Below are 144,179 nucleotides of genomic sequence, written 5' to 3'. Positions count from 1 at the left end.
TGACCGAACATTTCAAGCATTACCTTGCCTCCTCCAAATTCACCGTGTACACGGATAACAACCCGTTGACACATCTGGACACTGCAAGGCTCGGTGCCCTGGAACAGAGATGGATGGCCCGCCTGTCCAACTTTGAATTCACCATCAAATACCGGGCAGGACGCTCAAATGCCAACGCGGATGCCCTGTCTAGAATGCCGAACTTACTGGACGTAGGGGAAGATCCAGAAGATCTGGAAGAAGTTGAGCTCCCTGCGTTCCACCGTCATGGGATTACCCTGTATTCCCACCGTGTGAAAGACAGACGCTCCGTGACGTTCAATCCCTTGCCCCACTACAACTGGGCGGAGACGCAAGACAGTGATCCCGCAGTCCGTTTGGTGAAGGAAATGCTGACCCAGGCCGATGCCAGTCTTGACTGAGACGCTCCGGAGGAGACCAAGCAACTGTGGAAGGAGAAAAGTAAGCTGTTCCTCTACAGGGAGAAGCTGTGCCGGAGAATGGTTAACTCTCGAACGCATGAGTTGACCTGGCAGGTAGTGGTCCCAAGACGAGAGACGCGGCTATGGTTCTGGAGGCATACCACAACGGAGCAGGGCATTTCGGATGGAAGAAGCTGGAGTTCTTGTTGCGTGAACGGTTCTACTGGGTAGGCATGAGAGGAGCCATCGAGAGGTGGTGCAGAGACTGTGGCCCGTGCCACCTGAGAAGAAAAGACCATGCCAGCCAGAAGACTCCCCTGCAGCCCATCATCACCAGACAGCCACTGGAACTGGTAGCCCTGGACCATGTGAAACTGGCTCCAAGCAGATCTGGGTATGTCTACGCCCTCACAATCGTAGATCATTACTCCCGGTTCCTGGTGGTGGTCCCGGTCAAGGACTTAACGGCTCAAACAGCAGCTAGAGCCTTCCAGCAGCACTTCTGCCGTCCACACGGGTACCCGGACCAAGTGTTGACAGACCAAGGACCAGCCTTCGAAGCGGAGGTCTTCCAGGAGTTCTGCAACCTGTATGGCTGCAAGAAGATAAGAACAACGCCCTATCACCCTCAAACCAATGGACTCTGCAAGAAGATGAACCAGGTGGTGATAGATCTGCTAAAAACATTGCCCCTGGAAGAACGCAGTCTGTGGCCTGAGAAACTGCCCGATCTGGTGGACCTGTATAACAACATCCCTGTAGGTTCCACCAACTGTACCCCGGCTTACCTAATGAGAGCAAGACCTGGTAAGCTGCCTATTGACCTGGATATGGGAGTCCTGACGCCTGAGGACACCTCGCCAGAGGCAGACTGGGATACAGAACGGCAGCAGCAGTATCGGAAAGTACAGGAGAGCGTTGTCACGGGTGTGTCGCCACGAAGATCGTCACGATTACACAGCCTGACTTCTCGCAGCTGACTTTTTGGTGCTTTGTGTTTTTCGGCAGTGAGGGAGTTAATTCTCTCTCTCTCTGTGCTAGACGAGGTCCAGCCTCGCCCAGCTGCAATCAATGCTGCTGTAGTGAGACTCCTTCAAATGCCTGCTGGTCTGTTAGGGAAGTTGTTGGTGAAAGCATTTCATGCAGACTAACAGAGCGGATCGTGGTATTTGGAGTTTCAGAGATAAGTGTATTTGGAGTGTTTTTTCCCTTCCTCGCTTTATCATTTATCTCCTTTCCCGTTGGTGTTCCCTCTGTTGTAGTTGTGTAGTTTTTGTATGCAAGGTGGTTTTGGTTTTTCCCTTGTACTGTCTCGTTCTTCTAAGTACTGTGTGTGGGCATATTATTACTTGTCCCCTTTTGTTGTGATCGGGGTCCTTCTCAGGACTAGATTACTTAGGTGCAGGGATCCTCAGGAGGTAGGGGTTACGCTGGCGGCCTGGACCTCTGTACCTTTAACAGTACCTCCAGGTTGAGGGATTAGTCAGGGCCCCAGCTTAGGGTCAGCTTAGGCCCCCTACCTCCAGTATACAGAGACAGCGTGACATTTTCACCGACCACTTAGTTTTTCTCCAGCTACCATGGATCCAGTAGCCGGTCTAGCTCGGCAGTTGCAGAGTTTGTCCATGGAGCTGGCGGACGTTAGGTCCAAGGTTTTGTATCCTCAGGAGCAAGCCGGACCAGAACCTAAAGTAGCTCTCCCTGACAGGTTCACTGGGGGGCGGGACACGTTTTTTGTTTTCCGGGAGGCATGCAAGTTGTACTTTCGGCTGCGGCCTCGGTCATCGGGGAGTGAAGAACAAAGGGTGGGAATTGTCATCTCGCTCCTACAAGGGGACCCACAATCTTGGGCGTTCTCTCTTCCCCCGGGCTCCCCGGCTCTCCAGTCAGTGGATAGGTTTTTCGCTGCTCTGGGACTCGTATATGATGACCCAGATCGGATCTCCCTTGCTGAGTCTAAGTTACGTAGGATCCAGCAGGGAGATCGTCCGGCGGAGGAATTCTGTTCGGAGTTCCGTAGGTGGGCCACGGACACCCAGTGGAATGACCCGGCTCTTAGGAGCCAGTTTTGTCAAGGTTTATCCGACAAATTACAGGCACAGTATGACTCTCCCGCGTCACTGGAAGCCGCTATGGCCCTTGCTATTCGCGTTGACAGACGGCTTCGGGAGAGGTGCGGGATAACTCTACCCCCTGTGATGACTCCACCTCCTACAAGGTCCCCTCATATGGTGGTTCCCCTGGTCAGTCCAGAGGAGCCTATGCAATTAGGAGGGACATCATTTCGGGGGAGGGGACCGGTGGTGCGCCATAAGACAGGAAGGTGTTTCTTCTGCGGAAGAAAGGGACATTTTATTGGGGGGTGTCCATCCCGTCCCTTGCAGAGTGAAGAGTCGTCGGAAAACTGTTGATCCCAGGTTGTGTGGTGGACGGCAATCTGGGAGTAGGTATTTCGTCCCTAGGTTCGTCTCAGTTTCTCGTACCGGCGGAGGTGGTGGTGGGTACGAGAACTGAGAGGATATCTGTTCTTCTGGATAGTGGGGCCGGGGCTAATCTGGTTGATGCTCGGTTTGCCCGGGTTCAAGGTATGCGATTGAGTGAGTTGGCTAAACCCATCCCCATATTCTCGATCGATGCCAGGCCTCTCGGTCAGGGAAGTTTTTTGCAAGCTGTGCATGACGTAAAACTTCAAGTGGGGGCGATACATAAAGAACTGTTGTCTTGCTACGTGTTGGAGGGTCTTCCCACTCCTATAGTGTTGGGCCTTCCTTGGTTAACTAAGCATAACCCGGTTATTAATTGGCAAACCAGAGAGATAAGCCAATGGAGTAAATTCTGTAATAAAAACTGCATGAACACCGTCATCGGTGCGGTTACTCCTTGGGTCTTACCTCCATTTCTGGCGGACTTTGAGGATGTATTCTCGGAGAAAGGGTGTCAGGAACTACCTCCTCATCGCGAGTATGACTGTTCTGTAAAACTGCTCCCTGAGGCCAAGTTACCTAAAGCTAGGTTGTATAACCTTTCTGGTCCTGAGAGGCAGGCCATGAAGGATTATATTTCAGAAAGTCTGGCTAAGGGGCATATTAGACCTTCATCTTCACCGGTGGCTGCGGGGTTCTTCTTTGTTAAGAAGAAAGATGGAGGCCTACGCCCTTGCCTGGATTTCCGTGAACTTAATCGGATTACGGTCCGAGATCCGTATCCGCTCCCACTTATTCCCGATCTCTTTAATCAGATCGTGGGCGCCAAATGGTTCTCTAAGTTGGATCTCAGGGGGGCGTACAATCTGATTAGGATGAAGGAGGGGGATGAGTGGAAGACGGCGTTTAACACTCCGGAGGGGCATTATGAGAACCTTGTCATGCCATTCGGTCTGACTAATGCCCCGGCGGTGTTCCAACACTTTGTTAATGACATTTTTCGCCGCCTGGTGGGACAGTTTGTTGTCATATATCTGGATGATATCTTAATTTACTCGCCGGATCTGGTGTCTCATCAGGAGCACGTTAGGCAGGTGTTACAGATCTTGCGGGATAATAAACTGTATGCCAAATGGGAAAAGTGTGTGTTCGCCGTACAGGAACTCCAGTTTTTAGGCTTCCTGGTTTCAGCGTCCGGTTTTCGTATGGACCCTGGGAAAGTGCGGGCAGTTCTTGAGTGGGATCGGCCAGAGAATCTTAAGGCACTACAACGTTTCCTGGGGTTTGCTAATTATTACCGGAAGTTCATTCGTGATTTCTCGTCCATGGTTAAGCCTCTCACAGACATGACTAAAAAGGGGACGGATTTTTCTAGGTGGTCTGACAAGGCTTGTCAAGCATTCTCCTCCTTGAAAAAATGTTTTGCCTCGGCACCCATACTCATTCAACCTGATGCGTCACAGCCATTCATTGTAGAGGTAGACGCTTCCGAGGTAGGGGTGGGAGCAGTATTGTCACAAGGTTCGTCCCCTGGTAAGTGGCATCCGTGCGCCTTTTTCTCTAAAAAATTGTCGTCCGCTGAGAGGAATTACGATGTCGGCAATAGGGAACTCTTGGCCATTAAGTTAGCTTTTGAGGAGTGGCGCCATTTTTTGGAGGGGGCAGTCCATCCGGTCACCGTCATCACCGATCACAAGAACCTGCTATATCTGGAGTCCGCGAAACGTCTGAATCCCAGACAAGCTAGGTGGTCATTGTTTTTTACCAGGTTTAATTTTGTCGTTACATATCGTCCTGGGTCAAAAAATGTAAAGGCGGATGCCTTATCTCGTAGTTTCCCTGGGGCCGGGAATACGGACGACCCGATTCCTATCCTTCAGGAGGGGGTGGTGGTTTCGGCAGTATGCTCTGAGCTGGAGGAGGAGGTATTGGAGGCTCAGGGGGACGCCCCTGTTGGACCTCCGGGGAGACTGTTTGTTCCAGATCAGTTGCGACAAAAGGTGATCGAGGCACACCATAACTCAGTTTTTGCAGGACACCCGGGGAGTAGAGCAACTGTGGATCTCCTCTCGCGTCGGTTTTGGTGGCCTAACTTACATAAGGTGGTGGTAACTTTTGTCGCGTCCTGTGGGGTTTGTGCGCGCTCTAAGACCTCACATACCCGTCCGTCTGGGGCCCTCTTACCTTTGAAGATCCCGGAGCGTCCTTGGACTCATCTGTCTATGGACTTTATTACGGACCTCCCTCCGTCTTCGGGTAAAACGGTCATACTCGTTGTAGTGGACAGGTTCAGCAAGATGGCACATTTTATCGCTCTTCCGGCTCTCCCTAATGCTAAAACTCTTGCGCAGGTGTTCATTGGGGAGATTGTGAGGCTTCACGGGGTACCCTCCGAGGTGGTGTCTGATCGGGGGTCTCAGTTTGTGTCCAAGTTCTGGAAGGCGTTTTGTGCACGGCGGGGGATGCATTTGTCGTTCTCATCGGCTTTTCATCCTCAGACCAATGGTCAGACGGAACGTATGAACCAGAGCTTGGAGACATATCTCCGGTGTTTTGTGTCAGAGAACCAGGAGGACTGGGCTTCTTTCTTACCTCTGGCAGAGTTTGCTCTTAATAATAGGCGGAGCGAGTCCACTGGTAAGTCCCCGTTTTTTGGGGCATATGGTTTTCACCCCCAGTTTTGTACTTTCAGTAGGGGGGGCTCTTCGGGGGTTCATGAGGAGGAACGATTTTCCTCATCACTCGCTTCAGTATGGAGAGGGGTGCTGAAGAATCTGAATACTATGGGGAACCGATACAAACGTATGGCTGATAGGAGGAGAGTGTCTGGTCCGGACCTAAGTGTGAACGATCGGGTATGGTTGTCTACCAGGAATATAAAACTTAAGGTTCCCTCCTGGAAACTGGGTCCCAGGTTCATCGGGCCGTACAGAATCAGTTCTATTATTAATCCGGTGGCATTCCGTCTTGACCTCCCCCCTACGTTTAAAATTCACAACGTGTTCCACAGATCGTTGCTTAAGAGGTATGTGGCGCCGGTGGTACCGTCACCTTTACCTCCCCCTCCAGTGGTGGTCAAGGGTAACTTGGAGTTCCAGGTATCGAGGGTCATCGATTCACGCTTTAATCGCCGGTCCCTTCAGTACCTGGTTCATTGGAAAGGGTATGGTCCTGAGGAGAGGATGTGGGTTCCTGCGTCGGATATTAACGCAGACCGATTAGTTCGGGCCTTCCACACGACTCACCCGGATAAACCTGGCCCTGAGGGTCCGGAGGCCCCTCGTAGAAGGGGGGGTACTGTCACGGGTGTGTCGCCACGAAGATCGTCACGATTACACAGCCTGACTTCTCGCAGCTGACTTTTTGGTGCTTTGTGTTTTTCGGCAGTGAGGGAGTTAATTCTCTCTCTCTCTGTGCTAGACGAGGTCCAGCCTCGCCCAGCTGCAATCAATGCTGCTGTAGTGAGACTCCTTCAAATGCCTGCTGGTCTGTTAGGGAAGTTGTCGGTGAAAGCATTTCATGCAGACTAACAGAGCGGATCGTGGTATTTGGAGTTTCAGAGATAAGTGTATTTGGAGTGTTTTTTCCCTTCCTCGCTTTATCATTTATCTCCTTTCCCGTTGGTGTTCCCTCTGTTGTAGTTGTGTAGTTTTTGTATGCAAGGTGGTTTTGGTTTTTCCCTTGTACTGTCTCGTTCGTCTAAGTACTGTGTGTGGGCATATTATTACTTGTCCCCTTTTGTTGTGATCGGGGTCCTTCTCAGGACTAGATTACTTAGGTGCAGGGATCCTCAGGAGGTAGGGGTTACGCTGGCGGCCTGGACCTCTGTACCTTTAACAGTACCTCCAGGTTGAGGGATTAGTCAGGGCCCCAGCTTAGGGTCAGCTTAGGCCCCCTACCTCCAGTATACAGAGACAGCGTGACAAGCGTCGAGCGAAGTCTGTCTCAAGCTAGAGAAAGGCAAGAGAAGGCTTATAACCAGTATGCTCCCGCTGTTCCCCTGGTACCTGGAGAGCAGGTCTTGAAGAGGAAGAGGCGGCTCCACAAGTTGGATGACCAGTGGGAGAAGGACCCGTACACCGTACTGCCATCAAGCCATGAGAACCCAAAAATCTGCGTAATCAGTAAGGATGGAGGAGAAACCACAGCCATTGTCTCCAGAGACCACCTGAAGAAGTGTCCCGAGCAGCTGCAAAGCCCTGAAGAAGATCAAGAAAACCCTCAACCCGCAGAGGAAAGGGAAGAAATGATCAGTACCGTACTCGGAGACTTCCCCCGGTCTTGGACACAAGTAAACGGTGCTGTCGTGGTACCCGTCCTCACCTTTCTCCAGCCAGCCCCGCAAGTGCCTACAGAGGAACCGGTAGAGCTGGAAGAGCAGCCGGCCCAAGAGGCAGAAGAGTCCACACCAGCAGTACAGGAGGATCAACCCTCTGCTAGTAGTGAGCCTGCCGTGCCCCTAGTGAGCCAAAGAGTGCGCAGAAAGCTGCCCAGCTTGCCCATAACACCTCCTACACCCTGTAATGCAGAACCAGTTAGTGAGCTCCGTAGGTCCACTAGAGTCACTAGAGGTCAGATGCCCGCTCGCTGGAGAATCTAAACCAATGCACTGTAAAGTTGACTGTTTATTGAAAAATGTTTATGGTTTATGTTTGTTGCCTGTTACTAATTATGTTTCTCAGTTACCCTGCAGATTTAGTTGGACTAACAGGTTATGGACACTGGATAACCGGAACAGTATTGTAGATAGTTGCACCTTGGTGCCTCTTGTGAAGACGGCCGCGGAAGATAAAACCTGTCTGGCGTGGCCTACTTGCGGCCCAAAGTAGCTAGCTCCAGCCTTGCAGCCACGCCCAAGTACAACGCAAGGGGTTTGCTTTGGACAGGTCCCCTATTCTGTGCCAAGACTTCGCCTTGTTGGGTGACATGGACACCCCCTTTGTTTCATAAACTTCACCTTGGGTGATATGGACACCCGGTCACGGAAACGCCGTGACCTCTACAGACTAAAGCTTCTTGTAAATATGTTGTCTTGTTATTGTTATACCTTGTATTTAGGTTTCTTCAAAAATGTGTTTAGTCCCGGAGTACTAAAATTTACTAGGGGGGAATGCGACACCCCAGGGGTCTGGTTGCCGCAGTAATAGAGATATTATGTCTGAGAGCAAGTGGGAGGTTTCTCTGGTCAGGATCCCTAAACATGCAACACGGCCCACCCAGACCTGGGAGGGGAGGAATCTGCCCTTTTAAACTGGGTCTGGGGCGGGATTAGAGCAGTCAGAGCCTGGAGAGGGAAAGGAAGAACTAGGAGCTCTGTAGGAGCAGTAGCAGAAGTCCAGGGGCTGGAGCTGAGCAGAGCTCGCCCTGAACAAGGACACTAAAACCGGACACAGGAGTCCGAGGCTGTGGGGACTGATCTACACCCAGCAGCAGAAACCAGCCGGCAGGGGATTCCAGGTCCTCTGGCCATAGAAGCCCGGAGACTCAGTCACAGAGAAGGGACCAGCGCCGCCATCCAGAAGCTGAGGCTAACAGAAGGCCCCAAGTCACCAGCCATACGGGTGAGCACCACACGGTATACTCAGGGACGTGGGCTACTTGTAACCGCTGACAGCAAGGTAGCCAGGAAGAGTGCAGATTAACGGGGAGGCCTACAACTCCACCTGGCCAGGGGAACTCCTGCTTGCTCGCAGACTGACCAGGCCCCTTATACTAGCCAGTACTCCCGGGAGGGTCTGCCTTGTACCATCAGTAAAGATCCTGAACTGCACCTCACGTCTCTGTGATTCCTTGCCGCTCCTGCACCATTAGCACTGGGACCCTCAGACCATCACTCCCATCATCTTCCACCTTAGCTGCCCTGAGGCAATACTTCTCCCGTGGGGAGTCATCCCATACTCAGCTGCGCAAACAACATCAGCCTCAGCGGTCTGCAGCGCAGCGGCGGTCCCCACTGACCGCAATCCACTGGTGGCGTAGTCGGACACTTATTACCATACAAATAGACTGCCACTGGTTTGACCACCCTGGGCACGGACCGGGTCACCGCCACGGAGAACTACAACCCCTGCACAGCAGCAGCAGCACAGGCCCAGGGGGTGCGTCAGATACAATGATTTCACTAACAGACACAGGGAAACTTGGAAGTGACTTATACGTATTACTATATTTGATCTGTCACCCACATCATGTGAAAAAATCCTTACCCAAATCACAGCATTGTAGGATCGACCGGATTGTTTCTGACAGTATCATCAGGGATACTAGACATAAGGAAATGGATGTTAAATGTAGTCAAAGAGACTACCCACACCATATTTTGAAACAACAAGCAAAAGTCACCCATAATGCAAATAGATCTCCCCAAGTAGCATTCATAAACACGTACTACTCTTTCAGTAGAGCAATTTATAAATGTATCCAACGTCACTGGCCCTTATTAAAACAGTCATACCCTGTGGTACCAGAATTTTCTAACTCACCCTTACTATGTTATAAGAGACCTCGAAACATCCGGGACCATTTAGTCAGGGCGGACGTAGTTTCCATACGGATGGGACCTATCCAACGTACTTTGGTGACGCCACGCAGAGGCACATTCCCCTGTCTGGGATGCCTCCAATGTTCCAATATTATGAAGGGGGATTCCTTTATACACCCACATTCAGGTAAACGATACCCTATCAAAGGATATTTCTCATGTGATTCCAGTTATGTCATTTACCTTATTAAATGTCCGTGCGGTCTCGGATATGTTGGGGAGACGACCCAACATATCCGAGACCGCATTTCGCAACATAAATCCACCATTAGGTGTGGACGTACACTTTTACCGATTCTGGACCATTTTTCTGCCATGTCTCACTCGATATCACAACTCAGATATCAGGTGATCGATCATATACCTCAAAACAGAAGAGGGGTTGATCGTATTAAGAAATTAAAAGAACGCAAATTGTTTTAGATACATACTCTTCAAACCCTGGCACCTAAGGGTCTAAATAGGGAATATGAACTACAGTACTAGTTTGTGTAATTTCAAAAATTGGGGTGGGATTTTTTCCTACAGCCATAAAACTTTTTTCCTACAGTCATAAATTTATGAACATTGGGTCTATATTTGTAAACAACTAGTCATTATTATCAGTCCATATACTGTCATTGTACCGTTCTATATGTAATGTATCTGATTTCTGTTTTCTCTTCTCTTTTTTCTATAGGTGATTAATTAAGCTATTCACCAGTAACCAATATGATACCCTGCATCTTAGACTTAACACGGGCTATGGGAGCCATTTTTAGCTGTGTTCCTTTGAGTTCTCTACACCTTTTTTCTCCCTTTTTCCTCCTCTTTCCCTTTTTTTCTTCCCTACCTCCCCTCCTTCCCCTTTTTTCTTTTATTCTTTTGTTTTCTCTTTTTAAATTCCTTTTCTGTTTTTCTATTCCCTTTCTTTCTTTCCCCTGTTCTCTCTCTCTTCTCCTTATTCTTTCACTACTATAGTGGAGTTATCTGATGTCCCAGCTCAACAACCGGAAGTTATGTGTGCCTCATTCATTCACCCTGCGTTTTTCACAGTGCGCATGACCGGAAGTTCCGGCATTCCGAGACCGTGTTATTTCTGGCGTGCGTTCCACGGACTGCGCATGACCGGAATTCCCGACATATAGAGACAGCGCTCATTCCAGCGTGCGTTCCCCGCATTTTAAATCTTAACGACAACCAAAAACATCCAAATAACCCTGATCAAAAGTTCACATACCCCAGTTCTTAATACCATGTATTGCCCCCTCTAACATCAATGACAGCTTGAAGTCTTTTGTGGTAGTTGTGGATGAGGTTCTTTATTTTCTCAGATGGAAAAGCTGCCCATTCTCCTTGGCAAAAAAGCCTCCAGTTCCTGTAAATTCCTGGGCTGTCTAGCATGAACTACGTGCTTGAGATCTCCCCAGAGTGGCTCAATGATATTGAGATCAGGAGACTGAGATGGCCACTCCAGAACCTTCACTTTGTTCTGCTGTAGCCAATGACAGGTTGACTTGGTCTTGTGTTTTGGATCGTTGTCATGTTGGAACGTCCAAGTACGTCCCATGCGCAGCTTCCTGCTGATGAGTGCAAATTTGCCTCCAGTAATTGCTGATAATGTGCTGCATTCATCTTTCCTTCAATTTTTACCAAGTTTCCTGTGCCTTTGTAGCTCACACATCCCCAAAACATCAGCGATCAGTGATTTTATTTGTAGGTTTTTCTTTACTTCCCGAACAATTTTTCTGGCAGTTGTGGCCGGAATTTTTGTTGGTCTACTTGACCGTGGTTTGGTTTTTACAGAGCCCCTAATTTTCCATTTGTTAATCGCAGTTTGAATGCTGCTGATTGGCATTATCAATTCCTTGGATATTTTTTTTGTATCCCTTTTCTGTGTTATACAGTTCAACTACCTTTTCCCGTAGATCTGTTGATAATTCTTTTGGTTTCCCCGTGACTCACAATCCAGATACGTCAGTGGCTGGATGAAAGATGCAAGAGTCTGTCTGGATCCCAGAAACTCACTCGCTTTTATGCACACACACTGATTACAAGCAAACAGGTCACAGGTGAGGATGTTACCTTTAGTAGCCATTCAAACCCGTTTGTGTCAAATTCTGTGCATGTTATCAGGGCAAAATCACCAGGGTATGTGAACTTTTGATCAGGGTCATTTGGATGTTTTTGGTTGTCATTAAGATTTAGAAAGAGAAAACACAGTAGTTTGACAATAAATGGCTTCAGCCAACCAATAACCATGAGTGGAGAAAAAGTTTTTTTGTTATCATTCATATTCTCTGAAACAAGGCCAAGAAAGGAAAAATTCTGCCGGGGTATGTAAACTTTTGAGCACAACTGTATAAAACTGATGGCTTAAAAAGTCAGGCCAGAAAGTTTCTTTAAAACCAATTAAGAAAAAGGCAATGCATAGCCTCATCAAACAGATGCCTTCCTTGGGCCAACATGCTCAACCAGAAAAATAAAGTTTGTAAAACTCCATAAAAAGTTAGTAGAGGATCGTCCCTTTTCCTTTTCATCCTCAATTAGACTCCTTTGAGGAACGACTACAAAGAGGATCTCTTCCTCTTGAAGACTTAGCATGCGGAAATGGGCCAAAAACGCCAGGAAATCCTTGTGCCAGCTAATGCAATGACCTTTCTGAAGTGCTCTGCACATGATCAGGAATTTTCCTGTCAGGATTGTCATTGCATTTAAATCTGCAGCATGTCAATTCTTTATGCGTTTTTGCAGCATTTTCCACCCTTTGACTTCAATTGCATCAGTCAAATCTGCAGCATAAACACAGGTATAAAAATATTTGTGGATTTGCTGCGGATGTTTTCTGCGTATTTGACTGACTCAATTTAAGTCAATGAGTCAAAAATGCGGCAAAACCACACAAAAAATTGACCTTGGGAGACTACTCCTCCCATCATCCGCAGCTCCAGTGACCTCACTTACGGCACCGTTGCTGCCTGAGAATTTTCTCACACAGCACTGGTGCAGTAAGTGAGGTCACCGGTGCTTATCAGCTAATCATCAGCTGATTGAACTCCAGTGACCTCACTCCCGGCAGCTCAGTGCTGAACACTGACAGGAGTGATTACACTTCTATCAGTGTATAGAGTGCTGTCCTCTAGAACAGTCACACTAGTGATGTGACTGCTCTAGAAGTGACCCAGATCATCGTGGGACACTGGATTATGTCATCACGGAGGACAGGTGAGGAATATGTTTGCTTTTTTTTTTTTACAGGTGACAATGGCTTCAGTGGATTAGGCGTTAGGTGAGTATAACAGTGTTTTTTATTTTTCAATAAATTATTTAAACCGTGTGGAATTTTATTTAAAATAAAAGACTTTATTCTTGCCGTGTCTTTATTTACTACAGAGTTAATAATGGGGGCTTCTTATAGACGCCCTCCATTAGTAACCTGGGCTTCATGTCAGCTGCCAATACAAGGCTGACATGAACCCCAACCCTATTACCCCCACTTGCTACTGCACCAGGGCAAGTGGGAAGAGCGGAGGCTAAGCTAATATCAGCTGAGGGCTGATATTATGAACCTTGGAGGGGGCCAGGATCCATGGCCACTTACTGGCTTTTAAAGGGGTTGTCCAGTACTTTATATTAACCCCCCCAATGTATCCCCCGGGGCCCCTAAGGTTTTTTGTAATTACCTTACGTTGCAGATACTGCCTGTGAATGACTCTATCACTGGCCGCTCACAGGCATCACGCGACCCTTGGCTGCAGCCGGCTCTGACATCTGCTGATGTCATGACAAGTGCTGTCAGCAGCTGGAGGTCTCTGTCTTCCGCATTCCACGGTGGATACCAGGATGTTGGCAGGGTTATCCCCAGCGTCACACCCAGCATCCACCTCATGCTCTCCCTCTCCTCATTCACTGGAAAAGCGCGTGGTGGATGCTGGGTGTGACACCGGGGGGTAACCCCGCCCACAACCCAGCAGCCACCAAGGGGACCCCAGCGCTGAGTCACGCCTCACTTGTTGTAACGTCAGCGCGGGGTCACGCGATGCCTGTGAGCGGCCAGCGATAGCGCCGCTCACAGGCAGAAACAGCAACGTAAGGTAACTACAAAAAGTCTTAGGGGCCCCAAGGGGATACATTGGGCAGGTAATATAAAGCACTGGATAACTACTTTAATATCAGCCCGCAGCTGCCTGCCTAGCCTTTGCTGGTTAGATTTTATAGGGGGACTCTACATCATTTTTTTTCTGGGGCCCCCTGTAATCTAGCCAGCAAGGGCTAAGCAAACAGCTGTGGACTGTTATTAATAGCCAAGGAATATTTTTGGCTAATGGCCCCTTCCCTGGCTAGTAATATCAGCCCCCAGTGGTTGGCTTTCCCTCTGCTGGTTATGAAAATCATGCGGGAGCCCACGCCATTTTTTTAATTTCAGGCTATGTGCCCACGATCCGGAAGTAGCAGCGCTTTGGACACAGCATATTTTTGCTGCGTCCAAAACGCTGCATTCTATTGAACACAAGTAAATCCGCATGTACTCACTGAACCATATGGATTTACCGCATTTAATACATTCTAGTAGTCAAAATTTTGTTGCGCAGACTAGCGACTCCTCAAGAGAAATTGATATGCTGCGGTCCTGAAAGACACGCCACATGTCAGTGTGATCTGCAGCCTCAGATGCACGCATAGTGGATATGGGATTTCTAGAAATCCGATCCACTATGCTGTAACATCTGGCTGCTGCGGGTTTGACGCTGCATAAATACGCAGCGTCAAACCGGCAGCATTTCCTGATCATGGGCACGTACCCAACCTCACCTGCAGCATATCAATTTCTGTAACGGAAACTCTTGTCTCCGCTGCAGATTTTAACCAATTGAAATGTCATTACATGCCGTGGATCCGCATGTACTGACAAAACAAGTGTGGCATTAGGAGTAAATGAGATTAGGGTTAATGGGTTTAGGTGTCGCTGACACCTAACCCTAGCTTTAGTAATGAGGAGGTGTCAGCCAGACACCCTCATTATTAAACCTGTAAGTAAATAGTTAAATAAACACACACTAAGAATAAAACACTTTATTTGAAATACAACAGACACATTCTTTAATCATTTTAATTAGCCAATATACTCACCCCAGGTTTGACGGTAATCCAAGGGTTAAAGCGATATCTAAGTTTTTTCAAATATCTTTATTTAGCTCCAAAAAGCATTCATTGTTGTACAAAAATGCATCAAAAACGCATCAAAATCAAAGCAAAATGCGCATTTTGCTCCAGCTTTTATGCTGCCAAGAGATGCAGAAACCTTGTAGAAATTTCTGCAATCAAATACTGAACGTGCACACATAGCCTTAATTTCTGTTCGTAAATATGAATGTCCATATATTAAACTGACTGCTGTTTTCAATAGAAACCTTGCAATGCCTACATTCTCCTCTGATAGTGCTGCAAAAAAAATGAAGACTAGCTGTACACTGGCATTATGCAGTTGATTACTTGGGATCTCAACCAATTTTCAGAAAAGGTGAATAGCTAAAAAATTAATTATGAAAAGCAAACAATTACTATTATAGGGAATTTGTCAGCAGGATTTAACCCCGTCCCCAAACTATTTATATATGCATGTTGTTCTTTCGAAGACAAGTCCAACAATACCTTTCCATAGCCAGTCCCTTCCTCCTTTACTGAGAAATCAGTGTTTGAATTGATATGCAAATGAGGCTGAAGGACTATGGTAGATCTGAAGCCTCTGTCACTCCAGCTCTATTGCTGCCTCCTCCTGCTTGACTGACAGCCTCTATGCTGTATGACTTCAGGCAAAGGAAAGAGAAGGCGGCACTGAGTAGGTAATAGAGCTGGAGTGACAGAGGCTTCAGATCTAACATAGTTCTTCAGCCTCATTTGCATATCAATTCAAATGCTGATTTCTCAGTAATGAAGGAACTGGCCATGTAAAGGTGTTGCTGGACTTGTCTTTGAGCTTTGGGTGGCAATGGTGGTACACGTCATGACGCGCCCACTGGGCAGTGGGGTACTCGGTAGCCAGACCGCTCGATGCTGGGAGATGTCACAGTGGCGGTGACCCGGTCCGTGACCCAGGGCGGTCAATAAAAGGGGAATAAAAAAAAGGGAATATAGTTTTTATATAATGTTCGTGATGCCACCTGTGGTACGCGGCTATATGAAGCCGCCGCTGCGGTGCAGAACCTCTGGAGCTGATGATGACGCAGCAGAGTTGGTTCAGTTCTCCACAGGCAGAACTTAGCTCCAGGGCAGGAAGTGGTGGTTTTATAGATGTTGCTGTGCAGTGTAGTGCAGGGGATGGCGCAGTTAATAATCAGTCCACAACTTAATGACGGTTTCCTCTTATCTTTACTTGCGGTGGTTAGGCAGACCGGGGCACGGGTACTAGCTGGTAGCAAGTTGGGAATCCACTTCGCCAGATGAAGTTGGAGGCCTTCCCTTTGTGCTAATCTCTTTGGCCCTGCTGCTTATAGCTGTGCTGTGGCCCTCGTCCCTGAGTAAAACATCTTTGTGCTCACCTGTATGGCAGGCAGCTCGGGCCCTCCTGGAGTGTCGCTCCCACGTGGCGGTGCAGGGCCCTATGTGCTGCTGAGCCTCCGGGCGTCTGATGGGGCCAGGAGACCTGCAGTCTCCTACCCTCTGGTTTCTGCTGCTGGGCCTTCAGTGCCCCACAACCTTGGACTCCAGTGTCCGGTTCTTCTGCGCTTCTCTCTGGGGTGAGCTGCCGTGCAGCTCCACTCCCCAGGTCTTTCCTCTTCACTCTCCTGACTTCAACTCCTCTCACTAGCTCTAACTAACTCTGCCTCCAGATTCCAGTTGCTAAGGGGGGGAGCTCCCCTTGCTGGTCTGGAGCCAGGAAAGTGTTGCATGCTAGTATACCTGAATAGGGGACCCCTGCTTGCTTCCAGGCATGGCATCACCCCTTGTGAGGGAGGCAATGCCAGAGTGGCAACCGGACTCCTGGGGTGCCACTTTCCCCCCTAGTTAACTTCAGTACTCCCGGACTGAGGATACCTTTTTGAATCAACAATTAACAATAACAATTCACATTACAAATACTTTACGAAGTCAAAAATTACAAAAAACCCAACCAAAATTGGTAGCAGTCACTGCGGCGCTTAGTCTTTATGCCACAATCTGGATAACTGAAATTTGGTTGGTGGGAACCGCATCAACCCACTTTGTGTATCGTCCCTGGGCGTGGCTTCAGGGCACTCTGTCGTTGGGCCTGGTCTTCGGCCACGCCTGCGGTTTATTTTCAAGGCCACTTACTAACTATTTTCAATATTGTCCTGACCACACCTAATCCTGTGGTCCGATTGTCCATAAATTTAACAACTATATATATCCAAGATTATTTAACGGTTACAACTATATATAACATACTCTTTAGTTCTCTTACACTTTAGTTCCTCCAGCGGGCAGGGAGCTGACCTTTAGTACTCCGGGTCGATCTACATAGTACATTTGTTGTCACTGACCTACCCTGGTCCCTAGTGTCTACCCCTGGTGTGGTGGGTTCAGTGTGAACTACACTACGGGTAGTCTGAGGTAACACTGGTAGGTTGGGTAATCTCCTACGAATTCTTTGACTCACCCTGGGCACGACACGTTCACTGCTAGCAGAGGGTAGATTCTCCTGATCTGCTGCTGATGAAGCATCTGTCTCTGAGGCCGATTGGTCTCTCTGCTGTTCTGGAGCCTCTGCAGCTTCCGGTGAGGCCGCATGGAGAAAGGTCAGGACCGGTACCATAATTGCTCTGTTCACCTGCGTCCCAGACCGGGGAAATGCTCCAAGGACTGGACCGTTTCCTCCACTTTTTCTGTGGTCTGAGGGCTGTCTTAGTCTTCTTCTTTGTGTTTCAACTGTTCAGGGCATTTCTTCAGGTGGTCTCTTGAGACTGCCCCTGAAGTTTCTCCTCCATCTTTACTGATGAGGCACACCTTGGTGTTATCGAAATTTGAAGGTAAGACGGTGTATGGCTCAACCTCCCGCTGGTCATCTAATTTGTGGACTCGTCTCTTCCTTTTGAGTACTTGTTCTCCAGGTGACAAGGGAACTGCAGGTGCGTGCTGATTGTAAGTTTTTCTCCTGCTTCTATCTCACCTGGGACAAACTTCTCTCAACACATTCTTGCACCTTCCAGTATTGTTGCTGCCGCTCTGTATCCCAATCTGCATCTGGTGATGTCGTCTCTGGTGTTAAAACTCCCATGTCTAAGTCAATGGGTATCTTACCAGGTCTTGCTCTCATCAGGTAAGCCGGTGTACAGTTGGTGGAGTTCACCCGGATGTGGTTATATAGGTCCACCAAATCTGGTAACTTCTCTGGCCACAGGCTACGTTCTTCAAGGGGCAACGTCTTCAACAGGTCTGTCACCACCTGGTTAATTTTCTCGCACAACCCGTTGGTCTGGGGATGATACGGCGTCGTCCTTATTTTCTTGCAGCCGTACAAGTTACAGAATTCCTGGAACACTTTTGCTTCAAAGGCTGGACCTTGGTCGGTCAGCACTCATTCAGGGTAACCGTGCGGATGACAAAAGTGTTGTTGAAACGCTTTGGCTGCCGTCTGAGCCGTCTGATCTTTCACTGGCACTACTACCAAGAACCGGGAGTAGTGGTCTACTATGGTGAGAGCGTAGACATAGCCTGACCGGCTTGGGGCTAGCTTCACGTGGTCCAAAGCTACTAGTTCAAGTGGTTGTTTGGTGATTATGGGCTGCAGGGGAGCCCTCTGGCTATCACGGTCTTTCCGTCTCAGGTTGCATGGACCACATTCTCGACACCATCTCTCAATTGCATTCCTCATGCCAAGCCAGTAGAATCGGTCACGTAGCAGGACTTCCAACTTCTTCCACCCGAAGTGTCCTGCTCCATCGTGGTACGCTTCTAAGACCATTGGTGCATCCCGCCTCGGGACTGCCAGACCAGTTCGTGTGTCCGGGTGTTGATACTTCTTCGACACAGCTTTCCCTCGTAGTTGAACAGTTTGCCCTTCTCCTTCCACAACTGTTGGGTCTCCTGTGGAGCATCTGGATCAGGGTGCAAGTCAGCTTGTGTCAGCAACTCCTTTACCATGCAGACAGCTGGGTCGCTATGCTGCGTCTCTGCCCATCCATGATGGGGCAATGGGTTGAACGTGACCTCTCTGCTGGCGGAGCGCTTGTCCCTCACACAGTGGGAGCACTGGGTCACCCCGTGATGATGGAAAGCGGGTAGCTCTATCTCCTCCAGATCTTCTGGGTCTTCTCCCCATCTAGCAAGTTGGGCATCCTAGACAGCGCATCAGCATTACTGTTTTTATGCCCCGCCCGATATTTGATGGTAAACTCGTAGTTAGACAGTCGGACCATCCATCGCTGCTCTAGGGCACCAAGCTTCGCAGTCTCCAGGTGCGTCAGTGGGTTGTTGTCTGTGAAGACTGTAAATCTGGAGGAGGCAAGGTAGTGTTTGAAGCGCTCTGTTACAGCCCAAACTATGGCTAAAAACTCCAACTTGAAGGAACTATAGTTGTCGGGGTTCCTTTCCGTAGGACGGAGCTTCCTGCTGGTGTAAGCAATCACTCTCTCTCTGCTCTGCTGTACCTGGGACAGCACCGCTCCCAATCCCACATTGCTGGCATCTGTATGGAGTACAAATGGTTGGCCATAGTCGGGGTAGGCCAGGACTTCGTCTCCAGTAAGAGCCATTTTCAGTCGAGTGAAAGATTCGTCTTCTGGTTTACCCCATTTGAATGGAGGTTTCGGGTTCTTGGCCTTCTTGAACTGGCCCACTAAGAGGTCCTACATGGGTGCTGCTATCTTGGTGAAACCCTTGATGAATCTCCTGTAGTAGCCTAACAGCCCGAGGAACTGCCGCACTTCCTTGATAGTGGAGGGTCTTGGCCAGTCCTTGATCACGGTGACTTTTTCAGGGTCTGGTGCTACACCTTCGGCGCTTACCACATGACCTAGGTACTGCACCTTGGGCTTCAACAGGTGACACTTGGACGGCTTTACTTTCGGGCCAAAACCAGAAAGGGCTTCGAACACCTCGGCCAGGTGCTCCAGGTGGTCTTCATATGTCTTTGAGTAGACGATTACGTCGTCTACGTACAGCAGGACGGTTTCAAATTTTTTTGTGTCCTAGGCAACACTCCATTAACCGCTGGAAGGTTCCTGGGGCGTTGCAGAGCCCGAATGGCATGCAGTTGAACTCGCTGAGGCCCATTGGTGTTGTAAACGCGGTCTTTTCTCTGTCCGTCAATGCCACAGGACCCTGCCAATACCCACTGGTGAGATCCAAAGTGGAGAAATAGTTAGCTGATCTCAATGATTCCTCAATTCTGGGTAATGGGTAGGCGTCCTTATGTGTAATGTGGTTAATCTGCCTGTAATCAGCACACATCCTCATTGAACCATCCTTCTTTCTAATGAGAACTAATGGAGCTGCCCAGGGGCTACAACTATCTCTGATCACCCCAGCCTCCTTCATCTCCCGTAACATTCCTTTGGTACATTGATAGTGAGCTGGGGGTACAGGCCGGTACCTCTCTTTAATGGGTGGATGATCTCCCGTGGGGATATGATGTTCGACCCCTTTTACCTGCCCAAAGTCTAGTGGGTGTTTGCTGAAGACTCGCTCATATTCTTGGACCACCCGGTATACTCCATGCTTTTGGTGCAAAGCGGTGGAGTCGGTGCCCACTTGTAACTTCTGACACCAATCCTCCATCTGCCCCTTGGAGCCATTATCCTCTGCCAGTTTGGACGGAGGCAAGGGTTCCACTGCCTTTATTGCGTTGTTACTGACAGTGAACAGCTTAGCAAGGGTAGCATATCGGGGTAAATAGACCTCTTTCTCCCCACAATTCAGGATGCGTATCGGTACTCTCCCCTTGTGGACATCAACTACCCCCCTGGCTGTCAAGATGGTGGGCCTACTGTCGGAGTACATGGGTTCTACCAGGGCCTGATAATCTTGACCCCTTAGACCGATTGCTGCCCGACGCCATATTAACATTTCACTCCTAGGGGGAATTGCAATGGGGAATGGATCACTCATTCTGACACTGCCAACTTCTCCTCCAGACAGCTCTACCTGTTGTCTTTTCATCAAGGCGCTGATTTCCTTCTGCAGAACTCGCTGCTGACTGGAACTGGCAGTCTCTGCGACCTGTTGCAACAAAGCAATAATTTCTCCAAGACAATTTTCTATCACATTGGTGCCTAAGGTTATCATAGGATGACTTTCTCGGCGATCAATATCAACAATAATCATTCCTTGTGATGGCAATTCTACTCGGCCAATCTTTATGGTCACCTTTTTATACCCCACCTGAGGCCAGGGCTGACCATTGCTGGCATAGATGTTAAGATGTTCATCTGGACTGCGGGTAATGTCTGAGTCAGTCCAGTATCGTTTATAAAGGATATATAGCATCGTTGTCACCTGGGAACCCGTGTCCAGCAATGCGTTCATCGGGATGCCATCAAGCACGAGAGGTAGGACCAGTCGTCCTCCCACGTACTTGTTTCGCCAGCTTTGTGGGCCTGGTTATCTTACTCCTGGGGGTGACACTTGGACGGCTTTACTTTCAGGCCAAAACCAGAAAGGACTTCGAACACCTCGGCCAGGTGCTCCAGGTGGTCTTCATATGTCTTTGAGTAGACGGTTACGTCGTCTACGTACAGCAGGACGGTTTCAAAGTTTTTGTGTCCTAGGCAACACTCCATTAACCGCTGGAAGGTTCCTGGGGCGTTGCAGAGCCCGAATGGCATGCAATTGAACTCGCTGAGGCCCATTGGTGTTGTAAACGCGGTCTTTTCTCTGTCCGTCAATGCCACAGGACCCTGCCAATACCCACTGGTGAGATCCAAAGTGGAGAAATAGTTGGCTGATCTCAATGATTCCTCAATTCTGGGTAATGGGTAGGCGTCCTTATGTGTAATGTGGTTAATCTGCCTGTAATCAACACACATCCTCATTGAACCTTCCTTCTTTCTAATGAGAACTAATGGAGCTGCCCAGGGGCTACAACTATCTCTGATCACCCCAGCCTCCTTCATCTCCCGTAACATTCCTTTGGTACATTGATAGTGAGCTGGGGGTACAGGCCGGTACCTCTCTTTAATGGGTGGATGATCTCCCGTGGGGATATGATGTTCGACCCCTTTTACCTGCCCAAAGTCTAGTGGGTGCTTGCTGAAGACTCGCTCATATTCTTGGACCACCCGGTATACTCCATGCTTTTGGTGTAAAGCGGTGGAGTCGGTGCCCACTTGTAACTTCTGACACCAATCCTCCATCTGCCCCTTGGAGCCATTATCCTCTGCCAGTTTGGACGGAGGCAAGGGTTCCACTGCCTTTATTGCGTTGTTACTGACAGTGAACAGCTTAGCAAGGGTAGCATATCGGGGTAAATCGACCTCTTTCTCCCCACAATTCAGAATGCGTATCGGTACTCTCCCCTTGTGGACATCAACTACCCCCCTGGCTATCAAGATGGTGGGCCTACTGTCGGAGTACACGGGTTCTACCAGGGCCTGATAATCTTGACCCCTTAGACCGATTGCTGCCCGACGCCATATTAACATTTCACTCCTAGGGGGAATTGCAATGGGGAATGGATCACTCATTCTGACACTGCCAACTTCTCCTCCAGACAGCTCTACCTGTTGTCTTTTCATCAGGGCGCTGATTTCCTTCTGCAGAACTCGCTGCTGACTGGAACTGGCTGTCTCTGCGACCTGTTGCAACAAAACAATAATTTCTCCAAGACAATTTTCTATCACATTGGTGCCTAAGGTTATCATAGGATGACTTTCTCGGAGATCAATATCAACAATAATCATTCCTTGTGATGGCAATTCTACTCGGCCAATCTTTATGGTCACCTTTTTATACCCCACCTGAGGCCAGGGCTGACCATTGCTGGCATAGATGTTAAGATGTTCATCTGGACTGCGGGTAATGTCTGAGTCAGTCCGGTATCGTTTATAAAGGATATATAGCATCGTTGTCACCTGGGAACCCGTGTCCAGCAATGCGTTCATCGGGATGCCATCAAGCACGAGAGGTAGGACCAGTCGTCCTCCCACATACTTGTTTCGCCAGCTTTGTGGGCCTGGTTATCTTACTCCTGGGGGTTGGCCCTCTGCCCTAGGGGTTGCTCGTTTAAATTACAGAATCTTGCGAGGTGCCCTGCCTTTTGACAGCGGCAGCAGATGGGTTGTTCTGGTCGTAGCGATCGCTGTTTCTCCCTCTGGTCGGTGGAATTCTTCTCTGTCGTCGACACAGGACGTCATCTGGACTGGAAGCCAGTAGGATCCTTTCCTTTGGAGACACTTGCATGGCCTGCACGGTTGTAGTTAGTGTAGCCATACTTTTGGTCAGCTCCTGGACCTGAAGGCGTAGGTCTGCAGATGGGTCATTATCTAGGGTCTGTGCGTCAGCCTTCACAGGTGCTGGGGAAAAGGACGCCACCTCCTGGTAGTATGTGATAGCTGGGCACTGGAGGGATGCAGTGCCACCTGGGGTTGGTTCTCGTAGCACCCGGATGGCTCGGTCTTTAAATTGTGCAAAGTCCAGATCAGGGTTTTGCAGAGCCATAATGCGAAGCTGTGTCCGGTGGGCGTTAGACAGGAGCCCCTCAATAAACTACTCAGTTAGCAATCTGTCCTCGTCTCGCACACTTTCGGGGTCTACCTGTTTAATGGCCCGCAGCGCCTCCTGCAGGTTTAGAGCATAGTCCCGTACACTGTTCTGCACCCTTTGTTTGCACCCGTAGAACTTAATTTTAATCTCTGCTGCGGTGCGGGTGTCAAAGGTATCCTTCAACCGGGCCAGTATTTCCTTAACAGTGCCTTTGTCCCTGCCTGGCCAGGACTTCACCTCTCTCTGGGCTGCACCGATTAGCTGGCCTATGAGGATGCTGACTTTTTGCTCCTCAGACAAGGGGTAAACTTTAAATAAACTGCGCAGTCTCTCTTCAAAGTCGCTCAGGGTGTGCGACTCCCCTGAGTACTGAGGCAACCACGCCGCCCCTGGTATATATGGCATTGATAACGGCATTACAGTGGCGGCGGCTGTGCCAGCGGCTGAATCCTCTCCCAAGTTTGGTATCTTCCTCTCCCCTGGTGAACCTCAGCCAGGTCCTGGGTTTCTGCTGACGTAACAGTCTGCTGCTCTGCAGGTCATTGTACAGCTGCACTTTTGCTGCACAGCTTCTCACACTTGTATTCACAGAGCTGCAGCAGCTGGACGGATGGATGGATGGATGGATGGGATCACACAGCCCTCTGCAGGGGGTGGTGACAATCTCCCCCCTCAGTCTGATGCAAAGGGGAAGGCTGGCACCTTTCAGCCTGAGTGACAGACAACTCTGGTACAGTCTATGTGTAGCGCCCCGAGGGTTCGGTTGCTACAGGGGTATTGCACCTCAACCAGAGGTGTGATATTCCACTCCCAGGTAAGGATGGAGTGTGGACCAGGGCTCAGTTAGCTGCATACACCACACACACCCCATTTCCGGGGGACAGCTCGACGGTGCTCCCATTTATATATATGCAGGCACAACTGACCATGTCCCTGGCTGGAGTGGGGAGGGGGGAGAGAACCCTGTGATGTAGGAGCAGATAGGGGACGGTTTCTGGAGCATAGGAAGGAGCTCATTGGTTGCAGGTCACCTGAGCTCAGACACAGTGAAGCAGATAAAAGGTGGGGGCAATCTTAGGAGGGAGTTCAGTGTTCTGTGAGAAGAGAAGGCAGGGAGCAGAGCTGCTGCATGGGCTCTGCTCCCTGGGCAGGCCTAGCACCGAGGCCGGAGCCTGAGGGAAGAGAGAAGAAGGAGAACGAAGGAAAGAGGACAGAAAGAGGAGTAGAAGGGCTCCAGGAACAAGAAGGCAGAAGGGACCCTAATAACCCACGAGATAACGGGTGAAGGGTCGGGCAGAATAAGGGTACCGGATTCCCAAGTTGGTGGAGGTAAATTATCCCTCAGCCAAAGACCGGAGGTCGTGATCATCTATTGGTGCGACCCCCTGCTACACCCACTAGGAAGGCACCACATAGGGTCAGGGAAACCGCCGACAGGTTTCACCAAGAGAAGGCCCGAGGCAGCTGGACAGAAGTGTGGTCCCTGGTGGGGTACGAGAGGCCAGAGAAAGGACAGAAGGGGGTCCTGTGCCATACTCCTGAATTGCCTGGGGGTTGACCGAGCTTCTCACCTGGTGGACGCAGCACGGCTTGGGCAGTCATTCCCTGCAGAAGTGACTCGGATAACAACTGTGAGTAAAAGACCCTGGACTGCATCACTGACTCTGTGTGATTTATGCTGTGCCTGCACCATCACCCCCAGCATCCTATTACACTGCCCTGAGGCTACACTCTTCCCGTGGGGAGTCATCCTATCCCTGTTCTGCATATCTACATCAGCCTCAGCGGTCTGCCTTGCAGCGGCGGTCCTCCCTGACCGCAATCCACGGGTGGCGTAGTCGGACATTCAAAAACCTACAAATAGACTGCCACACAATTTGGTCTGACCACCCTGAGCCACGGGACCGGGTTGCCGCTACTACCCTCTGCATCGCATAGAAGCCCGGTTCCGGGTGCCCCACGGCCCAGGGGGCGAGTCATATGCAAGTGGGAGGGGCCTATTTTGGCGCTGATTCTGAGGCTCCGCCCATGATGGGTCACCCCGCATATCATTAACTCCGCATGTGCTACAGTAATGGCTGCAGTTTATACAGTTATACACAGTCTTTGTGGCACTCAGGATCCGGTTTTACCGGGCTTCGTGAATCCTGTTCGTGACGCTGGGAGATGTCACAGTGGCGGTGACCCGGTCAGTGACCCAAGGCGGTCAATAAAAGGGGAATAAAGAAAAGGGAATATAGTTTTTACATAATGTTCGTGACGCCACCTGTGGTATGCGGCTATATGGAGCCGCCACTGCGGTGCAGATCCACTGGAGCTGATGATGACGCAGCAGAGTTGGTTCAGCTCTCCACAGGCAGAGCTTAGCTCCAGGGCAGGAAGTGGTGATTTTATAGATGTTGCTGTGCAGTGTAGTGCAGGGGATGGCGCAGTTAATAATCAGTCCACAACTTAATGGCGGTTTCCTCTTATCTTAGAGGGCCGGGCAGCCTGGAAGCAAGTTGGGAATTCACCTCGCCAGGTGAAGTTGGAGGCCTTCCCTTTGCGCTAATCTCTTTGGCCCTGCTGCATATAGCTATGCTGCAGCCCTCGTCCCTGAGTAAAACGTCTTTGTGCTCACCTGTATGGCAGCCAGCTCGGGCCTTCCTGGAGTGTCGCTCCCACATGGCGGTGCTGGGCCCGATGTGCTGCGGAGCCTCCGGGCGTCTGATGGGGCAAGGAAACCTGCCGTCTCCTGCCCTCCGGTTTCTGCTGCTGGGCTGTCAGTGCCCCACAACCTCGGACTCCGGTGTCCGGTTCTTCTGCGCTCCTTTCTGGGGTGAGCTGCCGTGCAGCTCCACTCCCCAGGTCTTTCCTCTTCACTCTCCTGACTTCAACTCCTCTCACTAACTCTTGCTAACCCCGCCTCCAGTTCCCAATTGCTAAGGGGAGAAGCTCCCCTTGCTGGTCTGGAGCCAGGAAAGTGTTGCATGCTAGTATACCTGACTAGGGGACCCCTGCTTGCTTCCAGGCATGGCATCACCCCTTGTGAGGGAGGCAATGTGACGCACCCCCGGGGCAATGGGGTACTCGGCAGCCGGGCCTATGGATGCTGGGGGGGGTATGTCACAGTGGCTGGCCCGGTCCGTGACCCAGGGCGGTCAACCAAAAAGGGGATTGGAACTTGGATAGAGATAAAAATAAAATAAATAGTTTGTGACGCCACCTGTGGTATCTGGTAAAGATTACCAGCGCTGCTGCAGACCTCCGGGGGGTGATGGGATGGTGTTTCTGCTCCCCACAGGTGGAGCGGGCCCCCGGGGCAGTGTGGAGTTTGATGGTGGGTGGTGATGCTGAGGCTTGTAGTGCAGGCGGGATGGCGCAGCAGGAGTAACTGACAGAGGCAGGGGGATTCGCTTCAATACCTTTACTGGTGCGGATGTTAGGTACGGTCCAGGGTACTCAGTAGGATGGGTGCACTTCAGGACTTCTCCCCAGTGAGCGGGTATAAGGCCTCCTGGTCCGTGTCTGCCTCTCTGTATGCTCCTGGCCAGCCTGCAACTTGGCCTAGCTTATGTGTCTTGCTGTTCCTTCACCTGTCGCTCGGTAGTAGGACCTTCTGTTGGCAACCACTATCCCTGGGCCTTTGTGGTTCCTGGTCCTGTGTGGGTCTAGCTTCAGGTCAGCCAGGGACTTGTAGTCCTCCTCGAATGCCGGTGATCCCTACTGGGTATAAAGGAACCCTGTAGGCACGGACCCGGTGTCCGGTTTGTATATCGGGGTGAGCCTATGATGCTCCTCAGCCCCCTCAACTCCTCTCTCCTTTCTCCTCTTGCCTTCGGCCACACTCGGGGCCCTCAATACGGCAGCAGACGTGCTGCATCTTCGCTGCTCTCAGCGTCAGCACGCTCTCTGACTCTCTGACTAAGCACTGAACTGACTGGCTCCACCCTGCATATATATATCCCTAACGGGCTCCCTCTGGTGGTGTGAGGTGGAAGGGTGGAGGTGTTTGTGTGTAATGAGGGCCTCTTGTGGAGAAGTCCATCCATGCACCCTGCGTCCTGTGGTATCTGTGCGCAGCAGGGTGCCACAGATGCCACAGTGGCAACCGGACTTCTGGGGTGCCACAGTCACATGACCACTACAGTTGATAACATGGAAGGCAAGTTGTTGCACCAAGATCAGATAAATAAGGCTATATATATATATATATATATACAGTACAGACCAAAAGTTTGGACACAGCTTCTCATTTAAAGATTTTTCTCTATTTTCATGACTATGAAAATTGTACATTCACACTGAAGGCATCAAAACTATTAACACATGTGGAATTATATACTTAACAAACAAGTGTGAAACAACTGAAAATATGTCTTATATTCTAGGTTCTTCAAAGTAGCCACCTTTTACTTTGATGACTGCTTTGCACACTCTTGGCATTCTCTTGGCATATACAGTATATTCCCCTATGCTTTACACTGCTGTTCTTCTTGCTGTGCCTAATCTAGATTCTTTTACTACAGCAAGTGAAGAAACTTTATGAACTAACCCAACAATAGAAAAATATGATCTAATAATTTTCATACATATACTAAGGAAACAAAACTAAATAAGGGGGTGCTGGCGTGGAGTAGATTTTTAAGATTTCCTTAGCTTTTTCCTGTTTTGATCCATCTAGATAGAAGACCAATGAGACTCACATAGTAAGCACCAACCAAGAAACTTTCTGTTTTGCAAACCATCAGGGAACATGGGCAAAAATAATGACAAGCAATAAACTTTGAGAAACCTCCATGTGCAACTGTTTCTGTGAGCAGCTCTGAGTTTGCTCTTTTTTTTCTCTTCTTTAGAACCCATGCCTTTCAAATCTGCAAGAAATTGGCACAAACACATATTTCATGGGGGAAGAGAAAAATTATAAATCTGATGTTTTTAGACAGCAGGGCTTGTCATGAATGTATCAGGGGCCGGTGACTGCTATGATATAGTTGTACTCACTTTCAAAATGAAAGACGGCTGGCAAAGCCTAAATCAAATCCAAAGTACAGACTTCCAAAATGCGCCAGGGAGAACAAAGCTTTCAGATGCATGTTCTCGAGTTTTTAAAGGTATGGGCTCTACAGGAAATATATATCAAGCTTTAGAATGTGCTCATCCTTACAATCTCTGCAGTCGGAAAATAAAAAAATCAGCTTTCCCTTGTTAAAGAGACAAAGACTTAAAGAGGTTGTCCAAAATTGGAAAAAGAGGGATATGTTCTTCCTGTTTCTGCCTTGGCATGTCAGACTTGACATGTCACTCTTCGCAAGGAGAAATGTTGTCCCTTGGATCCTGGTCAAACGCCTCTCAACCAGCCAAACCGGATCTCACACTTTGCACTGATGAGGGGCAGTACCCCCAAACACAGTGTCTGCAAATTGAGATTTTGGGTTTGGCTTTTATCTTAAGTCATGTGGTAAGGCTCGTTAGAGGGTCGATATTGACTTTTAGGATTGCTACTTCCTGTAGGTGGCACTAGAGTTCTAGTCCGCTTCCTCTCTGAAAAGGCAATTTGCATATTTCTCAGAGGAGCATTGCAAGGCTTAAAAGTCTCCTCACCTTGTCATGTCAGACTTGACATGTCACTCTTCTCAAGCATAAATTTTTCCCCTTGGATCCTGGTCAAACGCCTCTCACCCGGCCAAACCAGATCTCACACTTTGCACTGATGAGGGGTAGCACCCTGAAACACAGTGTCTACAAATTGATATTTTGGTTTTGGCTTTTATCCTAAAGCCCCCGTCTCACATAGCGAGATCGCTAGCGAGATCGCTGCTGTGTCACGGTTTTGGTGACGCAACAGCGACCTCACCAGCGATGTCGCTATGTGTGACACTTTGCAACGATCAGGCCCCTGCTGTGAGGTCGCTGATCGCTGCAAAGTGTCCTGGACCATTTTTTGGTCGTTGCTCTCCCGCTGGTCAGCACACATCGCTGTGTGTGACCAGCAGGAGCAGCGATTAGGCTGGTAACCATGATAAACAGCGGGTTACTAGGGGCACACGCGCACCTAGTAACCCGTTGTTTATCATGGTTACGAGCCTGCTAAAGCGAGCGGTAACCTCCCACTCACTGTAGCAGAGTGGTAACCATGATAAGCAACGGGTTACTAGGAGCGCGTGTGCCCCTAGTAACCCGATGTTTACCATAGTTACCAGCCTGCTCTTGCTTCAGCAGGCTCGTAACCAGGAGCAGGACATCGTGGAAAGATTCTTTCCACGATGTCGCTGCTCCCCTGATCGTTGGTGAGCCTGCCTGTTTGACAGCTCACCAGCGACCACATAGCGACGCAGCAAAGATCCCTGACAGGTCGTATCGTTGTTGGGATCGTTGAAGCATCGCTAAGTGTGAAGGGCCCTTAAGTCATGTGGCAAAGCTCATTAGAGAGTCGATATTGACTTTTAGGATTGCTACTTCCAATAGGTGGCACTAGAGTTCTAGTCCTCTTCCTTTCTGAAGAGACAATTTCCTGTAACACTGCCACACCTTTCCTCAGGCTGTGTATGGTATTGCAGCTCATCTCCATTTATTTTAATTACAATGGAGCTTGCCTTATTCTACATTGTTTTTTTTCCAAACCAGACTATTCTCTGTCTGATGAGGCATCGGGATGTCTAGTTTTTGCTCTTTAGTCGATGAGTCAGGAAAAATGCATAAAAAATGTGTACGAGTGCTTTTGAGATTACATTTTCTACAGGGAGTGTACCTTTAAAAAAGCATTATGTTGACAAGTGTTTGTTCACAGTGGTTTTGCAAATGATGGGGGAGAGTTTCATTGGCAGTGAAATAGTTAGCGTTGCTGCAGGTATATGGATTGCCTTTGGGTCTGTGTAATATTTTCTGTTGTCTGCTAGCTACTTGGGTTTTTGGATTTCAATTGGCAAAGCTATTAAACATATCTTAACCTTATAAAATAAACATTTTAAAGCAGAAATCTACTCTACGCATCATAAAATATAAATGTGTGCATTGTTCCAACCAGTACAAAGTCCTTTGGTGGCTGTTTTCAGAAATCCCCTCATTTTTCACATTCACAAACTTAATTCCTGGACTTAACACACGATGACCAGGGAGCTTACTATTAAAGATCTGGGAACAATATACAACATGGACTGAAGTGTCTGTTCTACTGTTTCTTAGCACAATGAAGAGTCAGGCGATCAGTAAAAGTCCCCTGCTCGTGGCGGACCCAGCTGAGTAATATACTTTTTATAGGCTGCTACAAGTAGAGAGGGATGGGGAGTGACAACTGCTATAATATAATTTTGCCCCCTATGTACAAGAATATAACTAAACAAAGTAAACTGGACTAGGCAAATAGCATATGTCATAGAAGTAGTGAGTATAAATTGGTGACTTATGACATAATATGCCTGGACCTATACAGAATGGCTGACCATTCGGAACAAACTGACTACCAAAGGAGAAACCCGAACAGAAACGTCATAAACACAAGGCAATTATTGATAAAAAAACCCCTTTATTTAATTGGTCAATGGATACAGTGGCACTGCGAACAGAATAGTGCACACATGCAAATATAAAACACATAAAAAACACCATTAATAGTAGGGCCGGCTCCAGGTTTTTGTGGGCCCTGGCGAAAGAGTCTCAGTGGCCCCTTTAACACATACCACAATTCATGATGCACAGATACCGCAGAGAAATATATATATAGTACAATGCCGAAGATTTCACTTCTTACATTACATGAGCTATATCTATTGTAAATTCCACAATAGCTCAGAAACTGGCGAATCCTCGCAGCGCACAGTTCAGACAGGACAGTATAGTCCTCCATACAGTATTATGGGCACCACAAAGTCCTCCGTACAGTCTTATGGGCACCATATATTGCTCCATACAGAATAATGGACCCCATATAATGCTCCATACAGAATAATGGACCCTCAAAAAATGCTCCATGCAGAATATTGGTCCCCATATAATAACGCTCCATACAGAATACTGGTTCCCATATAACCCTACATACAGAATACTGGCCCCCACATAACGCTCCATACAGGATACTGGCCCCCATATAACGCTCCATACAGAATACTGGCCCCCATATAACACTCCATACAGGATACTGGCCCCCATATAATGATCCATACAGGATACTGGATCGCTTACTATGCTCCATACAGGATACTGGCCCCCATATAACGCTCCACACAGAATAATGGACCATATATAACGCTCCATACAGGATGCTGGCCTCCATATAATGCCCCATACAGAATACTGGCACCCATATAATGCTCCATGCAGAATGCCCCCCCCCCACATAATGCCCCAAGCAGGATGTCCCTCCCCCACAAAATGCCCCTGCAGGATGCCCCCCCCCACATAATGCCCCATGCAGGATGTGCGCCTCCATATAATTCCCCATGCACCATGTCACCCCCATCCCATATAATGCCCCATGCAGGATGTCACCTCCATCCCATATAATGCCCCATGCAGGATGTCACCCCCATCCCATATAATGCCCCATGTAGCATGTCACCCCCATCCCATATAATGCCCCATGCAGGATGTCACCCCCCCATATAATGCCCCATGAAGGATGTCACCCCCCCATATAATGCACCATGCAGGATGTCACCTCCCCCATATTATGCGCAATGCAGGTTGTCACCTCCCATATAATGCCCCATGCAGGATGTCATCCCCCCATATAATGACCCATGCAGGATGTCACCCCCCACATTTAATGCCCCCTGCAGGATGTCACCTCCCCCCCATATAATGCCCCATGCAGGATGTCACCCCCACATATAATGCCCCATGCAGGATGTCACCTCCCCCATATAATGCCCTATGCAGGATGTCATCCCCCACATATAATGCCCCATGAAGGATGTCACTTCCCCCCCATATAATGCCCCATGCAGGATGTCACCCCCCACATACAATGCCCCATGCAGGATGTCACCTACCCCCCCATATAATGTCCCATGCAGGATGTCCCCCCCACATAATGCCACTGATGCCCCTGCAGGATGCCCCCCCCACATAATGCCCCATGCAGGATGTCCCCCTCCATATAATTCCCCATGCAGGATGTCACCCCCATCCCATATAATGCCCCATGCATGATGTCACCACCATCCCATATAATGCCCCATGCAGGATGTCATCCCCATCCCATATAATGCACCATGTTGGATGTCACCCCTCATATAATGCCCCATAAAGGATGTCACACCCCCATAAAATGCACCATGCAGAATATCACCTCCCCCTCACATAATGCCCCATGCAGGATGTAAGCCCCCGCATATAATGCCCCTTGCAGGATGTCACCCCCCCATATAATGCCCCATGCAGGATGTCACCCCCACCATATAATGCACCATGCAGGATGTCACCTCCTCCCCATATAATGCCCAATGCAGGATGTCACCCCCCGCATATAATGCCCCATGCAGGATGTCACCTCCCCCCAGATAATGCCCCATGCAGGATGTCACCCCCACGTATAATGCCCCCTGCAGGATGTCACCCCCCCATATATTGAACCATTCAGAATGTCACCTCCCCCCCATACAATGCCCCATGCAGGATGTCACCTCCCCCCATATAATGCCCCATGCAGGATGTCACCCCCATGCCATATAATGCCCCATGCAGCATGTCACCCCCATCCCATATAATGCTCTATGCAGGATGTCACCTCCCATATAATGCTCCATGAAGGATTTCACCCCCAATATAATGCACCATGCAGGATGTCACCTCCCCCCACATAATGCCCCATGCAGTATGTCACTCCCCCATATAATGCCCCATGCAGGTTGTCAGCCCTCCATATAATGTACCATGCAGGATGACACCTCCTCCATATAATGCACCATGCAGGATGTCACCTCCCCCCCATATAATGCCCAATGCAGGATGTCACCCCCACATATAATGCACCATGCAGGATGTCACCCCCCCTATATAATGCCCCATGCAGGGTGTCACCTCCCACCATGTAATGCCCCATGCAGGATGTCACCCCGCCCATATAAAGTCCCACGCAAGATGTCACCTCCCCCCCATATATTGCCCCATGCAGGATGTCACCCCCCACGTAATGCCCCATGCATGATGTCCCGCTCCATATAATTCCCCTTGCAGGATGTCACCCCCATCCCATATAATGCCCTATGCAGGATGTCACCCCCATTCCATATAATGCCCCATGCAGGATATCACCCCCATCCCATATAAGGCCCGATGCAGGATGTCACCCTCCATATAATGCCCCATAAAGAATGTCACACCCCCATAAAATGCACCATGCAGAATGTCACCTCCCCCCACATAATGCCCCATGCAGGATGTCACCCCCCGCATATAATGCCCATGCAGGATGTCACTCCCCCCCCCAATATAATGCCCCATGCAGGATGTCACCACCATTCCATATAATTCCCCATGCAGGATGTCACCCCCATCCCATATAAGGCCCCATGCAGGATGTTACCCCCCATATATTGCCCCATAAAGAATGTCACACCCCCATAAAATGCACCATGCAGAATGTAACCTACACCCCCACATAATGCCACATGCAGGATGTCACCCCCCGCATATAATGCCCCATGCAGGATGTCACTCCCCCATATAATGCCCCATACAGGATCTCACCCCCCATATAATGCACCATGCAGGATGTCACCTCCCCCCCATATAATGCCCCATGCAGGATGTCACCCCCCCATAAAATTCACCATGCAGAATGTCACCCCCCCATATAATTCCTCATGCAGGATGTCACCCGTGCACATAATGCCCCATGCAGGATGTCACCCCCACCCCATATAATGTCCCATGCAGGATGTCACCCCCCCACATAATGCCCCATGCAGGATGTCACCTCCCCATATAATGCCCCATGCAGGATGTCACCCCCCATATAATGCCCCATGCAGGTTGTCACCCCCCCATATAATGCACCGTGCAGGATGTCACCTCCCCCCATATAATGCCCCATGCAGGATGTCACCCCCCCATATAATACACCATGCAGGATGTCACCTCCCCCCATATAATGCCCAATGCAGGATGTCCCTCCCCCCATATAATGCCCCATGCAGGATGTCACACCCCACATATAATGCACCATGCAGGATGTCACCTCCCCCCATATAATGCCCCATGCAGGATGTCACCCCCCCATATAATTCCCCATGCAGGTTGTCACCTCCCCCCAGATAATGCCCCATGCAGGATGTCACCCCCCCATATAATTCCCCATGCAGGATGTCACCCCCTATATAATGCCACATTCAAGATGTCACCTTCCCCCCATATAATGCCGCATGCAGGATGTCTCCCCCACGTAATGCCCCATGCAGGATATCCCCCTCCATATAATTCCCCATGCAGGATATCACCCCATCCCATATAATGCCCCATGCAGGATGTCACCCCCATTCCATATAATGCCCCATGCAGGATGTCACCCCTATATAATGCCCCATAAAGGATGTCACACCCCCATAAAATGCACCATGCAAAATGTCACCTCCCCCCCACATAACGCCCCATGCAGGATGTAACCCCCTGCATATAATGCCCCATGCAGGATGTCACCCCCCATATAATGCCCCAAGCAGGATTTCACCCCCCTCATATAATGCACCATGCAGGATGTCACCTCCCCCCATATAATGCCCCATGCAGGATGTCACCCCCCCATAAAATGCACCATGCAGAATGTCACCTCCCCTCCACATAATACCCCGTGCAGGATGGCACCCCCCATATAATGCCCCATGCAGGATGTCACCCCCCATATAATGCCCCATGCTGGATGTCACCCCCCCATATAATGCCCCATGCAGGATGTCACTCCCCTTTATAATGCACCATGCAGGATGTCACCTCCCCCCATATAATGCCCCATGCAGGATGTCACCCCCCCATAAAATTCACCATGCAGAATGTCACCTCCCCCCCACATAATGTCCCATGCAGGATGTCACCCTCCCATATAATGCCCCCTGCAGGATGTCAACCCCCCTTATAATGCTCCATGCAGGATGTCACCCCCATATATAATGCCCCATGCAGAATGTCACCTCCCCCCAGATAATGCCCCATGCAGGATGTCACCCCCACATATAATGCCCCATGCAGGATGTCACCCCCCCAATATAATGAACCATGCAGGATGTCACCTCCCCCCCATATATTGCCCAATGCAGGATGTCACCTCCCCCCCATATAATGCCCCATGCATGATGTCACCACCATCCCATATAATGCCCCATGTCGGATGTCATCCCCATCCCATATAATGCCCCATGTTGGATGTCACCCCTCAAATAATGCCCCATAAAGGATGTCACACCCCCATAAAATGCACCATGCAGAATATCAGCTCCCCCTCACATAATGCCCCATGCAGGATGTAAGTCCCCGCATATAATGCCCCTTGCAGGATGTCACCCCCCATATAATGCCCCATGCAGGATGTCACCCCCCAATATAATGCACTATGCAGGATGTCACCTCCTCCCCATATAATACCCAATGCAGGATGTCACCCCCCACATATAATGCCCCATGCAGGATGTCACCTCCCCCCAGATAATGCCCCATGCAGGATGTCACCCCCACGTATAATGCCCCCTGCAGGATGTCACCCCCCCATATAGTGAACCATTCAGAATGTCACCTCCCCCCCATACAATGCCCCAAGCAGGATGTCACCCCTCACATATAATGCCCCATGCAGGATGTCACCTCCCCCCCATATAATGCCCCATGTGGGATGTCACCTCCCCCATATAATGCCCCATGCAGGATGTCACCCCCATGCCATATAATGCCCCATGCAGCATGTCACCCCCATCCCATATAATGCCCTATGCAGGATGTCACCTCCCATTTAATGCCCCAAGAAGGATTTCACCCCCCATATAATGCACCATGCAGGTTGTCACCCCTCCATATAATGCACCATGCAGGATGTCACCTCCCCTCCATATAATGCCCCATGCAGGATGTCACCCCCCACATATAATGCGCCATGCAGGATGTCACCTCCCCCCAGATAATGCCCCATGCAGGATGTCACCCCCGCATATAATGCCCCATGCAGGATGTCACCCACTCATATAATGCCCCATGCAAGATGACACCTCCCCCCATATATTGCCCCATGCAGGATGTCACCCCCCAAGTAATGCCCCATGCATGATGTCCCTCTCCATATAATTCCCCTTGCAGGATGTCACCCTCATCCCATATAATGCCCCATGCAAGATGTCACCCCCCCATATAATGAACCATGCAGGATGTCACCTCCCCAACATGTAATGCCCCATGCAGGATGTCACCTCCCCCCCAATATAATACCACATGCATGATGTCACCACCATCCCATATAATGCCCCATGCAGGATGTCATCCCCATCCCATATAATGCACCATGTTGGATGTCACCCCTCATATGATGCCGCATAAAGGATGTCACACACCCATAAAATGCACCATGCAGAATGTCACCTCCCCCTCACATAATGCCCCATGCAGGATGTAAGCCCCCGCATATAATGCCCCATGCAGGATGTCACCGGCCCATATAATGCCCCATGCAGGATGTCACCCCACCATATAATGCACCATGCAGGATGTCACCTCCTCCCCATATAATGCCCAATGCAGGATGTCACACCCCACATATAATGACCCATGCAGGATGTCACCTCCCCCCAGAAAATGCCCCATGCAGTATGTCACCCCCACGTATAATGCCCCCTGCAGGATGTCACCCCCCCATATAGTGAACCATTCAGAATGTCACCTCCCCCCCATATAATGCCCCATGCAGGATGTCACCTCCCCCCCATATAATGCCCCATGCAGGATGTCACCACCATGCCATATAATGCCCCATGCAGTATGTCACCCCCCATATAATGCCCCTTGCAGGTTGTCACCCCTCCATATAATGCACCATGCAGGATGTCACCTCCCCCATATAATGCACCATGCAAGATGTCACCTCCCCTCCATTTAATGCCCCATGCAGGATGTCACCCCCCACATATAATGCGCCATGCAGGATGTCACCTCCCCCCAGATAATGCCCCATGCAGGATGTCACCCCCGCATATAATGCCCCATGCAGGATGTCACCCCCCCATATAATGCCCCATGCAAGATGTCACCTCCCCCCCATATATTGCCCCATGCAGGATGTCACCCCCACGTAATGCCCCATGCATGATGTCCCCCTCCATTTAATTCCCCTTGCAGGATGTCACCCCCATGCCATATAATGCCCCATGCAGGATGTCACCCCCCATATAATGAACCATGCAGGATGTCACCTCCCCAACATGTAATGCCCCATGCAGGATGTCACCTCCCCCCCATATAATGCCCCATGCATGATGTCACCACCATCCCATATAATGCCCCATGCAGGATGTCATCCCCATCCCATATAATGCACCATGCAGGATGTCACCTCCCACATATAATGCACCATGCAGGATGTCACCTCCCCACCATATAATTCCCCATGCAGGATGTCACCCCCCACATATAATGCGCCATGCAGGATGTCACCTCCCCCCAGATAATGCCCCATGCAGGATGTCACCCCTGTATATAATGCCCCATAAAGGATGTCACACCCCCATAAAATGCACCATGCAGAATGTCACCTCCCCCTCACATAATGCCCCATGCAGGATGTAAGCCCCCGCATATAATGCCCCATGCAGGACGTCACCCCCCCATATAATGCACCATGCAGGATGTCACCTCCTCCCCATATAATGCCCAATGCAGGATGTCACCCCCCACATATAATGGCCCATGCAGGATGTCACCTCCCCCCAGATAATGCACCATGCAGGATGTCACCCCCCCATATAATGCTCCATGTAGGAAGTCACCCCCCATATAATGTCCCATGCAAGATGTTACCTCCCCCCCATATATTGCCCCATGCAGGATGTTTCCCCCCACGTAATGCCCCATGCATGATGTCCCCCTCCATATAATTTCCCTTGCAGGATGTCACCCCCATCCCATATAATGCCCCATGCAGGATTTCACCCCCATTCCATATAATACCCCATGCAGGATGTCACCCCCATCCCATATAAGGCCCCATGCAGGATGTGACCCCCCATATAATGCCCCATAAAAGATGTCACACCCCCATAAAATGCACCATGCAGAATGTCACCTCCCCCCCACATAATGCCCCATACAGGATGTAAGCCCCCGCATATAATGCCCCATGCAGGATGTCACCCCCCCATATAATGCGCCATGCAGGATCTCACCCCCCCATATAATGCACCATGCAGGATGTCACCTCCCCCCCATATAATGCCCCATGCAGGATGTCACCCCCTCATAAAATGCACCATGCAGGATGTCACCCCCCATATAATGCCCCATGCAGGATGTCACCCCCCAAATAATGCCTCATTCAGGATGTCACCCCCACATAATGCCCCATGCAGGATGTCACCTCCCCATATAATGCCCCATGCAGGACGTCACCCCCCATATAATGCCCCATGCAGGTTGTCACCCCTCCCCCATATAATGCCCATGCAGGATGTCATCCCCCACATAATGACCCATGCAGGATGTCACCCGTCCATATAATACCCCATGCAGGATGTCACCCCCATATAATGCCCCATGAAGGATGTCACCCCCCCATATAATGCCCCATGCATGATGTCACCACCATCCCATATAATGCCCCATGCAGGATGTCATCCCCATCCCATATAATGCACCATGTTGGATGTCACCCCTCATATAATGCCCCATAAAGGATGTCACACCACCATAAAATGCACCATGCAGAATGTCACCTCCCCCTCACATAATGCCCCATGCATGATGTAAGCCCCCGCATATAATGCCCCATGCAGGATGTCACCCCCCCCATATAATGCCCCATGCAGGATGTCACCCCCCCATATAATGCACCATGCAGGATGTCACCTCCTCTCCATATAATGCCCAATGCAGGATGTCACACCCCACATATAATGCCCCATGCAGGATGTCACCTCCCCCCAGATAATGCCCCATGCAGGATGTCACCCCCACGTATAATTCCCCCTGCGGGATGTCACCCCCCATATAGTGAACCATTCAGAATGTCACCTCCCCCCCATACAATGCCCCATGCAGGATGTCACCCCTCACATATAATGCCCCATGCAGGATGTCACCTCCCCCCCATATAATGCCCCATGCAGGATGTCACCCCCATGCCATATAATGCCCCATGCAGGATGTCACACCCCATATAATGCCCCATGCAGGTTGTCACCCCTCCATATAATGCACCATGCAGGATGTCACCTCCCCCATATAATGCACCATGCAGGATGTCACCTCCCCTCCATTTAATGCCCCATGCAGGATGTCACCCCCCACATATAATGCGCCATGCAGGATGTCACCTCTCCCCAGATAATGCCCCATGCAGGATGCCACCCCCGCATATAATGCCCCATGCAAGATGTCACCTCCCCCCCATATATTGCCCCATGCAGGATGTCACCCCCACGTAATGCCCCATGCATGATGTCCCCCTCCATATAATTCCCCTTGCAGGATGTCACCCCCATCCCATATAATGCCCCATGCAGGATGTCACCCCCCCATATAATGAACCATGCAGGTTGTCACCTCCCTAACATGTAATGCCCCATGCAGGATGTCACACCCCACATATAATGCACCATGCAGGATGTCACCTCCCCCCATATAATGCCCCATGCAGGATGTCACCCCCCCATATAATTCCCCATGCAGGTTGTCACCTCCCCCCAGATAATGCCCCATGCAGGATGTCACCCCCCCATATAATTCCCCATGCAGGATGTCACCCCCTATATAATGCCACATTCAAGATGTCACCTTCCCCCCATATAATGCCGCATGCAGGATGTCTCCCCCACGTAATGCCCCATGCAGGATATCCCCCTCCATATAATTCCCCATGCAGGATATCACCCCATCCCATATAATGCCCCATGCAGGATGTCACCCCCATTCCATATAATGCCCCATGAAGGATGTCACCCCTATATAATGCCCCATAAAGGATGTCACACCCCCATAAAATGCACCATGCAAAATGTCACCTCCCCCCCACATAACGCCCCATACAGGATGTAACCCCTGCATATAATGCCCCATGCAGGATGTCACCCCCCATATAATGCCCCATGCAGGATTTCACCCCCCTCATATAATGCACCATGCAGGATGTCACCTCCCCCCATATAATGCCCCATGCAGGATGTCACCCCCCCATAAAATTCACCATGCAGAATGTCACCTCCCCCCCACATAATGCCCCATGCAGGATGTCACCCTCCCATATAATGCCCCCTGCAGGATGTCAACCCCCCTTATAATGCTCCATGCAGGATGTCACCCCCATATATAATGCCCCATGCAGAATGTCACCTCCCCCCAGATAATGCCCCATGCAGGATGTCACCCCCACATATAATGCCCCATGCAGGATGTCACCCCCCCAATATAATGAACCATGCAGGATGTCACCTCCCCCCCATATATTGCCCAATGCAGGATGTCACCTCCCCCCCATATAATGCCCCATGCATGATGTCACCACCATCCCATATAATGCCCCATGTCGGATGTCATCCCCATCCCATATAATGCCCCATGTTGGATGTCACCCCTCAAATAATGCCCCATAAAGGATGTCACACCCCCATAAAATGCACCATGCAGAATATCAGCTCCCCCTCACATAATGCCCCATGCAGGATGTAAGTCCCCGCATATAATGCCCCTTGCAGGATGTCACCCCCCATATAATGCCCCATGCAGGATGTCACCCCCCAATATAATGCACTATGCAGGATGTCACCTCCTCCCCATATAATACCCAATGCAGGATGTCACCCCCCACATATAATGCCCCATGCAGGATGTCACCTCCCCCCAGATAATGCCCCATGCAGGATGTCACCCCCACGTATAATGCCCCCTGCAGGATGTCACCCCCCCATATAGTGAACCATTCAGAATGTCACCTCCCCCCCATACAATGCCCCAAGCAGGATGTCACCCCTCACATATAATGCCCCATGCAGGATGTCACCTCCCCCCCATATAATGCCCCATGTGGGATGTCACCTCCCCCCATATAATGCCCCATGCAGGATGTCACCCCCATGCCATATAATGCCCCATGCAGCATGTCACCCCCATCCCATATAATGCCCTATGCAGGATGTCACCTCCCATTTAATGCCCCAAGAAGGATTTCACCCCCCATATAATGCACCATGCAGGTTGTCACCCCTCCATATAATGCACCATGCAAGATGTCACCTCCCCTCCATATAATGCCCCATGCAGGATGTCACCCCCCACATATAATGCGCCATGCAGGATGTCACCTCCCCCCAGATAATGCCCCATGCAGGATGTCACCCCCGCATATAATGCTCCATGCAGGATGTCACCCACTCATATAATGCCCCATGCAAGATGACACCTCCCCCCATATATTGCCCCATGCAGGATGTCACCCCCCAAGTAATGCCCCATGCATGATGTCCCTCTCCATATAATTCCCCTTGCAGGATGTCACCCTCATCCCATATAATGCCCCATGCAAGATGTCACCCCCCCATATAATGAACCATGCAGGATGTCACCTCCCCAACATGTAATGCCCCATGCAGGATGTCACCTCCCCCCCAATATAATACCACATGCATGATGTCACCACCATCCCATATAATGCCCCATGCAGGATGTCATCCCCATCCCATATAATGCACCATGTTGGATGTCACCCCTCATATGATGCCGCATAAAGGATGTCACACACCCATAAAATGCACCATGCAGAATGTCACCTCCCCCTCACATAATGCCCCATGCAGGATGTAAGCCCCCGCATATAATGCCCCATGCAGGATGTCACCCCCCCATATAATGCCCCATGCAGGATGTCACCCCACCATATAATGCACCATGCAGGATGTCACCTCCTCCCCATATAATGCCCAATGCAGGATGTCACACCCCACATATAATGACCCATGCAGGATGTCACCTCCCCCCAGAAAATGCCCCATGCAGGATGTCACCCCCACGTATAATGCCCCCTGCAGGATGTCACCCCCCCATATAGTGAACCATTCAGAATTTCACCTCCCCTCATATAATGCCCCATGCAGGATGTCACCTCCCCCCCATATAATGCCCCATGCAGGATGTCACCACCATGCCATATAATGCCCCATGCAGTATGTCACCCCCCATATAATGCCCCTTGCAGGTTGTCACCCCTCCATATAATGCACCATGCAGGATGTCACCTCCCCCATATAATGCACCATGCAAGATGTCACCTCCCCTCCATTTAATGCCCCATGCAGGATGTCACCCCCCACATATAATGCGCCATGCAGGATGTCACCTCCCCCCAGATAATGCCCCATGCAGGATGTCACCCCCGCATATAATGCCCCATGCAGGATGTCACCCCCCCTTATAATGCCCCATGCAAGATGTCACCTCCCCCCCATATATTGCCCCATGCAGGATGTCACCCCCACGTAATGCCTCATGCATGATGTCCCCCTCCATATAATTCCCCTTGCAGGATGTCACCCCCATGCCATATAATGTCCCATGCAGGATGTCACCCCCCATATAATGAACCATGCAGGATGTCACCTCCCCAACATGTAATGCCCCATGCAGGATGTCACCTCCCCCCCATATAATGCCCCATGCATGATGTCACCACCATCCCATATAATGCCCCATGCAGGATGTCATCCCCATCCCATATAATGCACCATGCAGGATGTCACCTCCCACATATAATGCACCATGCAGGATGTCACCTCCCCACCATATAATTCCCCATGCAGGATGTCACCCCCCACATATAATGCGCCATGCAGGATGTCACCTCCCCCCAGATAATGCCCCATGCAGGATGTCACCCCTGTATATAATGCCCCATAAAGGATGTCACACCCCCATAAAATGCACCATGCAGAATGTCACCTCCCCCTCACATAATGCCCCATGCAGGATGTAAGCCCCCGCATATAATGCCCCATGCAGGATGTCACCCCCCCATATAATGCACCATGCAGGATGTCACCTCCTCCCCATATAATGCCCAATGCAGGATGTCACCCCCCACATATAATGCCCCATGCAGGATGTCACCTCCCCCCAGATAATGCACCATGCAGGATGTCACCCCCCCATATAATGCTCCATGTAGGAAGTCACCCCCCATATAATGTCCCATGCAAGATGTTACCTCCCCCCCATATATTGCCCCATGCAGGATGTTTCCCCCCACGTAATGCCCCATGCATGATGTCCCCCTCCATATAATTTCCCTTGCAGGATGTCACCCCCATCCCATATAATGCCCCATGCAGGATTTCACCCCCATTCCATATAATACCCCATGCAGGATGTCACCCCCATCCCATATAAGGCCCCATGCAGGATGTGACCCCCCATATAATGCCCCATAAAAGATGTCACACCCCCATAAAATGCACCATGCAGAATGTCACCTCCCCCCCACATAATGCCCCATACAGGATGTAAGCCCCCGCATATAATGCCCCATGCAGGATGTCACCCCCCCATATAATGCGCCATGCAGGATCTCACCCCCCCATATAATGCACCATGCAGGATGTCACCTCCCCCCATATAATGCCCCATGCAGGATGTCACCCCCTCATAAAATGCACCATGCAGGATGTCACCCTCCATATAATGCCCCATGCAGGATGTCACCCCCCAAATAATGCCCCATTCAGGATGTCACCCCCACATAATGCCCCATGCAGGATGTCACCTCCCCATATAATGCCCCATGCAGGATGTCACCCCCCATATAATGCCCCATGCAGGTTGTCACCCCCCCCCATATAATGCCCATGCAGGATGTCATCCCCCACATAATGACCCATGCAGGATGTCACCCGTCCATATAATACCCCATGCAGGATGTCACCCCCATATAATGCCCCATGAAGGATGTCACCCCCCCATATAATGCCCCATGCATGATGTCACCACCATCCCATATAATGCCCCATGCAGGATGTCATCCCCATCCCATATAATGCACCATGTTGGATGTCACCCCTCATATAATGCCCCATAAAGGATGTCACACCACCATAAAATGCACCATGCAGAATGTCACCTCCCCCTCACATAATGCCCCATGCAGGATGTAAGCCCCCGCATATAATGCCCCATGCAGGATGTCACCCCCCCATATAATGCCCCATGCAGGATGTCACCCCCCCATATAATGCACCATGCAGGATGTCACCTCCTCTCCATATAATGCCCAATGCAGGATGTCACACCCCACATATAATGCCCCATGCAGGATGTCACCTCCCCCCAGATAATGCCCCATGCAGGATGTCACCCCCACGTATAATTCCCCCTGCGGGATGTCACCCCCCATATAGTGAACCATTCAGAATGTCACCTCCCCCCCATACAATGCCCCATGCAGGATGTCACCCCTCACATATAATGCCCCATGCAGGATGTCACCTCCCCCCCATATAATGCCCCTTGCAGGATGTCACCCCCATGCCATATAATGCCCCATGCAGGATGTCACACCCCATATAATGCCCCATGCAGGTTGTCACCCCTCCATATAATGCACCATGCAGGATGTCACCTCCCCCATATAATGCACGATGCAGGATGTCACCTCCCCTCCATTTAATGCCCCATGCAGGATGTCACCCCCCACATATAATGCGCCATGCAGGATGTCACCTCTCCCCAGATATTGCCCCATGCAGGATGCCACCCCCGCATATAATGCCCCATGCAAGATGTCACCTCCCCCCCATATATTGCCCCATGCAGGATGTCACCCCCACGTAATGCCCCATGCATGATGTCCCCCTCCATATAATTCCCCTTGCAGGATGTCACCCCCATCCCATATAATGCCCCATGCAGGATGTCACCCCCCCATATAATGAACCATGCAGGTTGTCACCTCCCTAACATGTAATGCCCCATGCAGGATGTCACCTCCCCCCCCATATAATGCCTCATGCATGATGTCACCACCATCCCATATAATGCCCCATGCAGGATGTCATCCCCATCCCATGTAATGCACCATGCAGGATGTCACCTCCCCCATATAATGCACCATGCAGGATGTCACCTCTCCACCATATAATGGCCCATGCAGGATGTCACCCCCCACATATAATGCGCCATGCAGGATGTCACCTCCCCCCAGATAATGCCCCATGCAGGATGTCACCCCCGCATATAATGCCCCATAAAGGATGTCACACCCCCATAAAATGCACCATGCAGAATGTCACCACCCCCTCACACAATGCTCCATGCAGGATGTAAGCCCCCGCATATAATGCCCCATGCAGGATGTCACCCCCCTCATATAATGCCCCATGCAGGATGTCACTCCCCCCATATAATGCGCCATGCAGGATGTCACCTCCTCCCCATATAATGCCCAATGCAGGATGTCACCCCCCACATATAATGCCCCATGCAGGTTGTCACCTCCCCCCAGATAATGCACCATGCAGGATGTCACCTCCCCCCAAATAATGCACCATGCAGGATGTCACCCCCCATATAATACCCCATGCAGGATGTCACCCCCCCATATAATGCCCCACGCAAGATGTCACCTCCCCCCCATATATTGCCCCATGCAGGATGTCGCCCCCCACGTAATGCCCCATGCATGATGTCCCCCTCCATATAATTCCCCTTGCAGCATGTCACCCCCATCCCATATAATGCCCCATGAAGGATGTCACCCCCATTCCATATAATGCCCTATGCAGGATGTCACCCCCATCCCATATAAGGCCCCATGCAGGATGTCACCCCCCATATAATGCCCCATAAAGGATGTCACACCCCCATAAAATGCACCATGCATAATGACACCACCACCCCACATAATGCCCCATGCAGGATGTAAGCCCCCGCATATAATGCCCCATGCAGGATGTCACCCCCCCATATAATGCGCCATGCAGGATCTCACCCCCCCATATAATGCACATGTATGATGTCACCTCCCCCCCATATAATGCCCCATGCAGGATGTCACCCCCTCATAAAATGTACCATGCAGGATGTCACCCCCCCATATAATGCCCCATGCATGATGCCACCCCCCACATAATGCCCCATTCAGGATGTCACCCTCCCCATATAATGCCCCATGCTGGATGTCACCTACCCATATAATGCCCCATGCAGGATGTCACCCCCCATATAATGCCCCATGCAGGTTGTCACCCCCCATATAATGCCCATGCAGAATGTCACCCCCCACATAATGCCCCATGCAGGATGTCACCGCTCCATATAATGCCCCATGCAGGATGTCACCACCATATAATGCCCCATGAAGGATGTCACCCCCCTATATAATGCCCCATGCATGATGTCACCACCATCCCATATAATGCCCCATGCAGGATGTCATCCCCATCCCATATAATGCACCATGTTGGATGTCACCCCTCATATAATGCCCCATAAAGGATGTCACACCCCCATAAAATGCACCATGCAGAATGTCACCTCCCTCTCACATGATGCCCCATGCAGGATGTAAGCCCCCGCATATAATGCCCCATGCAGAATGTCACCCCCCCATATAATGCCCCATGCAGGATGTCACCCCCCCATATAATGCACCATGCAGGATGTCACCTCCTCCCCATATAATGCCCAATGCAGGATGTCACACCCCACATATAATGCCCCATGCAGGATGTCACCTCCCCCCAGATAATGCCCCATGCAGGATGTCACCACCACGTATAATGCCCTCTGCAGGATGTCATCCCCCCATATAGTGAACCATTCAGAATGTCACCTCCCCCCCATACAATGCCCCATACAGGATGTCACCCCTCACATATAATGCCCCATGCAGGATGTCACCTCCCCCCCATATAATGCCACATGCAGGATGTCACCCCCATGCCATATAATGCCCCATGCAGGATGTCACCCCCCATATAATGCCCCATGCAGGTTGTCACCCCTCCATATAATGCACCATGCAGGATGTCACCTCCCCCATATAATGCACCATGCAGGATGTCACCTCCCCTCCATTTAATGCCCCATGCAGGATGTCACCCCCCACATATAATGCGCCATGCAGGATGTCACCTCCCCCCAGATAATGCCCCATGCAGGATGTCACCCCCGCATATAATGCCCCATGCAGGATGTCACCCCCCCATATAAAGCCCCATGCAAGATGTCACCTCCCCCCCAAATATTGCCCCATGCAGGATGTCACTCCCACGTAATGCCCCATGGATGATGTCCCCCTCCATATAATTCGCCTTGCAGGATGTCACCCCCATCCCATATAATGCGCCATGCAGGATGTCACCCCCCCATATAATGAGCCATGCAGGATGTCACCTCCCCAACATGTAATGCCCCATGCAGGATGTCACCTCCCCCCCATATAATGCCCCATGCATGATGTCACCACCATCCCATATAATGCCCCATGCAGGATGTCATCCCCATCCCATATAATGCACCATGCAGGATGTCACCTCCCCACCATATAATGCCCCATGCAGGATGTCACCCCCCACATATAATGCGCCATGCAGGATGTCACCTCCCCCCAGATAATGCCCCATGCAGGATGTCACCCCCGCATATAATGCCCCATAAAGGATGTCACACCCCCATAAAATGCACCATGAAGAGTGTCACCCCCCCTCACATAATGCCCCATGCAGGATGTCACCCCCCCATATAATGCCCCATGCAGGATGTCACCCCCCCATATGATGCACCATGCAGGATGTCACCTCCTCCCCATATATTGCCCAATGCAGGATGTCACCCCCCATATAATTCCCCATGTAGGATGTCACCCCCCCATATAATGTCCCATGCAAGATGTCACCTCCTCCCCTTATAATGCCCCATGCAGGATGTCATCCCCATCCCATATAATGCACCATGTTGGATGTCACCCCTCATATAATGCCCCATAAAGGATGTCACACCCCCATAAAATGCACCATGCAGAATGTCACCTCTCCCTCACACAATGCCCCCTGCAGGATGTAAGCCCCCGCATATAATGCCCCATGCAGGATGTCACCCCCCCATATAATGCCCCATGCAGGATGTCACTCCCCCCATATAATGCACCATGCAGGATGTCACCCCCCATATAATGCCCCATGCAGGATGTCACCCCCCCATATAATGCCCCATGCAAGATGTCACCTCCCCCCCATATATTGCCCCATGCAGTATGTCGCCCCCCACGTAATGCCCCATGCATGATGTCCCCCTCCATATAATTCCCCTTGCAGCATGTCACCCCCATCCCATATAATGCCCCATGAAAGATGTCACCACCATTCCATATAATGCCCCATGCAGGATGTCACCCCCATCCCATATAAGGCCCCATGCAGGATGTCACCCCCCATATAATGCCCCATAAAGGATGTCACACCCCCATAAAATGCACCATGCATAATGTCACCACCACCCCACATAATGCCCCATGCAGGATGTAAGCCCCCGCATATAATGCCCCATGCAGGATGTCACACCCCCATATAATGCGCCATGCAGGATCTCACCCCCCCATATAATGCACCATGCAGGATGTCACCTCCCCCCCATATAATGCCCCATGCAGGATGTCACCCCCTCATAAAATGTACCATGCAGGATGTCACCCCCCCATATAATGCCCCATGCATGATGCCACCCCCCACATAATGCCCCATTCAGGATGTCACCCCCCCATATAATGCCCCATGCAGGATGTCACCTACCCATATAATGCCCCATGCAGGATGTCACCCCCCATATAATGCCCCATGCAGGTTGTCACCCCCCCATATAATGCCCATGCATAATGTCACCCCCCCACATAATGCCCCATGCAGGATGTCACCGCTCCATATAATGCCCCATGCAGGATGTCACCACCATATAATGCCCCATGAAGGATTTCACCCCCCTATATAATGCCCCATGCATGATGTCACCACCATCCCATATAATGCCCCATGCAGGATGTCATCCCCATCCCATATAATGCACCATGTTGGATGTCACCCCTCATATAATGCCCCATAAAGGATGTCACACCCCCATAAAATGCACCATGCAGAATGTCACCTCCCCCTCACATGATGCCCCATGCAGGATGTAAGCCCTCGCATATAATGCCCCATGCAGAATGTCACCCCACCATATAATGCCCCATGCAGGATGTCACCCCCCCATATAATGCACCATGCAGGATGTCACCTCCTCCCCATATAATGCCCAATGCAGGATGTCACACCCCACATATAATGCCCCATGCAGGATGTCACCTCCCCCCAGATAATGCCCCATGCAGGATGTCACCACCACGTATAATGCCCCCTGCAGGATGTCATCCCCCCATATAGTGAACCATTCAGAATGTCACATCCCCCCCATACAATGCCCCATACAGGATGTCACCCCTCACATATAATGCCCCATGCAGGATGTCACCTCCCCCCCATATAATGCCACATGCAGGATGTCACCCCCATGCCATATAATGCCCCATGCAGGATGTCACCCCCCATATAATGCCCCATGCAGGTTGTCACCCCTCCATATAATGCACCATGCAGGATGTCACCTCCCCCATATAATGCACCATGCAGGATGTCACCTCCCCTCCATTTAATGCCCCATGCAGGATGTCACCCCCCACATATAATGCGCCATGCAGGATGTCACCTCCCCCCAGATAATGCCCCATGCAGGATGTCACCCCTGCATATAATGCCCCATGCAGGATGTCACCCCCCCCCATATAATGCCCCATGCAAGATGTCACCTCCCCCCCATATATTGCCCCATGCAGGATGTCACTCCCACGTAATGCCCCTTGGATGATGTCCCCCTCCATATAATTCCCCTTGCAGGATGTCACCCCCATCCCATATAATGCCCCATGCAGGATGTCACCCCCCATATAATGAGCCATGCAGGATGTCACCTCCCCAACTTGTAATGCCCCATGCAGGATGTCACCCCCCCCCATATAATGCCCCATGCATGATGTCACCACCATCCCATATAATGCCCCATGCAGGATGTCATCCCCATCCCATATAATGCACCATGCAGAATGTCACCTCCCCCATATAATGCACCGTGCAGGATGTCACCTCCCCACCATATAATGCCCCATGCAGGATGTCACCCCCCACATATAATGCGCCATGCAGGATGTCACCTCCCCCCAGATAATGCCCCATGCAGGATGTCACCCCCGCATATAATGCCCCATAAAGGATGTCACACCCCCATAAAATGCACCATGCAGAGTGTCACCCCCCCTCACATAATGCCCCATGCAGGATGTACGCCCCCACATATAATGTCCCATGCAGGATGTCACCCCCCCATATAATGCCCCATGCAGGATGTCACCCCCCCATATGATGCACCATGCAGGATGTCACCTCCTCCCCATATATTGCCCAAAGCAGGATGTCACCCCCCCATATAATGCCCCATGTAGGATGTCACCCCCCCATATAATGTCCCATGCAAGATGTCACCTCCTCCCCATATAATGCCCCATGCAGGATGTCATCCCCATCCCATATAATGCCCCATGTTGGATGTCACCCCTCATATAATGCCCCATAAAGGATGTCACACCCCCATAAAATGCACCATGCAGAATGTCACCTCCCCTCACATAATGCCCCATGCAGGATGTAAGCCCCCGCATATAATGCCCCATGCAGGATGTCACCCCCCCATATAATGCCCCATGCAGGATGTCACCCCCCCATATAATGCACCATGCAGGATGTCACCTCCTCCCCATATAATGCCCAATGCAGGATGTCACACCCCACATATAATGCCCCATGCAGGATGTCACCTCCCCCCTGATAATGCCCCATGCAGGATGTCACCCCCACGTATAATGCCCTATGCAGGATGTCACCTCCCCCCCATACAATGCCCCATGCAGGATGTCACGCCCATGCCATATAATGCCCCATGCAGGATGTCGCCCCCCATATAATGCCCCATGCAGGTTGTCACCCCTCCATATAATGCACCATGCAGGATGTCACCTCCCCCATATAATGCACCATGCAGGATGTCACCTCCCCTACATTTAATGCCCCATGCAGGATGTCACCCAACACATATAATGCGCCATGCAGGATGTCACCTCCCCCCAGATAATGCCCCATGCAGGATGTCACCCCCCCATATAATTCCCCATGCAAGATGTCACCTCCCCCCCATATATTGCCCCATGCAGGATGTCACCCCCACGTAATGCCCCATGCATGATGTCCCCCTCCAAATAATTCCCCTTGCAGGATGTCACCCCCATCCCATATAATGCCCCATGCAGGATGTCACCCCCCCATATAATGAACCATGCAGGATGTCACCTCCCCAACATGTAATGCCCCATGAAAGATTTCACCTCCCCCCCATATAATGCCCCATGCATGATGTCACCACCATCCCATATAATGCCCCATGCAGGATGTCATCCCCATCCCTTATAATGCACCATGCAGGATGTCACCTCCCCCATATAATGCACCATGCAGGATGTCACCTCCCCACCATATAATGCCCCATGCAGGATGTCACCCCCCACATATAATGCGCCATGCAGGATGTCACCTCCCCCCAGATAATGCCCCATGTAGGATGTCACCCCCGCATATAATGCCCCATAAAGGATGTCACACCCCCATAAAATGCACCATGCAGAATGTCACCTCCCCCTCACACAATGCCCCATGCAGGATGTAAGCCCCGGCATATAATGCCCCATGCAGGATGTCACCCCCCCATATAATGCCCCATGCAGGATGTCACTCCCCTCATGTAATGCACCATGCAGGATGTCACCTCCTCCCCATATAATGCCCAATGCAGGATGTCACCCCCCACATATAATGCCCCATGCAGGATGTCACCTCCCCCCAGATAATGCACCATGCAGGATATCACCCCCCCATATAATGCCCCATGTAGGATGTCACCCCCCCATATATTGTCCCATGCAAGATGTCACCTCCTCCCCATATATTGCCCCATGCAGGATGTTGCCCCCCACGTAATGCCCCATGCATGATGTCCCCCTCCATATAATTCCCCTTGCAGGATGTCACCCCCATCCCATATAATGCCCCATGCAGGATGTCACCCCCATTCCATATAATGCCCCATGCAGGATGTCACCCCCATCCTATATAAGGCCCCATGCAGGATGTCACCCCCCATATAATGCCCCATAAAGGATGTCACCCCCTCATAAAATGCACCATGCAGGATGTCACCCCCCCATATAATGCCCCATGCAGTATGTCTCCCCCCACATAATGCCCCATTCAGGATGTCACCCCCCATATAATGCCCCATGCAGGATGTCACCTCCCCATATAATGCCCCATGCAGGATGTCACCCCCCATATAATGCCCCATGCAGGTTGTCACCCCCCCATATAATGCCCATGCAGGATGTCACCCCCCCACATAATGCCTCATGCAGGATGTCACCCCCATATAATGCCCCATGAAGGATGTCACCCCCCCATATAATGCCCCATGCATGATGTCACCACCATCCCATATAATGCCCTAAGCAGGATGTCATCCCCATCCCATATAATGCACCATGTTGGATGTCACCCCTCATATAATGCCCCATAAAGGATGTCACACCCCCATAAAATGCACCATGCAGAATGTCACCTCCCCCTCACATAATGCCCCATGCAGGATGTAAGCCCCCGCATATAATGCCCCATGCAGGATGTCACCCCCCCATATAATGCCCCATGCAGGATGTCACCCCCCATTTAATGCACCATGCAGGATGTCACCTCCTCCCCATATAATGAACAATGCAGGATGTCACACCCCACATATAATGCCCCATGCAGGATGTCACCTCCCCCCACATAATGCCCCATGCAGGATGTCACCCCCACGTATAATGCCCCATGCAGGATGTCACCTCCCCCCCATATAATGCCCCATGCAGGATGTCACCCCCATGCCATATAATGCCCCATGCAGGATGTCACCCCCATGCCATATAATGCCCCATGCAGGATGTCACCGCCCATATAATGCCCCATGCAGGTTGTCACCCCTCCATTTAATGCACCATGCAGGATGTCACCTCCCCCATATAATGCACCATGCAGGATGTCACCTCCCCTCCATTTAATGTCCCATGCAGGATGTCACCCCCCATATATAATGCCCTATGCAGGATGTCACCTCCCCCCAGATAAAGCCCCATACAGGATGTCACCCCCGCATATAATGCCCCATGCAGGATGTCACCCCCCCATATAATGCCCCATGCAAGATGTCACCTCCCCCCCATATATTGCCCCATGCAGGATGTCACCCCCACAAAATGCCCCATGCATGATGTCCCCCTCCAAATAATTCCCCTTGCAGGATGTCACCCCCATCCCATATAATGCCCCATGCAGGATGTCACCCCCCTATATAATGAACCATGCAGGATGTCACCTCCCCAACATGTAATGCCCCATGCGGGATGTCACCCCCTATATAATGAACCATGCAGGATGTCACCTCCCCAACATGTAATGCCCCATGCAGGATGTCATGCCCATCCCTTATAATGTACCATGCAGGATGTCACCTGCCCCATATAATGCACCATGCAGGATGTCACCTCCCCACCATATAATGCCCCATGCAGGATGTCACCCCCCACATATAATACGCCATGCAGGTTGTCACCTCCCCCCAGATTATGCCCCATGCAGGATGTCACCCCCGCATATAATGCCCCATAAAGGATGTCACACCCCCATAAAATGCACCATGCAGAATGTCACCTCCCCCTCACACAATGCCCCATGCAGGATGTAAGTCCCCGCATATAATGCCCCATGCAGGATATCACTCCCCCCATATAATGCCCCATGCAGGATGTCACTCCCCTCATGTAATGCACCATGCAGGATGTCACCTCCTCCCCATATAATGCCCAATGCAGGATTTCACCCCCCACATATAATGCCCCATGCAGGATGTCACCTCCCCCCAGATAATGCACCATGCAGGATGTCACCCCCCCATATAATGCCCCATGCAGGATGTCACCCCCCCATATAATGCCCCATGCAAGATGACACCTCCCCCCCATATATTGCCCCATGCAGGATGTCGCCCCCCACGTAATGCGCCATGCATGATGTCCCCCTCCATATAATTCCCCTTGCAGCATGTCACCCCCATCCCATATAATGCCCCATGTAGGATGTCACCCCCATTCCATATAATGCCCCATGCAGGATGTCACCCCCATCCCATATAAGGCCCCATGCAGGATGTCACCCCCCATATAATGCCCCATAAAGGATGTCACACCCCCTTAAAATGCACCATGCAGAATGTCACCTCCCCTCCAGATAATGCCCCATGCAGGATGTAAGCCCCCGCATATAATGCCCCATGCAGGATGTCACCCCCCCATATAATGCGCCATGCAGGATCTCACCCCTCATATAATGCACCATGCAGGATGTCTCCTCCCCCCCATATAATGCCCCATGCACGATGTCACCCTCTCATAAAATGCACCATGCAGGATGTCACCCCCCCATATAATGCCCCATGCAGGATGTCACCCCCCACATAATGCCCCATTCAGGATGTCACCCCCCCATATAATGCCCCATGCAGGATGTCACCTCCCCATATAATGCCCCATGCAGGATGTCACCCCCCATATAATGCCCCATGCAGGTTGTCACGCCCCATATAATGCCCATGCAGGATGTCACCCCCCACATAATGACCCATGCAGGATGTCACCGCTCCAAATATTGCCCCATGCAGGATGTCACCCCCATATAATGCCCCATGAAGGATGTCACCCCCCATATAATGCCCCATGCATGATGTCACCACCATCCCATATAATGCCCCATGCAGGATGTCATCCCCATCCCATATAATGCACCATGTTGTATGTCACACCCCCCTAAAATGCACCATGCAGAATGTCACCTCCCTCTCACATAATGCCCCATGCAGGATGTAAGCCCCCGCATATAATGCCCCATGCAGGATGTCACCCCCCCCATATAATGCCCCATGCAGGATGTCACCCCCCCATATAATGCCCCATGCAGGATGTCACCCCCCACATAATGCCCCATTCAGGATGTCACCCCCCCATATAATGCCCCATGCAGGATGTCACCTCCCCATATAATGCCCCATGCAGGATGTCACCCCCCATATAATGCCCCATGCAGGTTGTCACGCCCCATATAATGCCCATGCAGTATGTCACCCCCCACATAATGACCCATGCAGGATGTCACCGCTCCATATATTGCCCCATGCAGGATGTCACCCCCATATAATGCCCCATGAAGAATGTCACCCCCCATATAATGCCCCATGCATGATGTCACCACCATCCCATATAATGCCCCATGCAGGATGTCATCCCCATCCCATATAATGCACCATGTTGTATGTCACACCCCCCTAAAATGCACCATGCAGAATGTCACCTCCCTCTCACATAATGCCCCATGCAGGATGTAAGCCCCCGCATATAATGCCCCATGCAGGATGTCACCCCCCCATATAATGCCCCATGCAGGATGTCACCCCCCCATATAATGCCCCATGCAGGATGTCACCCCCCATATAATGCACCATGTAGGATGTCACCTCCTCCCCATATAATGCCCATGCAGGATGTCACCCCCTCATAAAATGCACCATGCAGGATGTCACCCCCCCATATAATGCCCCATGCAGGATGTCACCCCCCACATAATGCCCCATTCAGGATGTCACCTCCCCATATAATGCCCCATGCAGGATGTCACCCCCCATATAATGCCCCATGCAGGTTGTCACCCCCCCATATAATGCCCCATGCAGGATGTCACCCCTCCATATAATGCCCCATGCAGGATGTCGACCCCATATAATGCCCCATGAAGGATGTCACCCCCCCATATAATGCCCCATGCAGGATGTCACCACCATCCCATATAATGCCCCATGCAGGATGTCATCCCCATCCCATATAATGCACCATGTTGGATGTCACCCCTCATTTAATGCCCCATAAAGGATGTCACACCCCCATTAAATGCACCACGCAGAATGTCACCTCCCCCTCACATAATGACCCATGCAGGATGTAAGTCCCGCATGTAATGCCCCATGCAGAATGTCACCCCCCCATATAATGCACCATGCAGGATGTCACCTCCTCCCCATATAATGCCCAATGCAGGATGTCACACCCCACATATAATGCCCCATGCAGGATGTCACCTCCCCCCAGATAATGCCCTATGCAGGATGTCACCCCCACATATAATGCCCCCTGCAGGATGTCACCCCCCATATAGTGAACCATTCAGAATGTCACCTCCCCCCATACAATGCCCCATGCAGGATGTCACCCCTCACATATAATGCCCCATGCAGGATGTCACCTCGCCCCCATATAATGCCCCATGCAGGATGTCACCCCCATGCCATATAATGCCCCATGCAGGATGTCACCCCCATGCCATATAATGCCCCATGCAGGATGTCACCGCCCATATAATGCCCCATGCAGGTTGTCACCCCTCCATTTAATGCACCATGCAGGATGTCACCTCCCCCATATAATGCACCATGCAGGATGTCACCTCCCCTCCATTTAATGTCCCATGCAGGATGTCACCCCCCATATATAATGCCCTATGCAGGATGTCACCTCCCCCCAGATAAAGCCCCATACAGGATGTCACCCCCGCATATAATGCCCCATGCAGGATGTCACCCCCCCCATATAATGCCCCATGCAAGATGTCACCTCCCCCCCATATATTGCCCCATGCAGGATGTCACCCCCACATAATGCCCCATGCATGATGTCCCCCTCCAAATAATTCCCCTTGCAGGATGTCACCCCCATCCCATATAATGCCCCATGCAGGATGTCACCCCCCTATATAATGAACCATGCAGGATGTCACCTCCCCAACATGTAATGCCCCATGCGGGATGTCACCCCCTATATAATGAACCATGCAGGATGTCACCTCCCCAACATGTAATGCCCCATGCAGGATGTCATGCCCATCACTTATAATGTACCATGCAGGATGTCACCTGCCCCATATAATGCACCATGCAGGATGTCACCTCCCCACCATATAATGCCCCATGCAGGATGTCACCCCCCACATATAATACGCCATGCAGGTTGTCACCTCCCCCCAGATTATGCCCCATGCAGGATGTCACCCCCACATATAATGCCCCATAAAGGATGTCACACCCCCATAAAATGCACCATGCAGAATGTCACCTCCCCCTCACACAATGCCCCATGCAGGATGTAAGTCCCCGCATATAATGCCCCATGCAGGATATCACTCCCCCCATATAATGCCCCATGCAGGATGTCACTCCCCTCATGTAATGCACCATGCAGGATGTCACCTCCTCCCCATATAATGCCCAATGCAGGATTTCACCCCCCACATATAATGCCCCATGCAGGATGTCACCTCCCCCCAGATAATGCACCATGCAGGATGTCACCCCCCCATATAATGCCCCATGCAGGATGTCACCCCCCCATATAATGCCCCATGCAAGATGACACCTCCCCCCCATATATTGCCCCATGCAGGATGTCACCCCCCACATAATGCGCCATGCATGATGTCCCCCTCCGTATAATTCCCCTTGCAGCATGTCACCCCCATCCCATATAATGCCCCATGTAGGATGTCACCCCCATTCCATATAATGCCCCATGCAGGATGTCACCCCCATCCCATATAAGGCCCCATGCAGGATGTCACCCCCCATATAATGCCCCATAAAGGATGTCACACCCCCTTAAAATGCACCATGCAGAATGTCACCTCCCCTCCAGATAATGCCCCATGCAGGATGTAAGCCCCCGCATATAATGCCCCATGCAGGATGTCACCCCCCCATATAATGCGCCATGCAGGATCTCACCCCTCATATAATGCACCATGCAGGATGTCACCTCCCCCCCATATAATGCCCCATGCACGATGTCACCCTCTCATAAAATGCACCATGCAGGATGTCACCCCCCCATATAATGCCCCATGCAGGATGTCACCCCCCACATAATGCCCCATTCAGGATGTCACCCCCCCATATAATGCCCCATGCAGGATGTCACCTCCCCATATAATGCCCCATGCATGATGTCACCACCATCCCATATAATGCCCCATGCAGGATGTCATCCCCATCCCATATAATGCACCATGTTGTATGTCACACCCCCCTAAAATGCACCATGCAGAATGTCACCTCCCTCTCACATAATGCCCCATGCAGGATGTAAGCCCCCGCATATAATGCCCCATGCAGGATGTCACCCCCCCATATAATGCCCCATGCAGGATGTCACCCCCCCATATAATGCCCCATGCAGGATGTCACCCCCCACATAATGCCCCATTCAGGATGTCACCCCCCCATATAATGCCTCATGCAGGATGTCACCTCCCCATATAATGCCCCATGCAGGATGTCACCCCCCATATAATGCCCCATGCAGGTTGTCACGCCCCATATAATGCCCATGCAGTATGTCACCCCCCACATAATGACACATGCAGGATGTCACCGCTCCATATATTGCCCCATGCAGGATGTCACCCCCATATAATGCCCCATGAAGGATGTCACCCCCCATATAATGCCCCATGCATGATGTCACCACCATCCCATAAAATGCCCCATGCAGGATGTCATCCCCATCCCATATAATGCACCATGTTGTATGTCACACCCCCCTAAAATGCACCATGCAGAATGTCACCTCCCTCTCACATAATGCCCCATGCAGGATGTAAGCCCCCGCATATAATGCCCCATGCAGGATGTCACCCCCCCATATAATGCCCCATGCAGGATGTCACCCCCCCATATAATGCCCCATGCAGGATGTCACCCCCCATATAATGCACCATGCAGGATGTCACCTCCTCCCCATATAATGCCCATGCAGGATGTCACCCCCTCATAAAATGCACCATGCAGGATGTCACCCCCCCATATAATGCCCCATGCAGGATGTCACCCCCCACATAATGCCCCATTCAGGATGTCACCTCCCCATATAATGCCCCATGCAGGATGTCACCCCCCATATAATGCCCCATGCAGGTTGTCACCCCCCCATATAATGCCCCATGCAGGATGTCACCCCTGCATATAATGCCCCATGCAGGATGTCGACCCCATATAATGCCCCATGAAGGATGTCACCCCCCCCATATAATGCCCCATGCAGGATGTCACCACCATCCCATATAATGCCCCATGCAGGATGTCATCCCCATCCCATATAATGCACCATGTTGGATGTCACCCCTCATTTAATGCCCCATAAAGGATGTCACACCCCCATTAAATGCACCACGCAGAATGTCACCTCCCCCTCACATAATGACCCATGCAGGATGTAAGCCCCGCATATAATGCCCCATGCAGAATGTCACCCCCCCATATAATGCCCCATACAGGATGTCACCCCCCCATATAATGCACCATGCAGGATGTCACCTCCTCCCCATATAATGCCCAATGCAGGATGTCACACCCCACATATAATGCCCCATGCAGGATGTCACCTCCCCCCAGATAATGGCCCATGCAGGATGTCACCCCCACGTATAATGCCCCCTGCAGGATGTCACCCCCCCATATAGTGAACCATTCAGAATGTCACCTCCCCCCATACAATGCCCCATGCAGGATGTCACCCCCATGCCATATAATGCCCCATGCAGGATGTCACCTCCCCCCCATATAATGCCCCATGCAGGATGTCACCCCCATGCCATATAATGCCCCATGCAGGATGTCACCCCCCATATAATGCCCCATGCAGGTTGTCACCCCTCCATATAATGCACCATGCAGGATGTTACCTCCCCCATATAATGCACCATGCAGGATGTCACCTCCCCTCCATTTAATGACCCATGCAGGATGTCACCCCCCACAATTAATGCGCCATGCACATGTCACCTCCCCCCAGATAATGACCCATGCAGGATGTCACCCCCGCATATAATGCCCCATGCAGGATGTCACCCCCCCATATAATGCCCCATGCAAGATGTCACCTCCCCCCCATATATTGCCCCATGCAGGATGTCACCCCCACGTAATGCCCCATGCATGATGTCCCCCTCCATATAATTCCCCTTGCAGGATGTCACCCCCATCCCATATAATGCCCCATGCAGGATGTCACCCCCCCATATAATGAACCATGCAGGATGTCACCTCCCCAACATGTAATGCCCCATGCAGGATGTCACCTCCCCACCATATAATGCCCCATGAAGGATGTCACCCCCCACATGTAATGCGCCATGCAGGATGTCACCTCCACCCAGATAATGCCCCATGCAGGATGTCACCCCCACATATAATGCCCCATAAAGGATGTCACACCTCCATAAAATGCACCATGCAGAATGTCACCTCCCCCTCACACAATGCCCCATGCAGGATGTAAGCCCCCGCATATAATGCCCCATGCAGGATGTCACCCTCCCATATAATGCCCCATGCAGGATGTCACTCCCCCCATATAATGCACCATGCAGGATGTCACCTCCTCCCCATATAATGCCCAATGCAGGATGTCACCCCCCACATATAATGCCCCATGCAGGATGTCACCTCCTCCCAGATAATGCACCATGCAGGATGTCACCCCCCCATATAATGCCCCATGCAGGATGTCACCCCCCCGATATAATGCCCCATGCAAGATGTCACCTCCCCCCCATATATTGCCCCATCTAGGATGTCGCCCCCCACGTAATGCCCCATGCATGATGTCCCCCTCCATATAATTCCCCTTGCAGGATGTCACCCCCATCCCATATAATGCCCCATGCAGGATGTCACCCCCATTCCATATAATGCCCCATGCAGGATGTCACCCCCATCCCATATAAGGCCCCATGCAGGATGTCACCCCCCATATAATGCCCCATGCAGGATGTCACACCCCCATAAAATGCACCATGCAGAATGACACCTCCCCCCACATAATGCCCCATGCAGGATGTAAGCCCCCGCATATAATGCCCCATGCAGGATGTCACCCCCCCATATAATGCGCCATGCAGGATCTCACCCCCCCATATAATGCACCATACATGATGTCACCTCCACCCCATATAATGCCCCATGCAGGATGTCACCCCCTCATAAAATGCACCATGCAGGATGTCACCCCCCCATATAATGCCCCATGCAGGATGTCACCCCCCACATAATGCCCCATTCAGGATGTCACCCACCCATATAATGCCCCATGCAGGATGTCACCTCCCCATATAATACCCCATGCAGGATGTCACCCCCCCATATAATGCCCCATGCAGGTTGTCACCCCCCCATATAATGCCCTATGCAGGATGTCACCACCATCCCATATAATGCCCCATGCAGGATGTCATCCCCATCCCATATAATGCACCATGTTGGATGTCACCCCTCATATAATGCCCCATAAAGGATGTCACACCCCCATAAAATGGACCATGCAGAATGTCACCTCCCCCTCACATAATGCCCCATGCAGGATGTAAGCCCCCGCATATAATGCCCCATGCAGGATGTCACCTCCCCCCCATATAATGCCCAATGCAGGATGTCACACCCCACAGATAATGCCCCATGCAGGATGTCACCTCCCCCCAGATAATGCCCCATGCAGGATGTCACCCACACGTATAATGCCCCCTGCAGGATGTCACCCCCCCATATAGTGAACCATTCAGAATGTCACCTCCCCCCCATACAATGCCCCATGCAGGATGTCACCCCTCACATATAATGCCCCATGCAGGATGTCACCTCCCCCCCATATATTGCCCCATGCAGGATGTCACACCCATGCCAAATAATGCCCAATGCAGGATGCCACCCCCCATATAATGCCCCATGCAGGTTGTCACCCCTCCATATAATACACCATGCAGGATGTCACCTCCCCCATATAATGCACCATGCAGGATGTCACCTCCCCTCCATTTAATGCCCCATGCAAGATGTCACCCCCCACATATAATGCGCCATGCAGGATGTCACCTCCCCCCAGATAATGCCCCATGCAGGATGTCACCCCCGCATATAATGCCCCATGCAGGATGTCACCCCCCATATAATGCCCCATGCAAGATGTCACCTCCCCCCCATATATTGCCCCATGCAGGCTGTCACCCCCACGTAATGCCGCATGCATGATGTCCCCCTCCATATAATTCCCCTTGCAGGATGTCACCCCCATCCCATATAATGCCCCATGCAGGATGTCACCCCCCCCCCATATAATGAACCATGCAGGATGTCACCTCCCCAACATGTAATTCCCCATGCAGGATGTTACCTCACCCCCATATAATGCCCCATGCATGATGTCACCACCATCCCATATAATGCCCCATGCAGGATGTCATCCCCAACCCATATAATGCACCATGTTGGATGTCACCCCTCATATAATGCCCCATAAAGGATGTGACACCCCCATAAAATGCACCACGCAGAATGTCACCTCCCCCTCACATAATGACCCATGCAGGATGTAAGCCCCGCATATAATGCCCCATGCAGGATGTCACCCCCCCATATAATGCCCCATGCAGGATGTCACCCCCCCCCCATATAATGCACCATGCAGGATGTCACCTCCTCCCCATATAATGCCCAATGCAGGATGTCACACCCCACATATAATGCCCCATGCAGGATGTCTCCTCCCCCCAGATAATGCCCCATGCAGGTTGTCACCCCCACGTATAATGCCCCCTGCAGGATGTCACCCCCCCATATATTGAACCATTCAGAATGTCACCTCCCCCCATACAATGCCCCATGCAGGATGTCACCCCTCACATATAATGCCCCATGCAGGATGTCACCTCCCCCCCATATAATGCCCCATGCAGGATGTCACCCCCATGCCATATAATGCCCCATGCAGGATGTCACCCCCCATATAATGCCCCATGCAGGTTGTCACCCCTCCATATAATGCACCATGCAGGATGTCACCTCCCCCATATAATGCACCATGCAGAATGTCACCTCCCCTCCATTTAATGACCCATGCAGGATGTCACCCCCCACATATAATGTGCCATGCAGGATGTCACCTCCCCCCAGATAATGCCCCATGCAGGATGTCACCCCCGCATATAATGCCCCATGCAGGATGTCACCCCCCCATATAATGCCCCATGCAAGATGTCACCTCCCCCCATATATTGTCCCATGCAGGATGTCACCCCCACATAATGCCCCATGCATGATGTCCCCCTCCATATAATTCCCCTTGCAGGATGTCAGCCCCATCCCATATAATGCCCCATGCAGGATGTCACCCCTCCATATAATGAACCATGCAGGATGTCACCTCCCCATCATGTAATGCCCCATGCAGGATGTCACCTCCCCACCATATAATGCCCCATGCAGGATGTCACCCCCCACATATAATGCGCCATGCAGGATGTCACCTCCACCCAGATAATGCCCCATGCAGGATGTCACCCCCACATATAATGCCCCATAAAGGATGTCACACCCCCATAAAATGCACCATGCAGAATGTCACCTCCCCCTCACACAATGCCCCATGCAGGATGTAAGCTCCCGCATATAATGCCCCATGCAGGATGTCACCCCCCCATATAATGCCCCATGCAGGATGTCACTCCCCCCATATAATGCACCATGCAGGATGTCACCTCTTCCCCATATAATGCCCAATGCAGGATGTCACCCCCCACATATAATGCCCCATGCAGGATGTCACCTCCCCCCAGATAATGCACCATGCAGGATGTCACCCCCATATAATGCCCCATGCAGTATGTCACCCCCCGATATAATGCCCCATGCAAGATGTCACCTCCCCCCATATATTGCCCCATCTAGGATGTCGCCCCCCACGTAATGCCCCATGCATGATGTCCCCCTCCATATAATTCCCCTTGCAGGATGTCACCCCCATCCCATATAATGCCCCATGCAGGATGTCACCCCCATTCCATATAATGCCCCATGCAGGATGTCACCCCCATCCCATATAAGGCCCCATGCAGGATGTCACCCCCCCATATAATGCCCCATAAAGGATGTCACACCCCCATAAAATGCACCATGCAGAATGTCACCTCCCCCCCACATAATGCCCCATGCAGGATGTAAGCCCCCGCATATAATGCCCCATGCAGAATGTCACCCCCCCCATATAATGCGCCATGCAGGATCTCACCCCCCCATATAATGCACCATGCAGGATGTCACCTCCCCCCCATATAATGCCCCATGCAGGATGTCACCCCTTCATAAAATGCACCATGCAGGATGTCACCCCCCATATAATGCCCCATGCAGGATGTCACCTCCCACATAATGCCCCATTCAGGATGTCACCCCCCCATATAATGCTCCATGCAGGATGTCACCTCCCCATATAATGCCCCATGCAGGATGTCACCCCCCCATATAATGCCCCATGCAGGTTGTCACCCCCCCCATATAATGCCCTATGCAGGATGTCACCACCATCCCATATAATGCCCCATGCAGGATATCATCCCCATCCCATATAATGCACCATGTTGGATGTCACCCCTCATATAATGCCCCATAAAGGATGTCACACCCCCATAAAATGCACCATGCAGAATGTCACCTCCCCCTCACATAATGCCCCATGCAGGATGTAAGCCCCCGCATATAATGCCCCATACAGGATGTCACCTCCTCCCCATATAATGCCCAATGCAGAATGTCACACCCCACATATAATGCCCCATGCAGGATGTCACCTCCCCCCAGATAATGCCCCATGCAGGATGTCACCCACACGTATAATGCCCCCTGCAGGATGTCACCCCCCCATATAGTGAACCATTTAGAATGTCACCTCCCCCCCATACAATGCCCCATGCAGGATGTCACCCCTCACATATAATGCCCCATGCAGGATGTCACCCCCATGCCAAATAATGCCCAATGCAGGATGTCACCCCCCATATAATGCCCCATGCAGGTTGTCACCCCTCCATATAATGCACCATGCAGGATGTCACCTCCCCCATATAATGCACCATGCAGGATGTCACCTCCCCTCCATTTAATGCCCCATGCAGGATGTCACCCCCCACATATAATGCGCCATGCAGGATGTCACCTCCCCCCAGATAATGCCCCATGCAGGATGTCACCCCCGCATATAATGCCCCATGCAGGATGTCACCCCCCATTATAATGCCCCATGCAAGATGTCACCACCCCCCCATATATTGCCCCATGCAGGATGTCACCCCCACGTAATGCCCCATGCATGATGTCCCCCTCCATATAATTCCCCTTGCAGTATGTCACCCCCATCCCATATAATGCCCCATGCAGGATGTCACCCCCCCATATAATAAACCATGCAGGATGTCACCTCCCCAACATGTAATTCCCCATGCAGAATGTCACCTCACCCCCATATAATGCCCCATGCATGATGTCACCACCATCCCATATAATGCCCCATGCAGGATGTCATCCCCATGCCAAATAATGCCCAATGCAGGATGTCACCCCCCATATAATGCTCCATGCAGGTTGTCACCCCTCCATATAATGCACCATGCAGGATGTCACCTCCCCCATATAATGCACCATGCAGGATGTCACCTCCCCTCCATTTAATGCCCCATGCAGGATGTCACCCCCCACATATAATGCGCCATGCAGGATGTCACCTCCCCCCAGATAATGCCCCATGCAGGATGTCACCCCCGCATATAATGCCCCATGCAGGATGTCACCCGCCATATAATGCCCCATGCAAGATGTCACCTCCCCCCCATATATTGCCCCATGCAGGATGTCACCCCCACGTAATGCCCCATGCATGATGTCCCCCTCCATATAATTCCCCTTGCAGGATGTCACCCCCATCCCATATAATGCCCCATGCAGGATGTCACCCCCCCATATAATAAACCATGCAGGATGTCACCTCCCCAACATGTAATTCCCCATGCAGAATGTCACCTCACCCCCATATAATGCCCCATGCATGATGTCACCACCATCCCATATAATGCCCCATGCAGGATGTCATCCCCATCCCATATAATGCACCATGCAAGATGTCACCTCCCCCATATAATGCACCATGCAGGATGTCACCTCCCCACCATATAAAGCCCCATGAAGGATGTCACCCCCCACATATAATGCGCCATGCAGGATGTCACCTCCCCCCAGATAATGCCCCATGCAGGATGTCACCCCCGCATATAATGCCCCATAAAGGATGTCACACCCCCATAAAATGCACCATGCAGAATGTCACCTCCCCCTCACATAATGCCCCATGCAGGATGTAAGCCCCCGCATATAATGCCCCATGCAGGATGTCACCCCCTCATATAATGCCCCATGCAGGATGTCACCTCCGCCATATAATGCACCATGCAGGATGTCACCTCCTCCCCATATAATGCCCAATGCAGGATGTCATCCCCCACATATAATGCCCCATGCAGGATGTCACCTCCCCCCAGATAATGCACCATGCAGGATGTCACCCCCCCATATAATGCCCAAGCAGGATGTCACCCCCCATATAATGCCCCATGCAAGATGTCACCTCCCCCCCATATATTGCCCCATGCAGGATGTCGCCCCCCACGTAATGCCCCATGCATGATGTCCCCCTCCATATAATTCCCCTTGCAGGATGTTACCTCCATACCATATAATGCCCCATGCAGGATGTCACCCCCATTCCATATAATGCCCCATGCAGGATGTCACCCCCATCCCATATAAGGCCCCATGCAGGATGTCACCCCCCATATAATGCCCCATAAAGGATGTCACACCCCCATAAAATGCACCATGCAGAATGTCACCTCCCTCCCACATAATGCCCCATGCAGGATGTAAGCCCCCGCATATAATGCCCCATGCAGAATGTCACCCCCCCATATAATGCGCCATGCAGGATCTCACCACCCCATAAAATGCACCATGGAGGATGTCACCTCCCCCCCATATAATGCCACATGCAGGATGTCACCCCCTTATAAAATGCACCATGCAGGATGTCACCCCCCCATATAATGCCCCATGCAGGATGTCACCCCCCACATAATGCCCCATTCAGGATGTCACCCCCCATATAATGCCCCATGCAGGATGTCACCTCCCTATATAATGCCCCATGCAGGATGTCACCCCCCATATAATGCCCCATGCAGGTTGTCACCCCCCCATATAATGCCCATGCAGGATGTCACCCCCCCCACATAATGACCCATGCAGGATGTCACCCCTCCATATAATGCCCCATGCAGGATGTCACCCCCATATAATGCCCCATGAAGGATATCACCCCCCATATAACGCCCCATGCAGGATGTCCCACCCCCCATATAATGCCCCATGCAGGTTGTCACCCCTCCATATAATGCACCATGCAGGATGTCACCTCCCCCATATAATGCACCATGCAGGATGTCACCTCCCCTCCATTTAATGCCCCATGCAGGATGTCACCCCCCACATATAATGCGCCATGCAGGATGTCACCTCCCCCCAGATAATGCCCCATGCAGGATGTCACCCCCGCATATAATGCCCCATGCAGGATGTCACCCCCCATTATAATGCCCCATGCAAGATGTCACCACCCCCCCATATATTGCCCCATGCAGGATGTCACCCCCACGTAATGCCCCATGCATGATGTCCCCCTCCATATAATTCCCCTTGCAGTATGTCACCCCCATCCCATATAATGCCCCATGCAGGATGTCACCCCCCCATATAATAAACCATGCAGGATGTCACCTCCCCAACATGTAATTCCCCATGCAGAATGTCACCTCACCCCCATATAATGCCCCATGCATGATGTCACCACCATCCCATATAATGCCCCATGCAGGATGTCATCCCCATGCCAAATAATGCCCAATGCAGGATGTCACCCCCCATATAATGCCCCATGCAGGTTGTCACCCCTCCATATAATGCACCATGCAGGATGTCACCTCCCCCATATAATGCACCATGCAGGATGTCACCTCCCCTCCATTTAATGCCCCATGCAGGATGTCACCCCCCCCATATAATGCGCCATGCAGGATGTCACCTCCCCCCAGATAATGCCCCATGCAGGATGTCACCCCCGCATATAATGCCCCATGCAGGATGTCACCCGCCATATAATGCCCCATGCAAGATGTCACCTCCCCCCCATATATTGCCCCATGCAGGATGTCACCCCCACGTAATGCCCCATGCATGATGTCCCCCTCCATATAATTCCCCTTGCAGGATGTCACCTCCATCCCATATAATGCCCCATGCAGGATGTCACCCCCCCATATAATAAACCATGCAGGATGTCACCTCCCCAACATGTAATTCCCCATGCAGAATGTCACCTCACCCCCATATAATGCCCCATGCATGATGTCACCACCATCCCATATAATGCCCCATGCAGGATGTCATCCCCATCCCATATAATGCACCATGCAAGATGTCACCTCCCCCATATAATGCACCATGCAGGATGTCACCTCCCCACCATATAAAGCCCCATGAAGGATGTCACCCCCCACATATAATGCGCCATGCAGGATGTCACCTCCCCCCAGATAATGCCCCATGCAGGATGTCACCCCCGCATATAATGCCCCATAAAGGATGTCACACCCCCATAAAATGCACCATGCAGAATGTCACCTCCCCCTCACATAATGCCCCATGCAGGATGTAAGCCCCCGCATATAATGCCCCATGCAGGATGTCACCCCCTCATATAATGCCCCATGCAGGATGTCACCCCCGCCATATAATGCACCATGCAGGATGTCACCTCCTCCCCATATAATGCCCAATGCAGGATGTCATCCCCCACATATAATGCCCCATGCAGGATGTCACCTCCCCCCAGATAATGCACCATGCAGGATGTCACCCCCCCATATAATGCCCAAGCAGGATGTCACCCCCCATATAATGCCCCATGCAAGATGTCACCTCCCCCCCATATATTGCCCCATGCAGGATGTCGCCCCCCACGTAATGCCCCATGCATGATGTCCCCCTCCATATAATTCCCCTTGCAGGATGTTACCTCCATACCATATAATGCCCCATGCAGGATGTCACCCCCATTCCATATAATGCCCCATGCAGGATGTCACCCCCATCCCATATAAGGCCCCATGCAGGATGTCACCCCCCATATAATGCCCCATAAAGGATGTCACACCCCCATAAAATGCACCATGCAGAATGTCACCTCCCTCCCACATAATGCCCCATGCAGGATGTAAGCCCCCGCATATAATGCCCCATGCAGAATGTCACCCCCCCATATAATGCGCCATGCAGGATCTCACCACCCCATAAAATGCACCATGGAGGATGTCACCTCCCCCCCATATAATGCCACATGCAGGATGTCACCCCCTTATAAAATGCACCATGCAGGATGTCACCCCCCCATATAATGCCCCATGCAGGATGTCACCCCCCACATAATGCCCCATTCAGGATGTCACCCCCCATATAATGCCCCATGCAGGATGTCACCTCCCTATATAATGCCCCATGCAGGATGTCACCCCCCATATAATGCCCCATGCAGGTTGTCACCCCCCCATATAATGCCCATGCAGGATGTCACCCCCCCCACATAATGACCCATGCAGGATGTCACCCCTCCATATAATGCCCCATGCAGGATGTCACCCCCATATAATGCCCCATGAAGGATATCACCCCCCATATAACGCCCCATGCAGGATGTCCCACCCCCCATATAATGCCCCATGCAGGATGTCACCCCCCACATATAATGCACCATGCAGGATGTCACCTCCCCCCATATAATGCCCCTTGCAGGATGTCACCCCCCCGCATATAATGTCCCATGCAGGTTATCACCTCCCCCCCAGATAATGCCCCATGCAGGGTGTCACCTCCTATATAATGCCACATGCAAGATGTCACCTCCCCCCCACATAATGCCCCATGCAGGATGTCACCCCCCAAGTAATGCCCCATGCAGGATATCCACCTCCATATAATTCCCCCTGCAGGATGTCACCCCCATCCTATATAATGCCCCATGCAGGATGTCACCGCCATTCCATATAATGCCCCATGCAGGATGTCACCCCCATCCCATATAATGCCCCATGCAGGATGTCACCCCCCATATAATGCCCCATAAAGGATGTCACACCCCCATAAAATGCACCATGCAGAATGTCACCTCCCCCCCACATAACGCCCCATGCAGGATGTAACCCCCTGCATATAATACCCCATGCAGGATGTCACCCCCCATATAATGCCCCATGCAGGATGTCACCCCCCCATATAATGCACCATGCAGGATGTCACCTCCCCCCATATAATGCCCCATGCAGGATGTCACCCCCCACATAATGCCCCATGCAGGATGTCACCCCCCCATATAATGCCCCATGCAGGATGTCACCTGCCCATAAAATGCACCATGCAGAATGTCACCTCCCCCCACCTAATGCCCCATGCTGGATGTCACCCCCCCATATAATGCCCCATGCAGGATGTCACCCCCCACATATAATGCCCCATGCAGGATGTCACCTCCCCCCAGAAAATGCCCCATGCAGGATATCACTCCGACGTATAATGCCCCATGTAGGATGTCACCCCCCCATATAATGAACCATGCAGGATGTCACCTCCCCCCCATATAATGGCCCATGCAGGATGTCACCTCCCCCCATATAATGCCCCATGCAGGATGTCACCCCCCTCATATTTTGTCCCATGCAGGATGTCACCTCCCCCCCATATAATGCCCCATGCAGGATGTCACCCCCACATATAACGCCCCATGCTTCCATACATAAAAAAAAAATCCAATACCTCACTTCTCCTCACCTGCTGCCGCTGCTTCGGACTCCTCAGCATCGCCGTCTTCCCTGCCGCTCTGAGCTGTGACTGCTCGGGAGTGGGCGCAGTGGAAAGACGTCATAGCTCCCTCTCACCTTGGACGTCACAGTGCAGCAGCCGCGGAGGATACAGGACCTGCTGCGGAGGCACAGGGAGCGGCAATTGCCGGGGTCCTGAGCAAGCGGGGGGGGGGGGGGGGGCGGGTGCTGGCACCGATCTCCTCTGCTCACAGGCCCCATAGCGCCGGGGTGCCCTGCTCAGGGCCCCGCCACTTGCCTGGGTATGCTGGGTACTGGTGCCGGGCCTGATCAATAGGTAGTGCTAAACTGATACACAGTGATTAACATCGGGACACAGCCAGGAAATACACAATGCAATTATCTCATCCTCTATAAGTCTACAGATGCAAGTACATTTTTAACACACTTAGCATAGAAAACAAAAGCATATAGTGCTAAAATCGCATAGCTGTATATTCATATAATTATAGTCCAGAACATAGACAAATATCATGAGCGTATCCTGTAAAAGCACATTGCTGAAAGCTCAAAATGTAAAAAGCAGACAGATAGAAGCAGGTAGGGATGTCAAATGATAAGGTGACCCATTCGATAGGTTCCATGCGGTTCACTGAACTGGTTTTAAAGCGGACAACTATAGAGCAAGTGAAAAAAAACATCAGAATAGTAAGTTTACAATGAAGTGAATCAAACAGTGGATCCTGTGTAGTGTACTAATCAACAGGAGTAAACTAACAATTAGGCTGCTCATATGTCACTGGCACTGCTCATAGATCACTTCCTGCTAAAAGGGCTCTAGCACAAGGGGTCACTGACAGGTGACTAACTGCTCGCATGTCACTAAAACTGGGAGGAGAGATTAGAGATAGTGGAATGTATAATTACCCGGGGGTCCGTGGTGCCGTGTGCTGCACGCCGACCCCAACGCGTCAGGAGGTCCTGACGAAGGCATTGCCGAAACACGCGTCGGGGTCGGATGCAGCACACAGCACCATGGACCACGGGTAATTTTACACTCCACTATCTCTCATTTCTTCTCCCAGTTTTATGACATGCGAGCAGTTAGTCACCTGTCAGTGACCCCTTGTGGTAGAGCCATTTTAGCAGGAAGTGATCTATGAGCCGTGTGAGCGACATATGAGCAACATAACTGTTAGCTTGAAACGCGTCTGCGATTTCTCTATGTCTGAAGTTTTTATGGATTTGTAATAAAAAATAATTTTTTACGAGGACCCAGTGCTGGATGTACCTTCCTTTTTCTTCATTGTTTCTTGCCGTGCTACAAGACCATCTGTGCAGAGGAGATCCTCTGTATGTGGGTGAGCTGAATATCAGGTTCCCACAAGGTTTCTTATGACTTCTACTATAATACTGCCCCTATGTACAAGAATATAACTACTATAATACTGCAATCGTCAGAGAACAGGTATCCAGCAATAGGAATCCATTAAATTCATTTCATTCTTTATTTCATGCAATTAAAACATACAGATATCCACCACACGTGTCATGTGAACTGTAACACACTCTGTGTTTTGGATTACTCCTTCATCATGATATATGTGAACCTCTTTATGTTCAATTACATCGCCTGATGCGCAGAATTAAATGACTGCCAACCAGTAACATGTCTGCTGGTCAGCGGTTGTTTAAAACCTGTTTATACAGTCTGGCCCTGCTGCAGATGCACATAGAACTATCAGTAATAGATCTTTCTGTACACACAGGCTGCCATTGGTCGCAGCAGCGCTGGTCCTGTTTAAACAGGACAATGCGCTGCCGAGAACGATGATCATTTGTGAAAATGAAAACATAATTTTAGCCAGTGAACAAGCATTTTGCTCATTCTTCAGGTGATCGGCAGCACGATTATTGAAAAATCATGCAGTGTAAATGGACCTTTACTCCCTGCCATCAGCGCCAAAATATAACTCTCTGCAGCTTTTTAATGCCTAAATGATGAGTTACCCAACAGGGCTGTTTTAATAGAGTTGTCCGGGACTTTAACAATGATGGCCTGTCCTTAAAGGTGTTGTCCACTACTAGGACAACCCCTTCTTGATCTAAATGTTTGACCCCTATAAAATAAAAAAAAACTATATTCACCTCCCGTGCTGGTGCCGTTCCAGTGGTGTCGGCACTCGTGGAAATTCCCATTTAACATACAGCATATAAAAATCTGCATACGACAGTATCTATATGTCATAAGACAATGGAAGGAGCAGTCCTGGTTGGTTCCTATTAAAGCTCAGTCACTTCAATATACAATGTTACCTTATGACTGTATTGATAAATTCACTTTGCTTCAAGGCAGAAACACAATGTAGCAATCTATTCTTAGAAAATAAAATCTGACTAAAATAAGCAATATAGATTAAAAAAGAAGTCTATTAATGGAAACCAAAGCTTGAATTCCCTTGGTTTAACAGAGCAATTTGCTACCGGTTTTTCACCAAGTGTTCATCAATTCTAATCAATTTTACTCCAAAGGAATTGAAACTACAGAAACCACTGCTGCAACCACAAAATGTTAATCAGTCTCCGGAATCTAAATCAGCCCCTAATAAATGCTGCAGGGCTGCAACACAAACTCGCCATTGTTTTTCCAGAGAGAGCTAATAGGAAATAATTACTTTGCAGGCCGGTCCATCGTCCCTGTCTTAGTGCAGCGCCTTAATTCCTCAGAGATTGCCTTTGGAGTGCATTATTTATATAGGTGCCATAGAGAAAAGCGCAGACCTGTCAGAATTCACACTTTGAGCATGAAACAAAGAGCAAGATGGGTGAAGAGATGTCAAGTGTCCATTACCCTTCACTGTCACTCATTACAGATCTAATTCTCACCTTATTACTATTTCCCAGAATGCCCTCTGCTTCATTCTGCAATATGAACAAATTTATTCATCAAAAGGAAAGGCCATCAAAAAATGAGGAATTCCACTAGTTCTATCTATGTAAAGATGACCGGAGTCATTCTATCTATCTATCTATCTATCTATCTATCTATCTATCTATCTATCTATCTATCTATCTATCTATCTATCTATCTGTCTGTCTGTCTATCAAAAGTCTGCAACACCAGGCACATTGTTCACACACAGTTGTTTGAGTTTTTTTTATAGAACAGATTTGCTCAAAAAAGTTCCCCAAAAAATCCCTTCAAAAACACTTAAAAGATTTCTTAGTTATGTCAATGTTAATCCACTTTTCAGTCCATATGTTTAGTTTTTTTTTGTGTGTGTTTTTTTTCCTCTTCGGGTTTTGAAAAACAACTGGCGGAAAAAAGGAAGTGCATGTCACTTTCTTCAAGCAAATTTCTCCCGGAATCCATTCCGAATTTGACACATCACATCAAAAGGCTCCAAATAATGCTTCATAAAATAAAAAAAAACTCTCCAAAAACTTAAAAAAACTCTCCAGGAAAAGAAAAAACAAAAAAAACTTTTTGGGCACCTTTGGAGATTTGTTTGCTCAGATAACTTTGACCAAGGTTTCAGACCTTATTTAGCCTGTTAGGGTTATGGCTTGTTCACTATCATAGTTAGGAAAGGCCAGGTGATGCAAATTTCCCAGCTTTATAAAAACCCAGCCTCCTCTAACCTTGTGCCAAAAAACAGCAGTCATGGGTTCTTCTAAGTAGCTGCCTAGCACTCTGAAAATGAAAATGGTGGCGACCCACAAAGCAGGAGAAGGCTGTAAGACGATAGCAAAGCGTTTTCAAGTTGCCCTTTCCTCAGTTCGAAATGTAATTAAGAAATGGCAGTTAACAGGAACAGTGGAGGTCAAGATAAGGTCTGGAAGACTAACCAAAATTTCAGTGAGAGCTGCTCGTAGGATTGCTAGAGAGGCAAATCAGAAGCCCTGCTTGACTGCAAAATACCTTCAGATTTAGCAGACTCTGGAGCTGTAGTACATTGTTCTATTGATCAGAGACACCTGCACAAATATGGCCTTCAAGGAAGAGTCATCAGAAGAAAAGTTTTAGAAAACCTCTCCTGCGTCCTTACCATAAAATTCAGCATCAGAAGTATGCTAAAGAACATCTGAAAGCCTGATGCATTTTGGAAACAAGTCCTGTGGACCAATGAGAGTAAAATAGAAGTCTTTGGCCACAATGATCAAAGGTATGTGTGGAGAAAAAAGGGCACAGAATTTCAGGAAAAAAACATCTTGCCAACCATTAAGCATGGGGGTGGATCAATCATGCTTTGAGGTTATGTTGCAGCCGTTGGCACAGGGAAAATTTAATGGGTAGAGGGAAGAATGGATTCAATGAAATTTAAACAAATTTTTGATGCAAACATAACACAATCTGTAAAAAAGCTGAAGTTGAAAAGAGGATGACTTCTACAAATGGATAATGAGCCTAAACACAAGTCAAAATCCACAATAGACGACCTCAAAAGGCGCAATCTGAAGGTTTTGCAATGGGCCTCACAGTCCTCTGATCATTGAAAATCTGTGGTTAGACCTCAAAATAGCAGTGCATGCAAAACAACCCAAGAATCTCATAGAACTGGAAGAATGGATGAAAATCCTTCAAACAATAGTTGAAAGACTCTTGTCTGGCTACAAAAAGCATTTACAAGCTGTGATACTTTCAAAAGGGGTGCTACTAGGTACTAACCATGCAGGGTGCCAAAACTTTTGCATTGGCCGATTTTCATTTTTGCATTCTTTAAAATGTAAAAGATGAAAATATATTCCGTATTTTTCAGACTATAAGTCGCACCTAGGTTTTAGAGTAGAAAAATAGAAAAAAAAATTGAAGCAAAAAAACGTGGTCATAATGCACTGTAAGGCTAAGTGCCCACAATGCAGAAATGCTGCAGATTTTTTCCGCATCTCCCTGGCAGGAAAAACGCATGTGGATTTTACATGTTTTTTTCCTGCCAGATAGAAGCGTTTGTCAAGCGTTCTTCACATGCATTTCTACATGCGGGTTATCAAGTGCTTTTCCAAGCGATTTTAGCATCTCTTGGAAAGTGCTTGACAACTTGGTCACACTATATAAATCCATGCAACCGGCATGGATTTATATAGTGTGACCAAGTTAATAGTTAAAAAAAAAGAATAAAAATGATAAAAAATAAAAAATAAAGACTATACTTACCTTCTGATGGCCCCTGGTCTTTTCTCCACTGCGTCCGGTCTCTAGTATGACTTGCGGTGGTGTGAAAGGACCTTTCATGACGCAATTTAGTCATGGGACAGGTCATGCGACCGTCGACGTCAGCGGCCGCGTGACCTGTCACATGACTAAATGACGTCATGGAAGGTCCTTTTAGACCATTGCGACCCATACAACAGACCGGACGCATCGCTGAGGAGACCGGGGGCCATCAGAAGGTGAGTATAATCTTTATTTTTTATTTTAAATTCTTTTTTTAACAGGTACAATGGTACCCGGGTCCGGAGGAGAGTCTCCTCTTCTCCAGATCCAGGTACCATCCGCACATTGAATCGCTTAATATCCGCATGTGCACATGTAGCGATGCGGATATTAAGCGATTCAATGCAAGTCAATGGTGGCAATTACGCAGTGTGTCCGCAAAATTAATGGACATGCTGCATATTTTTCCGCAATGATAATCAGCAGCGGAAATTTCTGCAGCATGTGCACAGCACATGCGGATTATCATTGGGGACAATGGGGCACTTATTACCAAGCGTTTTTTAAGTGTTTTCGCTGAGGAAAATCCGCGGCAAAAACGCTTGAAAAACGCATAGTGGGCACAAAGCCTTATGGTGGAGGGGGTCTGCGGTTGACACGGTTATAGGTGTAATGTAGCCAAATTCTGTATAATATCTCCCATTCTGGTACATATATGCCCCCCTTCCTGTTATACGTGGCCCCCATCCCTATCCTGGTATGCATGGCACCCCTCATCCCCATCCTGGTATGCATGGCATTCCTCATCCAGATATGCATGGCACCCCTCATCCTGGTATGCATGGCACCCCTCATCCTGGTATGCATGGCACCCCTCATCCCCATCCTGGTATGCATGGCACCCCTCATCCTGGTATGCATGGCACTCCTCATCCTGGTATGCATGGCACCCCTCATCCATTTTCCTGGTATGCATGGCACAATTCATCCATCATTCTGGTATGCACGGCACTCCTCATCCCTCATCCTGGTATGCATGGCACCTCTCATCCTGGTATGCATGGCACCCCTCATCCCTCATCCTGGTATGCATGTCACCCCTCATTCCTCATTCTGGTATGCATGGCACCCCTCATCCCTCATCCTGGTATGCATGGCACCCTTCATCCCTCATCTTTGTATGCATGGCACCCCTTATCCTGGTATGCATGTGACGCGCCCCCTGGGCCAGTGTTGTTAGGGATACCCGGAGCCGGATCAGATGGGGGTTGTAGTCTCCGAGTGGCTGTGACCCGGTCCGTGCCCAGGGTGTCAAGCTCAGTGTGTGGCAGTCCTTACTGATGTTACTAAAGTTCTTTATGTCGACTACGCCACCCGTTGAATTGCGGTCACTACGGCCGCCGCTGCAGCAGGGTCCGCTGAGGCTGATGGTGTTTGTGCAGCTTAGGTGGTATAACCCCCAACGGGAAGGGTATAGCCTCAGGGGGTCAGGTGCAGAGGATGGTGGTTGTGGAAGTGCAGGGAAGATGGTAATGAGAGTCAGAGTCGGGTTATGCAGTTCAGGGTTCTTTACTTACTGCTGTTCTTGTACCGGTCACTCCGGCCTTAAGTGACCACCCGAGCCGTGCTGCGTCCACCAGGTCCTGGACTCGGCCAACCCCCAAGTAGTTCTGGAGCGTGGTTCTGAGCTCCCTTTCTGTCCTGTCCTCGTCTCTGGCCTTCCCCACCAGGGATCCACCTATGTCCGGCTCCCTCGGGCCTCTTGTTGGCGAACCCTTGCCTCTGGGTTCCCTGACCCTATGCGTGGTCTGCCTTCCGGGTGGATTTGGTGGGTGGCCGTGGCAGATGCTGCCCACGGCCTCCGGTCTCTGGCTAAGGTGTGCTGTAGCCTCTGCCAGCTTGGGATCCGGTACCCTGTTGCCAACTCTTCACCCTGTGATTGTATTTGGGCTCTCAGAATTCCTTCTTTCTCCCCCTCTGGGTCTTTCGTTCTCTCCTCTCTCACTCTGGGCCTGGGGCTGCTCTGCTCCTCTGCTTTCTTCCACTGCTCTGCAAAGTCTTCACTACAACAGGCTGACTTCTCACAGACTGACCCTGATCTTAGATGGTGCCCACCTTATATACTCCCTCTATGTGTGAGCTCAGGTGACCAGCACCCAATGAGCTCCTAGCACTACCCAGACTGCTCCCCCTATCTGCCCCTACACTACTGGGATGGTCCACCCCCCTCCCACTCCAGCCAAGGACAGACTCGATCGTACCTGCACATTTCTAAGTGGGAGTACCGTTGGTCTGCCCTCCGGAAATGGGATGTGTGTAGTGCATGCAGCCTTCTGAGCTCAGCTCCACACTCCATCCTTACCCGGGAGTGGAATATCACACCTCTGGGTTGAGGTGCAATACCCCTGTAGCAGCCGAATCCTCAGGGTGCTACATTCCCCCCTGGTAAATCACAGCACGTCCTCGGGCTGTAAGATATAAAACATCCAAAACATACATTTTTTTTTTCATAAACATAAACATATAAAACATATAAAACACCATATATATCAGCATAAACTTTTCATATAAACTTTTCATAAAAACATTCTTGTCTTCTGGTTCCTCCGGTCACGGTGCAACTTGTGACCGGGTAAAGTGCGACAGTCTCTCTTGGAATCAAACAGTTTCCTATAAAACCGGAAGGGGGCGCTTTAGGAAGCGCATCTATATACAAGGGAATATGGCCGCTCTCAGTCCTCGGCCAGGTATTAGGGAGGATTGACCGTTCTCAGTCCTCGGTCAGTGGGAATAGGGACACACGGGTTAACAGTTCAGTTCTCTGGTCCCAACGGGGACTATATTAGCAGCAACGGTTCACTGTGCCCCGACGGGCAACTATATACAGTCTCTATACTACCGTACTCAACGACGGCGTCCTCCTGCTCCTTCTTTGTGGACAGTTTCAGTTTCAGACCCGTCTGGGTCCTCTTGCTCCTCCTCACACCGCAGCTCCTCCTCCGTCAGGCGATGCACATGGAGCGCGTAGGGTCCTTTGGCACACTTGTGCCGGGTGAAGGTGACCTCGTCCCCTAAATACAGGTCACGACCTCTGTGTCCCTCCGGTAGGTGGGACTCAACGTCTCTCCTGGTCACGAAGACGTCGCCTGGGGTGCGGTGATCCCTGATGAAACCCCACCCATGCTGCAGATTGAACTTTATCACAGTCCCGATGGTACGGGGACCATGCGCTACACGGGGGTTTCTCCTGGTCCGGCTCTTCTGCTCCGCGCTCCTTATTTGGGCTTGTTGTTCCCGGACCCGCCTCTCTCTCCGCTCCCTCTCAAAGACCTCGAGCTGCTGGCGGCAGCACTCTGCACGCTCCGCTGCGGCTGCCCGAGTCTCCTGAGTGAACCCCATGAGGTCTTCTCCGGTGGGATCCCACTCAAACTGGGTCTCTTCTAGCGGGGGCGAGATCCTCTTCATGGGCTTTGGAGCCGGGATCAGGGGTTCGCACATGGCCCTTGCTTTTTGCAGCTCCAGCTGGATGTATTCCTGGGGCCATACGAAGGGCTGCCCATCCGGGCACGTATGCTGGGCGAACAGGTCCTCACCCAGGTGCGGCACTCTTGATGTTACGGGCGCTGTGGTGGTAGCGGCGCCCGGGTTCACCAGGCCTTGCGACCAGGCCTGGGGCACCTTGAAAGTAAAGGGCACCGTAAGAACGGCGGCGCCCTGTGTTACTTGGCCCTGCGACCAGGCCGGGGGCTCCGCGGAGGTAGGGGGCGCTGTTGGTATTGCGGCGCCCGGGGGTACTAGGCCTTGCGACCAGGCCGATGGTACTTCCTGCTTGGCCACGCTCGGGGTCGAGGCGTGTGACGTCACAGGGGTCGCGGCTTCCGTTTGAGGCCTAGTCTGCGGCGGTGACGTTGCAGCGACGGGCACGGCAGGGGGAACTTCGGGCTCTGCGACGGGGAGCTGGGGCAGGTACGCGGTTTCCCGGTTTGGGGTAGAGACGTCCCCTTTACCTGCCTCCTTTCGTTCGGCTCCCTTCTCGGCGCCGTCTCCGGCCTTCAGTCCTCCTGCGCCATCCTCAGAGGCGGTCTGTCTCCTCGTCTCGGGTGGCGTGCTCCGCTGACGGGTTCTTGTCTGCTGGGCCATCTCACGGCTCCATTCTGCTAACGTCTCTCGCTGCACCCGGGCCATCCTCCGTGCGAGGCCCTCCAGCGCGGTCTGTGCACACTCCCGGTCTCGGGGGAGCTGTGCTAGGATCTCCAGCAGGCCTTCTGGAGTGGCGACCTGCAACAGGCTCCTGACCCCTGGGTCGGTGCTGCCTGGAGTAGCGGCCCGCATCAGGCTCCTGACCGCTGGGTCGGTGCTGCCTGGCTCTCCCTCCATCTCCGGGTAGGCTCTCTCTGGACTCTCTTCCAGACGTCTTGTCTCCGGGTGCGCTCTCTCCAGACTGCTCCAGGCGACACCCATCTTTGTTCTCTTCTTCTGTCTCCGCCCACATCGAGGGTGGTCCCGGGGCAACTTCAGTTCCAGGGGCAGTTCTCTTACGCTGATGGACACTTCCAGCCTCACAGTTTCTGTTGGTGGGCGCGGTTTCCGCTTTTGGCGCCATTCTTCGACCTGGCCCACGATGGGAGGTGACCTCTTGCCACCCTCTAGCACGCCCATAATGGCGTCCGCTCTTCCAAGGCGGGAAATCTTCAGAAATGGCGGGAATCGTCTCCCAGTGGCGGGAAACTCCATGGATGGCGGGAAAAAGCTGCAAATGGCGGACAACCGGCGGGAAACGACCTGTGATGGGGCCCGATGGCGGGGACCCTCCGGAACCGACAGGAGACTTCTTTTTAAGGTAACGGTGAACTTTTCTTCAGGCACGCAGTACCCGGTTGTTGCGGGCACGTAATCCTGCCGACTACGCCAAAGTTGACGCGCCCCCTGGGCCAGTGTTGTTAGGGATACCTGGAGCCGGATCAGATGGGGGTTGTAGTCTCCGAGTGGCTGTGACCCGGTCCGTGCCCAGGGTGTCAAGCTCAGTGTGTGGCAGTCCTTACTGATGTTACTAAAGTTCTTTATGTCGACTACGCCACCCGTTGAATTGCGGTCACTACGGCCGCCGCTGCAGCAGGGTCCGCTGAGGCTGATGGTGTTTGTGCAGCTTAGGTGGTATAACCCCCAACGGGAAGGGTATAGCCTCAGGGGGTCAGGTGCAGAGGATGGTGGTTGTGGAAGTGCAGGGAAGATGGTAATGAGAGTCAGAGTCGGGTTATGCAGTTCAGGGTTCTTTACTTACTGCTGTTCTTGTACCGGTCACTCCGGCCTTAAGTGACCACCCGAGCCGTGCTGCGTCCACCAGGTCCTGGACTCGGCCAACCCCCAAGTAGTTCTGGAGCGTGGTTCTGAGCTCCCTTTCTGTCCTGTCCTCGTCTCTGGCCTTCCCCACCAGGGATCCACCTATGTCCGGCTCCCTCGGGCCTCTTGTTGGCGAACCCTTGCCTCTGGGTTCCCTGACCCTATGCGTGGTCTGCCTTCCGGGTGGATTTGGTGGGTGGCCGTGGCAGATGCTGCCCACGGCCTCCGGTCTCTGGCTAAGGTGTGCTGTAGCCTCTGCCAGCTTGGGATCCGGTACCCTGTTGCCAACTCTTCACCCTGTGATTGTATTTGGGCTCTCAGAGTTCCTTCTTTCTCCCCCTCTGGGTCTTTCGTTCTCTCCTCTCTCACTCTGGGCCTGGGGCTGCTCTGCTCCTCTGCTTTCTTCCACTGCTCTGCAAAGTCTTCACTACAACAGGCTGACTTCTCACAGACTGACCCTGATCTTAGATGGTGCCCACCTTATATACTCCCTCTATGTGTGAGCTCAGGTGACCAGCACCCAATGAGCTCCTAGCACTACCCAGACTGCTCCCCCTATCTGCCCCTACACTACTGGGATGGTCCACCCCCCTCCCACTCCAGCCAAGGACAGACTCGATCGTACCTGCACATTTCTAAGTGGGAGTACCGTTGGTCTGCCCTCCGGAAATGGGATGTGTGTAGTGCATGCAGCCTTCTGAGCTCAGCTCCACACTCCATCCTTACCCGGGAGTGGAATATCACACCTCTGGGTTGAGGTGCAATACCCCTGTAGCAGCCGAATCCTCAGGGTGCTACACATGGCACCCCCATCCCCATCACGCTGCACACAAAAATATAAAAGATTCTACTCGCCTCCCCTCTGCTCCAGTGATGCATCCTGTTCTGCTGCCAGCAGCTGATCTCACTGTGTGAGCAGCACATGACGTCACTGCTATTCGCCCTCACACGGTGAGATGAGCTGCCAGAATAGTCACTGCTCCCCACGCCGGCACTATGGACATGGGGAATAGTGACTATTCATTCTCCTTAATAGCGGGTGCACACTGTATCCGCAGCCGTGGCTCCTGCAGCGGCTTGGCAATCGCGTGTGCCCGCTATTAAAGAGAATGAATATTCACTTCTCTCCACTTCCATGGGCGTGGAGAGGAGTGAATATTCGTGCTCTTTAATAGCGGGCACACGTGACCGCCTAGCCGCTGCAAGAGCCGCTGCTGCTGACACTGTGTGCGCTATTAAGGAGAATGAATATTAAGTGCTCCACACGCCCATGGAGGGGGAGAGGAGTGAATATTAATTTTCTTTAGCAGCGGGCACAGTGTTGGCTGCAGCAGGCGGCTCCTGCTTTCTGTGCTGCGCTCCGCCGCCACTGCCGCTCCCCCCACTAGCCCCGCCATCCACAGCAACAGTATAGTACATTCAGACTATAAGACGCACCCTCCACTTTCCTCCAAAATTTTGGAGGAAAAAAGTGTGTCTTATAGTCTGAAAAATACAGTATATATTTTTTGCCTAAAATACAAAGGAAATATGTCATCTTTAACTTTATGCCTTTTAGAGATCATTTCATCTTCAACTTGCTTAACTGTTCACAATAACAGTAATTTTTACCAGGGGTGCCCAAACTTTTACATGCAACTGTATCTATCTATCTATCTATCTATCTATCTATCTATCTATCTATCTATCTATCTATTTCATATCCATCCATCCATCCCATATCCATCCTTCCATTTCATATCCATCCATTTCATATCCATCCATCTCATATCCATCCATGTCATATCTATCTATCTCATATCTATCTGTCTATCTATCTAACTATCGTATCTACAGATGCATCTCACTAAATTAGAATATCATGAAAAAGTAAATTTATTTCAGTTCTTCAATACAAAAAGTGAAACTCATATATTATATAAAGTCATTAAAAACAGAGTGATCAATTTCAAGTGTTTATTTCTGTTCATGATGATGATTATGGCTTACAGCCAATGAACACACAAAAGCCATTATCTCAGTAAATTAGAATAATTAACAAAAAACACCTGCAAAGGCTTCCTAAGCATTTAAAAAAGGTCCCTTAGTCTGTTTCAGTAGGCTCCACAATCATGGAAAAGACTGCTGACTTGACAGATGTCTAGAAGGCAGTCATTGACACTTCACAAGGAGGGTAAGCCACTAAAGGTCATTAGTAAAGAAGCTGGCTGTTCACAGAGTGCTCTATCCAAGCATATTAATGGAAAGTTGAGTGGATGGAAAAAGTGTAGTAGAAAAAGGTGCACAAGCAACTGGGATAACCGCAGCCTTGAAAGGATTGTTAAGAAAAGGCCATTCAAAAATTTGGGGGAGATTCACAAGGAGAGGACTGCTGCTGGAGTCATTGCTTCAAGAGCCACCACACACAGACGTATCCAGCACATGGGCTACAAGTGTCACATTCCTTGTGTCAAGCCACTCATGACCAATAGACAAAGCCAGAAGCATCTTACCTGGGCCAAGGAGAAAAAGCCGTGGACTGTTGCTCAGTGGTCCAAGGCAGGGCCGGCGTCAGCACCCGGGCAAGTGCCGGGGCCCTGAGCTGGCGGGGGGCCCACTCACTGTAGGGTACCTCGGCGCGCTATGGGACCCCTGAGCGGTGCGGTGCCGGTGTCAGCGCCCACTCCCTCCCGCTTGCTCAGGGCCCCGGAACAATACTTACCTCTCCCTATGCCTACGCAGCAGCTCTGGTCTCTTCCGCGGCTGCTGCACTGTCACGTCTCAGGTCAGAGGATGCGGTGGCATCTTTACACCGTGCTCTTTCCTGAGCCGTGACAGGGAGTGCAGAGCGGGAAGATGCCGGCACGGGTGAGGGGTCCGGAGCAGCGGCAGCAGGTGAGAAGTGAGGTGAGTATTTGATTTTTTTTTTATATGTATGGCGGCATGGGGCATTATATGGTGAGGGGGGAACAAGTGGCATCCTGCATGGGGCATTATATGGGGGGGGGAACAAGTGACATCCTGCATGGGGCATTATATGGGGGGGTGACATTCTGAATGGGACATTATATGGGGGGGAGAGGTGACATCCTGCATGGGGTATTATATGGGGGGAAGGGTGACATCCTGCATGGGGCATTATATGGGGGGGAGAGGTGAGGTGACATCCTGCATAGGGCATTATATGGGGGGAGAGGTGACATCCTGCATGGGGCATTATATGTGGGGGACAGGTGACATTATGCATGGGGTATTATATGGGGGGGAGGTGACATCCTGCATGGGGCATTATATGGGGGGGAGTGACATCCTGCATGGGGCATTATATGGGGGATGACATCATGCATGGGGCATTATATGGGGGGTGACATCCTGCATGGGGTATTATATGGGGGGAGAGGTAACATCCTGCATGGGGCATTATATGGGAGGGAGAGGTGACATCCTGCATGGGGCATTATATGGGAGGGAGAGGTGACATCCTGCATGGGGCATTATATGGGGGGGGTGACATCGTGCATGGGGCATTATATGAGGGGGAGAGGTGACTTCCTGCTTGGGGCATTATATGGGGGGGAGAGGTGACATTCTGCATGGGGCATTATATGGGGGAGAGAGGTGACATCCTGCATGGGGCATTATAAGGGAGGGTGACATCCTGCATGCGGCATTATATGGGGGGGGAGAGGTGACATCGTGCATGGGGCATTATATGAGGGGGAGAGGTGACTTCCTGCATGGGGCATTATATGGGGGGGGTGACATCCTGCATGGGGCATTATATGGGGGGGAGAGGTGACATCCTGCACGGGGCATTATAAGGGGGGGTGACATCCTGCATGGGGCATTATGTGGGGCCAGTATTCTGTATGGAGCGTTATAAGGGGGCCAGTGTCCTCTATGGAGCGTTATATGGGGGCCAGTATCCTGTATAGAGTGTTATATGGGGACCAGTATCCTTTATGGAGCATTATATGGGGACCAGTATCCTGTATGGAGCGTTATATGGGGACCAGTATTCTGCATGGAGAAATATATGGGGCCCATAATACTGTATGGAGGACTATACTGTCCGGTCTGCTCTGTGCGTTGAGAGAATTCGCCGGTTTCTGAGCTATTGTAGAATTTACCATAGATATCGCTCATGTAATGTAAGAAGTGAAATATTCGGCAATGTACTATATATATATTTCTCTGCGGTATCTGTGCATCATGAATCGTGGTATGTGTTAAAGGGGCCACTGAGACTCTTTCGCACAGGGCCCACAAAAACCTGAAGCCAGCCCTGGTCCATGGTGTTGTTTTCAGATGAAAGTAAATTTTGCATTTCATTTGGAAAAGGTCCCAGAGTCTGGAGGAAGAGTGGAGAGGCCACAATCCAAGCTGCTTGAGGTCTAGTGTGAAGTTTCCACAATCAGTGATGGTTTGGGGAGCCATGTCATCTGCTGGTGTAGGTCCACTGGGTTTTATCAAGACCAAAGTCAGCGCAGCCGTCTACCAGGAAATTTTAGGGCACTTCATGCTTCCCTCTGCCGACAAGCTTTTTGGGGATGGAAATGTCATTCTCCAGCAGGACTTGGCACCTGTCCACACTGCCAAAAGTACCAATACCTGGTTTACAAACAACAGTATCACTGTGCTTGATTGGCCAGCAAACTCACCTGACCTTAACCCCATAGAGAATCTATGGGGTATTGTCAAGAGGAAGATGAGAGACACCAGACCCAACAATGCAGACGAGCTGAAGGCTGCTATCAAAGCAACCTGGGCTTCCATAACACCTCAGCAGTGCCACAGGCTGATCGCCTCCATGCCACGTCGCATTGATGCAGTAACTGATGCAAAAGGAGCCCCGACCAAGTATTGAGAGCATTTACTGAACATACAATTCAGAGGGCCAACATTTATGATTTTAAAAACATTTTTCAAGCTGTTGTTATAAAGTATTCTAATTTACTGAGATAATGACTTTTGTGTTTTCATTGGCTGTAAGCCATAATCATCAACATGATCAGAAATAAACACGTGAAATAGATCCCTCTGTGTGTAATGACTCTATATAATATATGAGTTTCACTTTTTGTATTGTAGAACTGAAATAAATTAACTTTTTCATGATATTCTAATTTAGTGAGATGCACCTGTATCTGTCTGTCTGTCTGTCTGTCTATCCGTATCTGATCCCCACTAGTGCATGTCTTCAATCACCGCACCACTGCCTCAAATAAAAAAAATACAACATCAGACAGCACTACAGAAAATATTTCCAAAAAAAGCAGAATTTATTAGGCCATATGTGGTGAAGTTTTTGACAAAAATACATTGAGTTTTTATTTAAATATGTTACTTGCTCTAAGGCACTTGTGACAGTATGTCTGGAGGCATGAAGGAGAAGATGGCACTAGCACTTTTCATTTCAACGCTGCTTTTACTTTTTACCTGTTAAAGAGAACCTGTCAGCTCAGCTGATTTATGCTGCCCGAACTACAAGCAACATGAATCAGTCACTGCCGGCGTTATTGCAGCCGTGTATGTTTTACTCTGAAATGCTGCGGTGTTTCAGATAAAACATACTTTGAAATGTGTCTCGGATGACTAGTCCAAGCTGGGCAACCTCCCTGCTCTCCTAGACTGACATGGCCCTCCCTGTACACACATAGAGAGAAACCTGTCAGTTATGTGAAGTAGTCCAAATTAAATTAAATAAAAAAGCGGTCTATAGGGCGCTAAAAGAATGAACACTAGAGGTGAAAAAAATTTTAGGGCTAAGAAATAAATTTAATGAGCCCTTTCCTCAACGCGTTTCGATAGTGAACTATCTTCCTTAGGTGGTAGTTATGGGGAGTAAGCAGGGGAGGTGCCGTCGGGGACCTGCCTTGGACTAGTCATGTAGAACACATGGTCCTCGAATGGAATTTCAAAGTTTGCTTTCTCTGAAATGCTGCAGCATTTTGGAATAAAACATACATGGATGCAATAATGCAGCCAGCGTCTGAATCATGCTGCTCATGGATCAGGCAGTGATACATCAGAACATTGCTCCTTCAACCTGTGCTGATGTTACAGCATGTACTGTTTAACTGCTACTCCAGCTGTCCCCACCCAAATCTTTGTGGTGCTGATCACATTGTCCTGCACACTTCTGGCAGAATACTGAGCACAGCGCATATACTGATTTCCTGCTTCTGCCTTGCTCTGCACTATGACAAAGAGACCTGTCAGCATACTGCCTGCAGTATCAGTGTGCAGGGCTCAACCTATCTTCCCTTCCCTGTCATCCTGCTGGTGAGGAGGTTAGACAGGCAGAAACTGCCACTATTGCAAGGGAGGGTCTAGGTTACAGTAGGAGGGCACAAATAGTGTCACTGAGCTACTACCATGCTTAACTGTAGGCAGGGTGTTCTTTTCAGCTTACGCTTCATTCTTCCTCCTCCACACATGCTGCTGATCCAAAACCTGAAAATTCTAGTTTTGCTTCATCGCTCCACAGCATCCCCAAACTTCGGTGGCTTATTTATATGGTTTTGAGCATATTGGAGTTGACTTTCTTGAGCTATTAGATCAGTAGAGGTTACGTCTTGGAGTTTGGACATGGAGACTGCCTTGCGCCTTGCTGTGAAAACTGTAACCTCAGAGCCTGCTGCTGCCAAATCTTGCTGCAGGTCTTTTGCAGTTGCTCGAAAGTTTTTGCCCACCTGCCTTCTCAGGCGTCTTGTGGCAGGCAGTGACAGCTTCTTCTTTCTGTAACATGCAGTGTTCCTTTGACTTTGATTTTGTGAATTATGTTTCCATCTGTATCTCTAGGAACATTCAATGCCTTTGTATCTTTTTGGATAATTGTGCTTGTTTATACAAGGCAATCATCTCTTCTCTTAACTTTTTGAACCACTCTATTAACAACCTAAGAATATTAATGACCTGAGAACATTGACCAGGAAGAATGGACCACGATCCCTCAGGAACGCTGCTAGAAGCTGGTGTCTGGCTATGCATCACATTTGCAGCACGTCATAATAGGCACAGGGGTCTACTAAGTACTAAAGGTGCTTGTCATGAAGTGGCTGAATAATTGTGATGAATAGGAGGTAGATCTGCAGTACATGACCATGGCCACTATAGTTTTGACGTAGCGGCTGTGTTCCAATGGCATCCGAGAACTTATGGCCAGCACCAGTAACAGCTGATCGTTAGAGTGTCGGGTGTTGCACCCCCACTGATCAGATATTGATAGGCCATCATTAAAAATTGGAGGTCAACTTCTTTAAGATCCAAGCACCTGACCTCTGCCTGAGACAGCATGGACTACTGCAAAGGGAGATGGCCAAAGGAGAAGAGAGCCAATTCCAGCAGTTCTATCCATTCATTCATCCATCCACCCATCCACATATCCATCCATCCACTCATCCATTCACCCATCCATTCATCCATCCATCCACCCATCCATTCACCCATCCATCCATCCATCCATCCATCCATCCATCCATCCACTCACTCACTCATCCATCCATTCATCCATCCATCCATCCATCCATCGTCCCATGTGATAATATGTCATCCAAGATTGTAAAACATTGTGTAACTGCAAGGGCCAGTCACTGCTCATATTGGTGGCATTTTGTCCATGCAACTATTATTACATCAGACATTGATTGACCGACATCATCAGGATTGTCAATAGAGAGCAGCAGACCAACCAGAACTGCAGAATGAATGACCTAGTAATGTTGAAAACTTTGTTCTTTAAATATGTGAAGCATAGGAACCAACACAGAAAACTCGCTATGCAACAAGGAGATCAATCATTTTGGACCATACCATCGTCAGTAGGGGAATTCTTCTTTAAGCTCACAATGTCTATTATGTCATCTTTAAAATGCAGCTATTTTTAGAAGTGGGGAAGAAAAATAATAAAAAATTAGGCCTAAGGAGATTCACAATATAACTTTATGGTCACGGTTGCAGCGACGCCAATAAAAATGTTATATTACTGCAGCAATAAGAACATAAGGATATATATCTGCTCTCTGTTTGTTAATTCATGATCTGAGCTCCTCTTCATTTTTACGAGGCAGGATCCAAAGGTAACATTTCATTACTTAAACAGTTTTATTCTGATTTTATTACATTGATTGAAGCCTGGGTTTGAAATTGATACCAGGCAAAGTGTCTTTGAGTTTATAAATGAGAACGTTACCCTTCTGCCGATGATGGGTGAAAAAGTTATGTAGGACATGGGTGACACTATAGCCTCTGATGTACGGTGAGACTGCTGCTTTATGGATCAGGTGCGCTTATATATAAACCTATATTGCATCACGAAGGACTAAATTCCACCACAAGAAACGTGAATTATGGAAGATTTTTAGACACTTTTTAATCCCACTTGGAGAAGAGCTCAAAACGCGACGCGGGCATAAAAAAATAGAGATAGAACAGCTTGTTTTATTGTTATGATTTCTTACAAATAATACAAAACTGCAAAATAAGGTAAAATAGTAAAAGCCAGACAAAAAGAGCGCTAGGAGCATAAATAAAGATTACAAATGGGTCGGGGACTCACCGGATATTGGATCAGAGCACTATACTGTTATTATGACATAACATTGTTTTCAAGGGGGTTGTCTGGTTTTGAAAACACAATGTGAACTACTATTTGAGGAATTCTGACATGGGGCATGTTCACACAATTTTTTTGAAAATCTGATTTCAGTTTTCTGAGTCAGTTTTCTCCCTGATCAACTCCTATTTAAATAAAGTCGTCCCCCTTATAAAATAAAAATACCATATTTTAATCTCCCATACTGGTGCTGTTCCAGTAATGATCGATGTCTGCGCTGAGTCTCCCGGAGCTTGTGTGACATTGTTATGTCACGTTAGCCCTGCAACCAATCAGCAACCGCTAATGGCTGCTCCACTGTCACTACTTCCATTTGTCCAAGGTTCACACCTTCGGACGAAACGTGGACAAATGGAAGTAGTAAGAGAGCAGCAGCGCAATAGAGGTTGCTGATTGGCTGCAGGGCTCACGTGACATAACTATGTCACACAATCTCCGGGAGACCCAGCGCCGACGTTGCTGGAACGGCATCAGCACCGGAGGTGAGTATATAATATTTTTGTTTATAAGGAGGACTACTTTATTAAAAAAGAGGTTGTCCAATCTGTTACACATATTTTTACCACCTAATCTGAGAACAGCATAATGTAAAGACAGAGACCCTGATTCCAGCGATGTATCACTTACTGGGATGCTTTCTGTAGTTTTGATAAAATCCAGTTTTATAAGCAGGAGATTATCACTAGAAGACTATAAACCTGCTGCAATGTAGTCCTCCATATTCATGAGCTCGGGATTACCCCCCCCCCCCACTGATTGACAGTTTTCTGCCAATGCATAGTGCACACAGAATGCCAATCAGTGGTGTGGGCGGGGTTATACAGGGTTGAGTAGAGAACTGATAGATCTGCAGCAGATAAAACAGTGATTTTATCAAAGCTGCAGCAAGCAGCCCAATAAGTGATGCATCCCGGGAATCAGGGACTCTGCCCGTACATCATGCTGCTCTCAGATGAGTTAACAAAAACCTGGTGACAGAGTCGCTTAAAATAAAGTTTGCAAATCAGAGTGAATACTGACCTTGTTATAGTAAATTGCTCCATTCAGGTGATCGGACCCGCGCAGAGTTAGAAAAATCGTAGCATGACCAATCGGATTCAGATTTCTGTTAAACAGTTCAAAAATAATCTAGCTGAACAGATACAATTTTAAAATCTGTATATATATTTATGTATAAAGCAGATGGCAAAAATATAAGAAGCATAGTAAAAACAGACGTAAAACAGATATGAATAGTAAATGGAAATAGGATGATTTTGAAAAAAGCATTTTTCTGCTGGGGGAACCTTGGCCAGTCAGGCATTTCCCCTGTAGCAGCCACTGAAGTCCCTCAGAATGGGAATCGCTCATTCAGACCGGTACCCCGCTCAAGGTGAGGGGTCTTAAACAGGGTACACACGATCAGCTGGGCATCTAATTCTTGTATGAATATCCTTCATCCCAAAGTCTCCTGATGAAGCAACATCTAGAGGAGAAACGCGCTGAGGTGCAACACGTGGACTGGATTGATAAGTATTCCAACACATGTTGATTCTTTACTGAAGGAATGCTTGCAGCACTGTATATGGACTGGGAATTATTGTGGCACATGCTAGTTTTCTTTCATTTGCTGCTGCTAGTTATCTGATTGATTGCTTACTTGGCCACATGCATCCTTGTACCAACTTTATATAACACATCCATTATTGTAGTGCGTTTTGATATTTGTTCTGCTTTGTGTTCTGTTTTTCTTTGGGAAATTCTGCATCTATATGTCTTCACTTTCACCCAAGAATGGGCATAGTATGCCTTAAATACAGTATAAGAAGTACATTAACCCTCAAGTATCTATAGGGTGTAACAGGGATAGACTTAGTTTGAGCAGTGGCCAACTTCCTCGGTCAGGCAGTGTCACATTTAGGGATTATTAGTAATTTATAATTATATGTACTGCCTCTGCATGTATTGAGACTACACATTTCATCTTATGAGTATATTTTGTGCTGTATCTATTGCTATTGGTGTTAGATGTCTTTATATCATCATTAGTACTTGAATGTTTAGTCTAGGGTCTAACAGGCACAGACTACGTTGGGCGGGGGCGCCATTTGCGTTCTTTTCTAGGGATCTAACCTCCTGGGTCATGTTGCTTCTAAGCTTAGGGACTTACAGAATTTATTGGTGATACTGCCATTTCCCTGTCTCTGTAGAAGATTAAGTATGTTTTTGTTACTTTAGTGTGTTAACTCTCTCTTTGTTTGTGTTTTCCTTTTGTTTTGGGGGTTTCAGTCGAATCAATAAATTTGACATTTTAGGGGATTTTTTTTTGTGAGACACTTTGTTGATCCTCTATTTATTACCTTTCTGGTTCGCCTACTCCCTACACGACAATCATATACACTTACAGGACATATGGATATAAGTTGTCTTAAATACACAACTTTTTTAAGGGTTTATTCTCATTTTAGCAAATAAATTGCATTCCTTGTAGAATGGAAAGTTCTATCGTCAGGGTTCTCACCAAAAAGTGGATCACTGAGGCACAATCTGTTTGGAGCTGGCTAAACTAATGATGTGTCAGGTGTAATAGACAGTCACTCTGGATCTGGCTGTACAAAGTCGCAGCTCTTGGCATTGCAGACACCTTCTTAATCCTTATTCCTTTAAGACCCAGCATTGACCTCCCTCCTGCTGCTGATTGACACACCCTTGCATGGGAGTTAAAAACTCTCAGTTTGCTCCAGGCAATTGCCGGTGATACTTCTATGCTCTTTTGTGCATGCTTGGTGCACTAGCTGTTGGCTGGCTTCTCTGGTGCCCTTGGAGGACAGCTAGCATTACTCCTCTGGTGTTTGCTCATGCTAAGCTAATTCCCTTTGTTTGTCTACCTTGTTGTCTTTAGTTTGTAGTGGGGCCTGACCAGTGCTCACCCCTCCCTATCTAGGGCCAAGCTCTAGGGATATACAGGGTTTAGGGTCCTGCTCGGCAATTGGCGTGGAACCAATATAGGGACGGTAGGGTAGACAGGGTGTTATTAGATCTGCCTAGGGGTTTCAACTCCCCCTTTTCCTAGTGTTTGGGCTTCCTCCCCCTCTTCCCTTCGTGTTGCACTTAGTCTTTTCCACACCTTGCATGACACATACACATTAGACTAGACTTATGTAGGCCTAACTGATGATATCGACAGGTTCGGCCAACGGTCCAATGTGTATGGGGGCTCTGGCCGACTGATGGTCAGGGGAGAAGTTGATTGCACATGTCCAATTTCGGGCAGACAATCACATTGTTCTCCCAGAGATAAGCCACCGCCTGACACCACCATCACAACTTTCTCATAGATAACACAGGAGCTCTTAGCCGAATGAGTGCTCCTGTGTATGGGAGAGATGGCTGAGATGGCTGTCAGACGAGCAATCTTTTGACCGACAGCCATCTAATGTGTATGACTAGCCTAAGGCTCAAAGTTTTAGGAATCTCCCTGATCAACACCTGGCAAGTTGCTCTACATATTACATCTTATTACTGGGTATCCAAACCAGGGAACAACTTGTGGTAAGGTTTTTATTGGTGGACTTTTAAAGGTTGTAGAAGAAATGGTATGGACACTGACATCTTGATCACAGGTTTAGAATATAATGTACAAAATAATGCTGCACCTTAAGGACTTGTTCACACTTAGCATTCTTGCCGCATTTTTTCCAAGTGTTATTTATTAGCAGCAAAATAAATTAGGTTTCTTAAATCTCATTTACACAATGTGTTTTTTTTCTTGCAGTTTCTGAGCTGTGATGTGTTTTTTTTTAAATTGCAACATATCAATTTTTTCAGCATTTTGCCTACATTTTTTTACTCATTCAACCCATGTCCCCCAGCTGCAGTTTATTTTTTAAAAAACAAACTATGCTTTATTCACCCTCCGTGGGTGCAGCAAAAGTTGCCACTGCTGCTCGTGGTGTCTGTTATTGTCTGCAGCGCTGACATAACGTCGACAGCACTGCAGTCAATAACTGAGCTCAGCAGGTGAGAATGGCTATTGTCGTCATCTCTGGCAGACAAGCTAAGCTAAGTTATTGGCTGCAGTGCAGTTGATGTGATGTCAGCGCTGCAGACTGTCATAGAAAATATTAAGAATCTCTCTCCCTCCAAGCCCCTCTTCCCCCCTCCCCTATACTGTTTGTCAATGGAGCAAGAGCTAACTCTCTAGCCAGATGCTTCTATGCAAATTAGCAATGTACAGAAGAGGTGGCAAACTCAAGTCTCCAGGCTAACTACCATACAAATGGAGCTTGTAGTAGCATAGAACTGAGATAAAGTTAGTGATGAGCGAGCACTAAAATGCTCGGGTGCTCGTTGCTCGGGTCGAGCAAATTGGAATACTCGGGTGCTTGACCCGAGCAACAAGCCCAATGTAAGTCTATGGGAAACTTGAGCATTTTTCAGGCGGCTCCCCCTGGCGGTCTGCAGAGGGCCTAAAAATTGCCCAAATCGATGGGAACAGTGCTCAAATGACATGGGAACAGCATGGGGAAGACCCCTGGAAGCATTTCTGACTCCCAGGTCACTGCTGTCAACAAGGTTGTCAGAGTATTATGCTACTTTTACGGACTCACAATAAGACATACAAAAACAAAACAAAATGGATTTTCCTGGGAAATATATTAAGGAACATCCTTTCCAGGGTAATGACTTGCCTATAAGGCAAAATAAATAACCAAAACAAAAAATACTCCTCCACACCTTAGGCTATGTTCACACGTAGTGTTTTTGGTGCTTTTTTGCACTTTTGCATTGCTTTCAACAAAGACAAACGCATTCACCAGGAAATGTCATTTTAACATTTTACAACCTTATCTGTTCATGTGGCATGTGACATCATCACACACATGCATACAGTGCTTAAAAGACATGGGACAGCATGGGGAAGACCTCTGGAAGCATCTCTGACTCCCAGGTCACTGCCTAAAAGTGTGCCCATCATAAGTGATCCTTAGCGCATGTGACGATGCCTCCCACTATGCACCTGTCGTTGCAGACTTGCAACAATCACCGTCCATGTTGTTGTCCCAGTGCAGCATTCAGTGCAGCATTCAGTTGTCCCTACCCCTTTCCTTGGAATGCAAGCGCAAGTATGCAGCCAGCCACCCACCCACAGGCCGCAATACTATACTGCCAAATTTTTGACAGCTGCTTGCACTTGAAATGTGGCCTTTTAGGCTCGTGGAGGCTTTTCATAATCTCATACCGGCGGCGGCCGGGTGTCCATACTCGGTTCCCAGCCGCCATTGTTTCTCCCGGTGTCATCTCCGCCTTCCACAAGCACGGGTCCCACAACATTACCCGTGCCCTCCCCAGTGCACTTACTGGGAAGGACCGCCTAACCACAAACACGTGGACAGGTGAATGTGGCTAGGGACAGTACGGAGCCAGTCCACAGCTTTTTGTGCTGAGTTGTATTTCACCACAGCCATATCCTGTAGCTTGGTGAAAGGACTTGGAAACCATATCTACCCAGCTGTCATTTCTCCCAGGAAGTCCTCTAAAGCTGTTTTCACTTGAAATGTGGCCTTTTAGGCTCGTGGAGGCGAAAGCTTTTCATAACCTCATGCCGGCGGCCGCCGGGTGTCCATACTTGGTCCCCAGCCGCCACTATTTCTCCCGGTATCGTCTCCGCCTTCCACAAGCACGGGTCCCACAACATTACCCGTGCCCTCCCCAGTGCACTTACTGGGAAGGACCGCCTAACCACAAACACGTGGACAGGTTAATGTGGCCAGGGACGGTACGGAGCCAGTCCACAGCTTTTTTTGCTGAGTTGTATTTCACCACACCCATATTCTTTAGCTTGATGAAAGAACTTGGGAAACCATATCTACCCAGCTGTCATTTCTCCCAGGAAGTCCTCTAAAGCTGCTTTCACTTGAACTGTGGCCTTTTAGGCTTGTGGAGGCAGAAGCTTTTCATAACCTCATGCTGGCGGCGGCCGGGTGTCCATACTTGGTCCCCAGCCGCCACTATTTCTCCCGGTATCGTCTCCGCCTTCCACAAGCACGGGTCCCACAGCATTACCCGTGCCCTCCCCAGTGCACTTACTGGGAAGGACCGCCTAACCAAAAACACGTGGACAGGTGAATGTGGCCAGGGACGGTATGGAGCCAGTCCACAGCTTGTTTTGCTGAGAGTTGTATTTAGCTCGTTGAAAGGACTGGCATAGAGGGAAACTGTATCTACCCTGGGTGTCATTTCTCCCAGGAAGACCTCTAATGCAGCTTGTTGCAGAAGCAATGGCAGCCCGTCCAACATCAACTCGCACTTGTCGGTGGTGCTTTGACACACAAACATCTTTCTTTGCGCATTTAATTTCATGAATATAGAGTTGGACAATGGCCTGATCTGCAATGCGGTTTAAGAAATAACATGCATAAGCATGTCCGATCCACTTTTAACAAGCAGCCATAGAGTGTCCGGGAACCTTCCCCCACACTTTTCTTAGCCAGGGCTGCTTCTTGGCAGGGTTGGACGGGCCCACCAGAGAACCTTAGACTCCTCCGGTGGGCCCTGGCTTCTCCTTCAGGAGAGTTCATAGTGCCGAGGTGAGGCCATGATGATGATAGAGGCCACCATCTGCTTAGTTTTTTGTTACTTGGAATGCAAGCGCAAGTATGCAGCCAGCCACCCACCCACAGGCCGCAACACTAAAATGCCAGATTTCTGGGCAGCTGCTTGCATTTGAAATGTGGCCTTTTAGGCTCGTGGAGGCGGAAGCTTTTCATAACCTCATGCTGGCGGCGGCCGGGTGTCCATACTTGGTCCCCAGCCGCCACTATTTCTCCCGGTATTGTCTCCGCCTTCCACAAGCACGGGTCCCACAGCATTACCCGTGCCCTCCGCAGTGCACTTACTGGGAAGGACCGCCTACCCACAAACACGTGGACAGGTGAATGTGGCCAGGGACGGTACAGAGCTAATCCACAGCTTTTTTTGCTGAGAGTTGTATTTAGCTCGGTGAAAGGACTGGCATAGAGGGAAACTGTATCTACTCTGGGTGTCATTTCTCCGTCACCAGGTTCCGCTGATTGTCACACACGACCATGCCTGGCTGTATGTTCAGCGGTGAGAGCCACAGATCAGGCTGCTGTGTTACAGCTTTCAACAACTCTGCAGTGCTGGGCGGTTTGTCAATAAAGCATTAAGCATGTTATCTTCAGCACAGCCTGTTGCCGCTTGGCCAAGGCAGTGCTGCAGTGCTGTCAGCTTGTGACTGATGTGGTCATTTCGGAGATGGAGGAGGAGGTGCAGGAGCTGAACAATGTGATTACATTGAGGTTAAATTGGTGATGCTGTTTTTCATACTAAAGAAAGATCCTATTGTTTTGGGTTCTTTACGTTATTTTTTAAGACAAATGCATTCACCGGGAAATGTCATTTTAACATTTTACAACCTTATCTGGCAATGTGGTGTGTGACACATCATCAGACACATCCTGTTTTATTTATGATGGAGTGACTCTGAAAGTCATAAAGCCTATTTTTATATGGCCATCAAACGGCCCTTACTATTCTTAAAAGGCCAGCAGTCGGCCCTCGCTATTGTTAGAGAGCGATCAGCCGGCTATACTTTGTTGTTCCCATTATTAACAAGTGGGTCTCCTATACTGTTATTGCGTATCCAGTGACTGCAAGGGCTGCCAAAAATTTGGATGCAACCCAATACCCCTTTGAAGAGACATAGAGGAAGGTCTCAGCAAAAAAAATGTTCCCATTATAAAGGAGCGGGTCTCCTATAGTGGTAATGCCCATGCTGTGACTGCAAGGGCAGCCGAAAATTTGGAAAAACCCCACTAAGAATTTAAAGACACATAGAGCAGGGCCACAGTAACGACAAATTCCCATTGGAAAGGAGTGAGTCTGCTATACAGTTATAGGGTATGCAGTGAGTCCAACGGCTGACCAATTTTAGGAAAAACCCCACTAAGAATTTAAAGACACATAGAGCAGGGCACAGTAACGACAAATTCCCATAAGAAAGGAGAGAGTCTGCTATACAGTTATAGGGTATGCAGTGAGTCCAAAGGCTAACCAATTTTAGGAAAAACCCCACTAAGAATTTAAAGACACATAGAGCAGGACCACAGTAACAAGTATGACATGTTCCCATTACAAAGGAGAGGGTCTGCTATACAGTTATAGGGTATGCAGTGAGTCCAACGGATGACCAATTTTAGGAAAAACCCCACTAACAATTTAAAGAGACATAGAGCAGGGCCACAGTAACGACAAATTCCCATTAGAAAGGAGAGAGTCTCCCATAGTGTTGGCCTATGCAGTGAATGCAAGGGCTGCCAAAAATTTGGAGGCACTTCAATGCCCCTTGGAAGAGACGTGGAGGAGGGCCTCATAAAAAAATGTTCCCATTAGAAAGGAGAGGGCCTCCTATACTTGTAATGCCCATGCACAAGTGTATGGGCTGACAAACATTTACCCCGGGGGGGTATACATGAACATACTGTATAATTATTTTTTTTTTACGGGCATCATAAACACCCTTTAAAAAAATTATGTGGGTGTTGCATCACGGACCACGATCACCCTTGTGATATGGTGGTGGAGAATGAGGAGAAGGAGGAGGACAAGAGCAAATAGCCAAAATCAGGAAGCGTGTACCCATGTGTGGGTGTGAAAAGGTGCATGGGAATACACCTCCCAAGAGAAGATACTGGATTTGAGTTTATGTTACGCTGATATCATTCGGTGGTGTTGAGAAGTCTGGCCCAATCTAGCCCTTGTTCATTTTTATAAGAGTCAGTCTGTCAGTATTTTCAGTTGACAGGCGGATGCGCTTATCAGTTATAATTCCACCAGTGGCACTAAAAACCTGCTCTGATAAAACGCTGGTGGCAGGGCAGGCCAGGACCTCCAAAGCATAGAGAGCCAGCTCATTCCACGTATTCAGCTTGGATACCCAATAATTATAAGGCACAGAGGAATCACGGAGGACGTTGGTATGGTCGGCAATGTACTCCCTCAGCATCTTCCCAAACTTTGCACTCCTTGTGAGAGTACCCCGCGCCTCAGGGCTTGTGCAATGGGAGGGGCTGAGAAAATTCTCCCGGAACTTTGACAGTGTTCCCCTGCCTCTGCTGGATTGAAGTTGTGTCTCTCTTGCCTGTACTCCTTGGTTGTCCAACGAAGTGTGACCTCTGCCGCCAGCATTTTCAGATGGGAATTTTTTTAATAGTTCCGCAACAAGGGCCTTCTGGTACAGCCCCATTTTTGTAGACCTGTCCGCCTCAGGAATAAGAGATATAAAGTTCTCCTTGTAGAGTGGGTCTAGAAGTGTCACGAACCAGTAATGACTGTCACCCAAAATTTTGAGAACGTGAGGCTCATGGGAAAGGCAGCGTAACATAAACTCAGCCATGCGTGCCATTCTACTAACAGGCAAGACTCCCGTGTCCTCACCAAGAGGATGACTGACCATGCTCTCCTCCTCCCCCTCTCTGTCCTCTGGCCATCCACGCTGAACAGACGGTATGACAGCTGTGCAGGTAGTACCATCTATACCGCATGAAACTAGCTCCTGTTCTTCCTCCTCCTCTTCCTCATTGTCACCCAATCCACATTGGGATGAGATGAGGCTGGGCTGTGTGTAATCACCCTGTATGGTTCCTTGCTCCATCTCATTGTGCTCAGCCTGCAATGCATCCTCTCTGATTGTGAGAAGAGAGCATTTCAGAAGACAGAGAAACGGGATGGTGACACTAATTATGGCATCATCGCCGCTCACCATCTTGGTGGAGTCCTCTGAGTTTTGGAGGATGGTACATATGTCTGACATCCATGTCCACTCCTGAGGTCTTATGTTTGGAGTCTGAAATGAATACCGACAGCCTTTTTGATGCTGGTAAACAACAAATGCCCTCTTCTGCTCACAAATCCTTCCCAACATCTGCAGTGTAGAGTTCCAACGTGTGGGGACATCACACACCAGTCTGTAAGCCGGAAGCTGCAAACGCTGCTGAAAAACGGCAAGGGCAGCAGAAGCTGTAGATGACTTTCTAAAATGGGCACACAGGCGGCGTACCTTAACAAGCAGATCCGGCAGCTCCGGGTAGGATTTGAGAAGCTGCTGAACCATGAGGTTAAGCACATGGGCCAGGCATGGTACGTGTGTGAGCTCACCTCGCCTCAGAGCCGCCATCAGGTTCCGGCCATTGTCACACACGATAATGCCTGGCTGTAGGTTCAGCAGTGTCAGCCAAAGATCTGCCTGCTCTTTCAGAGCTGTCCACAACTCTTCAGCATTGTGCGGTTTGTCACCTAAGCATATTAGCTTCAGCACAGCCTGTTGCCGCTTGGCTGAGGCAGTGCTGCAGTGCTTCCAGCTTGTGACTGATGTGGTCATTTCGGAGATGGAGGCTGAAGAGGAAGAGGAGGCTGAGGAGGATGTGGTGCAGGAGCCGTAGACCATGGGGGAAACCCTGATTGACCTAGGGCCCGCAATCCTTGGCGTTGGGAGGACGTGTTCCGTCCCAAGGTCCGACTGGGTCCCGGCTTCCACTATGTTAACCCAGTGTGCCGTCAGCGAGATGTACCATCCCTGCCCACAAGCACTTGTCGACGTGTCCGTGGTTAGGTGGACTTTCCCGGTAACTGCGTTGTTGAGGACATGGCTAATGTTTTGGGACACGTGCTTGTGTAATGCGGGGATGGCACACCGGGAGAAATAGTGCCGAGTACCGAGGGACGGCTGCTGCCATCAGGTTGCGGAATGTTTCCATCTCCACAAGCCTAAAAGGCAACATTTCGAGCGCAAGCAGTCGTGAAATGTGAGAATTTAGTAGTGTGGCCTGTGGGGCGTTGACTGCATATTTGCGCTTGTGTTCCAAGGACTGGGGTATGAACAACTGAACGCTGCGCTGGGACAAGGACATGGACGTGCTTCCTGATGCTGCTACTTGAGAGTGTGTAACGACAGGTGCACGGCAGGAGGCATGTTCACATGCACCATGGACAGGGGATTGGCTTGCATGCACAACAGCGGAAGAAGCAATGGTGCCACTTGTAGACACTGTTCCTGGACCCTGGGGTTCGGCCTACAAAGTCGGGTGCTTTGCTGCCATGTGCCTGATCATGCTGGTGGTGGTCAGGCTGGTCGTTTTGACACCCCTGCTGATGCTGGCCTGGCAAGTGGTGCAAATGGCCTTTCTGGGGTTATCGGCAGAGTCTTTAAAAAACAACCAGACTCAGGAAGACCTAACAGTTGTACTGGCAACTTCCTTCGTGTTGGTGTTACGGGGAACGGTTGCCTGCCTTCTGTCTGCGGCCACCCCACTGCTTCTTCCTGCCTGTTGGGGTGCTCTGCCTCCCTCGCCCCTGTGTGCTGCTGTCCTCGCTCTGCATGTCCTCCTGCCAGGTTGGGTCAGTTACTATATCATCCACCACTTAGTCTTCCACTTCCACACCCTGGTCCTCCTCCTGAGTTTCTGGCAATTGTGTCTCATCATCGTCCACCTCTGGTGACACTTTCCCACAGTCGCCTTCGTGTGACCGTGGCTGCTCAAATATTTGAGAATCGCTACATGCTATCACTGCTTGCCTCGCTTCAAGTGGACCGGGCGAGAGGCCCGAATCTATAAATGGAAAAGTGAACAGCTCTTCAGAGTGTCCAAGTGTGGGATCAGTTGTCTCTGGGCACTTGGCATGGTGGGAGGAAGGAGGATCAGGGTGAGGAATATGCAGTCCAGACTCACAGCTACTGAGACTTGACCGTGTGGAAGACAGGGTGGTGGTGGTGGCTAAGTGACTGGAAGCATTATCTGCTATCCAACCAACAACCTTTTGACACTGCTCTGGGTTCAATAGTGGTGTGCTGCGGTCCCCTAGGAATTGGGACAGGAAGGTCAGGCGAGAAGATGTGGGTGTTTGTTGTAGCACAATTTCATCTTGCCACCGGCCTTGTCCTCGACCTCTACATGCACCATCACCATCACGTCCAGTTCCCCGTTCCTTGCCACGTGCCTTGCCCATTTTAAATGGAGGACAGTATCTTCCACGCTCACTACAAATGACTAAGTTTGGAGCGAACTTATAAGTGATCTGTGTGATGGAGAAAACAGAGTTTTAAATACCTGGCCTGTAGGTAAGTAGTTTGAACAGCAAACTAGTGTGAATTGCTTCACTGACACACTAAAGGAAATTTTTAATGGAGGCCAGAAATGGCAGTATTTTCTGACAACGTATATGTGATCCGTGTGACGGAGAAAACAGAGTTTTAAATACCTGGCCTGTAGGTAAGTAGTTTGAACAGCAAACTGTTGTGAATTGCTTCACTGACACACTGAAAGAAATTTTTAATGAAGGCCAGAAATGGCAGTATTTTCTGACAACCTATATGTGATCCGTTTGACAGAGAAAACACAGTTTTAAATAGCTGGATTTCTAGCGCTGTAATATGAAAAGGACCTGGCTGTATTCTGCAGTGCCAACAAGCAAATAGCGCAGAAAAACGGTGTTCTCTGGATTGCTTTTTAAGCAAATAATGAGGATTAAGATCCAAAAAAAAGTATTCCTGGCCCCTGAGACCTGGGCCTTTGTATAGAAATATCTAACAGCAGCAGAAAGAAGAATTGGAAAGGAGCCTCTTGTGCTATATGCACTGCAGTCTGCTATATACCCTGCCTGCCTGCCTATATACACTGCCTGCCTGATATCTCTGCAGATGGATTAGTCCTCAAAAGGACTGTTTGTTAAGATGGATTTGTGTAATGTACGGTTTTTCTCCCTACACTAACTAATACACAAGCAAATCTCTCCCTAACGCAGCAGCACCTCTCCCTACTCTGCCTGATTCCGGAGTGACTGTGACGAGCACAGCGGTGCCAGGTCTGATATAGACCTGATGACGCTGTGCGGTCAGCCAATCACTGTAATGCCACAACCAACATGGCTACGGCATTACAGTGAGTGGCAGGTCATCCCTGCATGTTGATTGGTGCTCTAAAGAGCATCAAACATGCAGGGAGGGGACCCAAGCTCCCGCCGAGCAACCCCGGGAATACTTGGCGAGCGCCGAGCATCTTGAGCAGTGAGATGCTCAGGCGAGCACCGAGCAGTAGCGAGCATGCTCGCTCATCACTAGTAACTGTATATTCTGTATTGTATTGTCCCCCTTTGTAAAATCTTTGTATATTTTTCATAAACACTGCCTCACTTTTGTATTAAATATAAAATTTAACAGTTCTGTTTCTTGTGCTCTGTAATCGTCCCTCCCCCGAAGCCATCTGCTACCAGAAAGCAGGCGTCCGATCAGGCCTGCATTGTATTTGAAAACTGATCGGTGGTGGCAGCGAATAATCTTAATTGGGCTATCATGATGCTGGCAGTGATCGTACGGGGGCATATACACATATTCCATGTGTTGGAATTCGGAGGTGTGTACACCATACACTCACTGCTCGCTTGCCTATAGCTACGAAGTGAGTAATCGGGATCGTGCATGTGCCGAATCCCTGACAAATTGGTGGCAGCGGCGGGATATTACAGAACATCAGTGGCTGAATTGAGCAATCATTCCTGTCATTGAAAACTTGCATGGTTCTTGCAAGAATTCTGTGCAAAGTTTTAAGAAATCAGACTCAGTTTTTTTATATTTTTTTATCTGGGACATTACTGTACGTGTAGCAGTTGCATCCCCCCCCTTCTCTTGTTTTTCTGTCCTATCTTTTGTTGGGCAATGATGGCTTCGTGTGGAGAGCCCTGGTATCACCAGCAGTCAAAGGACACTATCACTGCCCTCTGTGAGCTTGGACAGATTGACCCCACATGCAAAAGCAAGGCCCAAATGATTGCTTAACTGTTGCAAGGTGCCACAGAGAAAGTCCGACAGCAGAGCCCTGATGATGGGGCGGCCAGCCAAGGCCCGGATGGCGCTGCTGCAGGGGTCCCATCTGTGATTGCCAGCCATACCCTCAGCCAGGGTAGTCTGGACCCCACCTGCAGATGGCCTTGCCTTAGAGCAGCTCGCCACAGATGATCGCTATGGACGACTGCAGCTGATCCTAAAATTCCGAGAGGCTGAGAGAGCCGAGCGACAGGCCCAAACTGACCGAGAGGCTGCGAGTGAGAGCGGCAAGAGGAGCGTCTATACCAGCTGGAGCTAGCCCGGATTCAGAAGGAACCATCCCCCACACAGGCCCGTAAGTCCAGCAGTGCCAACTGCTTTAAACCCGGACTGGAGCGTTTTCCTGTAATGGAAAAGGACGGGGACTTGGACATATTTCTGCGGGAATTTGAAAAAGCCTGCAGGCAGTATCAGTTACCTGAGGACCAGTTGGCCAGATATCTAACTCTAGGGCTCAGAGGAAAAGCTCTGGAAGTGTTTGCTTCTCTCCCTCGACACCAAGATGGAGTCTACGAGGCCATCAAGCAGGCCCTGATAAAAAAGTACCAGCTGACTCCGGAGGTTTACCGGAAAAAGTTCAGACCCCTCCAACGTGAACCACATGATAGCTACAGTGACATGGTGGATGGGCTCAGGACCAACTTTGAGCAATGGATCCAAGGACTGTCAGTCACCAACTTTGAGGACCTGAAGAATCTGATGGTGAAGGACCAGTTTCTTCATCTTTGCCGTGTGGAAGTGCAACAGTTTGTGCTGGACTGGGAGCCAAAGGAAGCCGCCAAGGCCGCCCAGATCGCAGATGCATATGAGGCCAATCCGGAGGTGCGGAAGTCAACCGTCGCCAACTGGAAAGGGGGTAAGCCGACAGCCACCCCCAGGGTTCCAGCCAGTTCTCCTGGACTGGGGTGCGGGGAGGGGATTAAGGGAAGTGGGGGTGTCGGAGAATCTCCCCACTAATGTGCTATTGGGAACTAATCTGGGACGGTTTGTTGCCCGATACATTCCTGGCAACCCTCCCAAAGCTGATATGTTATGTGATGCAACTGTCAACTGTCAATGTTAATGTAATGCCTAATAAAATTGTGTGTAGCGGTAAAGGGGAACTCAGCCACCCCGCACCGTGGGGTGATGCTGTTGATGATGCCCTAAAACGAGTCAGTATAAGTGCTAGGGGAAATGGGAGCAGGCATGGACACTAGGGAGCAGGTCGTCCCGTGCAGCGGACCAGTGTCACGCCAGATGGTGAGTGTCCCACTGTCTGTCAGGAGTATGGGAGGAAGGTACCCATAGCCTGCCAGAGGGGTGGGAAAAATGTACCCCGAACCATTCAGGATGATCAGAAAGGTGGATCCCCAGTCGGTCAGGGTGGTGGGCGAGTTGGGACCACAGCTTGTCGGATTAGCAGGAAAGGGCGGTTATCCCCCGGAGAAGCCCATCTCCTGACCCCTGAAAGAGCATTATGGGATCCAGGGAGGGTGGGCTGCAAGGTAGGCTTAAGGGGCAATCTGTAAGTCGGCCCCTATGCTACCTCAAAAAGGAGGAGATGTCATAGAAAGTATTAAGAATCTCTCTCCCTCCAAGCCCCTCTTCCCCCCTCCTCTATACTATGTATCAAAGGAGCAAGAGCGAAAACTCTAACCAGTTGCTTCTATGCAAATTAGCAGTGTACAGAAGATGTGGCAAACTAAAGTCTCCAGGCTAATTACCATACAAATGAAGCTTGTAGTAGCATAGACCTGTGATAAATAGACACCTCAGCATATGGGCCCAAGATTAAAAGAAAGAGGAAACTGCTCATTAAACTTCAAAGGGGATCTGCCACACTCCTCACAATAGCTGGGTCATTCTCAATAACATATGTGTTTAATCTGCAGTCACGCAGGCACCGACATAAAATATGGAACATCGGAAGTTCTATACTTTCGATAATAATGGGACACATATTTTTAGCGGCAGGGTCAGCTAAGGAACAATGCGCATATTTTTCCATATCTGTATTAGTGTTGAGCCACCCCCGTAGTGTTCGAGTTCGGTTCGGTTCGTCGAACACCCGTGTGTTCGCCGAACTGTTCGTCGAACTGTTCGTCGAACACCTTCGAACACCGTTAAAACCAATGGCAGGCAAACAAAAACACATAGAAACACATAGAAAACACCTTCAAAGGTGTCCAAAAGCTGACAAACTGCTCAGAAGACACAACTAACACATGGAAAAGTGACAAGTACATATAGTCATGCGAAAAGAAAAGAGGTGGAGGAGTAAAAGGAGGGGGAGACACAGATATAGGCATGTCATGCCCTTCTAAAATCCAAAAAGTGAGAAGCCGACACGTTCAGTCCGCTCCTGCCCGTGCCACCTCCGTGTCGCCGGGTTTGTGCCAGAGCCGCGGTGAACCCTGACGGCCAGCCCCCCTCTCCCAATACTGGTGCCTGTCCGCTGGTGGGTCGAGCGAGCCCCCCTGTGGTGGAGGCAGCTCTAAGCTTTTTAATTTAAATTGTCTCTCTAATTTGAATGAATACACTTTAAATCCATTTACAAGGATCTATTGGAGGGCAAGTCTCATGCCAGCAGCCGCGTAATTCCAGCTCCAGTAGCGTCCACTAAAGCTGCTGCAGTTAAAAAGCTTTTATAAGGATCGAGCTCGGCTGTCCACCGCAAGGCATCCTACTGCCAGTCCCAGCCCCTATGCCTTGGGGTGCCTCCTGATGCTCTTCACTGAGTATCCCGTGGTCCCGAAGCATTTCCTTTGAAAAAATTAAGTGTCCAAACTACAGGTGGTGTAGCTTGCTTAACAGCCGGGATAATCCGCTGACTAGCAGACACTGCTACTAGGCACAAAGTATTTCCTGGGCTAGATGCAGTTAAAAATTTGTAATTAGATACTCTCGTTGGATGCTGAGAAAGCATTCCATAGAGTCTCCTGGCACGCCATATATGATTCTCTTAAAAAGCTTGGGGTAGGGGTCTAGGGGACCCTTTTATAGCCAAAATCACGGCCCTGTATCACAATACGTCACCTAGGCTGAAGATAAATGGAACTGTAGCACCCTGAGGGCTCGGTTGCTACAGAGGTATTGCACCTCACCCAGAGGTGTGATATCTCACTCTCAGGTAAGGATGGAGTGTGGATCAGGACCCAACACCTGCATGCATTACACCACATTGCCGTGGGGCAGGGCGACCAATATGCCTCTGAGATGGACACGACAGTCCCTGTCCCTGGCTGGAGTGGGGGGGAGGGAACACAGAGGAAGGGGAACCCTGTAGTGCAGGAGCAGGGAGGAAGAAGTTCCTGGGTGCATTGAGAAGGGAGTATAAAAGGTGGGCACCATCTTAGTTCAGTGCAGAGAAGTCTGAGCAGAAGTGGCAGGGAGCAGGGGCTCTGCATGAGCTCTGCTCCGGAGGCGGGCCTAGTAACAGAGGCCCAGGCCTGGAAGAGGGAGAAGGAAGGAAGAGGAGCGGAGAAGGCTCCAGGAACGAGGAATGAAGGGATCCCAGGGGTACGGACGAGCGAGTCGCCACCGCACGCCCGAATCCACCTGCGTGGAGGGGTCAGGCCAAAGGGGGAGACCGGTCCCCGAAACTAGTGGAGGCAGGAAACGACCCTCAGCTAGAAACCGGAGGCTGTGACATTTTATGTGGCGCAGCCCCTCGCTACACCCGCTAGGAAGGCACCACATAGGGTCAGGGAAACTGGCGCTAAGTTTACCAAGAGGAGGCCCGAGGCAGCCGGACAGAAGGGTTGGTAAGAAAGGTCAGACAAAGGACATACAAAGGGGGTCCTGTGAAAAGCTCCAAAGTTATCTGGGAGTTGTCTGAGCCCCTCACCTGGTGAGCACAGTACGACGTGGGCAGCCGTTACCTGCAGACGTGGTCTGGATAATAAGAACTGTGAGTAAAGGCCCTGGACTGCATCACTGACTCCTTGTCGTTACTGCTGCTGCCCTGCACCATCACCCCCATCCTCCGCATACACTGCCCTGAGGCTATACTCCTCCCGTGGGGAGTTATGCTACGCTCTGCTGCACCCACAACACCAGCCTCAGCGGTCTGCCCTGCAGAGGGTTCACTCTGACCGCAATCCACGGGTGGCGTAGTCGGACATTTAAACATCAAAACCACATAAATAGTTCCGCCACTGGTTTGACCACCCTGAGCCACGGAACCGGGTCGCCACCACGAAGACTACAACCACCAGCATCCACCAAAAAGGGTCCGGCTCCGGGTGTCCCAAGGCCCAAGGGGTGCATCAGAACATTTTCATCACCTTTCACAATCACCAATGGGACAAGGCAGGGATGTCCTCTGTCCCCTCTCTTATACATCCTAGTGACGGAGCACCTGCTCTCATCAATTCACCATAACCCCAATATTAGGTGGATTGAGGTGGGAGGCACCGAGTACAAGTGCTCTCTATTTGCTGATGATGTCCTAGTATATATCACTCAATCACATATATCCATCCATGCTGTTATGGCTGAAATAGATCACTTTGTTACATGGTCAAATTTTAAAATCAATGCAGCGAAGTCTGAGGCCCTCGATGTCTCCCTCCCCAAATCCATATAGGATTCCATCCAGTCCAACTTTCCCTTTGCCTGGCCCTCACAGGGTATCAAATACTTAGGAATTCCTATTCATAGAGACCTCTCCCATCTATGTTATCTTAATTTTGGGCCCTTTATTGAACAACTCCATACAGACCACGGTTGGCAAGTTAGAACTGTAAGATTCACTACGTGAACCACTGGTGTTTTGTGGAAAAGCACATGTACACTGTGTTCCAAATTATTATGCAAAAAGTGTTTAGGAGTGATAAGGGAAGAATTTGTTTGTTTGTCAGTTAAACTCATTGATGGTGATGTGTGTCAGGGCTCTTTATATCACTGTAAGCAATTGCAGACACCTGTGCTAATTAGTTTGGGAGGTGTGTCCAATGAAAGGCAAGACTACTTAAGAAGGCTGTCTCACATTATTAAGCAGCCTACATTTTCTGCCAAAATGGGAAAGAAAAAGGATGTGTCGGCTGCTGAGAAGCAACAAATTGTGGAGTGTTTAGGTCAAGGCATGACTACAATCAACATTGTGCGATGATCAGGATGAAGTGTCTTGGCAATCAAGAAGTATGTAGCTGATTCACAGTACACAAGTGTGCGTGCTGATAAGGGCAAATTGAGGACTCTTTCCTACAGGCAATTACGTCAGGATAAAAGAGCAGCGGCAAAAAAGCCTTGTCATAGCAGCAGACAAGTTTTTGAAGCTGCTGGTGCCTCCAACGTCCCCCGAACAACAAGATGCAGGGTCCTTCAGAGGTTTGCAGCTGTGCATACGCCATCCTGTCGACCTCCTCTATCCACTTCACACAAGCAGAAACGGCTCCAGTGGGCCAAACATTACATGAAGACTGATTTCAAAACTGTTTTGTTCACGGATGAGTGCCGTGCAGCGCTCGATGGTCCAGATGGATGGAGTGGAGGATGGCTGGTTGATGGACACCCCACGCAAACACGGCTACAGCGCCAACAAGGAGGAGGTGGAGTAATGTTTTGGGCTGGAATCATGGGGAGAGAGATTGTCGGCCCCTTTAGGATCCCTGAAGGCGCTAAAGATGAACTCCATAATGTATGTGGATTTTCTCAAACAGCACTTCCTGCCATGGTTCAAGAAGAAGAACCGTGTATTTCACAGCAAGATCATTTTTTTGCATGATAATGCACCATCTCATGCTGCACATAAAACATCTGCATCTCTGCCTGATATGGGCATAAAAGGGGACAAACTTATGGTGTGACCCCCATGCTCCCCTGACCTCTACCCCATTCAGAACCTCTGGAGCATCATCAAAAGGAGTGTCTATGATGGCGGGAGGCAGTTCACATCTAAGCAACAGCTCTGGGAGGGTATTCTGTCCTCATGCAAAACAATTGAAGCAGAAACCATCCAAAACCTGACAAATTCAATGGACGAGAGAGTTCAGAAGCTCCTTTCGAACAAGGGGTCCTATGTGAAAATGTAACATCACCTAGAATAAAGTTTTGAGTTGAAAACTGTTTGATTTCAGTTTCTAATAACCTGCTAATGCTTATAATTTCAAAAATGACCATTTTTTTGGTCTTTATTAAAATGAAAAGGTTGATAGAAAAGTTTGGGGGATCTAAGGGTGTGGCAACCCAGTAGTCATGATTACTTCGAATTCTGACAATATGAGGGTCATGTTGCAGGTAATGCAGCAAGAAGGCACTTATGTGTCTTGCGCATCTCGGAGCCCCAAAATTATTTTCTGGGCTAGATGCAGCTAAAAATTTTTATTAATTTTAAATCTGGTGGAGCTTAGTATAGATGGCCTAATAGGATCAGTGCTGCACACTGCTACAAAGCCCAAATTATTTTCCAGTCAAGATACAGATAAACATGATTAGTAATTTTAAATCTGGTGGAGCTTATTATAGATGGCCTAATAGAATCAGTGCTGCACACTGCTACAAAGCCCAAATTATTTTCCAGCCAAGATACAGATAAACATGATTAGTAATTTGAAAGCTTAAAACGGTTGGTAGGGTGATTTTAACCAATCATCAAGCTTTTACTCTCCCCAGGATGACACAGGGGTAGAAAAGTCGTTTCGGATCCATGATTTGTTCATCTTTATGAACGTGAGTCTGTCTACATTATCAGTGGAGAGCCGCGTGCGCTTATCTGTCAGCACACCACCAGCAGCGCTGAACACACGTTCAGACAGAACGCTGGCTGCGGGGCATGACAAGATCTCCAAGGCATAAGTGGCTAACTCCGGCCATTTATCCAGATTGGAAGCCCAAAAAGAGCAAGGGTCCAGTGACACAGTCATGGCTTCAATGTTTACTTGGAGATACTCCTGCACCATCGTCTCTAGGCGTTGACTATGTGTCAGACTTCTTGTCTCCTGTGGCCTTGCAAAGGATGGGCTAAAAAAGTGGTGAAATGATTCCGCAAAATTGATGTTACCAGCAGATACTGTGGTTCTGTTACGGTTTGAGTGCTGAACACTTGACGGTCCCACGGTTGGCAAGTTGGAACTGTGAGATTCACTACGTGCACCACTGGTGTTTTGTGGAAAAGCACATGTAAGATTCTGCAACAGTCTCTGCTGATACTCCTGCATGCGTGCATCCCTTTCTATGGCAGGAATAATTTCTGCAAATTTACTTTTGTACCGGAGATCTAACAGTGTGGCAACCCAGTAGTCAGGATTATTTCTAATTCTCACAATTCGAGGGTCATGTTGCAGGTAGTGCAGCAAGAAGGCACTCATGTGTGTTGCGCATCCAGGAGCACCAAGTCCCTGTTGTGTTGGTGGCGAGGTAACAATCATGCTTCCTTCCTCTGTCCTCTCCCCCCAACCTCGCACAACAGAAATGTGATCAAGGTCTCCCTCATCTGATGAGTCTTCCATCAGTTCGTCCTCCACTTCTTCCTGGGCTCCTGCACCTTCCTCACTAGTTTGGCTGCTACCATGCGGCCTGGTAAAACCATCTCCCCCACCCTCACATGCCTGCCGCCTTGGTGCTGCCGACCGTCTGGACCTTGCAGATGTTAGCCCTTCCGCATACAACTCCTCCTCCTCTACTTCCTCCACCTCCTCTTGTGCCACCACCTGACTCCGAATTCTGTTTAACATGTGCTCCAGCATGTAAATCACCGGAATAGTCATGCTGATAATGGCATCGTCAGCACTAAACATCTTTGTCGCCATTTCAAAACTGTGCAGAAGGGTGCATAGGTCCCTGATCTGAGACCACTCCTCCAGCGTGATTTGCCCCACCTCTGGATCTCGTTGGCCCAGGCTATACGTCAGAACGTATTGCACCAGGGCTTGTTGGTGCTGCCACAGTCGCTGCAACATGTGCAGAGTTGAATTCCACCGGGTAGGCACATCGCATTTTAGCCGGTGAAGTGGCAGGCCCAACGACTTCTGTAGAGATGTAAGTCGCTGAGCTGCGGGATGCGAACGGCGGAAGTGAGCACACAGCGACCGTGCCCTCTGCAGAAGGCCATCTAGTCTGGGATAGTGGGCTAAAAATTGCTGGACAACCAGGTTCAACACGTGAGCCATAGAAGGCACGTGTGTGACATTGCCCCGGCGAAGGGCCGCACCCAGGTTTGCAGCATTGTCGCACACGGCCTTCCCTGGTTTCAGGTCCAGTGGAGACAACCATTCATGAAATTGGTTCTCTGTCACACACAGAGTTTCTCAAAGAAGCGGTGATGTTGTGTGCGACATGCTGGTGGAGCGCAGGCACACCTTTCTTTGAGAAGTAGTGCCGACTGGGCATCTGGTACTGGGGCACTGCGACGGACATAAGGTCTCGAAAATCCTCTGTGTCCACCAGGCGGAAAGGCAGCATTTCTGTAGCCAAGAGCTTGCAGATGGTGAAATTCAACCTCTTAGCTTTCTCATGGCTAGGAGGAAATGGTCTTTTACTTGTCCACATCTGAGGGACCGAGGGCTGGCTATTGTGCTTAGATGGGGTTGATAAGGGTGTCCCCGGCAAACTGCCGGTCTGTGAGGAAGATGCAGGCGGACATGTTAGGTTGCCTTGATCCAAAGGTGGTGCTATCGATGTCGGACAGCGCTCAACACCAGCTGGTGTTACCACCTCCAAAGAAAATGATGACCTGCCAATCACGCTGGCTGTTGCGGGTAAAGAGGTGGCAGGTCTGCGCCCCAAAACAGGTGTGACTGCTGTCCCCCCAGTCACAGAGGATGAAGAGGCCGCGGATGCACAAGATATGGCAGACGGTGGTTGGCCCGGCCGGCTAGGCCGCATTGTAGCACACTGAGCTTCCCACTGCAGCTTATGCTTCATGTCCATGTGCCGGTTCATGCATGAAGTACTCAAACTATGTATTTTTTGGCCTCTACTTAGCTTTTGCTGACAAATGTTACAGATAACACGAGTTGGGTCATCTTTATCGATCTGAAAAAATGCCCAGGCTATGCAAGGCTTAGCACCCATGCGACCTGAAGAGCCACCACGACTTGTGGTGAGAGGCAGAGTTGTGTTTGAGGATGCAGTTGTTGACGTGCTTCCAGTACTACGTCTCTGTCCAGGAAGGCGCAACCTGACCTCGTCGTCACTAGCATCTTCCTCCACCTCCTCTGCTGACCTCATCTCTTGGCTGACTGTGGGTTGACAGTAAGTGGGATCTCCAACCTCATCATCATCACCCTGTGCGTTATCACACCCGTCGTCCTCAGAGCCAACCTGTTCCTGCTGTTAGAACCTTGCTGTTAGGTTTTTTTTCCTTTGCTGGTCACATGACCTTGTTGGCCTATTTAGTCCTGCTCCGCCCTTCTGGCTTTGCTGGACTTCATTGTATATCTACTTTCTAGCTAGCCTGTGCTCTGTATCTAACTCTGTTAGTTTGCTTGGTCTACGGACCTCTATGTTCTATCTATTTTGTTTGTTCGTCTGTCTGCTACTATTTCTGTTAGGAGGTGTCCCATATTCCTCCCAGTCCTTAGTACTTGTAGGGATTCCCTCCCCACATCTATAGGTCTTCGTACAGACTAGATTAGGACTTTAGCAGGTCTGATCGCAGGATCAGGTTCCCTGTTACATTGTAGGGATTCAGCTGAGTCTCATAGTAGGGACAGATCTCCTCTCTTTCCTTAGCTTTGGTAGCAGAACATAACAGTAAGTCCAGCCAGCAAATTCTCTAAGGAAAGATTTTTCTGTTCCATCATGGTGTCGGTTCAGGATTTGGCTCATCGCCTGCAGGGACTCTCTCTGGAGGTGGCCGAGCTCCGTCAGCACGTGAGTAACTGTCCTGGAGCACATTTCTTGGAGCCTAAGGTATGTTTGCCGGATTTGTTTTTTGGTGAACACCGAGAATTTTTTTCATTTAAAAATGCTTGCTTATTGTATTTTCGTTTGAGACCTAAGTCCTCTGGGGATGAATCCCAGCGCGTAGGGTTCATAATGTCACTTTTGCGCAAAGAGCCTCAGGAGTGGGCCTTTTCTTTGCAACCTAGTGATTCATGCTTCAGATCAGTGGATAGTTTTTTTTCTGCTTTGGGACTATTATATGATGATCCTGACCGTGTCGCATCAGCTGAGACTGAGTTGAGACGTCTAAAACAAGGATCGGGTAATGTGGAAAAATATTGTACACATTTTCGTCGTTGGTCCACTCAAACAGGGTGGAACGATTCTGCTCTGAAAAGTCTATTTCTTGCTGGGCTCAGTGAAAGGGTTAAAGACCTGCTAATTGCTTATCCTACACCTGAAGATTTGCAACAGGCTATGCAATTAGCTATACGGGTGGATAGAAGACTGCGTGCTAGGGTTAATGAGAGCAAATCCTCTGCTATGTCAGTTTCTGGTTATGATAATGTGTGTACCAACAGTGGTGAACCGATGGAGATTGGATCGGTGGCACCTCGCTCTCAAGAAAAAGACCGTCGTTTTTCGCAAGGCTTGTGTTTCTACTGCGGAAAATCTGGTCATTTGATTAAAGGCTGTGAGCTTCGTATGAAGAAAGAAAAAAAAATGGTCAGTCACGCCCGTATTGCCTGTTTAAATTCCAAGGGTATATTTTTAGCTGCTTCCACGATTGCTCAGGAAAAATTAATGGAATTTCGGGTGTTTGTTGATTGCGGGTCTACACTGAATGTAATTGATGGGGGATTCGTGGAAAAACTCAATTTAAAACCTGAACCTTTGTCATCCCCCATTGCTGTGGTTTCTGTGGATGGCTCCCCTTTGAAGAATATTACTCTCAAGGTCAGTGAATTTCCTCTCACTATTAATGGTGTTCACCATGAGAAATTGGATTTGGTAGTGTTGAATAACTTGCCTTCTCCAGTAATATTGGGTTTGCCCTGGTTAAAATTTCACAATCCTGTACTGGATTGGTCTACCAGTGAAATTAAATCCTGGAGCCATAAATGTTATGACAAGTGTTGTAACGGGCGTATTGCAGCTTTGGATAGGGGAGAATTGCCTGTTCCTATTCAGGATTTTTGGAGAGTTTTTTCTGAGAAGGAATCGCAGGTTTTGCCTCCCCATAGAGACTATGATTGTTCTATTGAATTTGTCCCTGGAGCGACTCTTCCTAAGAGTCGTTTATTTAACCTTACTATTCCTGAGAGGAAGGCTTTGGAGGAATACATACAGACAAGCTTGGCCGCCGGTCACATTAGGCCCTCTAAGTCTCCTGTGGCGGTTGGATTTTTTTTTGTAAAAAAAAAGGACGGCGGTTTACGTCCTTGTCTGGATTTTCGTGAGATTAACAAAATTACGGTACGCAATCCTTACCCACTGCCATTGATTCCTGATCTGTTTAACCAGTTATTGGGGGCCAAGTGGTTCTCTAAAATTGACCTTAAGGGGGCATACAATCTGTTGCGCATGAAGGAGGGTGATGAATGGAAGACTGCTTTTAACACTCCTGTGGGTCATTTTGAGAATCTGGTTATGCCTTTTGGTCTCACTAATGCTCCTGCATTTTTTCAGAATCTGATAAATGACATCCTTAGACCTTTGATCGGTAAAAATGTGGTTGTGTATTTGGATGACATTTTGATTTATTCGCCAGATCTGGAGTCTCATTGGCGGAGCGTGCGTGAGGTATTACAGTTATTAATGGACAATTCGCTTTTTGCTAAGCTGGAGAAATGTGAGTTCGCTGTACAGAGAATTAGTTTTTTGGGCTACATTATCTCCAGCAAAGGTTTTGAGATGGATCCGGTTAAGGTTCAGGCTGTGCAGGAATGGCCTAGGCCTATTGGTTTGAAATCGATACAGAGGTTTTTGGGTTTCGCCAATTACTATAGAAAGTTCATAAAAAATTTTTCTAGTATTGTCAAACCTCTGACTGATCTCACCAGGAAAGGTGCTGATGCGGTTCAGTGGTCTTCTGAGGCCATTGAAGCTTTTGTGTATCTCAAGGAGAGGTTCACCTCTGCTCCCATCCTTATGCAGCCTGATGTTACTAGGCCGTTTTTGGTTGAGGTTGATGCTTCCTCTGTGGGGGTTGGCGCAGTATTGTCTCAGGATAACGGGGATGGATTACATCCCTGTGCCTTTTTTTCAAAAAATTTTTCGGAGACTGAATTGAATTACGATATTGGTAATCGGGAATTATTGGCTATTAAACTCGCATTTGAACACTGGCGCCACTTCTTGGAAGGTGCGGAATTTCCCGTTCAGGTTCTTACGGATCATAAAAATCTGATATATCTTGATGCTGCCAAGCGCCTGAATGCCCGTCAGGCTAGGTGGGCACTGTTTTTCTCGCGGTTTAATTTCTCCGTTACTTACATCCCTGGTACTAAGAATGTTAAGGCGGATGCCTTGTCTCGCAGTTTTTCTCCCATAGTCGGTGCTGAGAAAGAGGAAAACATTTTACAAGAAGGTGTTGTGATAGCTGCTTTAGACTCCGTTTTGGAAGATGAGATTCTTAAAGCTCAGGAGAATGCCCCATCTAACACTCCTCATGGGAGGTTGTTTGTGCCTGAGACCTTTAGGAGAGATTTGTTTGTTGAGTGTCACGAATCTCGGTTGGCAGGTCATCCCGGAATCTCTGAGACCAAGAGACTGGTGGGTCGCAGTTTTTGGTGGCCTGGATGGCAGAAGGAAGTCATTAAGTGGGTGCGCCAATGTATTATATGTGCTAGATCTAAGTCCTCACATACTCCTGCTGCGGGGTTGCTTTGTCCTTTGGAGGTCCCCAGTGCTCCTTGGACACATTTGGCTATGGACTTTATAACTGACCTTCCCCCCTCTGAGGGTTTTACTGTCATCTGGGTGGTCGTGGACCGCTTTAGCAAGATGTGTCACTTGGTTCCCTTCGTCAAACTGCCCTGCGCTAAAACTCTCGCTAAGGCCTTTGTCAAGGAAATTGTCAGACTTCATGGCGTTCCTACTGACATTGTTTCTGATAGGGGTCCTCAGTTCGTGGCTCGTTTTTGGCGTGCCTTTTGTGACAGGTTGGGAATTCATTTGTCGTTTTCGTCCGGATATCATCCTGAATCTAATGGCCAGACAGAAAGGAAAAACCAGGATGTTGAGCAGTTCTTGCGTTGTTTTGTGGCAGACAATCAAGAGGGGTGGTCTGAGTTTCTGCCACTTGCCGAATTTGCTCTGAACAATCATACATCTTCTTCTGCTGGTTGTTCGCCTTTTTTTTGTTGTTCTGGGAGACATCCGTCGTTTGGGTCGTTCTCCAAGTTGGGATCTGCCGTGCCTGAGGAGGAGAATTGTTCCGGTGATTTGGAAAGAGTTTGGACGGATGTGCGTGGTAATCTTCAGGAGGCCAACAGAAAATCTAAAGACTACTTTGATAGGAAACGACAGGAGGTTTTGTTCGCTGTTGGTGACATGGTTTGGTTGTCCTCTAGGAATCTGCGGTTGAGGATTCCTTCTAAGAAATTGGGTCCCAAGTTTGTAGGGCCCTTTAAGGTGCTTCAGGTTGTCAACCAATCTGCTGTTAGGTTGGAGGTTCCTACCTCCTGGAGAATTAATCCGGTCTTTCATGTCTCTCTGTTAAAAAAAGCTGTTGTGTCGGATGGTGACGCCTCTGCCTCTGTTCCTCCGGTGGTGGAGGACGGGGAATATGAAATTTCTCGCATCCTTGACTCTAGACGGTATAGAGGTAGTTTGCAGTATCTTGTGGCCTGGAAAGGTTTCGGACCCGAGGATAACTCTTGGGTGAGGTCAGATGATGTTTCCGCGTCCAGACTTATCAGAGCGTTTCACAGGAGATTTCCTGGTAAGCCTGGTCCTAGGGGATCCGGAGGATCCTCTTAGAAGGGGGGGTACTGTTAGAACCTTGCTGTTAGGTTTTTTTTCCTTTGCTGGTCACATGACCTTGTTGGCCTATTTAGTCCTGCTCCGCCCTTCTGGCTTTGCTGGACTTCATTGTATATCTACTTTCTAGCTAGCCTGTGCTCTGTATCTAACTCTGTTAGTTTGCTTGGTCTACGGACCTCTATGTTCTATCTATTTTGTTTGTTCGTCTGTCTGCTACTATTTCTGTTAGGAGGTGTCCCATATTCCTCCCAGTCCTTAGTACTTGTAGGGATTCCCTCCCCACATCTATAGGTCTTCGTACAGACTAGATTAGGACTTTAGCAGGTCTGATCGCAGGATCAGGTTCCCTGTTACATCGTAGGGATTCAGCTGATGCTCATAGTAGGGACAGATCTCCTCTCTTTCCTTAGCTTTGGTAGCAGAACATAACACCTGCCCTGACAAAAAACTAAAGTTGTCGCTCCAATCAGGTATTTGAGTCTTATCATCGTCTTCCTCATTGTCTCCACCAACAGGAGTTACAGTTTGGGAATGAGGGTCTACATTATGGTCAGAACCTTCTGTGTCTGGTCCTGGATCCGACTCATAAAGATTCTGGGCATCAGTGCAGATCATTTCCTCGTCTGGATTCACAGAAGCGCTGGAGTCGACCTCTGATTCCCAGGCTATAGTATGAGTAAACAGCTCTGCAGACTCAACCATCTGTTCTACCTCATACTCAGACGGGCAGCTGGAGATTTGGGAGCTGTGAGGAAGCAAGTGCGATTGGGGTGACACCTTTGAGGACTGGAGTATTTGTGATGTTGAAGTTGATGTGGAGGAGAGCCCACTTAAAGGAGCACTTGATATCCGTTGAAGCACCTGCTGTTTTTGTGCCTCATCTGGAATTTGTAGCGATTGGCGTGGCCGTAAGAAAGGGATCTTATCACATTGTCCGCTAAAAGAAGTAGACATTTTAGTTTGGCTGGAAGATGGTCTTTCTTCTGCAGATGTTACTGTTGCTTTAACACCTACCCCACGGACACAACCTTTTTTCCCCTTCCCAACACGCCTATTCCCCTTTCCACCAGCAGCAGGCCTTTTTCCACTCATTTTGGTGGTTAACTAATTCACAACTCTGGAGTTGTTTGCACAAAAAAACAATGGATGGGAACCGAGCAGAGCTGAGTGGCCAAACTGTGGTATTAGGCCAAAACTATTGGCTGGGTTAGATGCAGAAAAAAATTATATTCAATTTGCAACCTGATGGAGGTCAGTATAGATGGACTAATAGAACAAGTCCCACACACAGCTAGAAGCCCAAATATTTTTTCAGAGGTAGATGCAGAAAAAAATTGTATTCAGTTTGCAACCTGATGGAGGTCAGTATAGATGGACTAATAGAACAAGTCCTACACACAGCTAGAAGCCCAAATATTTTTTCAGAGGTAGATGCAGAAAAAAAATATATTCAGTTTGCAACCTGATGGAGGTCAGTATAGATGGACTAATAGAGAAAGTCCCACACACTGCTAGAAGGCCAAATATTTTTTCAGAGCTAGATGCAGAAAAAATTATATTCAGTTTGCAACCTGATGGAGGTCAGTATAGATGGACTAATAGAACAAGTTCCACACACAGCTAGAAGGCCAAATATTTTTTCAGAGGTAGATGCAGATAAAAATTATTTTTAATTTGCAGCCTGATGGAGGTCAGTATAGATGGACTAATAGAGAAAGTTCCACACACTGCTACAAGGCCAAATATTTTTTCAGAGCAGGATGCAGACAAAAAATTATTTTGAATTTGCAACCTGATGGAGGTCAGTATAGATGGACTAATAGAGAAAGTCCCACACACTGCTAGAAGGCCAAATATTTTTTCAGAGCTAGATGCAGACAAAAAATTATTTTTAATTTGCAACCTGATGGAGGTCAGTATAGATGGACTAATAGAGAAAGTCCCACACACTGCTAGAAGGCCAAATATTTTTTCAGAGCTACATGCAGATAAAAAGTATTTTTAATTTGCAACCTGATGGAGGTCAGTATAGATGGACTAATAGAGAAAGTCCCACACACTGCTAGAAGGCCAAATATTTTTTCAGAGCTAGATGCAGAAAAAAATTATATTCAGTTTGCAACCTGATGGAGGTCAGTATAGATGGACTAATAGAACAAGTCCCACACACTGCTAGAAGGCCAAATATTTTTTCAGAGGTAGATGCAGAAAAAAATTATATTCAGTTTGCAACCTGATGGAGGTCTGTACAGATGGATTAATAGAACAAGTGCCACACACAGCTAGAAGCACAATATTTTTTCAGAGGTAGATGCAGAAAAAAAATATATTCAGTTTGCAACCTGATGGAGGTCAGTATAGATGGACTAATAGAGAAAGTCCCACACACTGCTAGAAGGCCAAATATTTTTTCAGAGCTAGATGCAGACAAAAGATTATTTTTAATTTGCAACCTGATGGAGGTCAGTATAGATGGACTAATAGAGAAAGTCCCACACACTGCTAGAAGGCCAAATATTTTTTCAGAGCTAGATGCAGATATAAATTATTTTTAATTTGCAACCTGATGGAGGTCAGTATAGATGGACTGATAGAGAAAGTCCCACACACTGCTAGAAGGCCAAATATTTTTTCAGAGCTAGATGCAGAAAAAAATTATATTCAGTTTGCAACCTGATGGAGGTCAGTATAGATGGACTAATAGAACAAGTCCCACACACAGCTAGAAGGCCAAATATTTTTTCAGAGGTAGATGCAGATAAAAATTATTTTTAATTTGCAGCCTGATGGAGGTCAGTATAGATGGACTAATAGAGAAAGTCCCACACACTGCTAGAATGCCAAATATTTTTTCAGAGCTAGATGCAGACAAAAAATTATTTTGAATTTGCAACCTGATGTAGGTCAGTATAGATGGACTAATAGAGAAAGTCCCACACACTGCTAGAAGGCCAAATATTTTTTCAGAGCTAGATGCAGACAAAAAATTATTTTTAATTTGCAACCTGATGGAGGTCAGTATAGATGGACTAATAGAGAAAGTCCCACACACTGCTAGAAGGCCAAATATTTTTTCAGAGCTAGATGCAGATAAAAATTATTTTTAATTTGCAACCTGATGGAGGTCAGTATAGATGGACTAATAGAGAAAGTCCCACACACTGCTAGAAGGCCAAATATTTTTTCAGAGCTAGATGCAGAAAAAAATGATATTCAGTTTGCAACCTGATGGAGGTCAGTATAGATGGACTAATAGAACAAGTCCCACACACTGCTAGAAGGCCAAATATTTTTTCAGAGGTAGATGCAGAAAAAAATTATATTCAGTTTGCAACCTGATGGAGGTCTGTATAGATGGATTAATAGAACAAGTCCCACACACAGCTAGAGGCTCAATATTTTTTCAGAGGTAGATGCAGAAAAAAAATATATTCAGTTTGCAACCTGATGGAGGTCAGTATAGATGGACTAATAGAGAAAGTCCCACACACTGCTAGAAGGCCAAATATTTTTTCAGAGGTAGATGCAGACAAAAAATTATTTTTAATTTGCAACCTGATGGAGGTCAGTATAGATGGACTAATAGAGAAAGTCCCACACACTGCTAGAAGGCCAAATATTTTTTCAGAGCTAGATGCAGATAAAAATTATTTTTAATTTGCAACCTGATGGAGGTCAGTATAGATGGACTAATAGAGAAAGTCCCACACACTGCTAGAAGGCCAAATATTTTTTCAGAGCTAGATGCAGAAAAAAATTATATTCAGTTTGCAACCTGATGGAGGTCAGTATAGATGGACTAATAGAGAAAGTCCCACACACTGCTAGAAGGCCAAATATTTTTTTCAGAGCTAGATGCAGACAAAAAATTATTTTGAATTTGCAGCGTGATGGAAGTCAGTATAGATGGACTAATAGAGAAAGTCCCACACACTGCTAGAAGGCCAAATATTTTTTCAGAGGTAGATGCAGAAAAAAATTATATTCAGTTTTGAACCTGATGGAGGTCTGTATAGATGGATTAATAGAACAAGTCCCACACACAGCTAGAGGCTCAATATTTTTTCAGAGGTAGATGCAGAAAAAAAATATATTCAGTTTGCAACCTGATGGAGGTCAGTATAGATGGACTAATAGAGAAAGTCCCACACACTGCTAGAAGGCCAAATATTTTTTCAGAGGTAGATGCAGACAAAAAAATATTTTTAATTTGCAACCTGATGGAGGTCAGTATAGATGGACTAATAGAGAAAGTCCCACACACTGCTAGAAGGCCAAATATTTTTTCAGAGCTAGATGCAGATAAAAATTATTTTTAATTTGCAACCTGATGGAGGTCAGTATAGATGGACTAATAGAGAAAGTCCCACACACTGCTAGAAGGCCAAATATTTTTTCAGAGCTAGATGCAGAAAAAAATTATATTCAGTTTGCAACCTGATGGAGGTCAGTATAGATGGACTAATAGAACAAGTCCCACACACAGCTAGAAGCCCAAATATTTTTTCAGAGGTAGATGCAGATAAAAATTATTTTTAATTTGCAACTTGATGGAGGTCAGTATAGATGGACTAATAGAGAAAGTCCCACACACTGCTAGAAGGCCAAATATTTTTTTCAGAGCTAGATGCAGACAAAAAATTATTTTGAATTTGCAGCGTGATGGAAGTCAGTATAGATGGACTAATAGAGAAAGTCCCACACACTGTTAGAAGCCCAATATTTTTTCAGAGGTAGATGCAGAAAAAAAATATATTCAGTTTGCAACCTGATGGAGGTCAGTATAGCTGGACTAATAGAGAAAGTCCCACACACTGCTAGAAGGCCAAATATTTTTTCAGAGCTAGATGCAGATAAAAATTATTTTTAATTTGCAACCTGATGGAGGTCAGTATAGATGGACTAATAGAGAAAGTCCCACACACTGCTAGAAGGCCAAATATTTTTTCAGAGCTAGATGCAGAAAAAAATTATATTCAGTTTGCAAACTGATGGAGGTCAGTATAGATGGACTAATAGAACAAGTCCCACACACAGCTAGAAGCCCAAATATTTTTTCAGAGGTAGATGCAGAAAAAAATTATATTCAGTTTGCAACCTGATGGAGGTCTGTATAGATGGATTAATAGAACAAGTCCCACACACAGCTAGAAGCCCAAATATTTTTTCAGAGGTAGATGCAGAAAAGAATTATATTCAGTTTGCAACCTGATGGAGGTCAGTATAGATGGACTAATAGAGAAAGTCCCAGACACTGCTAGAAGGCCAAATATTTTTTCAGAGCTAGATGCAGAAAAAAAATTATTTTTAATTTGCAACCTGATGGAGGTCAGTATAGATGGACTAATAGAGAAAGTCCCACACACAGCTAGAAGGCCAAATATTTTTTCAGAGCAGGATGCAGATATAAATTATTTTTAATTTGCAGCCTGATGGAGGTCAGTATAGATGGACTAATAGAGAAAGTCCCACACACTGCTAGAAGGCCAAATATTTTTTCAGAGCTAGATGCAGACAAAAAATTATTTTGAATTTGCAACCTGATGGAGGTCAGTATAGATGGACTAATAGAGAAAGTCCCACACACTGCTAGAAGGCCAAATATTTTTTCAGAGCTAGATGCACACAAAAAATTATTTTTAATTTGCAACCTGATGGAGGTCAGTATAGATGGACTAATAGAGAAAGTCCCACACACTGCTAGAAGGCCAAATATTTTTTCAGAGCTAGATGCAGATAAAAATTATTTTTAATTTGCAACCTGATGGAGGTCAGTATAGATGGACTAATAGAAAAAGTCCCACACACTGCTAGAAGGCCAAATGTTTTTTCAGAGCTAAATGCAGACAAAAAATTATTTTGAATTTGCAACCTGATGTAGGTCAGTATAGATGGACTAATAGAGAAAGTCCCACACACTGCTAGAAGGCCAAATATTTTTTCAGAGCTAGATGCAGACAAAAAATTATTTTTAATTTGCAACCTGATGGAGGTCAGTATAGATGGACTAATAGAGAAAGTCCCACACACTGCTAGAAGGCCAAATATTTTTTCAGAGCTAGGTGCAGATAAAAATTATTTTTAATTTGCAACCTGATGGAGGTCAGTATAGATGGACTAATAGAGAAAGTCCCACACACTGCTAGAAGGCCAAATATTTTTTCAGAGCTAGATGCAGAAAAAAATTATATTCAGTTTGCAACCTGATGGAGGTCAGTATAGATGGACTAATAGAACAAGTCCCACACACTGCTAGAAGTCCAAATATTTTTTCAGAGGTAGATGCAGAAAAAAATTATATTCAGTTTGCAACCTGATGGAGGTCTGTATAGATGGATTAATAGAACAAGTCCCACACACAGCTAGAAGCCCAAGATTTTTTCAGAGGTAGATGCATAAAAAAAATATATTCAGTTTGCAACCTGATGGAGGTCAGTATAGATCAGGGGTCTCAAACACGCGGCCCGCGGGCCGCATGCGGCCCCTGAGGCTGCTTTATGCGGCCCGCAGGCACAGACCCCTTGACGATCCCGACCTGGTCCAGGAGGAGCCGCCGACATCAGCGCTGAATTGCCACACAGAGACTGTTTCCCAGCACTGCATTGCCAATGTCAGCCGCCGGCCAATCAGAGGCCAGCAGCTGACATCTGCGTGTCGGCGCAGCGAGTGTGACGTCATTGCCATATGCAGATGTCAGCTGCTGGCCTCTGATTGGCCGGCGGCTGACATTGGAAATGCAGTGCTGGGAGACGGTCTCTGTGCGGCAATGCAGCGCTGCTGTCGGCGGCTCCTCCTGGACCAGGTCGGGATCGTCAAGGGGTCTGACTCTGTGGTGCCTGCGGGCCACATCTGCAGGAAGGTCACCGAGGGAATGGAGGACAGGTGAGAATCATCTTTTTTTTTTTCTATTTTATGTGTGTGAAGAACAGCACAGGGGGCACATAGCCACAAGAGGGGACCTGGATGGGGCACATAGCCACAAGATGGGGACCTGGATGGGGCACATAGCCACAGGACAGGGACCTGGATGGGGCACATAGCCACAAGAGGGGACCTGGATGGGGCACATAGCCACAGGATGGGGACCTGGATGAGGCACATAGCCACAGGACGGGGACCTGGATGGGGCACATAGCCACAAGATGGGGACCTGGATGGGGAACATTGCCACAGGATGGGGACCTGGATGAGGCACATTAGTACAAGATGGGCGCCAGGATGGGGAACGTTGCCACAGGATGGGGACCTGGATGGGGCACAGAGCCACAAGATGGGGACCTGGATGGGGCACAGAGCCACAAGATGGGGACCAGAGCCACAAGATGGGGACCTGGATGGGGAACATTGCCACAGGATGGGGACCTGGATGGGGCACATAGCCACAGGATGGGGACCTGGATGAGGCACATTAGTACAAGATGGGGACTTGGATGGGGAACATTACTACAAGATATTTTCCATTATTACTATATGATGCTAATTGTAAGACAATATTACTGTATGTGGCCAATTGGGGGAAATAAAATTGTAAAAAAAATAAAAAATAAAATAAAGCATGAAAAAATATTGGGCAATAAAAATGCTGTTTTATATGTAAACTAAAGTAAACACAAAAAAGTGCACGTTTATTATCACCATATCCATAACGACCCAAGCCATAAAAAAATAAACACGGCAAAAATGTTCAAAAGGTGTATACAAAAAAAATGGTATCACTAAAAATGTCACATTGAACAAAGAATGCGGCCCCCCAAATTCAAATTTTTTCCATGTGCGGCCCATATACCCAGCCGAGTTTGAGACCCCTGGTATAGATGGACTAATAGAGAAAGTCCCACACACTGCTAGAAGGCCAAATATTTTTTCAGAGTTAGATGCAGACAAAAAATTATTTTTAATTTGCAACCTGATGGAGGTCAGTATAGATGGACTAATAGAGAAAGTCCCACACACTGCTAGAAGGCCAAATATTTTTTCAGAGCTAGATGCAGATATAAATTATTTTTAATTTGCAACCTGATGGAGGTCAGTATAGATGGACTAATAGAGAAAGTCCCACACACTGCTAGAAGGCCAAATATTTTTTCAGAGCTAGATGCAGAAAAAAATTATATTCAGTTTGCAACCTGATGGAGGTCAGTATAGATGGACTAATAGAACAAGTTCCACACACAGCTAGAAGGCCAAATATTTTTTCAGAGGTAGATGCAGATAAAAATTATTTTTAATTTGCAGCCTGATGGAGGTCAGTATAGATGGACTAATAGAGAAAGTCAAACACACTGCTAGAAGGCCAAATATTTTTTCAGAGATAGATGCAGACAAAAAATTATTCTGAATTTGCAACCTGATGGAGGTCAGTATAGATGGACTAATAGAGAAAGTCCCACACACTGCTAGAAGGCCAAATATTTTTTCAGAGCTAGATGCAGACAAAAAATTATTTTTAATTTGCAACCTGATGGAGGTCAGTATAGATGGACTAATAGAGAAAGTCCCACACACTGCTAGAAGGCCAAATATTTTTTCAGAGCTAGATGCAGATAAAAATTATTTTTAATTTGCAACCTGATGGAGGTCAGTATAGATGGACTAATAGAGAAAGTCCCACACACTGCTAGAAGGCCAAATATTTTTTCAGAGCTAGATGCAGAAAAAAATTATATTCAGTTTGCAACCTGATGGAGGTCAGTATAGATGGACTAATAGAACAAGTCCCACACACAGCTAGAAGTCCAAATATTTTTTCAGAGGTAGATGCAGATAAAAATTATTTTTAATTTGCAACCTGATGGAGGTCAGTATAGATGGACTAATAGAGAAAGTCCCACACACTGCTAGAAGGCCAAATATTTTTTCAGAGCTAGATGCAGACAAAAAATTATTTTGAATTTGCAACCTGATGGAGGTCAGTATAAATGGACTAATAGAGAAAGTCCCACACACTGCTAGAAGGCCAAATATTTTTTCAGAGCTAGATGCAGACAAAAAATTATTTTTAATTTGCAACCTGATGGAGGTCAGTATAGATGGACTAATAGAGAAAGTCCAACACACTGCTAGAAGGCCAAATATTTTTTCAGAGCTAGATGCAGATAAAAATTATTTTTAATTTGCAACCTGATGGAGGTCAGTATAGATGGACTAATAGAGAAAGTCCCACACACTGCTAGAAGGCCAAATATTTTTTCAGAGCTAGATGCAGAAAAAAATTATATTCAGTTTGCAACCTGATGGAGGTCAGTATAGATGGACTAATAGAACAAGTCCCACACACTGCTAGAAGGCCAAATATTTTTTCAGAGGTAGATGCAGAAAAAAATTATATTCAGTTTGCAACCTGATGGAGGTCTGTATAGATGGATTAATAGAACAAGTCCCACACACAGCTAGAAGCCCAATATTTTTTCAGAGGCAGATGCAGAAAAAAAATATATTCAGTTTGCAACCTGATGGAGGTCAGTATAGATGGACTAATAGAGAAAGTCCCACACACTGCTAGAAGGCCAAATATTTTTTCAGAGCTAGATGCAGACAAAAAATTATTTTTAATTTGCAACCTGATGGAGGTCAGTATAGATGGACTAATAGAGAAAGTCCCACACACTGCTAGAAGGCCAAATATTTTTTCAGAGCTAGATGCAGATATAAATTATTTTTAATTTGCAACCTGATGGAGGTTAGTATAGATGGACTAATAGAGAAAGTCCCACACACTGCTAGAAGGCCAAATATTTTTTCAGAGCTAGATGCAGAAAAAAATTATATTCAGTTTGCAACCTGATGGAGGTCAGTATAGATGGACTAATAGAACAAGTACCACACACAGCTAGAAGGCCAAATATTTTTTCAGAGGTAGATGCAGATAAAAAATATTTTTAATTTGCAGCCTGATGGAGGTCAGTATAGATGGACTAATAGAGAAAGTCCCACACACTGCTAGAATGCCAAATATTTTTTCAGAGCTAGATGCAGACAAAAAATTATTTTGAATTTGCAACCTGATGGAGGTCAGTATAGATGGACTAATAGAGAAAGTCCCACACACTGCTAGAAGGCCAAATATTTTTTCAGAGCTAGATGCAGACAAAAAATTATTTTTAATTTGCAACCTGATGGAGGTCAGTATAGATGGACTAATAGAGAAAGTCCCACACACAGCTAGAAGGCCAAATATTTTTTCAGAGCTAGATGCAGATAAAAATTATTTTTAATTTGCAACCTGATGGAGGTCAGTATAGATGGACTAATACAGAAAGTCCCACACACTGCTAGAAGGCCAAATATTTTTCAGAGCTAGATGCAGATAAAAATTATTTTTAATTTGCAACCTGATGGAGGTCAGTATAGATGGACTAATAGAGAAAGTCCCACACACTGCTAGAAGGCCAAATATTTTTTCAGAGCTAGATGCAGAAAAAAATTATATTCAGTTTGCAACCTGATGGAGGTCAGTATAGATGGACTAATAGAACAAGTCCCACACACAGCTAGAAGCCCAATATTTTTTCAGAGGTAGATGCAGAAAAAAATTATATTCAGTTTGCAACCTGATGGAGGTCTGTATAGATGGATTAATAGAACAAGTCCCATACACAGCTAGAAGCCCAAATATTTTTTCAGAGGTAGATGCAGAAAAAAATTATATTCAGTTTGCAACCTGATGGAGGTCTGTATAGATGGATTAATAGAACAAGTCCCATACACAGCTAGAAGCCCAATATTTTTTCAGAGGTAGATGCAGAAAAAAAATATATTCAGTTTGCAACCTGATGGAGGTCAGTATAGATGGACTAATAGAGAAAGTCCCACACACTGCTAGAAGGCCAAATATTTTTTCAGAGCTAGATGCAGACAAAAAATTATTTTTAATTTGCAACCTGATGGAGGTCAGTATAGATGGACTAATAGAGAAAGTCCCACACACTGCTAGAAGGCCAAATATTTTTTCAGAGCTAGATGCAGATATAAATTATTTTTAATTTGCAACCTGATGGAGGTCAGTATAGATGGACTAATAGAGAAAGTCCCACACACTGCTAGAAGGCCAAATATTTTTTCAGAGCTATATGCAGAAAAAAATTATATTCAGTTTGCAACCTGATGGAGGTCAGTATAGATGGACTAATAGAACAAGTCCCACACACTGCTAGAAGCCCAAATATTTTTTCAGAGCTTGATGCAGAAAAAAATTATATTCAATTTGCAACCTGATGGAGGTCAGTATAGATGGACTAATAGAATGATGCTATGCCCAAAAGATTTTACTTCACTAGCTGCAGTAAAAAATTGGTATTCTATACACAGGTGGTATATCTTGCAACACAGATAGGCTACTCCACTGACTAACACACTCTGCAATAGGCCAAAAAGGATTAGCTTTGCTAGATTCAGCCAAATGCTGTGAAAAAAACTTGCACAGCACTGGCACAGACCTGCCTGGCAAAAACTGATAGGAACTGATGTAACCTAGTCCTGAAAAGGACTCCAATTACAATTAGTCTTTACTCCCACAATCTATCTATTTAAGAGCACAGACCTGCCTGATAAAAGTCGTAGGAAATGCTGTAACCTAGTCCTTAAAAGGACTGCAATCACAACTATTCCCTACTCCCAAGCTATCTGTAGATTTGTGCGAAAATTGGCTTGAAATTAACAAGGTATAGCGCACACAGCAACAGCGGTGCCGTCTAACACGCAGCTGCAGCAGTGAGAAAATGGTGGCGACGGGGAAAATGGCTTGGTCTTATAGGGCAAGGACATGTGACATACACTGCCAATCACACATGCCCTTGCTTGTGTGAAAAAAAGCACTTCGCTCTGTGTGTGCTCTGCTGATAGGCTGACAGATTGCACCTCCCCACTGTAAATGCGGGAAAGAGAAAAAAAAATGGAGATCTTCATTATTCCTGCAGAGATCCATCCCCTGCCCCTCCCCCCACCCTGCTGTACACTAAAACTGCGTATTAACATTAATTTTCATCATTACTGAGAAAAAATCCAGTTATGATTTTGGTGCACGAACAGTTATCGAACATAACCTCGAACAGCCGAATTTTTCTCAAATCGTTCGTGTTCGCCGAACGGCTCGAACACCGCCCAAAACAGCTCGAATTTGAGATTGGCGAACAGTTTGAGTCGAACAACGCTCATCTCTAATCTGCATGCCCAGCCGGTGAGCTATAAAGCAAAAGTACCAAAATAACAGACAGCAGCCATGTCATGGCGTCACTGGCTAACTCCTCCAATCAACCAGTGAGAAGTTACCGCAGAAGTTAGAGATTTTAATAAAAACATGAAGGGTGGAGCCGAGCCCACGTGATCTACAGTCATGCAGGAAGGTATATATTCTATAAGCAGGGGACTCGTTCGATAACAGTCCAATGGAGCGCCTCCCTACAGTAAGACTAAGCTGAATCCCTACGATGTAGTGGGCTATCTGTTACTAGCGAACAGATCCGCTTTAGTCCTAGGCTAGTCTGAACGAAGACCTATAGAATAAAGAGAAGGGGTCCCTAAAAGAACTAAGAACTGGAACAAAAAATGGACACCTCCTGAACAGAGAAAGTTGTTGCAGAAAACGAAAGATAAACTGACAAAAAGGTACTAGAGGTCCCAAAGGACCAAGCGAACTGAGAGATAGGCACCGAAGTTCCTGGCTAGCGAAACAGTCAGACAACACTGAAGTCCAGCACAGCCAAAAAAGCAGAGCTGGAATATAAAGGCAGATGGTCACGTGACAGCAAAACACAAGATGGAAAAAACAAACAGGAGGGTTCTAACAGTCTCCCCTTCAGCTAAACTGAATCGTCTCTGCGATCTGTCTAGTAAGTTTCTTTTGTTAATCCCTTTTTATTTTGTGCAACTGTTTATTCTGTATTGTATTGTCCCCCTTTGTAATATCTTTGTATATTATTCATAAACACTGCCTCCATTTTGGATTAAATATAAAATGTAACAGTTCTGTTTATTGTGCTCTGTAATCGTCCCTCCCCCAAAGCCATCCGCTACCATAAAGCAGGCGTCCGATCAGGCCTGTATTGTATTTGAAAACTGATCGGTGGTGGTGGCAGTGAATAATTTTAATTGGGCTATCGTGAAGCTGGCAGTGATCATACGGGGGCATATACACATATTTCATGCATTGGAATTCGGAGGTGTGTACGCCATACGCTCACTGCTCGCTTGCCAATAGCTACGTAGTGAGTAATCGGGATTGTGCCTGTGCAGAATCCCTGACAAAGACAATAACAGACACCGGGAGAAGCGTTGGCTACTAAGTGCTGGACCCAGGTAAGGTTGAGCAAAGCAGAGTTTGTTTTTTTAAAATAATCTGCAACCGGGAAAGAGGGGTTTCCCTTTAAACCATATTTTTTTTTTTAAAGTATGGGGATATCAATACGCATATTTTATTACATTTAGGAACTTTTATTGAAAATGAATTACTTTTATTATTATTATTTAATTTCTGAGTGATTTTTATTTTTTTGCAAACTGATGTTTGATTTTAAACTTGCAGGGTGATCAAGTCGCTGTGTGAGTGGGTAGTCCTTGACAGAGACTCCATTTAAATGGCCTTATGGAGAACACAATGTGTATATTTAAAAAATAAATAAAAATAAAAACAAAGCAAAAAAAAAACAAACAAAGCCGAAGTAGCAACTTCCAGCCCTGCCCCCAATGACCACAAAACTATATATCCCCGACCATTTTATATGTTTTTTCTCATTTTCTTCTGATATCACAAAAAATATAATTATATACAAATAGGAAAAAATGTATAATGAAAAAGAACCTGAAAAGATTTCAAACCGGCATGAAAAAAATATATATAAATAAATAAATATAACGCTGCTCACAGGACTGATCAGGGGAAGTGCCACAAGTTGAAACCCCACTTTTCTGATATTGATAGCCTATACTAAGGAAAAAGCTTTTATTTTTTTTAAAGCTTAATTTTCATGTAATATATACCATTCATTATTATTTCATATTTAGATTGGAGCCTGCGGATAAGAAAACTTTCCAGGAAATCACAATGTCTCAACAGAACAAGACAATTAACTGCTAAAATTGAACACCAAACTGATAAGTGAGAGCTTTATAGTCGTCTCATGTAATTTTTTGAAAAGAACACTTCATATAAAATAGATATTCTTGGTGATGCCTAAAACCAGGCCTGAGGTAGCGGGGAACAGGGATTCAAAGAAACCCAAAGATTGAATCATATTACGTCATGCACCTCCTTTCATTTTAAGGGGTCATTCATAAGTCTGTGTAAGTCGGTCTGAGCACGGACCGCAGTCTACAGATTGGCCACAGCTCTCCCAACCTGAGCGTGACAGCTTCACAGTAGTACATGGAACAATCATGCTCGAGTCGAGAGATCAGCGGTCAGTCCGTGCATTGCAGTCTGGGCTCCGACCGATTTGCACAGACGTCTTAATGTGCTGTCTGAGTTTTTCACGGACAGAACTCGGACCCATAGAGTAGAATGGATGTATTCACACCTCTGTTAAAATCATGGCTCTGGGATTGAGATCTGTGTCACCAGTGGCGTAACTAAAGACTGATGGACCCTGGGGCAAAATTTAAACCTGGGCCCCCGCTGCATGTTGGTCAGATGTATGGGCCATTGTAGCATTCTATATACTATAAAGACAAATGTGTTTGTCCCCCCCATTATGTAGTAATGTTCCCCCCATCCTGTACTAATGTCCCCCATCCTGGGCCCCTTCCTGGTATATATATCTCCCATCAGGGTATTTATGTCTCTCATCCTGATGTATATGTTCCCCATCCTGGTCCCCTATCTGGCATATACAGTGGGGAAAATAAGTATTTGATATGTAGCACCCTGAGGACTCGGCTGCTACAGGGGTATTGCACCTCAAACCAGAGGTGTGGTATTCCACTCCCGGGTAAGGATGGAATGTGGGACTGAGCTCAGATAGCTGCATGCACTACACTCATCCCATTTCCGGGGGACAGAACTACGGTACTCCCACCAGTTAGATGTGCAGGTACGACAGCGTCTGTCCCTGGCTGGAGTGGGAGGGGGGGAGGAACATCCCAGTAGTGTAGGGGCAGATAGGGGAGGGGCTCTGGGCATAGAGGTAGGAGCCCATTGGGTGCTAGTCACCTGGGCTCACACATAGAGGGAGTATATATGGTGGGCACCATCTAGAGATAGGGTCAGTCTGTCAGGAGAGTTCTGAGGAGGAGTTCAGCCAGGAGGGCTGACAGGGAGCTGTGGCTCCGGCTGGGCCCAGCTCCAGGGCCAGGCCTGAAGCAGAGAGGAAGAGGAAGAAAGGCCCAGAGGCACAAGACCAAGAGGGAACCCTGAGATCCCACGAGTGAGCTAAAAAGGGTGAAGGGTTGGCAGAAGAGGGCACCGGATCCCAAACTGACGGAGGCAAAACATCCTTAATCAGGAACCGGAGGTCGTGGTCAAGTTTTGCCACGACCCTCACCACATTCACCAGGAAGGTACACCACGAGTAGGGTCAGGAAAGCCTTAAAAGGTTTTACCATATAGAGGCCCAAGGGAACCGGACAAAGGTGGATCCCTGGTGGGGATGGCCGGAGAGAGAGAGAGAGAGGGGAGCTCAGGACCACGTTCCGGAATTGCCTGGGGGTTGGCCGAGTCCCGCACCTGGTGGACGCAGCACGGCTCGGGTGGTCACTCCCGGCCGAAGTGACTGAAGCAACACCAGTGAGTAAAAACCCTGAAACTGCATCCCACGTCTCTGTGCCTCCTTACCGCACCATCACAACCCCCATCATCTCCACCTGCTGCCCTGAGGCCATACCCCTCCCGTTGGGGGTTATACCATCCCCGCTGCACCATCCTTCCACCGGCCTCAGCGGTCTGCTCTGCAGCGGCAGCTCCAAAGCTGCATTCAACGGGTGGCGTAGTCATCCAACATCTACTGCTAATAGACTCGCCACTTAGTTTGACTCCCTGGGCACGGACCGGGTCACCGCCACGAGACTACTACCCCCATCTGATCCGGCTCCGGGTAAGCCCCCGTGCGCGCGATGCCGCACGACACAGAAGGCCCAGGGGCGCGTCAGCTTTGGCGTAGTCGGCAGGATCACGTGCCCGCCACCACCGGGTACTGCGTGCCTGAAGAAAAGTTCAAAATTACCTCAAGAAGAAGTCTCCCGCCGGTTCCAAAGGGTCCCTGCCATGGGACGCCATCACGGATCGTTTCCCGCCGGTTGCCCGCCATCTGCAGCTTTTTCCCGCCATCCACGGAGTTTCCCGCCACTGGGAGACGATTCCCGCCATTTCCAGAAGATTTCCCGCCTTGGAAGAGCGGACGCCATTATGGGCGTGCCAGAGGGTGGCAAGAGGTCACCTCCCATCGTGGGCCAGGTCAAGGAATGGCGCCAAAAGCGGAAACCGCCCCCACCAACAGAGACTGTGATGCTAGAAATGTCCATCAGCGTGAGAGAACTGCCCCTGGAACTGACAATCACAAAGTTGCCCCGGGACCACCTTCAATGTGGGCGGAGACAGAACAAGAGAGCAAAGATGGGTGTCGCCTGGAGCAGTCTGGAGAGAGCGCACCCGGAGACAAGAAGTCTGGAGAGGAGTCCAGAGAAAGCCTACCCGGAGATGGAGGGAGAGTCAGGCAGCACCGACCCAGTGGTCAGGAGCCTGCTACAAGCCACAACCCCACTAGGCCTAGTGGAGGTCCTGGCACAGCTCCCCCGAGACCAGGAGTGTGCACAGACTGCGCTGGAGGGCCTCGCACGGAGGATGGCCCGGGTGCAGCGAGAGACGTTGGCGGAGTGGAGCCGAGAGATGGCCCAGCGGACCGAAACGCGTCAGCGGAGCACGCCACCCGAGACGAGGAGACAGACCGCCTCTGAGGATGGTGCAGGAGGACTCAAGGCCGGAGACGGCGCCGAGAAGGTAGCTGAACGAATGGAGGCAGGTAAAGGGGACGTCTCTACCCCGAGCCGGGAAACCGCGTGCCTGCCCCAGCTCCCCGTCGCAGAGCCCGAAATTCCCCCTGCCGTGCCCGTCGCTGCATCGTCACCGCCGCAGACTAGGCCTCAACCGGAAACCGCGGCCGCGACCCCTGTGACGTCACGTGCTTCGACCCTGAGCGCGGCAAAGCAGGAAATACCATCGGCCTGGTCGCAAGGCCTAGTACACCCGGGCGCCGCCATTCCAACAGCGCCCCCTACCTCCGCGGAGCCACCAGCCTGGTCGCAGGGCCGAGTAACCACGGGCGCCGCCGTTCTTACGGTGCCCTTTTCCTTTAGCGTGCCCCAAGCCTGGTCGCAAGGCCTGGTCAACCCGGGCGCCGCTACCACCACAGCGCCCATAACACCTAAAGTACCGCACCTGGGTGAGGACCTGTTCGCCCAGCATACGTGCCCGGATGGGCAGCCCTTCATATGGCCCCAGGAGTACTACCAACTGGAACTCCAAAGGGCGAGGCCCCTGTGTGAGCCCCTGATTCCGGCTCCGAAGCCCGTCAGGAGGACCCAGCCCCCGCTAGAGGAGGCACAGTTTGAGTGGGACCCCACCGGAGGAGACCTCATGGGGTTCACTCAGGAGACTCGGGCGGCCGCAGCGGAGCGTGCAGAGTGCTGCCGCCAGCAGCTCGAGGTCTTCGAGAAGGAGCGGAGAGAGAGGCGGGTCCGGGAACAGCAAGCACAGATAAGGAGCGCGGAGCAGAAGAGCCGGACCAGGAGGAACCCCCGTGCAGCTCATGGTCCCCGTGCCACCGGGACTGTGATTAAATTACAACTGGAGCACGGTTGGGGCCTTATCCGGGATCACAGAACCCCCGGCGACGTCTTTGTCACCCGCAGAGATGTCGAGAGTCATCTGCCGGAGGGACACAGAGGACGTGACCTTTACCCGGGTGACGAGGTCATCTTCATCCGGCATCAGTGTGCTAAGGGACCATATGCTCTTCATGTGCACCGACTGACCGAGGAAGAGCTGCGGTATGAGGAGGATCAAGAGGACCCGGACGGGTTTGAAGATTACCCTCAGAAAGGAGCAGGAGGACGCCGTTACTGAAGTACGGTAAAGCGGAACTGTACATAGTTACCCGTAAGGGTACAAGAACTGCTGCTAATTAAAATATGGTCCCCGTTGGGACTAGTGAATTGTTCCCGTGTGTCCCTATTCCTAACCAGGCTGAGGACTGTGAGCAGCCATCCCTTTATCCCCACTGGCCGAGGACTGAGAGCGGTCACCCTGTAAATAGTTGCGCTTCCTAAGACGCGCCCCCTACCGGTTTTATAAGGAACTGTTTTTGCGACTGTTGCACTTTTACCTGGTCATAAATTGCACCGTGGCCAGAAGATCAAGAGTGTGTTTTATAAGAGAATGTTTTATATGCAAGAGTCTGATATTGAAAGTTAATGTGTTTTATATGTAAGTGCACTTTAAAATTTTTGTATGTTTTATATTGTTTTGCTCTTTTACAGCCCGAGGACGTGCTGTGGTTTACCAGGGGGGAATGTAGCACCCTGAGGACTCGGCTGCTACAGGGGTATTGCACCTCAAACCAGAGGTGTGGTATTCCACTCCCGGGTAAGGATGGAATGTGGGACTGAGCTCAGATAGCTGCATGTGTGACACCCCAGGGGTCTGGTTGTCACAGTGATAGAGATATTACGTCTGAGAGCAGGTGGGAGGTCCTTTGGTCAGGGATCCTGTGCATGCCACACCTCCTGCCCAGCCTTGGGAGGGGAAGAACTTCCCCTGTATAAACCCGGGGCTGAGGCAGGGTTAGTGAGTCCAGGAAGAGTAGAGACAAGAGCAGCATAGGAAGCAGCAGAGTCACAAGGAGTCAGGGGCTGGCAGCTAAAGAGCTCGCCCTGATTAAGAAGATTCTTTACCGGACCCGGAGTCCGAGGCTGTGGGGACTAACTTCTACTCAGCAGCAGAATCCGTCAGGCAGGGGATTTCAGGTCCCCTGGCCCAGAAGCCCGAAGGCCCGGTCGCACGCGTGGGACCAGCACCGCCATCGTGGAGCGGAAGCCATTAGAAGGCCCCGAGTCACCGGCCATACGGGTGAGCACCACACGGTACACTCAGGGACGTGGGCTACTTACATCAGCTTCTAGCAAGGTAGCCAGAAGAGTACAGTCAGCTTGGGAGGCCTACAACTACGCCTGGCCAGGGGAGATCCCATCTGCTCAAGGACTGACCAGGCCCCGTTCGCTAGCAAGTACTCCGGGAGGGTCTATCGTTGTTACCAGTAAAGACCCTGAACGCTACCATACCGTCTCTGAGTGGTTCCTGCTACCCCCATCATCCACGTCGGCTGCCCTGAGGCCATACCCCTCCCGTTGGGGGTTATACTATCACGCTGCACCATCCTTCCACCGGCCTCAGCGGTCTGCCCTGCAGCAGCAGCCCCCTGGCTGCATTCAACGGGTGGCGTAGTCATCAACCATTTTCTACCGCTAACAGACTGCCGTCCAGTTTGACTCCCTGGGCACGGACCGGGTCACCGCCACGAGACTACAACCCTAAACAGATCCGGCTCCGGGTAAGCTCCCGCGTGCGCAACGCAGCGCGACACAGGCCCAGGGGCGCGTCAACTTTGGCGTAGTCGGCAGGATCACGTGCCCGCAACCACCGGGTACTGCGTGCCTGAAAAGCAAAGACTGTTCAAACTTACCAGTGGTGAAGATTCCCGCCATCGGTGAAGATTCCCGCCATCCGGCGCCATCTTCAGCCTTCTTCCCGCCATCCGTGGAGTTTTCCCGCCATTGGACGCCATCTTGAGGACGCCGCGCGGGAAGAAGAGGGGCGTGGACTCCGAAAGCGCGCGAGAACTGAAGCCCCGCCTCACGTCCGGACGTTGCGTAAGGTCCTGGAAGGAGCCCAGCAGACGCCGACGTCACAGGAGCGCGACGGAAGGTCCTCAACCCTGACGATCCACTGCGGAGCCGCGGCCTACGGAACAGGATCATCGCAAGGTAGGCCACGGTCCACTAGGGGGGAGGAAGATGTCGGATACGGAGGAGAGCTCCACTGCCTCAACCCCCGCCAGCGCTACCGCTGTTGCAGTTATGCCCTTCACCATGCCCTATATCCCGGGAGCAGCTTGGCTACCCCAGTACTCAGGGGAGTCACATACCCTGCATGACTTTAGAGAAAAGCTGGATAGCCTCTTCCAGGTGTACCCCCTCACAGAAGAGCAAAAAGTGAGCATCCTGGTGGCCCAACTAACTGGGGCAGCCAAAAGGGAAGTAAAATCCTGGCCACCTGGGAGGAAGACTGTCGCAGGGATACTAACCCGGCTGAAGGACACCTTTGATACCCGCACCTCAGCCGAGATTAAACTTAGATTCTACGGGTGCAAGCAGCGAGCGCATGAGAGTATAAGGGACTATGCACTCAACCTACAAGAGGCCCTGAGGGCCATTAAGCAGACCGACCCTAATGGAGTGGGAAACGAGGACAGGCTGTTGACCGAACAATTTATAGAGGGTTTATATTGCAATGCCCACCGCACCCAGTTGCGGGCAATGGCCTTACAGGACCCTCATCTAGAATTTGCACAGTTCAAGGACAGAGCCATCCGGGTGCTCCGAGAACCGGCACCAGGTGGCGTTGTGACCCACAGACGCCCCACTACCACTTACTACCAGGAGGCGGCGCCCTTGTCAGCAGGGCCTGTGGGAGCTGATGCGCAGGCTTTGGACAATGACCCGGCTCCAGACCTACACCATCAGGTCCAAGAGCTAGCTAAAAGCGTTGCTGCGCTAACCCGAACTGTGCAGTCTTTACAGGTTTCCACTCCAGGGAAGATCCAGCTGGCATCCGGACCGGAGGACATCCCGTGGCGTCGACCAAGGAGGACCCCACCGGCCAGAGGAAGACCCAGTGACCGATACAGCGAGGACGGACGACCCATCTGCCGCCGCTGCAATCAACCCGGACATATGGAAAGGTACTGTTCTTTAAACGGGCACAACCTGGGGTAGAGGGCCAACCCCCAGGAAAAAGATCACCAGGCCCATCGAACTGGCGCGACAGATATGTGGGAGGACGTCCAGTCTTGCCTGTGGTACTGGATGGCATTCCCATGAGTGCCCTACTGGACACCGGGTCACAGGTCACCACCATCCCGTACGTGCTCTTCAAGCAGTACTGGAATGACTCGGATATTACCCGCTACCCTGACGACGACTTGAGTATCATCGCCAGCAATGGTCAGCCCGTGCCACAGATCGGATTTAAAGAGGTGACCATCAAAATTGGTAGAGTCGAACTGGCCGCACAGGGACTGATCATTGTAGATATTGACAAACATGAGAGTCACCCAAAAATAACTCTAGGAACTAATGTAATTGAAAATTGTCTTGCAGAGGTGATTTTCCTTTTACAGCAGGTTGCCAAGAATGCCAGCTCCGGCGAGCAGCGGGTGCTCCAGAAAGAGATCCGGGCACTGATGCAACGGCAACAAGTGGAACTCTCCGGCGGTGAGATTGGTAGCGTAAGAATGTGTGACCCTTTTCCTATTGCCATGCCCCCAAAAAGTGAAATGATGATTTGGTGCCGGGCAGCTATTGGTCTGAGAGGTAGAGATTACCAGGCAATGGTAGAACCAGTTTACTCAGACAGTAGGCCCACCATTTTGACAGCACGGGGGGTGGTCAATGTACGCCATGGGAGGGTGCCCGTTCGCATAATAAATATCGGGGAGAGGGAAGTGTACCTGCCCCGGTATGCCACGCTAGCCAAATTATATACCACTAATCAAAATTCTATACAATCTGTGGAACCCTTGCCTCCATCTCACCCGGAGGAAGGTAACGGCTCTAAGAAAGACATGGAGGACTGGTGTCAGCAACTACATCTGGGTACTGACTCCACTCCCTCACACCAGAAACAAGGAGTCTATCGGGTGGTTCAAGAGTATGAGAGAGTGTTTAGTAAACACCCGTTAGACTTCGGGCGAGTCAAGGGGGTAGAACACCGCATCCCCACGGGAGATCATCCTCCCATAAAAGAGAGGTATCGACCCGTACCCCCTGCACATTACCAACACGCCAAGGGGATGCTTAGAGACATGAAGGAGGCTGGGGTAATCCGGGATAGCTGTAGCCCCTGGGCAGCCCCACTAGTTTTAGTCAAAAAGAAAGACAACACCATGAGGATGTGTGTAGATTACCGGAAAATCAACCGTATCACACACAAGGATGCGTACCCCTTACCAAGGATAGAGGAGTCATTGGCTGCTTTAAGATCTGCTAACTTCTTCTCTACCTTGGATCTCACTAGCGGGTACTGGCAGGTTCCTGTAGCAGAGGCGGACCGGGAGAAGACCGCATTCACCACCCCGATGGGACTTAGCGAGTTCACCTGCATGCCGTTCGGACTCTGCAACGCCCCAGGAACCTTCCAACGATTAATGGAGTGCTGTCTGGGCCACAGAAACTTCGAGACGGTCCTGTTGTACCTGGACGATGTCATCGTATACTCCAAAACGTATGAGGACCACCTGAAACACCTGGCGGAGGTGTTCGAAGCTCTGGCGAGTTACGGCCTAAAGGTGAAACCCTCCAAGTGTCACCTCCTGAAACCAAAGGTGCAATACCTGGGACACGTGGTGAGCGCTGACGGAGTGGCTCCCGACCCCGATAAGATCACCGCAATCAAAGGATGGCCAAGCCCTTCCAGCGTAAAAGAAGTGCGGCAGTTCCTAGGGTTGGTAGGCTACTACCGAAGGTTTATTCCCGGTTTCACCAAAAAGGCGGCGCCTATGCAGGACCTCCTGATAGGCCAGTCCCGGAAGGCCAAGAACCAGAAGCCGCCCTTCAAATGGGAAGAGCTAGAGGAAGAGTCCTTCCGCCAGCTGAAGATGGCCCTCACGGGGGATGAAATCTTGGCGTATCCGGACTATAGCCAGCCCTTCATCCTCTACACCGACGCCAGTAACGTCGGGCTAGGAGCCGTACTGTCCCAGATTCAGCAGGGGAAAGAGCGAGTAATCGCCTATGCCAGCCGAAAACTGCGACCCACCGAAAGGAATCCCGAGAATTATAGCTCATTTAAGCTAGAGTTCCTGGCCGTGGTATGGGCAGTCACCGAGCGCTTTAAGCATTACCTCGCTTCTTCCCGGTTCACCGTATACACGGATAACAACCCGCTGACACACCTGGACACGGCAAGACTCGGTGCCCTGGAGCAGAGGTGGATGGCCCGTCTGTCCAACTACGAGTTCACAATTAAATACCGGGCAGGGCGCTCCAATACCAACGCGGACGCCCTGTCCAGGATGCCCAACCTGCCGGACGGAGGAGAAGATCCGGAGGGACTGGAAGAAGTTGAACTCCCTGCGTTCCACCGTCATGGGACTATCCAGTATTCCCACCGGGTAAGGAGTAAGCAGGCTGCTACGTTGAACCCCTTACCTCACTACAACTGGGCGGAAACGCAAGACAGCGACCCTGCCGTCCGACTGGTGAAGGAGATGCTGACTCGCCCGGAGGCTAGCCTGGAATCAGACGCTCCAGAGGAAGCCAAACAACTATGGGCAGAGAAGAGTCGACTGTTCCTTTACAAGGGGAAGTTGTGCCGCAGAATGGTTAACTCCAGGACGCATGAACTACTCTGGCAAGTAGTGGTGCCACGAAGAGACGCAGCCATGGTGATGGAGGCATACCACGACGGAGCTGGACACTTCGGGTGGAAAAAGCTGGAGTTCCTGCTGCGCGAGCGGTTCCACTGGGTAGGCATGAGGGGAACCATCGAGAAGTGGTGCAGAGACTGTGGCCCGTGCAATCTGAGAAGGAAGGACCGGGCCAGCCAGAAGACTCCCCTGCAGTCCATCGTCACCCGGCAACCGTTGGAACTGGTAGCCTTGGATCATGTAAAACTGACCCCCAGCAGAAGTGGCTACGTCTACGCGTTAACCATCGTGGATCATTACTCCCGGTTTCTGGTTGTCGTCCCCGTCAAGGACTTAACGGCTCGAACAGCAGCTAGAGCCTTCCAGCAGCACTTTTGCCGTCCACACGGGTACCCGGACCAAGTGCTGACGGACCAGGGACCTGCCTTTGAAGCGGAGGTCTTCCAGGAATTCTGCAATCTGTATGGCTGCCGGAAGATAAGGACGACACCCTACCATCCGCAAACTAATGGACTTTGTGAGAAAATGAACCAGGTGGTAATGGATCTTCTAAAAACGTTGCCCCTGGAAGAACGCAGTCTGTGGCCTGAGAAGTTGCCCGATCTGGTGGACCTATACAACTACATCCCGGTAGGTTCCACCAACTGTACCCCGGCTTACCTAATGAGGGCAAGACCTGGTAAGTTACCTGTTGACCTGGAAATGGGAGTCCTGACGCCCGAGGACACTTCACCAGAAACAGACTGGGACACAGAGAGGCAGCAGCAGTACCGGAAAGTACAGGAGAGCGTGGAGCGAAGTCTCTGTCAGGCTAGGGAAAGACAAGAGAAGACTTACAACCAGTATGCTCCCGCTGTTCCCCTGGTACCCGGAGAGCAGGTCTTGAAGAGGAAGAGACGGCTCCACAAGTTGGACGACCAGTGGGAGAAGGACCCGTACACCGTACTGCCCTCAAGCCACGAGAACCCGAAGGTCTGTACCATCAGTAAAGACGGAGGGGAAACCACAGCCATTGTATCCCGGGACCACCTGAAGAAGTGCCCCGAACAACTGAGGAACCCTGAGGAGGAACAGGAAGACCATCGACCCGTGGAAGAAAGGGAAGATATGGTTAGTACCGTGCTCGGGGACTTCCCTCGGTCTTGGACTCAAGTCAATGGTGCAGTTGTGGTACCCGTACTCACCTTCCTCCAACCATCATCCCAAGAACCTACGGAGCAACGGGTAGAGCTGGAAGAGCAGCCGGTCCAGGAGGCAGAAGACTCCACCCAAGCGGAACAGGAGAATCCACCCTCTGCTTATAGTGAGCCTGCCGTACCCCTAGTGAGACAAAGAGCCGGTAGACAGCTGCCCAGTTTACCCTTGACAGCTCCTACACCCTGTAGTTCAGGGCCAGACAGTCAGCTCCGTAGGTCCACTAGGGCCACTAGAGGCCAGTTACCCGCACGTTGGAGGATCTAAATATTTAAGTTGTTTTACAATGTTTACCTGTTTATTGTTGCTTGTGTGTAATTTTGTGTTTCTAGTTGTTTTTAGGAGTCTTCGGTGGATTTACCGGGAATCCTTTGTATATAGTTGGAGCGTAACCCAGGATGGACTAGAGACTGTTAAGGACTCGGGGTAGGACAGACCCCTACCTGGTTACGTCTCCCTGTGTTGGTGAAATGGACACCTTTGCTTTTCTTCAAAGACTGCACCCGGTTGCGGACATCCGTGACCATCTTATTGTGTTTCCTTATTGTATTTTATTGTTCTTTGATATACCTTGTTATATTTTTCTAAAAAGTGTTTAGTCCCGGAGTACTAAATTTCACTAGGGGGGAGTGTGACACCCCAGGGGTCTGGTTGTCACAGTGATAGAGATATTACGTCTGAGAGCAGGTGGGAGGTCCTTTGGTCAGGGATCCTGTGCATGCCACACCTCCTGCCCAGCCTTGGGAGGGGAAGAACTTCCCCTGTATAAACCCGGGGCTGAGGCAGGGTTAGTGAGTCCAGGAAGAGTAGAGACAAGAGCAGCATAGGAAGCAGCAGAGTCACAAGGAGTCAGGGGCTGGCAGCTAAAGAGCTCGCCCTGATTAAGAAGATTCTTTACCGGACCCGGAGTCCGAGGCTGTGGGGACTAACTTCTACTCAGCAGCAGAATCCGTCAGGCAGGGGATTTCAGGTCCCCTGGCCCAGAAGCCCGAAGGCCCGGTCGCACGCGTGGGACCAGCACCGCCATCGTGGAGCGGAAGCCATTAGAAGGCCCCGAGTCACCGGCCATACGGGTGAGCACCACACGGTACACTCAGGGACGTGGGCTACTTACATCAGCTTCTAGCAAGGTAGCCAGAAGAGTACAGTCAGCTTGGGAGGCCTACAACTACGCCTGGCCAGGGGAGATCCCATCTGCTCAAGGACTGACCAGGCCCCGTTCGCTAGCAAGTACTCCGGGAGGGTCTATCGTTGTTACCAGTAAAGACCCTGAACGCTACCATACCGTCTCTGAGTGGTTCCTGCTACCCCCATCATCCACGTCGGCTGCCCTGAGGCCATACCCCTCCCGTTGGGGGTTATACTAT

This window comes from Phyllobates terribilis, unplaced genomic scaffold, assembly GCF_046119375.1.
Source record: "Phyllobates terribilis strain yellow unplaced genomic scaffold, ASM4611937v1 Scaffold_12__6_contigs__length_324123572, whole genome shotgun sequence".
NCBI lineage: Eukaryota > Metazoa > Chordata > Amphibia > Anura > Dendrobatidae > Phyllobates > Phyllobates terribilis.
The sequence above is the reverse complement of the archived record's forward strand: the minus strand, read 5'-3'. Positions refer to the sequence as shown.